General features: G+C 37.0%; 2 protein-coding genes and 2 pseudogenes across 2 annotated transcripts; 1 reads left to right on the top strand and 3 right to left on the bottom strand.

Moving 5' to 3' along the window:
• Positions 1-5,715: 5,715 nt before the first annotated feature.
• LOC120780044 (piggyBac transposable element-derived protein 3-like) lies at positions 5,716-52,685 on the bottom strand (the record flags this gene model as incomplete). The annotated part of the gene is made up of 3 exons (XM_040112317.1): positions 51,900-52,685; positions 6,441-6,841; positions 5,716-6,314 (listed from the first exon to the last, which is right to left on the bottom strand). Coding segments are annotated over exons 2-3 (918 nt in total), but the record flags the coding sequence as incomplete, so codon positions are not given.
• LOC120780047 lies at positions 20,160-20,301 on the bottom strand (annotated as a pseudogene).
• Positions 49,564-51,377, top strand: LOC120780045 (annotated as a pseudogene).
• Positions 52,686-52,773: 88 nt separating the features above from the next.
• On the bottom strand, positions 52,774-89,911 carry LOC120780046. The gene is made up of 3 exons (XM_040112319.1): positions 89,656-89,911; positions 78,622-78,768; positions 52,774-57,594 (listed from the first exon to the last, which is right to left on the bottom strand). Exons 1-3 carry the CDS (start codon positions 89,909-89,911, stop codon positions 55,235-55,237), a joined length of 2,763 nt encoding a protein of 920 aa, XP_039968253.1. The 3' UTR covers positions 52,774-55,234.
• Positions 89,912-113,413: the final 23,502 nt, after the last annotated feature.

Below are 113,413 nucleotides of genomic sequence, written 5' to 3'. Positions count from 1 at the left end.
TAGTGTTGGGGACTATCGAATAAAAACAATCAAGTTATTCGATAGTTCAGCAATTTTCATTCATTCGATAGTTTTCAAGAAATCACTCATTACTATTTTTTCGTTCATTCGAATACTTTCAGAGCTGGAGTGTTTTCATCCATCCGGACAACATGACCTAGCCAGCGTAGCCGCTGTCTTTTAATTCGCTGAACTATGTCAATGTCGTCATATATCTCGTACAGCTCATCGTTCCATCGGATGCGATATTCGCCGTGGCCAATGCGCAAAGGACCATAAATCTTTCGCAGAATTTTTCTCTCGAAAACTCGTAACGTCGACTCATCGGTTGCTGTCATCGCCCAAGCCTCTGCACCATATAGCAGGACGGGAATTATGAGCGACTTATAGAGTTTTGCTTTTGTTCGTCGAGAGAGAGGACTTTACTTTTCAATTGCCTACTCAGTCCGAAGTAGCACCTGTTGGCAAGAGCAATCCTGCGTTGGATTTCCAGGCTGACATTATTAGTGGTGTTAATGCTGGTTCCTAAATAGACGAAATTATCTACAACTTCCAAGTTATGACTGTCAACAGTGACGTGAGAGCCAAGTCGCGAGTGCGACGACTGTTTGTTTGATGACAGGAGATATTTCGTTTTGCCCTCGTTCACTACCAGACCCCTTTTCTGTGCTTCCTTGTCCAGCCTAGAGAAAGCAAAACTAACGGCGCGGGTGTTGAGGCCGATGATATCAATATCGTCGGCATACGCCAACAGCTGTACACTCTTATAGAAGATGGTACCTTCTCTGTTTAGTTCTGCAGCTCGAACTATTTTCTCCAGGAGCAGGTTGAATAAGTCGCACGATAGGGAGTCGCCTTGTCTGAAACCTCGTTTGGTATCGAACGGCTCGGAGAGGTCCTTCCCGATCCTGACGGAGCTTTTCGTGTTGTTCAACGTCAGTTTACACAGCCGTATTAGTTTTGCGGGGATACCAAATTCAGACATCGCGGCATAAAGGCAGCTCCTTTTCTCAAGTGCTGTCGAAAGCAGCTTTGAAATCGACGAAGAGGTGGTGTGTGTCGATTCTCCTTTCACGGGTCTTTTCCAAGATTTGGCGCATGGTGAATATCTGGTCGGTTGTTGATTTTCCAGGTCTGAAGCCACACTGATAAGGTCCAATCAGTTTGTTGACGGTGGGCTTTAATCTTTCACACAATACGCTCGATAGAACCTTATATGCGATGTTGAGGAGGCTAATCCCACGGTAGTTGGCGCAGATTGTGGGGGTCTCCTTTTTTATGGATTGGGCATAGCACACTTAAATTCCAATCGTTGGGCATGCTCTCGTCCGACCATATTTTACAAAGAAGCTGATGCATGCTCCCTATTAGTTCTTCGCCGCCGTGTTTGAATAGCTCGGCCGGTAGTCCGTCGGCCCCTGCCGCTTTGTTGTTCTTGAGGCGGGCAATTGCTATTCGAACTTCTTCATGGTCGGGTAATGGAACGTCTGCCCCATCGTCATCGATTGGGGAATCGGGTTCTCCTTCTCCTGGTGTTGTGCGTTCACTGCCATTCAGCAGGCTGGAGAAGTGCTCCTCCATAATTTAACTATGCTCTGGGCATCAGTGACTAGATCACCTTTGGGGGTCCTACAAGAGTATGCTCCGGTCTTGAAACCTTCTGTAAGCCGCCGCATTTTTCGTAGAATTTTCGAGCATTACCCCTGTCGGCCAGCTTATCAAGCTCTTCGTACTCACGCATTTCGGCCTCTTTCTTCTTCTGTCTGCAAATGCGTCTCGCTTCCTCTTCAACTCTCGGTATCTATCCCATCCCGCACGTGTAGTGGTCGATCGTAACGTTGCGAGGTAGGCAGCCTGTTTTCTCTCGCTGCGACACGGCACTCTTCGTCGTACCAGCTGTTCTTTTGCACTTTCCGAAAACCAATGGTTTCGGTTGCAGCTGTACGTAAGGAGTTTGAAATGCCGTCCCACAGTTCCCTTATACCGAGTTGTTGACGAGTGCTCTCAGAGAGCAGGAGTGCAAGCAGAGTAGAGAATCGTTCGGCTGTCTGTTGTGATTGCAGCTTTTCGACGTCGAACCTTCCTTGTGTTTGTTGGCGTGCGTTTTTCGCTGCACAGAGGCGAGTGCGAATCTTAGCTGCAACAAGATAGTGGTCCGAGTCGATGTTAGGACCTCGGAGCGCACGCACATCTAAAACACTGGAGACGTGTCTTCCATCTATCACAACATGATCGATCTGGTTGGTAGTTTTTCGACCCGGAGACAGCCAGGTAGCTTGATGAATCTTCTTGTGCTGGAATCTAGTACTACAGATAACCATATTTCGGGCCCCGGCGAAGTCAATCAGCCTCAACCCATTTGGGGATGTTTCGTCGTGGAGGCTGAATTTACCGACCGTAGTGCCAAATATACCTTCTTTGCCCACCCTGGCGTTAAAGTCGCCAAGCACGATTTTGACATCGTGGCGGGGAAGCTCTCATAAGCGCGCTCCAAGCGCTCGCAGAAGGCATCTTTGGTCACATCGTCCTTCTCTTCCGTCGGGGCGTGGGCGCAAATCAGCGATATGTTGAAGAACCTCGCTTTGATGCGGATTGTGGCTAGACGTTCATTCACCGGAGTGAATGATAGTACTCGGCGACGAGTCTCTCTCCCACCACGAATCCAACACCAAACTTGCGCTCCTTTATATGGCCACTGTAGTAAATGTCACAAGGACCTACTCGTCTCTGTCCTTGTCCCGTCCATCGCATTTCTTGGACGGCGGTGATGTCAGCCTTTATTTTTGCGAGGACATCAACCAGCTGGGCAGCGGCACCTTCCCAATTAAGGGTCCGGACATTCCAGGTGCATGCCCTTAAATCGTAGTCCTTATTCCGTTTGCCATGGTCGTCATCAAAAGGGGGGTCTCTCATCCGAGGCTGTTTTAACGTTTTCATTGGTATTGTTTTTTTTACGTGGCGGGTCCCAAGCCCAGCGCACAACCCTTGTAGGGAATCTTTCGCCTTCTCACTTTAGCTCGCCTTCGAACGGATGTTCTTAGGCTACCCAGAGGATACTTGGTCAAAGACCGGAAGTAGTGAGCTGCTTGAGCCATGTGTAAAAGAATCGTTTCTGGCCACTCCCAAGTGAATGGCGATCAGAGAACTTTCCTCACTTGCGTGAACTTCTACACATGACTCCATCCTTTGCGGTTTATACAGTTAAAATAGATTCGAATATATTGTGCTGGTTTATACAAACAAATGTACAAGTACATATATTTACATATATATAATTTACACATAAGAAGTAAAGAAGGGCTAAGTTCGGATGTAGCTGAATATTTTATACTCTTGAATTTGTAGGTATCAAAGCCGGCAAAATATTTGAACATTGGCCAAACTTATACTAAACGAGGTAGTTCGGATATAACTGAGTATTTCATATTCCTGCAACTTGCAAGAATTTAAGCCAGGGAAGTTTATACAGGTACATACGGCTTTTTAGTTATATGTGGTCTAGGGCGAGTTTTCACCCGATTTTATTCATTCTAAGCACGAATATGCACCGTTATAAGCAAAACACACTCTCTCAATTTTATTATTATAACTCACATATTGCCCGATATATGCGGTATAAAGTCAGCCGGAAGTTCCAAAATGTTTATATTGGGTATATGGTGCTAGTATTCACCCGGTTTAGCCCGTTTTTGACACATAGATATACCACTATCAGGAAAGGATTACGGCTGAATATTATTTATATATCTCACACATTGACCAATATTTTCAGTAATTGGGGTCCAATTATATGGTACCTAGTGGAGTGAAAATGTTATTTTGGCCAATTTTTGGCCATAAGGTGGCATACTCTAAAGGCACTATTCATGCAATGTTTTATCCCGTTGTATTAATTCTTTTTTGATTTGTAGGTGTGGTTATAGTCCGCTATTGCCATGTGTTGTACTGTAGTATAATAATGTCAAGAACCAAATTTGGTTGATATCGGTAGGGCGTGTCTCAAGATATGTATGTGTTTACCCCTGAAAGTGGGCGGAGCCGCGCCTATCGCCCAATTTTGACCCCGGCCTTTTTATACCTCCTCGGGGGTCAAATTTAATGTCTAGCTTATTTAGTTATTGATTTATCCCGCTTATAGTAGTTTTTAACAGTACCTTTATATTGGTAGTGATCGGAGTCACCATCTGATTTCAACCGTTTCCACACTGTTGGTAGTAGTTCTTTTAATATTTGCGCTGGCGCATTTGGTTGTTGTAGCTTAGGTGGTTTAAGAACTTAAATTTATCAGAAGATGGGGCCACGCCCACTTTTAAAAATTTTTGTCCATATGGGTGCTTTACTTCTGAAATCGGCGTTTTGTGGGCGTGGCAGTGGACCAATTACGCTCTTTTACCAACTTCAGTGGTACCTCAATTCTTGCACATCTCGATATTTGCAACATCTCGATTCTGGCAACAAAAAATTATTTTATTTTTGTACTCAGTACTTGCGACATCCAAAAAATTTGACCTCGATACTTGCGACAGGAGCTTGTTGATTTTGGTAACGGTTCCTTAGTTCGAATACATTTCTGAGAAGTCCCGTTTTTTTGATGATGAATTCTTGCGAATGTGCGTTTTGGGAGATTTTCACGTTTTGTGTAGTGCGGTTTCATAATGGCAAGGAAACAATTTACGTTGCTAACAATAAAAGAGAAAGTTGACATTTTAAAGAAACTAAGTGCAGGATATTCTGTCAATTCCTTAGCTAAAAGTTTTCAAGTGCATAGATCAACATTAGCTCCTATTTTGAAAAATGAAGCCACCATAAAGAAGTTCGTGTCGCACGCTGAATCTGGGTTTGGAAAGAGGAAAACGTTTAACCCTCATCGATACCCTCGGTTCTGGCCAGGCATATTTTGTTTTCAAATGTTATTTAAATATATTTAGAGTGTAGCAAACGAATTGCGCTTCCAGGTAGCTTCCTAGAATTTTGTTGTCTATAGAATTCAGAAAAAAAATTCAAGGATATCGTATCGAAAAGGACGAAAAAATATATGAACTTTGGTATGTTTCTATCACTTCGCACGATTGATTTATCTGTTTTCATGTTTCATGGTTCGATGGATGTCCAGAGTCCTCATCTTCATCTCCATTCTCGTAATCTTCATTATTGTCGTAAGTCAAAAAATGGTTTGTGACTTCAGATCGAAAATCAATTTGTGAAAGTGGTTTCGTCTTTTGAAATTTTGCTACAATGCAACTTCCATGCATTGACCATTGCGTTACTAAGAGCATTAATCCACATTGACCACCATCATTTTTTTCCTCGTATACGTATCCGATAGTTGGCCACAGCATTGTCATGAAGATCCACTCCAAACATACCGTGATTATATTCTTGTATTACTTTGGGCTGTGGAATGGTGATAGTTTTCTTTTGCTTCCGACAATATCATTTAGCATATACGATTGGTTTGGCTGTGGAGTTATTAGTAATAACATTGACGACAGCGTTATCGTTCCACCGTACAGTCAATATTTCTTGTTGACCATCGAGTAGCTGGTCAAATGCCCCGCGTTTCTCTTTTTTTAAATTCCTCAAGGGCGATTTTGCCATCCTATTTTCACGTATAGTACCGGTTGCAAGAAATCGACGCTCATTCAATAGACACATAAGATGATAGGATGAAAAAAAATTGTCAAAGAAAATAATATGGCAGTCGGGTTCAGTTACGTTAGCAAGCAAATCTAAAACGGTTTGTGCTCCTAGACCGACATTCTTATCGTGAGGGGTTGCTGCACCCCCATATAGTATACTAGAAAATAAATATCCACTTTCTGAACATAAGCACCACGACTTAAATCCAAAACGAATCGGTTTTCCTTTGATAAACATTTTGCATGAGTGTCGACCAAAGTATGGAATCATCTGTTCGTCTACGGAAAGAATATGGCTAAAAACTCCGAACTGCATAAATTTTTTATTGAGAGCATCAATAAGCGGGCGAACCTTGGCAAAACGATCTACTGTATTTAAATCGGTGTTATCAGCGAGATGTAAGAACCGTTTTATTATTTTTAACCGATTACGACTCAACGCTTGTTTTACAATTGGAATTCCCATGTCGGGCCGAACAGACCAATAATGGTCAATATGAGGCAAGGTGTGATACCCCGAAATGTACAAAATACTAATGAACCTACGTATTTCCACTGGCGTGACGTTAATGGCAGTATTGTGTTGATTCGCATATTCGTTTGTGAAATGCGTTATCTCTGCAATTATTAATTTATCAAAATACAACGAGAAAATATCGTACGGAGATTTAGAGCCTGCAATAAAGTTAAGTATGAATAAATACTCGTATACGTATAAAAGTATATACATATATGAATTTATGCATATAAAGAAATGGCAATTTAAACTAAATAGTTGGAAATAGTCAATCAATTGCTTACCAATTTCAGAAAAAATTTCTTCCATTTTGAAAGCTTCGATGTTAATGGGCGTTCGGCTGTATTCAAAATTTCTGGGTTTTCGCCATACGAGGACATCAAAATCAGATTTCCTCTTAAATCCGCCAGTTATCATAACATCTCCATGTGCATTAGATGTTGATGGATTTTCAGTTTCACTGAGTTCATTACCTACATCCTGAATGTTTTCTCCTTCCAATGAGTATTGTAGTTCAACATGACCAGCGATTTCATTTAAAAAATTATCATTGTTGTCATTCAGATTAATCCGGTCATCGTCCAGATCTTCTTTATCTGTCATACACTCCACATGAGGTGGTTGAATGTATACGACGCACAGTGAGACAACGCCGGCATTAAATACAAGGAGTCATTGTAGAGCTCTGAAATTTTGCACAGGTTATTTTTGAGACAATTCCAGTTTAAAAAAAAAAAATTAAGAAAATGCGCCCACTTTTACGCCCACCTGTCATACAGTCGAAATTTGTAAAATGCCGTATTGTCCGTAATACTTTAGGTATACTTGAATGTTTGGTATACTTGAATGTTATATAGTTACAAACATTATTTGAAATAAAAATTGAACTTTGGCCCACTTTTAACCCCATCACCCATACTACCTCAACATAAAAAGTGCCATATTTTCTAAAATATATTAAATACAACCTTCAAATTCTATATTACTGTAATTTATATCATTTAAAATGTTTCATGCAAAAATTACAATAACACGCTCACTAATACGCCCACCTCCCATTGAAATGCAATAAAATAAAACAATATTTTTTTTTCATTCAATCAATTTTTTAAATTTCATGGTATTCTAATTTTTTCAATTTGTTTCTCATTCTAAATGAATTAATATAAGGATCTGATAATATTTGCAAATAGTGCATTACATCTTCATTCGTAGAAAAACGTGAATTTTTACGAGGATGGAATAGCCTACAGTTTCTATACTCCTTATTCATTGCTTCTTGCGCTTCTTCGGATAACATTGCTGTAGCAAAAAAACAAGTACACGAGTACACAAAATGTACATATGTTTGAGCAAAACAAAAACTGGTTTGGCTCAGCGGATGGAAAAAATGCCCAAAAACCAACAACAACCAAAAATTATGCTCACAATATTAGGCTGCTTATGAGCTTTGGACAACAAAAATAATTATAATGCAAGAGACTATTTTCTATTTTCCTTCCAGGCGACAAGCGGCACTACAATATAACAATTAAACTAACCACATTAGAAAGTGATCATAACACAACTTAGATAAGAACAATGTCTTGCACTATCAATTTAAATTAAAAATTATGCAACTATCTAACCCAAAGTCAATGACCTTCAACAAAATTATCTATCAAATTAATAACGTAAATTTATGTAAACAAGAATATTTTTATTAAAACATAAATGATCTTTAAAGCATAATTCTGAATAACTAACAAAAAACAAATGTAATTTATTACTATTCTCTTGCACAATAAGAGAATAGTAAACAATTAAAAAAATAAAAGTAACAAGTAAGGAAGGGCTAAGTTCGGGTGTCACCGAACATTTTATACTCTCGCATGGTAAAGTGATAATCGAGATTTCATAATACGTCATTTACATATTTTTCAAATACCGTATTTTTGTAAAGTTTTATTCCGCTATCATCATTGGTTCCTAATGTTTATACTCGTATTATACAAAGAAGGCATCAGATGGAATTCAAAATAGCTTTGGATTGGAAGAAGGCGTGGTTGTGAACCGATTTCACCCATATTTCGTACATGTCATCAGGGTGTTAAGAAAACATTATATACCGAATTCATTGAAATCGGTCTAGTAGCTCCTGAGATATGGTTCTTGGTCCATAAGTGGGCGGCGCCACGCCCATTTTCAATTTTTAAAAAAAGCCTGGGTGCAGCTTCCTTCTGCCACTTCTTCCGTAAAATTTAGTGTTTCTGACGCTTTTTGTTAGTCGGTTAACGCTCTTTTAGTGATTTTGAACATAACCTTTGTATGGGAGGTGGGCGTGGTTATTATCCGATTTCTTCCATTTTTGAACTGTATATGGAAATGCTTGAAGAAAACGACTCTGTAGAGTTTGGTTGACATAGCTATAATAGTTTCCGAGATATGTACAAAAAACTTAGTAGGGGGCGGGGCCACGCCCACTTTTCCAAAAAAATTACTTCCAAATATGTCCCTCCCTAATGCGATCCTTTGTGCCAAATTTCACTTTAATATCTTTATTTATGGCTTAGTTATGACACTTTATAGGTTTCCGCCATTTTGTGGGCGTGGCAGTGGGCCGATTTTGCCCATCTTCGAACTTAACCTTCTTATGGAGCCAAGGAATACGTGTACCAAGTTTCATCATGATATCTCAATTTTTACTCAAGTTACAGCTTGCACGGACGGACGGACAGACGGACGGACAGACGGACGGACGGACAGACAGACATCCGGATTTCGACTCTACTCGTCGCCCTGATCACTTGGTATATATAACCCTATATCTGACTCTTTTAGTTTTAGGACTTACAAACAACCGTTATGTGAACAAAACTATAATACTCTCGTTAGCAACATTGTTGTGAGAGTATAAAAAGTTGTAAACATGCTATTGCATGCTAACATACGTATAGCGACAGAATGTGCGCGTTACGTACTTTTTGTAGTTTTTTGTATGTTTAATGTGCTTTTGCAAACTTTTGCTATATGTCCTCTACTTTAAATTAAAGCTGAGATTTCAAACTTTCATTTGGTATAAGTCTGCACCTAGGGCGAGGGGCTGCTCTATATTTCCTAGGCCATTGAAAATGCAAAATATTCAATTTTTGCACCACAGTTCTGTTGATAAGAAAAAAAAAATTGTGTTTTTTTTTTTAAATTTATTTTTTCATTTACTCATTCTACAATAACTAAATTAATTAAAAAAATACTTGAAAGTTGCATTTATTATGTATTTTTATTTTAATAAGCTTTTGATTATTACATATTGAACTAACATATTTCAAGCGCGTTGGCATACCTCAACTTTGACTTGCTCTAGACCAAAAAGTAATGAAGTTATGAGGCTGAAATTTCAGGGAATTGTTACTCATAAATCTGTTAATATATTGTGAAAATTTCATTCAAATTGGACGACACGTCAAAAACCATTTTTTGCCGCGGTTACTATTGGGCTGTCTCACTGTGCGACGTCGACATCTGTTGCATTCAATACAGCTTGATCCTCCTCGTTATCTGAAGATGGCTCATTTAAAATGGCCATGATTTCACTAATTTTTATTGCTTTACGAATCGGCATTATCTTCACCAATTGATTTTATTGTACTACGCAAGTTCGAAATCTTTCTTTTTGCGATAACAAAAGCAAACAGAATCAATTCGGGGAACTCCCTCTTTAAATTTTACGTTACGATAGTCAGAGGGAGACAAGTATATGAGACGAAGAGGTTACATGCGGACAGGTGATGCCAGACTTAAAATGATAAAAGTATAAAATCCGAAAAAACTAAAGAAAGGGCCATTAAATATTTGATATTTTGAAGATATTTACATACTTGCCTTTTACTTTATAATAACAAAAATCATGCTTGAAAAAATTTTGTCCTACTTGACGATTTCTGGCCAGTGGTCGATTTTTCGACCACCAAAGAGTATGTAGTTTTAAAAGTTAAAAAACTTGTAATATTGAGGTGAGTTTCTTTTGATTGTTAAAAGTTGATCTCTTGTCTTCGTATACAATTAAAAATAAAAGCAATTTTTTTTGTTTTCCCAATTTTTTTAAATTAAACAAAAACACTTTAAAAAATTATTTTTTTTATGATTCTAACTGAAAAAAACTATCCTTTATGTTTTAATAAAATTCAGAATTTAATTTTTCTGAAAACAAATCATGAAAATAGCACTTAGCTTCAGAAATATGGACCTCCAAAGTTGACGGTCGAAAAATCGACCAGCGGCCGAATATGGGTTAAAGCTTAAAAAAAATGTAATTTTTCTCAAAATGTTACATTTCTTGTGAACGCTATTGCCACGACCCTGGTAGGGATAGAGGAGAGGTTGAGGGCTTTCCTGAAAGCCACAGGAGTGAACTAACTCGCAAAATGATTTTTATCCCTCTCGGCCTCATACGCCTCCAACTGTAGTGAAACAAAAGGGGGGACATGGTGAAAACCCATTTTCGCCTATTGCCACGCCCCCGGGCGAGCTATATATTTTCTAAAAGCTTTTTTGTGAACGCTATTGCCACGCCAAGCGTGAACAAGGCAGTCAATTTGATTTCAACCAAATCGAGAGGTAAGAAATTTCAAAAATGTATCTATATTGTACATATGTACATATATGAGCGTAAATAGAGGAAAGAACTTACCTATCACGACTGATATGTTCAAGGTAAAGGCAAAATTTTCCATGCAAAAATACAGTAAAATCCAGGCGACTTTCGTGTTAGCAATAGGTGGATCACAAATTTCAAAAACAGATATGGAATACGAACACTGGAAATATGTGTCGAAAAACTTGTGAATAATACTCAATCAGTTAACCTATTCTTACAAAACTTAACAATAAAATTACTGATTTAGGTTTGAACAAGGAGCAGATATGTATACAATGCGGATGAGTTTGGCCTCTTTTGGAAACTTTTGCCTGATATAACTCTTGTGCGCTCAAAAGAATTCTCGGCTCCGGGACATAAAATCAGTAAAAAGAAGAATAACTTTTCTTGCTTGTACGAATGCGTCTGGTGATCATTGAAATCATTGAACTAACGCGCACTTAAAAATTTTACGGATTTGCCTTTTGTCTACAAAGTTATGACCTTGGCTTTATTTGAAGAATATATTTATTTAAATGCCCATTTTAACATTTATGTATACTTTTTGATAAATCACTTACACTAGCATGTTGTATTGTATTGTATCCAATATATTATGAGCACACACTACTGCTTTAATTAAAATAAAAACACTTTATATACTGTGATTTTTTAACAATTTTATTTATAAATTAAATTTATATTTTATAAAGATTTTATAACAGTGGCGCTCAACGCAATAAAAATCCAAACACGCGTGTTTGACTGATAATTATGCTACTGCGAAAAATATCACACGCACACGAAAGCGGCTGAACACGCGCTATTAAAACGGATTTTAAGTTGCAGATTTTATATTAGTATATAAAATCGTCTTTTTGTATACATATATGCATACATTATTATTAAGTATAAAAAGTGGATTAAATACGCTCACTTGGTTACTTTAAGGGCTTTGTAGTTGTATATACATTAGGGTGTGTCATTCTGATGCAACCTTTTTTTCAACTGAAAAACAAGCTAAAAACTTTCGAAAATGTGAAAAAAGTCACTCAAAAGATCAGCTCCTAATATTAATATTAAGAGGTGCCTGTTTCAAATTTTCTATTTTTCATATAAATTACATGAAAAAAAATCTTTTTTTTTGTGGTGGTAATTGTGCGGAGGTTATTATATGTGCACGCAATGGCTGCCAGTAGGGATGGTAAACTCGATTCCGATTCTACTCGAGAATCGAGTTTTCGCGTAAAATAATCAATGAGGTGACAGAAACAAAAACAAAGTGTCATTATAAAATAAAGCAAAACAAAGTGCAGTGACGAACGGAAAAAAATACATACATATATACATATATAACAAACGAAACAAGGCAATAAAGACAGGGGAGCGCAGTGTGCTAAACTTAAAAAACAAAAAGTGCAGTGGACCAGGCACAGGAAAGGAAAGGAAGGTACCTATATACCTACAGTGGTGGTCTTATAATTATAAACGACTCTACTGTATATATTTTTCTAAATTTATTTAAAAAAATCAACAAAGTAACACATTTTATTTGAGTTTTACTTACAAAAAAAACAACAACATATCATCAGAAGTGACATTGTGTGACAAGGGGCAGGGGGGGTCAAAAGCTTTGTGACATCAAATTTCAAAATTTGTGATGTGCAAACGTGAAATTTATAGGTAAACAAAAAAATATTAAACACTTATAAACACAATCTTTGTTTTTTTAATACTTAAGTTGTAACGAAGGTTTTTACTGCCCCTGCTTCTTACAAGTATACATAACTTGTTGAGGTATACTCGCCGTGTCCAGGGTTCGTTACAATAAATTTGAAAACATTAGGGCTCTTCTGCGAAGCGTACTTTATTTTATTTTATATTATAATTTTAATTAAAGTTACAAAATTGTCTCGCGCATTGTAATGGCGTCGCACGAGGAAAGTGCTGTCAGGGTAACGATTCAGTGTGAATAGAGTTCTAATTAAACAGACATCAGAAGGTTATGGAGTCACAGGGAGTGATGACAACGACGCTAAGTTTGCTCCATTATTACTACAGATTAAAAATCTCCAAGCATCATCCCATCTGAAACAAGTTCCATATGACAGTTATAGCCCTAGCGTCGAGTCATACTTATTTAAAAGATCATGTCCAATCTCCAAGCATCATCCCATCTGAAACAAGTTCCATATGACAGTTATAGCCCTAGCGTCGAGTCATACTTATTTAAAAGATCATGTCCAATCTCCAAGCATCATCCCATCTGAAACAAGTTCCATATGACAGTTATAGCCCTAGCGTCGAGTCATACTTATTTAAAAGATCGTGTAGCATATGTGGCCTATATTTTTCTTCATATAAAGCCACCAATCAACACAATCAATCACATAAAAAATAAGATCAGTTACCTATCGCGAAAATTCGTCCTCAAAGAATTGCGGCTAGACGTGCCCGAGAGATTCTCTGTTTATGGATGGAAGAAGACGATGTTGATTCGAAAGATGTTCCTGACATCCAAATTCAGAACGAAAATGAAGTGCCTGATTTACCAGTAACAAATGATATAAAGGAGTGGGTCAAAAGTCCATGGACACAAGATGATAAAGTTTTGTATTTTTAATTAGCATAATTAAGTATATATTATTTCTTGACTAGTCATTCGTTGTCTCTGTACTATGTTGATTTTATTAAAGATTATTAAATAAATATAAGAATAAATAGAGTAACCTGTTTTTTTTTTTTAATTTTTGATAAATCCATAAAATTGGTAAACGTGTGACGTCACGACATGGGGGGGAGTTCAAAATGTGACAACTTGTGACAAGGACGGGGGGAGGGGTTAAAAAGTCCTTAAATTTGTGTGACGTAATTTATGGATGGCCCCTAATATACACATATGTATATCTACCTATATCTATGTATATAATGGGTTGTCAAAAAAGTCTTGCGGTATTTTTATTGATTTTTTTTTATTGAAATTGAAATGAATTTTTGATGACTCATGCCCAGCTCTTGACCGATGCTACGGCTGCTACTATGCCGGTCCCTTTCGACCAATTCAGCGATTTTATCGCAATTTTTGACGATAGGCCTTCCGGAGCGTGGCGCATCTTCGACCACTTCTACACCAGAACCAAAACGTTGAAACCATCGTTGTGCGGTGGAAATGGAAATTTTATTGGCGGCTTGAGATGCATTTTTGCCTTTATCGTAGTAGTACTGTAAAATATGCCCTATTTTATCTTTATTTTGCTCCATGTTTGCGACGCTATAACTCACGAACGACGTAAAAGAAACGACAATCATATAAGCTTTCCAAAAAGGTTTAGCATGACCCGATGCGACGAATAAAACAATACTAAGATATTTAACTTAAGGATTTTTGAATTGAAATACATATAAAAACAAGTAAAGAAGGCCTAAGTTCGGGTGTCACCGAACATTTTATACTCTCGCATGATAAAGTGATAATCGAGATTTTATTATCCGTCATTTACATATTTTTCAAATACCGTATTTGTGTAAAGTTTTATTCCGCTATCATCATTGGTTCCTAATGTATATATTATACAGAGAAGGCATCAGATGGAACTCAAAATAGCGTTATATTGGAAGAAGGCGTTATTGTAAACCGATTTTACCCATATTTCGTACATGTCATCAGGGTGTTAACAAAATATTATATGCCGAATTTCATTGAAATCCGTGGAGTAGTTCCTGAGATATGGTTTTTGGTCCATAAGTGGGCGACGCCACTCCCATTTTCAATAAAAAAAAAAAATCTGGGTGCAGCTTCCTTCTGCCATTTCTTCCGTAAAATTTAGTGCTTCTGACGTTTTTTATTAGTCGGTTAACACATTTTTAGTGATTTTCAACATAACCTTTGTAAGGGAGGTGGGCGTGATTTCTTCCATTTTTGAACTGTATATGGAAATGCCTGAAGTAAACGACTCTATAGAGTTTGGTTGACACAGCTACAGTAGTTTCCGAGATATGTACAAAAAACTTAGTAGGGGCGGGGGCACGCCTACTTTTCCAAAAAAAATTACGTCCAAATATGCCCGTCGCTAATGCGATCCTTTGTGCAAAATTTCACTTTAATATCTTTATTTATGGCTTAGTTATGACACTTTAGGGGTTTTCGGTTTTCGCCATTTTGTGGACGTGGCAGTAGGCCGATTTTGCCCATCTTCGAACCTAACCTTCTTATGGAACCAAGAAATACGTGTACCAAGTTTCATCATGATATCTCAATTTTTACTCAAGTTACAGCTTGCACGGAGGGACGGACGGACAGACAGACATCCGGATTTCAGCTCTACTCGTCACCCTGATCACTTCGGTTTATATAACCCTATATCTAACTCTTTTAGTCTTAGGACTTACAAACAACCGTTATGTGAACAAAACTATAATACTCTCCTTAGAAACTTTGTTGCGAGAGTATAAAAATTACAACAAGCGTAATTGAATGAAAGACGAGGTAAATGCAATTTTCTAAAAAAAGAAACCAACTTTCTAGGTCATTTATTAACCCCTGAAGGGATAAAGCCAAACCCAAATAAGGTGGAAAGGTGGCCATACGAAAATTAAAGTAAAGTAAATAAAATCTTTTCTAGGTGTCACAGGCTTCTATTGGAAATTCATCAAAGACTATTCTAAAATAGCTTACCCTATGGTTGCATATCTAAAAAAGAATGCAAAAATTAACGTATATAACCCAAGTTATATAACCGCCTTTGAAAAATTAAAAGGCATGATTACAAATCCTACCATTTTAAGATTACCAGTTTTTAACGAAAGATCTAAACTAATAACTGATGCAAGTAACTTTGCTATTGGAACAGTTCTCACTCAAGATGAGCATCCAGTTTCATACGCTTCGGGAACATTAAACAGTCACGAAAAAACTACTCAACTATAGAAAACGAGTTCTTAGCGATAGTGTGGATAGTAAAATATGTATTACAGACCTTATTTATACGGAAGGGAGTTCGATCTTAAAACAGATCATCAACCGCTTAAGTGGTTGCAGAAAAAAATTGTGGTAAGGATATAAATCCCGGGCTATAGCGTTGGTTAGTATAATTGGGGGAATATAATGCAAAAATCGATTATATAACTGGAAAAGAAAAAGCCGATTTCCTAAGCCGAATTGATCGTAACGAGATATATATGATTAATACCAAAAATTTGGGAATGACCGTTAAATAAATGTTAAAAATTAAGGAGAAGAAGCTGGAGAAGAGAAAAATCAAACAATTTCTATGGAAGTTCAAACCAACCATTCTCAGGAAGAATGCTCTTATAATCATTCTACAACTCTCAATACGGTTGTAAATCGTTTCAAACAACAGCTAATTTTGGTTGAATCAAAAGAATGCGAAGTAGTAAATATATTCAAAAACAAGAAAAAACGTTTACTTCGGCTGCACCGAAGCTAATATACCCTTCACAGGTGCATTTCTTTTAGTAACTATGTGTTCAGTTTGTATGGAAGCTATATGCTATAGTAATCATTCAGTTTGTATGGAAGCTATATGCTATAGTAATCTGATCTGAAGTAATCTGATTTTCGGAGATTACATTGTTGCCTTAGAAAATAATCTATACCAAATTTCGTGAATATATCTTGTCAAATGCAAAAGTTTTCCATACCAGCATTTGATTCCGATAATTCAGTTTGTAATACAACTATATGTTATAGTCAGCCGATCTGAAGAATTTCTTCCGATATTAAATTATTTCTATGAGCAATAACTTTCAGGAAGATATGTTGTCAAATCTGAAAGTTTTCCATACAAGAACTTGATTCCGATCGTTCAGTTTGTATGGCAGCTATATGTTATAGTGGTCCGATATCGGCAGTTCCGACAAATGAGCAGCTTCTTGAAGAGAAAATGATGTTTGCAAAATTTCAAAACGATATCTTAAAAACTGAAGGACTACTTCGTATATATACAGACAGACAGACAGACGGACATGGCTAAATCGACTCAGCTCAACATACTGATCATTTATATATATACTCTATAGGGTCTCCGACGCTTCCTTCTGGGTGTTACAAACTTAATATACCCTGTTCAGGGTATAATAAACGCGTTTTTATTGACAAAGGAGATATCAATAACTTTAACATAATCAATATGGTAAAAAGACATTTTAATAAGGAAAAGGTCGCTACATACTCCGAACTTGGAGAAAATGAATATAATGAGATTCAACAAATGTTTTTAAATACCTTTAAAAAAATCAAGATATTTCTTTTCTAAATTGTAGCCATTTTCCCAAAAAACATACACATATATATAGCATATTTCAAACAAAAGCATGTATGTAATATTCGTTTTTATACTCTCGCAACAAAGTTGCTAAGGAGAGTATAATAGTTTTTTTCACATAACGGTTGTTTGTAAGTCCTAAAACTAAAAGAGTCAGATAGGGGGTTATATATACCAAAGTGATCAGGGTGACGAGTAGAGTTGAAATCCGGATGTCTGTCTGTCCGTCCGTCCGTCCGTCCGTGCAAGCTGTAACTTGGATAAAAATTGAGATATCATGATGAAAATTGGTACACGTATTTCTTGGCTCCATAAAAAGGTTAGGTTCGAAGATGGGCAAAATCGGCCCACTGCTACGCCCACAAAATGGCGAAAACCGTAATTTTTTGGAAAAGTCGGCGTGGCCCCACCCCCTACTAAGTTTTCTGTACATATCTCGAAAACTACTATAGCTATGTCAACCAAACTCTATAGAGCCGTTTCCTTCAAGCATTTTCATAAACAGTTCAAAAAAGGTGCGTGGAGTCCCTACGCGCGGATGAAGTTATACTTCTTAGTGATGTTCCAAGAAATGCATATCATTTTGTATGAAAGAAAACTAGAAAACTTAAATTCACATTTCATAAATTTATTATAATTTATTATCTCCCCGTGCCTTTGCCAAAAGCTGGTCTTTTCGCGACGATGGCAAAAGCTAAAAATCATAAATTGCACAACTTTCTGGTGCTCCTCGCAAAAATCTGCGTCGATATGTATTCACGATCATACGTATACATACATACATATTTACGCATGCGCGTTCTACCTAAGAACGCATCATTTATGAAAAATGTTGTCGAAGCGTTATTCCCCACACATGCATCCATTTCCTACATTAAAAGAAACGAAGCTACGGAGCCACCTCTATTAGTCACAGAAGACGAACTATTGGCAATTGCGAAAAAAATCAAAAACTCTAAAGCGCCTGGAATAGATGGTATACCAAATAGAGCCCTTAAAGAAGCCATAACTCTTAGACCCAGTTGGATTATTAACATGTACAATGCGTGTATATTAGAAGAGGTGTTCCCCGATCCGTGGAAGATTCAACGCCTGGTTCTACTCCCAAAGCCAAAAAAGCCACCAGAAGAACCTTCATCATATCGACCCCTTTGCATGCTCGACACGATTGGGAATGTGTACGAAAGCATCGTAAGAAACCGCTTGGAACTAGCTATCCAAAAAGCCGGCGGATTATCAGAGAGACAATACGGCTTCATAAAAAAGAGATCCACTATTGACGCACTACGAGAAGTCGTCGATATTGCGAAATGTGCAGTAAGTGGCAAAAGATGGAAAGGTGGCACAAGTATTGTGCGCTGATTACCCTGGATGTCAAAAATGCGTTCAACTCAGCAAAATGGGCAGACATAATTAAAGCCCTGGATGAAATACGTGCCCCTGAGTACCTCATAAATATAATAACGAGCTATTTTAAAAACAGAAAGCTGATTTTTGAGACGGACGAAGGCACCAAGAGCTACTCTATCACAAGTGGAGTACCACAAGGCTCAGTGTTAGGCCCACTATTATGGAACCTTATGTATGACGGGGTGCTAAGAAGACAGCAACCAACAGACGTGAAACTAGTAGCTTATGCGGATGACCTCATGGTGGTAGCAGTCGCCAAACAATTAGCCGACCTGAGAAATAAATGTAATGAGTGCTTAAATAGTCTACGCCAATGGTTCTCATCTATGAGTCTGAAACTGGCGGAGGAAAAAACAGAAGTTTTACTGATAAGCACTAGGAAGATAGAAGAACGAATAGAGCTCACCATAGGGAATGCAAGATTACCTCGCAGCCTGGTGAAGTATCTAGGGGTAATACTAGATTCCAAATTAAAATTTAAAGAACACTTGGGTATACTTCCGCCAAGGCAAACAGAATTTATAATGCGCTATCGAGAATGATGACCAATAGAGGCTGTGTGCGTTCAGCCGGCGATTCTTAATAGCGATAGCAATGAGTTCCGTAATACTGTATGCGGCACCAGTATGGATACAGGCAATGGATATAAAAGCGTATGCAAAACAAATAATTGCAGTGCATAGGCTTTCTGCAATTCGGGTAATTAGTGCTTTCCGGACTATATCAACCGACGCTGCTGAAGTATTAGCCAGCATGCCGCCCATTGACATCCAGGGAGATGAACTCGAGCGTTTATATCAATTATCAACGCCTAAAACAGTATCGGTAAGGACAGAGGAGAGAAACAAGAGTACTAAAATGTGGCAGGAGCGGTGGAATTCCTCATCCAAAGGGCGCTGGACCCATCGACTTATACCGGACATCCACACGTGGATAGACAGACGACATGGGGACTTAGATTTCTATCTGACCCAAATACTTAGTGGACATGGATGCTTTAGAACCTACCTTTTCAGATTCCACAATGACATTAGTCCGAACTGTCCGACGTGTACAGAGCATATAGAAGACTCTGAACATGTATTATTTCATTGCCCTCGATTTTCGAATACAAGGGAACAGCTAAAAACCATACTCGGTGGTAGTTTTACGGTCGATAACTTGACCACACTCATGTGTCAGTCGACTGATAAATGGAAAGCTGTCAGCGAAGCGTCAGCGTTCATAATGACCAAACTGAGATCTTTTCAACAGACTAGGCGTCCGTCAGTCCGCGAAATAGAGGAGACTTGTCCCTCCCTCTTATCCCTCCCACGAAGTAATACCTAGCCGGTGGTTCCGTGGGAGAGTCCTGAGTTGGGAGTAGGTTAGGTTTAGCGGATTAAAGTTCCGCACATCGGCTTTCGATGCTTCCCCCTACTATAAAAAAAAAAAAAAAAAAAAAATATTTACGCATGATTGTAGGCGAAGCTGCTACATCGGCAAGGGGTGACAATCGGCGGCCATTACTTTACTTATGCCATAGAAATTCTATTGCTACGAATATGGATATGACAACGAAATAATGCAAATATGCATATTTCTAAAGGTCATTAATATCTTTAAAGAATTGAATGATCCTGAGAAGTATAGTCTTAACTTTTCAACAGCCAACGCAGAGCATTTCAACCAAAAAGAATTCATTCATTAAAATCACCACTCAGAAGTCGTTTTATCCGTTGTAAGCGAACGGTTTTCGAAGAAACATCATTTCTAATATGCCACAAGACAACATTAGAAATGAACTTCTTAAACCTCACGCTGTCAGATAAAACGATATACCTAGTCATCGCGGGTCGATTTCCAAAAAATGGACCAACGCAGGGTATTTCAACAAAAGGGCACATAAAATAGTTGAGAATTCGCAGAAATTAAAGACAAAGGAAAGAAAAAGGAGTATAACTTCAATAATGAACAAGCATACAAACATACATACGCGCAGCAGCAGCAAGGAAAGAGGTAACAATCGGCGATCCATTGTGTATTTCTTTCATGCATAACCAAACCATAATTAGGACAACGCTATACAAGTGTCAATGGTGGTCTAGGTGGTAAGCGCTTTAAAACTTACGACGAGCACCTAGGTACGTAGGTTCGAATCCCAACAGAATTGATTTTTTAATTGAATATGTCACCAACCAAAAATTGAAACATTGTTCTACAAAAACAACAACAGCATAAGCATGGCAGCATTGTGTTGTTGGTAGAAAAGCCGAGCTGTGCCGAAAGAAACGAACAAACGATCGCCGATTGTCACCGCTTCGCTTGCTGCTCGAACATCTTCGCAGACAAGGTTGCGTAGATTCATATTGAGCAAGGGGTTGCGTAGATTCATATTCAGCAAGGTTGCGTAGATTCATATTGAGCAAGGTTGCGCAACCTGAGTCTATCGCAACCTTTTCCGAACTCTAATAAGAAGTATAATTTCAAAAATGGAAGAAATCGGATAATAACCACGCCCACCTCCCATACAAAAGTTATGTTGAAAATCACTAAAAGTGCGTTAACCGACTAACAAAAAACGTCAGAAACACTAAATTTTACGGAAGAAATGGCAGGAGGAAGCTGCACCCAGGCTTTTTTTTTTTAAATTGAAACTGGGCGTGGCGTCGCCCACTCATGGACCAAAAACCATATCTCAGGAACTACTAATCTAATTAATTTTACAGCAAAATAAAAAAATATGTAAATGACGGATAATGAAATCTCGATTATCACTTTATCATGCAAGAGTATAAAATGTTCGGTGGCACCCGAACTTAGCCCTTCCTTACTTGTTTTATATGAAAAAGGATACTCGGTACTTGCAACATCTTTCTTGCCAAGGGACGTGCATACCAAATTTCATTACGATATATCAAATTTTACTCAAGTTACAGCTTGCACGGACAGACAGACAGTCATCCGAACTTCAGTTCGTTGTTTTCATTCTGAATATTTATATATTCTATGTACATAAATATAACACTATATTTATCTCTATTGATTTTTGGTGATACGTACAACCGTTGGGTGAACAAAATAATGTTCTCTGTAGCAACATGTTGCAAGAGTATAAAAATGTTGCGAAATAATTGAACATTCAATGTACGACGAAATCGGGAATGAATTACAATCAAATTTGGTATTTTTTTAAGTTAAATTAAATTTTACTTAGACCAACTCTATTCATTTTCAGCGCAAAACCATCACTATCAGAAGTTATAGGTAACGGAAATTGTTTGAAGTTCTCTAATAAAATTTTACATATTTTCAGTATTTAACTAAGGTAAATTCAATAATATAATATATGTTCAAATAATTTTTCTAAGATATATTACATATTGTGAGATGTATACAATATAAGGCCAACTGGAAGTGTGAAAATCTTTAAATACGTATGTGAGAGATAGCTGTCGGTTTTATCGGTTTTTGGCATTCTACATATTATTAGAAAAAGGGGATCTCTGAGTTTCATTAAGGTCCCTCACATACCATCAACAATACCTTATATAAGAAGTTGAATCAACTGAATGTATAAAAATGTTGATATTAGTTATTTGAGGGTTGAGCAAGTTTTCACCTGTTTTTATCCATTTTAGCCACCGATCATCTCGTCAGGAAAAAAAACACATGCGGTATAATTAAACTGGAAGTTCGAAAATATTCCAGATTCAATCCAGCTTTGCTGTGCAGGCATACTATTATCAGAAAGAGAATCCACCTAATTGAAATAATATATCTCACAGATTCACCGTTAAATACAGTAAAAAGTTAGCACCAGGCACTGAAGACTCCATATTTGGTAATTGGAGGGTTGAACAGGTATGGCCCAATTTTTACAATTCTTGAGATTGGGATTGTATACCTCCAAGGCACTATTTGTGCAAAGTTTTATTTAGGCTTGACTTGTATACGATTTCGTAAATTTTCAAAGTGTAATATAAAAATTTTACAGTTACGTTATATGCCGTATTCGATTGGAATTGGTCATTAGATGTGATTTCACCTAAATGAGAGCAATGCCACTCCCTTTACCAAATTTTGACAATGGGAACTATAAAACTGGCTTGTACTATCCCGAATGTAAAATTTAATGACACATATAGTTATAGATTTTTCGCACTTTTAGTTGCTTATAGTTAACAAGGAGGCTACTCCGATTTTCGAACCGCAGCACATAGGAGCATTTGGTCTCAAAAACCGAACAAAATTATTTAAAGTGATTTTATGAATGAAAAGGAATAAAAATGCATGATTGAATATAATAATGCAATATATTAAAATAAAACGAGTAAGGAAGGGCTAATTTCGGGAGTAACCGAATACTTTATGTTGAATATATTGGTTGTCAAAAATGTCTTGCGGTATTGTCGCTAGTTGGCGCTGAAAGCACGTAGCAGAAAACGTATAATATAGAGAAGGTTCAACTACGGACAAGCGTGTGAACTGTCAAGAGCCATGAATTTTCTATTAGTGGATTTCACCACTTTTGGCTCGGCAGGAGAAATTTTAACAGAAATGAGTGAACAGAGCTGAGAATTCAATGAAAATCATGCTCAGAAATATACATTTCTTTTACAGACGCCTGTTGGCCTTTTGGCTTATATTTTTATACTTTTACATGCTATCATATCAATTGATATGAATATAATTTTGCGAATTTTTGCGAATTCATGCAAAATTGATAACATTATTATTAAATCATGCTATTTTCATGGTAATATTTGTAGTTAATGGGCAAATGAGCTACTTTTTAAACATTCCTTATCTTTGATAATATTATATAATTTCGTATGCATGTCTATATGCTATACACATGAAATATTATCGTAATATCCTAAAAACATAATATATTACCATAATAATATATGAAATCATACCTCTTATCATTTAAAACTTTCATACACATCTATCCTGCAGATATGTATGTATGCAAGTACAAATCAATTTCAAATCAAGATATTATTTTTCAGTAATATAAAAAGCGCGCGCTTCTCTATATTTACGTACACACATACCCTGCCAACATTTGGAAGTGTCTTTTATCGGCAACGCCAAATACGTCACGCTTTAGTCACTTCCGTACGTTAAAATAAAGATAGTTGTCGCGTTCACGTGTCAAACGCCAAATGCGTCACTTTTAAGTCACTTCCAGACGTTATATTAAAGATTGTTGTCCCGTTATGCAAAAGATAAACAATGAACGCAATCACCGACGTTGAAGTCGCAGCGATGCAAAATGAAATTAGATGAAAACAACAGAATATAAAAAGAAGTTGTTGACATCTGGTTCATTGGTTTTGTGTCTTCTGCAGTTTGTGGTCAGTGCTAAAGTGTGATATTGTTTTTGGAACTAGAAAATTATTTGTTTCGTGGTGTTTTAATTTGAAATATTATTGAAAATATAATTAAAATGAGTGAATTGTCAGCAAAGGCTATTAAATTGATAAATAAAAGAGAAGCATCTAAATTAATATGCATTATTACATAACTAATACAAAAATAATAAAAACTTTGACGGAAGAAGTCGTTGCGTTAAAAACTGAAGTCAAGCAGCAAAGAAATATGCGTGAGAAGGATGATACGTCTCTAATACCTTCCTTACCTTTCATGGATGTCAAGGACTTTATTGATTTTGACACGAAGCTGCTGTTGAACGACAAAATAACATCTCAGCTGGTAGGTCGATTTTCTTATACTAAATGCCCATAATTATGAATAAATTTGTATATTTGGAACATATTTAATTTTAGAAAAATATCATATACAGAGTTGGAGGAAAGGATTTCCCTTCATTCCTAAGAATGGCATTGAAATCCATTATATCGGATGCTATGGCCGTTAATTTAACTTGGCGTGGAACTAATAAAAAGTAATATTTCACATAAAACTATAACTATAAAGAAATCAATTAATTCTATTTTCCTATAAATGCCTGTCATTCCAAATATTCGAACTCGACCGATATGGATATAAATAAAGTGTGTCAACAGCACATACTTCACGCCCGAGACAGAGTACAAAAAAAAACAAACAATTAATGAACTGAAAAATTTAAAAAATCGTATTTCTAATATTCACATGAATTAATTATTTTTTTTTTTTGTAATACATTTTTGAATTGAAATAAATATAAAAAATTTAAAAACGAAAATTTTAACTTCCACAAGTCACTAATACGTAACTTCCACAAGGCCCTAATACGTAACTTCTGAAAGTAACGTCCGCGGGGAACAACTTCTCAATAAGGAAGTGACTTCTATGATGAAAAAAATGTATCGCAGACGTTGAATTGTAACTTCTTGAAGTCACTTATAAGTGACTTTTGCGATAGAAAATGTTGGCAGGGTATGCCTGTATGTATGTTTGTGCGCAGACATTCTCACACAAATAATATATGTATGCGTACGCATGTAAATCAAAAAATACAAACATTCTTCTGGAAAAACAGTAATAGTGACAAAAATCATCATACATACTTACAATATGAGTACACATGTAAATATGTGCGTATGACATTCCCACACAAACAATGCATACACAACATATGTACATACTTACATGCGTTCACATGTGGATATGTCACCCGCAAAAATTACAAATATTGTTCTACAAAAACAACAATCGTTTGAAAAAGCATCAGAAACCAATATGGCAGCCAAATTGCCGACGTCAAAATTTTTAGTAATTACCCAACAACAAAATTTTCATTCATGAATGCAAACGTACTTTCAAAAAGCATATTCGATTCATTCATAAAAGTAGACGCCATTACATCTCCCCGAGCATGCCTTGCCGACAAGCGTCTTTGCGCGACGATTTCAAAAGCTAAAAATCATAAATTGAATATATTTCTGAAGTTGGAAATGGAAAAAGTCACAACCCCGCAAATATAAGTATTAAAAAATATTAGAATAAAATAGACAACATAGTTTATTTGTCGAATTTCAAGTCTAGAAATTTTTCAAAGAAAATATTCAATATTCTTCTGATTTTTGTGTACAGTCAATCCCGGTTAAGTAGTACTCCGCTTAAATGAAAATCATCCCTCTTAACTGCCTATGTCTTGTTGCATACTTTTTTCACCGAAGTGATGAACAACGACAAATTAAACAACTGAGTTGAAGGTTTAATCGATAATCCGCCTTCCGTTTTATTTTGTGCTTTCTTAAATACTAATATTTTGCTTTCTTGCAATAACTTAAAAATAAATGCTTGCGTAAAAATTCTTAGGAAATGTGTCTTATGCATTTTGCAAAGTAATACAGTTAATAAAGTTATTATAGATTTTGTTAACTGTTGCATTTTCGTTAGCGGAAATGCACTTGAATGAACAATAAATACAAATTATTAAAATTCTTCGGAGTTGTTGACTGTTGCATTTTCGTTAGTGGAATTAGTGGTACATTTTATTAACTGTTGCATTTTCGTTAGCGAAAATTCACTTGGACAAACAATTCTTTGGAAAACTCAATTAATAAATATTCGTATTCTTTGAATATAGTATTCTTTATAACACCCCCACCGTTAGTTTGAGGCTCCGACGAAATTATATTATCTTTGCCGGATTGTTTACAATTATAGTAGTTTCATTTTTTAATTGTACAGTTGGAATATATGTTTTTGTATTCTTAAAGAGGTATATAAAAATAATTAAGATACATATTGATATAATAATTGAGATATCTATACCAAAACTAAGTATTTTTGAGTTCTTATCTGTATATAGTATATTTTTCAGTGTTTCTTCGTATTCTATTTGCTTCAGATATAAAGATTCAATTTTTATGTCTGCTAGTGTTGTTTTACTATTGTCTTTAATTTTTGTAATTATATTAGGTAGAATAAACTTGTCTTGTATTTTTATTTTGACATTTGTAAAAGTCTTGTTTAACGCGTTTATTTCACAATTTTCGAATTTGATTAAGTAATTTCCTGAAATGTTTAATTTAGCTTTGTTGCAGTTATGGGATTGTGCTGTTAAAATGTTTAAGAATTAGTACTCCAGGAATTATTTCGCTTATCTCTTGTGTATTTAATATTTGCATTTTGCAATTAGCTTCTTCAAAGTTTAGTATTTTGTTTAAACAATCATCGTTAATTTTATAAGATTTCTTTTTATATTATCTTTAATATATGTGCTATAAATATTGCTTTCTGAATCTATGAGAACATTAGAGTGGCTAACCTTTATGGATGTATTATTTTTGTCAGAAATGGGTACGAATGTCACCATGGATAGTGAATCTTGCGAATATTGTGGTATAGAGAGAATTATTATAATATTACCTTCGTGAAGTGCTATGGCTACTTTAATATTAGTATAACTGTCGATGTCTGTGATTAATTCGAGTTCGGTTTGGCTGAGAATATCTGTGGGGATGATTCCCAGTTTCCCGGAGAAAATAATCTGTCCTATGTCGTCTACGTGATGCCGTAGGAGTGAGATGTCGTTGTTAATCTGGTATATGTGCTCTATAAATGTTATCTCGTCCTATATGGTTGAAATTTTATTCCCTATAACATTCTTGACTTTGTTTAAGTAGTCCCCGATAATGTTTTGCTGATAGTTTATGTGGTTAGTTATATTCTGGATTTGGGAGTTCATGACATTGTTTATATAGGTTAGTTTGTTCATTTCGTAAGTTAAGTTTTCATCGTTCGTATGTAGTAATTTAAGAGTTTTAGTTATTTGTTCTTCATCGTCACTGTCCATTGTACCTGCAATAATTTTTAGACCTTTTCCTATAATGTTTAAGAGAGCCCGTTTCCTTCGGAAATGTGGGTTAAGGTTTTCTATTTTTGCTCTTAATAGCATAAAGTTCTTATTTATTGTATTTATTAATTTTTTTGATTCGCTGCTGGATATCTTTAGGATGTCAATGTTGGTTTTGATTATTTCCATAGTTCGTTCGTATTCTGTGGTGTTAATTATGTGTAGCACTCTTATGTAGTGTTCAACAGTTTTAGTCTCTCCTGTTTTTATCGGTATGTATCCATTATTGTTCGATACGTCCTGTAGGTCGATGGTTTGAGTCTTGAATGTTGGGGTAAGTGTTGCCATCATTATGATCCATTTAATCATAAAAAAAATTACATTTATTTAAATGTAGCTTTGATTTTGGGGTTACTCTTGTCTTGGTATTTCTTCTTAGGTCTAACGTGAGCTTTATAATATTTATGTCCAGTTTCTGTTATCTGTAAGTGGTCATCATCTATTTTTTCAGCATTAATTTTCCTGTATTTTCTGTGGTGTTTACCCCCTCTTATCTCTCTAATGTAATTTGGTGCGCCTTCTAATTCTATATCCTTCCGGTTTTCATTTAACTTCTGAATGTACTTTTCTTTCTTTGAATTTATAAGATCAAAAAAAAAACCTATTATTCTTATCATTTTATCTTCTATACTTTCGTCTTTGTTTTCTTTATCGTGCCTTAACAAGCGTATGTGCTCATTGATTGTGTTGTGTAGTCTCTCAATGTCGGCGTAAGACGTATGGTTACTATTGAAGTATAGTGAATATCTATGTTCTCCTTTTTCAAAAATTCTTGCATCGGTATAGCTTTAAAGCCTAGTTCATTACCCACAACAATTTTATTTATTTTCCCATAAGTATTGATTATCAGCAAAAGTTTTGTTTTAAATTCTGTCCAACTCCTACCGTTTATTTGAAATGCTAACGCGAACTTCGAAAATTTATCAATTGCTGTCATAAAAAGTTTCTTACCTAAAGTATAAAATACGTCTATATGTAATGTTTCCAGAGGTTTGGATGGAGTTTCTGTAATTTTGTAAAGGATCTTCGGGGTTTCCTATCGTATTTTTTCAAGTTACAAATTTCACAGTTATTTATGAACTGAGTTATCCTTTGTTTTAATTTAGGATTGTAAATTCGCGTAATTAATTCTTTATATTATTCGTTTTTAATAATTTCAGTTAATCGATTTTCGTCTTCTATGTCTTCTCGTCATGAGTGTAGATCTAAGTACTTTAAAATTTGGGTTATTTGAAAATAGTTCTTCGTAAACAGTTTTAAACATAGTATAAAATTCGTCTCGATAAAAATAGCATTCAGTTGTGTTGAATTAAAATGATTCTTTAGTATTGTAATTACTGTTTCCATTTCCTTCATAGAAATTATTCTTCTTTTATTTTTAAAAACAGATTTATTTTTTATTCTTAATGATCCAGAGGTAGTTTTCATTATAACTATTACTTGATTTTTAAACATATTAATTGGTGAAGTAGTACTTTTTATCGTTCCCCCTGTCGCACTCTAGTGTATTAATGCTGGGTTCAATTTCAATCTCTTGACAAAGCGTCGGCATTATTATTCTTTATTCCTTTCTTTGTAATTAATATCATAATCGTATTCAGATAATCTTAATTCCACCTAACAAGTTTTGAATTTGGTTCCTTTATAGAAAAGAGCCATGTCAGTGGCTTGTGATCTGTCTCTATTATAAACTTACGACCAAAAAGGTAAATTAAAATATTTTGTAGCCCATACGATTGCCAATACATTCCTTTCTCTATTGTGCTATAATTTGTTTCATGCGTATTAAGGGTGCGACTGGCGTAGCATATTGGATGATTATCTTGCGAAAGTACCGCTCCCAAAGCGTAATTACGCGCGTCCGTTGTCAATGTAAATGTTTTAGAAAAGTCTGGGTATGTTAATATTGGATCATGTGTTAGTAGGGTCTTGAGGGTGTTAAAACTTTTTTCGTAGTCCGAGACATTTATATTTATCTGTGAATCTTTCTTAAGCACCTTAGTCATTGGTTTAGCTTAGTAGCCATAGTAGTCCTTTATGAACTTCCCAGTAGCTCTTGTGAGCCCTAAGAATTGCTTGATCTGTTTTGCTGTTTTGGGTAATGGGAAGTTACAACGCATTCATCTTTTTAGGATTGGGCTTGACTCCTTCCGTTGTAATATGTGCCCAAGGAACTTGTTTCTTTTTTAGAAATTCTGATTTATCTAGCTGGACTTTTAAATTTACTTCCTATAATTCTGCGAATATAAGTCTGTCCAGTGAGTTCATATGTTCCTGTAAGGATGTTTAAAATATGATTATATCGTCCAGGATACTAGGCAGATTTTGTTGATATAATCTTGGAGTAGATTATTCATCAATCTCTGGAACGTTGCAGGGCTGTTTTTAGTCCGAAAGGCATTCGCAGAAATTCATAGTGCCCTCCTTCGACACTAAATGCAGTTTTGTAGATGTCTTCTTCCTCTATCTCGATTTGGTGGAAACCCTTCGCCAGATCGAGTGTAGTGAAGTACTGGCTTCTTCCCAGTTTTTCAAGAATCTCGTCTATGTTCGGAATGGGAAACTTGTCATCGATCGTTACTTCGCTCAGTTTACGATAGTCGATTACAAGTCTCCACTTTGGTTTCCCGCTGGCATAGGCCTTCTTTGGCACGATCCAAATTGGGGCTGAGTAGGGAGAATTGCTATTCCTAATTATCCCGTGTTTTAACATTTCTTGGATTTGATCTGTGACTTCTTCCTTATGTACGTATGGGTACCTATATGACTTAGAAAATATAGGTATGTTGTTTGCAGTTCTAATTCTATGTTTTATTGCTGAAGTAAATGAAAGTCCTTCATTTTCCTGGTAAAAAATTATTTTCGATTATGTTAAAACTTTCGTGATCTACATTTTGCGTAGTCACCCGATTGGTTTCAGATAGTAAGTTTATCTTTGCTTCTTGATTTCTTACATTTAAAATTCCCTCTCTTACAATGTTTCCGCTGTTTTCTTCCTTATAATATACTAGGTCAGAGTCATCTGGTACTACTATCTTTCTTTCATTTAAGTTTTCGTTTTCGAAGTGCATAGGGAGTGTCTTGTTACCGATCTTTATTTCGTTCTTTTTATAATCGATACAGGCATTTAGTGGTCTCAATATATCGTTACCTATTAGACCGTCAAAAAAGTTATGAAATTTTATTATATAAAACTCTCTATTGGTTTATTAGTTCCAATGTCGCTAAATTCTTCGAACATGGGTACTATTGCCTTTTTGTCAACGTAAATTCGATGTTGGAGAGTTTTAATTAAAAGTGGACTAGTTGGATGAATTCTTTTGGGGTCGCAGATACCCGGATTTAAAATGGAGTTTGTTGCGCCTGTGTCTATTATAAGTCTTATAAAATCTATCTTTGGTTTTATTATTATAAATGGTAATTTATTCTTGAGGCTGATTCCTGAAAATTTTCAGCCACTTCTATTTTTCCTATGTCCATAGGTTCAGGTTGGTTTCTGAAATTTGGTCTCTGGAAGGATGGGTTTTGAGGACTAGGGTTTGCTTGTTGGTATGGCTGGGATTGTTGGTAATTTCTTCCGTTATTTTGGGGCGTTGGTTGGGAATTCCTTCTGTTGAATAGTTGTTGTGAATTCCCGTATTGGGTTCTATTCCTACTGTCCTTTTTATTGTATTGTGTATTGTTTCTATAGTCAGTATTTCTATTACTTGAATGAGTTTTAAATTCTGTGCTGTTGTTCACGTTATTGTTCCCTGTATGTGCGTACCCGGCTTGGAACAGTATGTCCATAGCATGTTCCAAATCTTCTGGGTTCCTACAGAAAAGGATTGATTTCATTGGTTCAGGAAGTTTGTTTTTAAAGATATTGAGGGCAGTGCGCTTGTTGTTCATCGCACTCTCTCTAGTTGCTTCGGTTTTTCCTAAAATGGTTACTAATTTGTTATTTAACCTGTGTAACCTGGTTTTCATGTCGTTGTAAAAATCTAAAGTGTTTGTTCTAAAGGTGACGCTTCGTAGTTCGTCAAAGAGTTCTTCGCAAGAACGTCTATCCCCGAAATTATTCTGTAGTATGTTTTTAATCTCTGTCCATGAGGTCGCGTGGCAGTTTATTTCTATTGCCTGTCTTGCTCTTCTTTTAGCTTTGATTTTATTAAGTCCGAAAAAACTAGTTGGGACAGTTCGTCATATGTTTGTAGGTGTGGGTGTATTCGGTTAATAAGTGTGGTGAATGTCTGCAGGTCTCTTGAGTCGCCACAGAATTCAGATAAGTTATTAAGATATTTTAAAGGGTTTATAGTAAGAATGTTTTGAGCTGGTACTGCCATTTTATTTCCCTTTTTTTTATAGGTTCGGGAGGAAGAAAAAAGAAATTATCTCTAATAATATGTTTTAAATAATGTTTATTTGCTTGGGTTTTTATCAAGGTTACTTTATGTAGGAACTCTTGCAACTTTTTGATTTCTTGTTTTCCAGACGAATATTTTAATTTTATTTCAATTTCTTACTCTATGCTAATTTTATCAGTTACATACAGTTAATAATAATAATATATAATATAGTTAATCGGATTCTCACTTTCTGATGTTGTTGTTGAATATTATATTGCTGTCTGCCTGGCTCTGTGTTGGGTTTGAAGTTGATCTGGATGTGTTTCCAAGGATGGAAAAAATATTGTCACTATGTTGAGTTTAAAGTTGATTAGGATGTGCAGTTGGTTTCTGACGAGTTGTTAATATGGCTATATCTTTATATTTCGGTTGTTGTCTGAAATTATCATCGATAAGAGTAAATCTTTTTTACCCCTTTCTTCACCCCTTTTTGTATTATTTTCGAAAAATTTGTATGTTTTAAAGGATTCGTTCTTCAATCTTATGAGGTTCAAATGTCACTCTCACTAAACTTTTTCGCAAAATTATATTGTGTGCTTAGAAGATTCGTTCTTCAATCTTATGAAGTTCAAATGTCACTTTCACTAAACGTTTTCGCAGAAATATTTTGTATGTTTTAAAGGATTCGTTCTTCAATCTTATCGAAGTTCAAATGTCACTTTCACTAAACGTTTTCGCAAAAATATTTTGTATGTTTTAAAGGATTCGTTGTTCTTTTTTTTTTTCTACCCGTTACGAATATAGAAATATTCAATATCCTTTCTTATGTAACTTGATTTTAAATTTTTCCTACCGACTGCGCCACTTTTTTCACCGAAGTGATGAACAACGACAAATTAAACAACTGAGTTGAAGGTTTAATCGATAATCCGCCTTCCGTTTTATTTTGTGCTTTCTTAAATACACTTGAATGAACAATAAATACAAATTATTAAAATTCTTCGGAGTTGTTGACTGTTGCATTTTCGTTAGTGGAATTAGTGGTACATTTTATTAACTGTTGCATTTTCGTTAGCGAAAATGCACTTGGACAAACAATTCTTTGGAAACCTCAATTAATAAATATTCGTATTCTTTGAAAATAGTATTCTTTATAACACTGCATCTCACGGTTTGTTTTTTGAAAAACATAGAAATTATTGTTTTAAGTACCACTCGCTTAAGTATACCTATCCGCACTCGCTTATGTATCATATTATATTTTTATTTTTGACAAACCACAAAAATCTGTATTTTTGATTGTGGCACATAACCGGGATTGACTGAATTTGTCAAGGAATGTGAAAAATATTTTGTAATTCTGAAATATTTTTACGCAGCTGCATCGATATGTATGCATGCTCACGCACAAACATACATATTTACGCTGGTTGCGGTGACAATCGGCGGCCATTCGTTTATTTTTTTCGGCACAGCTCATTGGTTGTCCGTGACAACGGAGTTTTTGTGTGAAACAATGGTTGTATATATTTACATACAAAGTTGTTTGTAGACAAAAGTACAAACATTATGCGAATGATTGTTTCAAATTTGTTTACATGAACACAAAATTACTTACATAAGTATGTGAATATGTGAACTTTATGCGTACGGTTTTTTAAAATCTGTTTACATGCACACATAATTATATGCAGATGACTTTTAAGATTTTATCAAAACGGGATTTTATCAAAAAAAAAATTTATCATTACGGGTATGGTTTTTTAAAAATCTGTTTATATGTATGTACATATACATAATTACATCCATATGCGAATATGTGCGACGGCTTGGTCTTTAAAATGTTATCAAAACCTCTAATGCCCAATATATGTATGTATGTACATGTATCTATGTACATACATATATTTATTTGAGGTAATAATGGAAATATGACTTTATTATAAATTCCAACAGATTTAATGGAATTTATCATTAAATAATAATATCATTATATAATAATAGAAAACTCAACCCCTCCAAAAAGAGGAACGTGATGACAATCGGCACGCCATGAACCTCCTCTATATTATACGTTCTCTGCACGTAGTTCGAGTTTTATTCGTCGCATCGGGTCATGCTATACCTTTTTGGAAAGCTTATTTCACGCGCTAACACGTGTTCGATTGATTGTCGTATCCTTTAAGTCGTTCGTGAGTTATAGCGTCGCATACATGGAGCAAAATAAAGAGAAAATACGGCATATTTTACAGTACTACTACAAATGCATCTCAAGCCGCCAATAACATTTGTGCAGTTTATGCACCCGATACAGTTTCCATTCCCACCGCACAACGATGGTTTCAACGTTTTCGTTCTGGTGTAGAGGTGGTCGAAGATGCGCCACGCTCCGGAAGGCCTGTCGTCGTAAATTGCGATAAAATCGCTGAATTGGTCGAAAGAGACCGGCATAGTAGCAGCCGTAGCATCGGTCAAGAGCTGGGCATGAGTCATCAAAAATTCATTTAAATTTCCATAAAAAAATAAAAAAATTCAATAGAAATACCGCAAGACGTATTTGACAACCCATTATTAAATACTTACCATGTTGTCCAGAATCCATGAAAAATATTTTCCAGAATTCACTTCACGCAACACAAAATATCACTTGCAATTTCGAGAACAATAAAGAGTTTCGCGAATAAGCACATGCGTTCTGAAAGAAATCTACATTATGTTGCTCAAACTTTCTTCCGTTCAAATAAAACACTTTAAACACCTTGTTTCTTCGAAGGTTACCCCAATAATGATTTTTATTTCGCAAACCAATTCCACACGAAGTCAAGCAAGTAAAATAAATTTGATGAGTCAGTAAAATTAAAACAATAATAATTGCACAAAAGTTGATAACAGGAAGTAAGTATTAATTACAATTTTTGCAAGTAAGATTTACAACTTTTGCAATGTTTTAAATAATAAAACAAATTTAATGACATGTTCTTACTATTCCATTGGTGTCTTATGAAGTCAAACAAGTAAAATAAATTTGATGAGTAAGTAAAAATTAAAACAACAACAATTGCACAAAAGTTGATAACAGGAAGTAAGTATTAATTACAGTTGTTGCAATGCCTCAAATAATAAAATAAATTTAATGATATGTTCTTATTATTCTATTGGTGCCTTCTGGGTTTTGGTGGGGGTTGACGTGACGATATAACTCCTCCCCCAGCGATGGCCACAACGAAGTTGGTGGAGACAGAGCGGCTTCAGTGGGCTTAGGATAATACCGAATTCTGCGGTTTTTCCATAACAGAGTTACACAAGTGATAGTTAAGGTGATGAGTATCAATGTTGTTATCGTTATTATGTTTCTCCTTTGAATTGCATCCTTTCTTAATCTCGTAATATCATTTTTGTTGATGAAACTGTAATCTTTGATCTTCTCTAGGCTTAAAGTCTCTGTTATTGTTGTTATTTGCACTTTCTCTAGATTTGGTGGTGCTACGAAGATTGTGTCCCAATGGACTGAAGGGTTGTCTTTATATGTTGTTCCCGCTATCGTGACGGAACAATTCGTGTAGTGGAGAAGGGAGGTTCCTTCAATTGTGAAGTTTTGCCCACAATCAAAGGTTATCGGTAGTCCTTTTACGTTGATAACCATTATATAATTATCTTCCGGTTGGAATATATTCGATGTGGGCCCCACATCGTTCACAGGACATATTGGCGTTTTATTATTCAAGATTCTAGCGATGCAAGTTGAATTATTGGTGCTTTCGAAGTCATTTGACCTCTTGCAGTAATACACGTTCTCAATTTTTGGGCATATCTCTGTTAAGTATTGGAGCTCGTGGTTATTGTAACTTACGTATGGTTTTGTTTTAATTACTTTCGTATTATTCATAGGAAGAGGAATGAGATGGAAAAGCGAATTCGTACTTTCAGCCAAATTTGGAAGTTTTTTATTAAAAATTAGGTTGCTATTATTATAATATGCTTGGAGTTCCAGAAGTTCGTAAAAGTGTCCGTCCGAAACTAAGTCAATATTCTGGGACTTAAAATGGTGTCTTATTTCATCCAATTCATCTGGATGAAGAATAAGCTTTGATACTATACCAAGTTTTGCGAGCATTACAGCTTCTATTATGTCAGAGATATGGTTCAATAATAAATCTATATTATAATCAAGTTGATTCATGTATTGGATTTCTAATAGCGCATTGTCTTCTTTTAGAATATGATTAGTTGTTTTTGTTGAGAGTTTTTCCAAAAATTGTGTAATGCTTTCCTGATTGTTATTCATATGCTCTGTCAAATTTTTAAATCTCTGTATCATTTGTATATTTTTGAATTTAATGTTGTATCCTGGAGTTCTTGTATTTGTTTATTTATAGTCATAGCGTCATTTGCGTCCATGTTCCCAGTTACATATTTTATTACAGAGCCTAAGCCGTTGAATAGTCCTCGTTTTGTACGTTTATATGGATTTAATGTCTGTAGTTTGTTTTCGAGTCCCTTAAGTTTCATCTTACAAATTTTAGCAGCATCTTTTAGAAGGCTATTTTTTTCAAATTTGTCTACGATAATAATTAATTTTGAAGTTTGCGAATTATAATTGTCCAAGTCTATTATATGAATGAAATTGAAATAACTTTCAATCGTTCTCGCGTGTCCAATCTTCAGGGCTATCATATTCTGGTCTTCGTCAAAATTTTGTATTTCCAAGACTTGTCCATAAGCAAAGGCTACTCTAAAGGTAAATAATTGTTTATTATTTTCGTGGTCTCAGTTTAATTTTTGATTTGTGTAATGTTTTGTCTTTAGTAGTTTGTAAAGTAACGTCATTATCTTTTAACACTTTATGTTTTGAGAATCGTGCAGTTATTTTGTTTCTCCTACATTCTTTTCTATATATATCCTCTTCTTTGTTCCTACGCTCTGGAGGTTTCCTAGATTTATTAAGACTACTAATATTTTTTAATTTAGCTTTCATAACATTTTCTTTAATTATGGGGTATAGTTTTTTTTTAAATTCATTTAACTTAACTAAAAATTCGTGTTTGTTGTCGTATTTTATGACTCTTGAGAAGTTATACGGTCTTCCAAAGAATAACTCATATAGTGTAAATTTTGTAGATGAATGGATTGTATTATTGTAAGTTATGAACGTCTCATCTAATATCTCTTCGTGATCTAATTCCAATTTCTTGAATTTTCTGGTTGTCATTATAATTCTGTATATTTCAGTTAGAGTTGAATGAAGTCGTTCTACTGGAGAGTTGCTACTGGATTGTTGGAATGATGTGAAGTGAAGTATAATTTCATATTGTATACAAAAATCTTTAAAAATGTTAGATGTAAATTCGGTATCCTGATCACGAACAATTTTCTTAGGTATTCCCGCAAGGATCATAAATGTTTTTAAAGCTTTAAGCACACAAACGCTTGTTCTTGATGGTAATGTATAGCCTGTCGCATATTTAGAAAATTTATCGATGATGGTCAGAATACATTTACTAGTTATAGTATATATGTATGTCAATGTGCAAAATTTGAAGAGGTTCGTTTGGTGTTTCTGTAACTTGGAATTCTAATTTTGGTGGATGTCTGTCATATTTGAGTGTATTGCAAATTTCACAATTATTTAAAGTTTTATTTATTATAGATTGCATAAGGGGAAAATAATATTGTCTCTTTAAGTATTCATAAATTTCGGTAATTCCTCTATGGTTCCTATTTTCATGACAGGTACGAATTAGTTCAACTTGCTTATCATTGTCAGTTACATCTGATAGGATTTTAGTGCATCGGACAATACGAAATTGTTTTCCATTTGAAAAGTATTTTGAGTATATCAGTTGAATAGTTCTGAAGGTTACCTGAGGGTATAAATTTTTTGAAAATCTGAACTATTGTGTCTTGAGAAAATTCTTTTTCTCTTATAGTTCTACGTTGTTTGTTTCTAAAGATGGTTTCAACAGTCATACTGGGTTTTTTGTCAGATCTTTCTAATAAAAGTTGCAAGTTGAGTTCATTTAAAGGTTTTTCTGAGATTGGTATGCCATCATTCACATTTTCTTTACATGAATGTATTGTAGACAGTTCTTCCGAATCACACAAATTTATATCAGCGGTTTTATCATGGTCTAATTTTATCCTGCTCAATGCATCTGCGTTACTGTTCAATTTTCCTTTTTTGTATACGATCTCGTAGTCATACTCTTCCAACTTCAGGCGCCATCTCACCAATTTCGAATTGGGCTCCTTGAGACTCATTAGTCATGTAAGTGGTCTGTGGTCAGTAATTATTTTAAATTTACGACCGAAGAGATATGGGCGGAAATATTGGGTTGCCCACACTATGGCTCAAAGCTCTTTCTCAATAGTGGAATAGTTAATCTCACTCTCAGAAAGAGTCCTACTTGCATAGCAAATAGGTTTGTCACTACCTGTGTGACCTTGAGAAAGGACTGCTCCAAGCGCAATGTTACTTGCGTCTGTTGTGAGTAAAAATGGCTTTGTGAAATCATGGTATTGCAGTATTGGATCGTTCATTAAAATGTTCTTGCATGTTTCGAAAGCTTCTAGGTATCTGGCGTTTAGTGTTATGCTTCTGCCCTTTTTAAGCATTCTGTCATTGGTTTTGCAAGTCTTGCCAGGTTCGGGATAAACTTCCTATAATAACTAAGTAGGCCTATGAACGATTTTATTTCACGATTAGTTCGTGGTATTGGAAATTTCTGGATGGCTTCTATTTTTGTCGGATCCGGTTCTATGCCTTCCGTCGTGACTACATGTCCTAAAAAAGCAATTTATTTTCGCATAAACTCTGATTTGTCCATCTGGACCTTAAAATTTGAACATCTTAACTTTAGAAAGACTTTTTCTATATTCTCAATATGTTCTTGGAGGGACGTCGAAAATATAATAATGTCATCTAAATACACTAGACAGCTGTTTCCAACTAAATCATTTAGGACATTATCTATGACCCTCTAGAAAGTTGAGGGTGCGTCTTTCAAGCCAAAAGGCATTCTTACGTATTCGTAGTGACCCCCTTCCACAGTAAAGGCTGTTTTTGATATGTCCCGTGGATCCATTTCAATTTGATGGAAGCCGCTTGCTAAGTCCAAAGTCGAAAAGTAAAGGCATTTGCCCAGTTTATCCAAGATCTCAGATATGTTCGGGAGTGGGTACCTGTCCGAGATGGTTTTCTCGTTCCACTTCCTATAGTCAATGACCAGTCTCCATTTCGTTTTCCCCGATGCGTCCTTCTTTTTTGGAACAATCCATACTGAAGAGCTCCATGGGGAAAAGCTCGGCTTAATAATCCCTTGCTCCAACATCTCTGATATCTGTCTTCGAACTTCCTCTTTGTGAACGAAAGGATACCTGTAAGACCTAGTATGAATAGGAATATCGTCCGTCGTCCTAATTCTGTGTTTTATTTCATTTGCAAACGTCAACCTCCTCATCCTCTCTATAAAAGATATCACTATATTTAGTACATAGTTTCAAAAGTTTATGCTTTTCTTCGCTATTCAGATGTTCCATTCGGAGTAAGTCAGATAAATTTGCAATTCTTTCACTGTTTGATTTGCAATGAATATTAAAGTTATTAAGTTCGACGAAGTTTTCTGAATCATATGGACTTGTTTTTAGGGGTTGCTCTAAGAAAATTGTTTGGTCATTTCCCGTGCGATTAACTACTTCTATTGTACTAAACCAGTCTTTCGCAAAATATATGCCTGGAGAAATAATTAAGCCGTTGTCCAAAGTTATTGTATTTACCATAATATCTCCTTCCTTAGAATCAACTGGCAGTTTTACGATTTGTTTCGAAGTTGCCTCTATTGTGAATTTATCAGAGGAAAAATTTGGTTTCATTTTAAGAGGTATTGTAATATTATTTGTAATTAGTATTTTATTTTCAAGACCGATTTTAGCTTTAATTTTTGTCAGAAAATCAAAGCCTAACAGTCCGTCAAAATAATCATGTAATTTAAAAACTAAGAATGTAAGAGTTCCTGTTTTCCTAATTTCTTTGAAAATAGGTAACTTGCTTGTCAATTATATATTTATGTAAGATGGTAGATATAGTTATTGGAATACATTTCTTGATATCTAAGGGATTTATAAATTCCGGGTTTATAAATGAAGAAGAAGCTCCGGTATCTATTAGGAATCTTAATTGTCTGCCAAATGGAGAGCTTATACTGATATAGGGTAAAATACTACCATGTTTATGGCAGTCTATATATCCTGTTTGTTTCTTGAGGCTAACTGTAAAAAATCCTGATTATCGTCAATATTGTAATTTTCATATTGGTCCAGGTTTATCTTGTTAGCGTGGTCAAGACATGGGACAGAGCTTTCATTTCGAAGACTTCTAAATTCGTTAATATTATTCATTTCATTCCTATTTGTTATCCTACTAAATTGAGTGCTTGGGCTAGTTTTAAATTTGTTTGTGCCCTTTTCAAATTTTGAAAATCCACTACCGGTATCGATAGATTCTGGTGGAGGCTGTGATTGTCTCCAACTTGTTTGTCTCGAAAAATTATCGAAGCGTTGGCTGGGTTTAAAATTTGAAAAATTCTCGCGATGTACTTGGGAATTTTGGAGTAACAAATTACGATTGTGATTGTTTGAATTTGGCTCAAAATTATTGTTATTAACATAGTAAGGTCTGGTTGAAAAATTAGAATATCTTTTAGGTTGGTAATAATTTTCTTGTCTTGGTGCATTATTTACAAAATTTTGTGGATATTTAGGATATGGATTATATTGGTAATTTGGTCTCCATTGAGGATATTTGGGTTTATTCAAATTGGACCTAATATAATGAATATTCTGTTCTCTGATGCAGTAGTCAAGGGCAATCGGCAATGATTCTGGTCTCATTGCTCTAATCGTAAATCCCATAGGTTCCCGTAAACCCGACAAAAATGAGTTTAGGCACATTTCAGAAAATAGATTTCTGTTTGCATTAATTACATTAGTGTCGGACTCATGGATAGATAAATTATTAGACAAGGCAGATTGGATTTCCATTATTTCGCTGTAATATTTTTCGATCGGTTTGCCGTATTATTTAAACAATGAAGATCTCTAATTAGGGATGTTTCTGTCCTTTTATCTGAATAGTGCGATATCAAGTTTCCTCTGATCTCATCCCAATTGAGGGATGTGCCATACATGTTTAAGACTTCGTTGGCTTGACCATCTATTTTATTTCTTATGGCCCTCAAGAGGATTAGTCCATGAGGAGTGTTATCTGCTCCACTAATGTAAAGGAGTATTTCTTCCACATTACTAATGAATTCGTGGAGCAATCTTGGATTACCACCAAATTTGGGTAGGTCCTTGATTGCATCTGGAATTCTAAGTGAATTAAAAATGTCGATATTATTCATGTTGTTACTATTAGTTGTCGTTTGAGTCCCTGATATACTTGGAACTTCTGTATTTGAAAGCATATTAAAATTTAATGTACTGTCCTCGGATATAACGGGTAGGCTTCTTGACTTAAAAATCTTAAAACTTTTAGGATATGGAAAATATCTAGATTTACTACTCATCAAAAATAATTTGTTTTATTTACGTAAGATAATTTGGTTCCGATTGATAGGAATTTGGAATCAAATAATGCCTACACAAAAATAATATGTAATTAATTTTTATTTAACTTTTTCTACTTTTCCACTTCTTCCTTTTCCTTTTTTAATTTTATTGATTTTGGCAATGTATGTTACATTTTCTTTTAAATTGTAAAGATTATATATATATATATACAACAATTTTTTTTTTAATGATCTTTCCTATCTTTCTTTTGAATTAATATATTTTATTTAAAATTTTTCTAATTTCATCTACTTTCACAATGTACATATGTTAACTTTTCTTCGAATTTTTTTTTTTTATTATTTACTTTTTTTTTTTGATCTCTCCAATCTTTCTTTTGAATTAATATATTCTTATTCCAAATTTTCTAATTTCATCTACTTTCGCAATATACATATGTATGTACATATGTTAACTTTTCTTCAAAAATTTTTTTTTTTTTTATTATTATTATTTTTTTATTTTATATATATAGTAACGTATTCTGCCATACATACAGTATTTTGCTTAATGCTCAAATACTCTAAGTGCGGCTACGACAAACAACACTCATAACAACATTTCCACAGAAAGAATTTAGATAGATGTGCTATGCAAAACTGCTTTGTTGGCAGTTTTGGTTCATATTTCAACAGAAGATTTAGTTTGGCAAAACTACACTTACAATAATATCTCAACAGAAAGAATTTTGATAGCTATAGCAAAACTGCTTTATTGGCAGTTTTTGGTTCATATTTGAATAGAAAATTTAGTTTCTTTCCTGCGGAGAATAAAATGGAAAACCAGTCTTAAGTCACCTCCCAATTAATAAAGAAGCTCTTAAGCTTTTTTTTAAAAAACAATTTTTGAGTTTTTATTTTTTTTTATGTGTATGGCATAGGGCCATAATACGTAAGTGGCGCAGTCGGTAGGATAACTTCAATGTTATCAGAAAAACCACGCTTATAGACGCCCACGCGACGGTTAATATCGTGCTAAGTTCTAACAGGATCTTCGACAATAATGCGACACCGTATAACGCAAAGTCTATTACGGCATAAATAAAACCTGAATAAAAATCAGGAAGACGCTACAGAATTCGGGAGAGGACGTAAATCCAAAAGGTTACCTCAATAAAACCACGAAAGTGCTGCAGTGCCACTAAATTAAGAATAAAACGAATAAAATTAAGAAATCAACAATTAAGAATTTTAAAACAAATAAAAGTTATTTCAACAAAGTAAAACAAATTAAAAATAAAACAAATAAAATTAAGAAATCAACAATTAAGAATTTCAACCAAGTGAAATAAATTAAGAAACAACATATAACAACAACAAATAAAACAAAATGCCAGACCATGAAGCAGCACCGTCGGCTCTCTCAGACAGCAACATGAGCCAGGTCGCATACCAGATTGCTAATGTCGAGAAGTTCGAAGGAGATCCAAACAGTTTGTACACCTTTATTAGCCGAATCGACTACATATTGGGACTTTATGTTACCGCAGACGCACGCCAACAGCAGATCCTCTTCGGACATATCAAGCGCGGTATCAGTGGAGATGTTATGCGCTGCATTGGAGTTAATGACATGAGAACTTGGGCAGATCTCAGACGACAGTTAATTCTAAACTACAAGCCCCAGACCCCGAACCACATCCTTCTAGAGGAATTTCGCAGGACCCCATATAAAGGCAATGTACGAGCATTTTTGGAGGAAGCAGAGAACCGCAGGCAAATACTAACCAGTAAGCTTGAATTAGAACAAAATTTTGAAGAAAAAACATTATACCTTAGATTAATTAAATCAAGCATTGAATCTCTAATAGATAAGTTGCCCCCGCACATTTATTTAAAAATCAGCAATCATAACATACCAGATTTGCGAACACTTATAAATCTCTTACAGGAAAAAGGCATTTATGAACAGCCTAATTATTCAAATACAAATTTTCAGAAACAAAACTCTTCTGATAAACCGAAAAAATTTCAAAACCATAACACCAATCAAATCAACTTTAATACCCAAAAATATCCAACACCTTTCCAACCAATTTATCATTCACCAATATCATACCCTACTTGGCGAATGCCACCATTTTATCAACAATCATATCAACACCCAATACCGAACTACCCTAAACCAAATTTCCAACCTTATCCAAATTATAATCCTCAAACAAACCAACAACCACCAAACACACCTCGAACTAACCCAATCAATAATCGACAAGCTACATTTGACCAGAACCGTTTTGGACAACAGTTCCAATACCAAAACCAACATCCATCAATTTCACATTCTGTTGTACCCAATCAACCTACTAAGCGAGTGAGACCATCCAATAGCGATCAGAGTAGGATGAGTATTGAAGAGTTAAGACATCAGGAGGAAGCTGCTTATCAGCAACAAATATCACTTTACTATCCGACTTATGACTATTCGAGTTATTATTCGGAACAACATGACCAAACAGACAACAGCAACCAGAATTTACCACAATTCCAACAGACCGATACTAACGATACAGATGAGGACACACAAGAACCAGATACCGAGCAAGCAGAAAATTTTCGGATACCAGCCCCGGAAGCCCCCAATATATAATAATAAAATACAAGTACACAATCTTAAAGTGCCTTATTGACACCGGTTCCACGATCAACATGATATCCCAGAACATATTCATTCTACCAGTTCAGAATACAACATGTCTGATTCACACCAGCAACGGACCGCTTATCTTAAATAAAAGCATAACCATACCATCAAAATTTTTGTTCCCAACCTCAGAGGAATTTTTACTGCACCCTTTTTCTGAGGATTACGATCTTTTGCTGGGAAGAAAGTTGTTAGCACGGGCAGAGGCCGTGATAAATTATCATAAGCAAGAGGTGACTCTTTACAATAAGAAATATCCATTGATAAACCACAACACAATACCGGAACAAAATCACTTCCAACACACACCTTACAATAAACTAAATCAGCAAGACAATTATACATCAACTCCAAATTTCTTAGGGCATGATGCACAATTCAGAAAATCAAGCCCATTCAGACTGGAACATCTTAATTTCGAGGAAAAACAAAAACTGTGCTCTCTTTTGCAGAGGTACCATCATATACAATATCATGAAGGCGACAAGTTGACTTTTACCAATCAAACCAAACATACTATCAATACCAAACACAATTTACCCATTTATTCTAAATCATACAGTTATCCTCAAGCCTACGAGCAAGAGGTGGAGAGTCAGGTAAAGGACATGTTGAATCAGGGAATAATACGAACAAGTAACTCGCCTTATAGTAGCCCCATCTGGGTAGTTCCAAAGAAACAAGACGCATCAGGCAAACAAAAATATAGAATTGTAATCGATTATCGAAAATTAAACGAAATAACAGTTAGTGACAGACATCCAATCCCAAATATGGACGAAATCTTGGGAAAGTTGGGAAGATGCAATTATTTCACCACTATTGATTTGGCCAAGGGTTTCCACCAAATTCAGATGGACCCGGAATCTATTTCAAAAACGGCCTTTTCCACTAAACACGGCCATTACGAGTATTTGCGTATGCCATTCGGACTTAAAAATGCGCCATCCACCTTTCAACGTTGCATGAATGACATTTTACGCCCACTTTTAAATAAACACTGTCTCGTATACTTAGGCGACATAATAGTGTTTTCAGCATCCCTCGACGAACATTTGAGGTCACTTGAGTTGGTTTTTAAAAAACTAGCCGAAGCTAACTTGAAGCTACAACTCGACAAATGTGAGTTTTTAAAACAAGAAACAAAATTTTTGGGACACATTCTGACAACAGAAGGCATAAAACCTAACCCCGAGAAAATTAAAGCCATACAAAAATACCCAATCCCCACAAAACCAAAGGAAATAAAAGCTTTCCTGGGACTTACAGGGTATTACCGCAAATTCATTCCGAATTTCGCAGATCCTATCCTTAAGGTACCCGATTTTTCGAAAAAATTTATTCTAACCACAGACGCTAGTAATCTTGCTTTGGGAGCGGTACTCTCACAAGACGGACATCCAATCAGCTACATTAGTCGAACTCTTAATGAACACGAAATCAATTACAGCACAATTGAAAAGGAACTTTTGGCAATTGTATGGGCCACAAAAACTTTTCGTCACTACCTACTGGGAAGACACTTTGAAATATCTAGTGATCACCAGCCTCTAAGCTGGTTATACCGCATGAAAGAGCCAAATTCAAAGCTAACCCGATGGAGGGTCAAACTGTCCGAGTACGATTTTGACATCAAATACATAAAAGGAAAAGAAAACCATGTGGCGGACGCTTTGTCTCGAGTAAAACTGGAGGAGACATATTTTAGTGAACAGACCCAGCACAGTGCAGAAGAAGACAACGGTGACTTGATTTTTATAACACAAAAACCAATTAACGTATTCAACAGACAAGTAATATTTTCTAAAGGCTCACCAAACATCAAAACTACAAAGTATTTCAAAAAACACATAACTGAAATCTTTTATGACACTATGACCGAAGAAAAAGCTAAAGAGTATTTGGTAAACTATTTTTGTGGTAAGAGTAGCGCGTAGTATATCGAAAGGGACGCAGATTTCGAAATCATTCAAACCGCACACAGGGAGATCATAAACAAGAATTATACAAAAATTCTTCGCAGCCTGATTTTGTTGAAAACTTACGCAGAATTCAAGGAACTGGTCCTGACTACTCATGAAAAGCTTCTACACCCTGGAATTCAGAAAACCACTAAACTTTTCGGTGAAACTTACTATTTCCCTAACAATCAATTACTTATCCAAAACATTATAAATAAATGCCACACTTGCAATTTAGCAAAGACAGAACACCGTAACACAAACATGCCAATGAAAACTACACCTAAACCAGAACATTGCCGCGATAAATTCATGATAGATATTTATTCATCCGAAGGCAAACATTATTTGAGCTGCATGGACATTTATTCGAAGTTCGCTACATTGAAACAGATAAGGACGAAGAACTGGATGGAATGTAAAAATGCACTTATGCGCATATTTAACCAACTGGGCAAGCCCAGACTATTGAAGGCAGACAGAGACGGCGCATTTTGCAGCCTGGCACTTAAACGATGGCTTGAGAGTGAGAAGGTTGATTTACAGCTCAACACGACAAAGACAGGGATAGCAGACATAGAAAGACTACATAAAACAATTAATGAAAAGATCCGCATAATTAATACATCTGACAATGACGAAGCCAAGTTGAGCAAGATGGAAACAATTCTTTACATATACAATCACAAAACCAAACATGACACCACTGGTCGAACCCCGGCACACATATTTCTTTACGATGGCCACCCAATACTTGACACTCAGGAAAACAAAGAAAATAAGATAAACAAAATTAACATCGACAGACAAGAATATGAAGTTGACACCAGATACAGAAAGGGCCTTACAGAAAGGCAAATTAGAAAATCCATTTAAACCAAACAAAATTGTAGAACAAACAGACGCTGATCATTACAAGATCACTAACAGAAACAGAGTTACCCATTATTACAAAACACAATTTAAAAAACGTAAGAAAATTAATCAGATCCCAACTCCACAGGTACTTGGTGCACAGTAGCATTGTTGCTCATTTTGACTGGCACAGGCCACACACAACAAATCCAAATAAATGACATTACCACCAGCTACGGATATCTCCTTTTTTCGGACCAAGCAATCCAGATACCATCATTCTTTAAACACCATTGCTTAACCATCAACTTGACAAAAATAAACCAGGTAACAGATTACTTTGAAGAGAAGCTGCGTGGCGGTTACCATGCACCACAAATCAAATTTTTATACAATAAACTAAGAAGAGAATTGAATGGGATAAACTTACACCACAAGAGCAGGGAGAAGCGTGGACTTTTTAACATTGTTGGCTCATCTTTGAGATACCTTTTTGGAACACTTGACGAGAACGATCGCTCAGAGATACAAAAAAAATTAGAGGCAAGGACGCACGACTCGGTGGGGGTACATGAATTAAACGACGCTATACAACTAATAAACACTGGAATGCAAAACATGGAAAACACTATAAACACTCAGAACAAAATTAACGCCCTTTTATACGAATTAATGCAATTTTTGGAATACATAGAAGACATAGAAATGGGAATGCAACTCTCTAAACTAGGACTGTTTAACCCCAAACTATTGAATTATGACAAACTCGAAAACGTTGACAGCCAAAATATTTTAAGCATTAAAACATCCACTTGGATAAATTACAATGATAATCAATTATTAATTATATCGCACATACCTACTAACTATTTACTAACAAACACACTTAAAATAATCCCCTACCCAGACCCCAACGGCTATCAGCTAGAATATACAGACACGCAATCCTACTTTGAAAGAATGAATAAAGTCTATAATAATGAAAACAAAGAAATAAACAACGAATGCGTCACCAATATTATCAAACGTTTAAATCCAATTTGTAACTTCAAGCCCATAATCCATGTGATCCTAAGTGAAAACCTTTTAAGTCCAGAAATAGACTTAACCCCATTATATACACCGATAAACATAAAAAAAATCAAAACTGTACAACACAATGATATTGTCGAACTCATTTCACAAAACAACACTACACTTTATATACTGATAACACTGTCCAACAAATGAAGACTTTTTGAATGGAACAGAATAGCGACTCCATAATTCTGAAAGGGTATGTTGAGTAGATCATTTTTGTAGAAAAAACTTATGGTCCAGCACGTCTGAGTTTTTTTTTACAGTGGGTCAAAGTCTTCATTTTTTGGTCGAAGGGAGCATTATACTATATGAAACAAGTAAGGAAGGGCTAAGTTCGGGTGTCACCGAACATTTTATACCCTCGCATGGTAAAGTGATAATCGAGATTTCATAATACGTCATTTACATATTTTTCAAATACCGTATTTTTGTAAAGTTTTATTCCGCTATCATCATTGGTTCCTAATGTTTATACTCGTCTTATACAGAGAAGGCATCAGATGGAATTCAAAATAGCGTTATATTGGAAGAAGGCGTGGTTGTTAACCGATTTCACCTATATTTCGTACATGTCATCAGGGTGTTAAGAAAATATTATATACCGAATTTCATTGAAATCGGTCTAGTAGTTCCCGAGATATGGTTTTTGGTCCATAAGTGGGCGAGGCCACGCCCATTTTCAATTTTTAAAAAAGCCTGGGAGCAGCTTCCTTCTGCCACTTCTTCCGTAAAATTTAGTGTTTCTGACGTTTTTTGTTAGTCCGTTAACGCACTTTTAGTGATTTTGAACATAACCTTTGTATGGGAGGTGGGCGTGGATATTATTCGATTTCTTCCATTTTTGAAGTGTATATGGAAATGCCTGAAGGAAAGCGACTCTGTAGACTTTGGTTGACATAGCTATAGTAGTTTCCGAGATATGTACAAAAAACTTAGTAGGGGCGGGGCCACGCCCACTTTTCCAAAACAATTGCGTCCAAATATGCCCCTCCCTAATGCGATCCTTTGTGCAAAATTTCACTTCAATATCTTAATTTATGGCTTAGTTATGACACTTTATAGGTTTTCGGTTTCCGCCATTTTGTGGGCGTGGCAGTGGGCTGATTTTGCCCATCTTCGAACTTAACCTTCTTATGGAGCCAAGGAATACGTGTACCAAGTTTCATCATGATATCTCAATTTTTACTCAAGTTACAGCTTGCACGGACGGACGGACAGACGGACGGACGGACAGACAGACATCCGGATTTCGACTCTACTCGTCGCCCTGATCACTTTGGTATATATAACCCTATATCTGACTCTTTTAGTTTTAGGACTTACAAACAACCGTTATGTGAACAAAACTATAATACTCTCGTTAGCAACATTGTTGCGAGAGTATAAAAATGTTGTAAGTTAATGTCTGAGAGAATTCTTATGGTCAGAGTTGTATTGTGGAATTGTATGAGGATTATTTTTGTGGAAGATCTTAACCCTCTAACTGGTTTCTTTATGGGTCAATTTGACCCTTTTTTCGAGAAAATCTAAAAATATCCTTTAAAAAAGGACATTTAAGGATTAAAATATTCTACGAAAATGTTTGGCGGAAAATTTCAGTGGGGGTCACCAAAGACACCATTGTTGTAAATAAAGCTCTTTACGATTGATAAAAAATTACACGCCAACATATACAAAGTAGGTGAAAACGTCGTCAAGTTCGGCCGGGCCAAACACTGACTTCTCGCGTCTAGTCGGCTGTGACTTACAAATCAGGTGTGATAAAATTAAGCATAATTGACTTACTAAGCAGTACATATCGGGTGTGATTTTTACAAAAATTAATATAAAAAGAACAATTAAAGCTTAAATAAGCATGGCGGATTCTGTTTGCAAATTAAGAGATTGGTTTTGTTTTATTTGTGGACATTTTACGCACCTTCAAAGCAGAAGAAAGATATTCCCTACAATTGAAGAACCATATTTTCTTTTCTTTGGAATACGATTTTTATGTGAAGCTTGGATACCAAAAACTGTATGTACTACTTGCGAAAGTGGTCTTTTGACCTTGTACAAAGGCGGTACTAAGGTGCTGCCATTTTCTGCGCCTATTGTATGGATTGAACCTGAAAATCACAAATCAGATACATGCTATTTCTGCGTAAATTACAAATTTGGTAGAAGCCAAAGGCACTACGCGATAATGACATACGAAGCAACAAATAATGTCATTTTACCAGAAGTGCGCTGTGAAGGTGTTCCGGTGCCTCAACCGCCTAAACATACATTTTCGGCCAATATGACTTACGCCAATACAGAAATAACAGCGGCGGTTGAAAACATATCAGATATAAGCTACTTGCCTCCTGGTGGTTTAAACATATGTCCTAATTTGATAGACCAAGCTTATTTTGAAGATCTTGTAAAAGATTTAGGACTAACAAAAGAGAAAGCTGAAATATTATGTTCCAGATTGAAAAACAGGAATTTGATAAAAGCCAATGTAAAAGTTACATCGCCAAGAAAAAGACACGCCGATTTGGAAAGTTATTTTAAAAAATCAGAAGAACTTGTATACTGTTGCAGTATTGAAGAGGTTCTAAGATATCTAAAGCTTCCACTGGACTCTTCCGCTTGGCGACTATTTATAGATAGTTCGAAACACAGCTTAAAAGCAGTTTTACTGCACAATGGAAATCAGCATCCATCAATACCGGTTGCGTATTCCACAAAAAAGGATGAAACATACGCAAATATTTCAAATCTCTTAAATAAAATTGAATACTATAAATATAAATGGGAAGTATGCGCAGACTTCAAAATGATTGCAATATTGACTGGAATACAAACAGGATACACAAAATATATGTGCTTTCTTTGTAAATGGGATTCACGTGCTACCAGCAGCCATTATCATATTAAATATTTCGAAGAACGTAAAGAAAATATTATTGGTGACTTAAATGTAATCCATGAATCTCTTGTCCCAAAAGATAAGGTCATACTTCCACCGCTGCATATTAAGTTGGGTGTGGTGAAAAATTTTATTAAAAGCTTAAATACACAAGGATATGCTTTCAAACGCATTCAAACAATTTTCCCCAGATTATCTGCAGCAAAATTAAAAGAAGGTAAAATACGGTTTTAAGAAATAATTTATTTCATTTAATGTAAACTACCTTTTCTAGGAATGCTCGTTGGACCCGATATAAGAAAATTATTACAAGATGAAGAATTTTATGGTCATCTGTCGGATATGCAAAAGACAGCACTTTATGCAGCTGGTTATATCAGAATTCCTTGGAAACTCAAAAGCACAAAACTATGCAGAAAATATTGAAAGCATGCTAATCGGTTTTAACAATATTGGCGTTAAGATGTCACTAAAGCTGCATTTTCTGCACTCTCATCTCAATTTTTTTAAAGAAAACCTTGGAGCGGTTTCAGATGAACACGGTGAAAGGTTTCATCAGGATTTAAAGGTATTGGAAGAAAGATTCAAAGGGAAATCCCAAAGTGTAATGCTTGCTGAATACGTATCGTATCACGTCAAGCTAAATACAGGAAAGCATATTAAGTTTAATCTTTAATCCATTGTCCTACTACTGCTGAAGCAAAAAAATAAATATGTACATACTATAATAAACCACTATTAAAACAAAATTATAATTTTTTTATCAATCGTAAAGAGCTTTATTTACAACAATGGTGTCTTTGGTGACCCCCACTGAAATTTTCCGCCAAACATTTTCGTAGAATATTTTAATCCTTAAATGTCCTTTTTTAAAGGATATTTTTTGATTTTCTCGAAAAAAGGGTCAAATTGACCCCTAATGAAACGAGTTAGAGGGTTAAGATCTTCCACAAAAATAATCCTCATACAATTCCACAATACAACTCTTACCATAAGAATTCTCTCAGACATTAACATTAAAAAATGAAAAGTTTGACCCACTGTAAAAAAAAACTCAGACGTGCTGGACCATAAGTTTGTTCTACAAAAATGATCTACTCAACATACCCTTTCAGAATTATAGGGTCGCTATTCTGTTCCAAAAATGCTGTTGGACAGTGTAATTATTAAAACCACCGCATTTATTTTATTATTTTTATACTCAAAATATGTTACTCAAAATCCATTTGTAAAGCTATATGCAAAATTAAGAAAACAAAATCAGAACATACCGCAGGAAATTGAATTAGGTGAGGCACCATTGCCCACATTGTACCCATCTATCCCAGCCCAAGTATAGGCTTCTCTTTAAGGGAAGGGCAGTGACGTATTCTGCCATACATACAGTATTTTGCTTAATGCTCAAATACTCTAAGTGCGGCTACGACAAAAACAACACTCACAACAACATTTCCACAGAAAGAATTTAGATAGCTATGCTATGCAAAACTGCTTTGTTGGCAGTTTTGGTTCATATTTCAACAGAAGATTTAGTTTGGCAAAACTACACTTACAATAATATCTCAACAGAAAGAATTTTGATAGCTATAGCAAAACAGCTTTATTGGCAGTTTTCGGTTCATATTTGAATAGAAAATTTAGTTTCTTTCCTGCGGAGAATAAAATTGAAAATCAGTCTTAAGTCACCTCCCAATTAATAAAGAAGCTCTTAAGCTTTTTTTTAAAAAAACAATTTTTGAGTTTTTATTTTTTTATTTTTTTTATGTGTATGGCATAGGGCCATAATACGTAAGTATATATGTAATTCAATAACCGCTCATTTACTTACAGAGCCCCTATGAGAATGGTATGCATGAGGGGTGTAGGTCCTTTTTTCCAACGGTTCACTTATCTCCTTGTGGCCTTATACCAATGTGCTCTTGGTATTTGTTTTCCGTCCGATATTCTCTCGAATTTAGAACAGGCGGCCCCTTATGTGGTCCAAGGATTCACAAAGTTTTATTTCGTTAGCACTCTTAGTTTCGACTCGAACCGTTGGCTTTTCGACTGCGCCAGTTATGTTGCTCAAACTTTCTTCCGTTCAAATAAAACACTTTAAACACCTTGTTTCTTCGAAGGTTACCCCAATAATGATTTTTATTTCGCAAACCAATTCCACACGAAGTCAAGCAAGTAAAATAAATTTGATGAGTCAGTAAAATTAAAACAATAATAATTGCACAAAAGTTGATAACAGGAAGTAAGTATTAATTACAATTTTTGCAAGTAAGTATTTACAACTTTTGCAATGTTTTAAATAATAAAACAAATTTAATGACATGTTCTTACTATTCCATTGGTGTCTTATGAAGTCAAGCAAGTAAAATAAATTTGATGAGTCAGTAAAAATTAAAACAACAACAATTGCACAAAAGTTGATAACAGGAAGTAAGTATTAATTACAATTTTTGCAAGTAAGTATTTACAACTTTTGCAATGTTTTAAATAATAAAACAAATTTAATGACATGTTCTTACTATTCCATTGGTGTCTTATGAAGTCAAGCAAGTAAAATAAATTTGATGAGTCAGTAAAAATTAAAACAACAACAATAGCACAAAAGTTGATAACAGGAAGTAAGTGTTATTTATAGTTGTTGCAATGCCTCAAATAATAAAATAAATTTAATGATATGTTCTTATTATTCTATTGGTGCCTTTTGGGTTTTGGTGGGTGTTGATGTGACGATATAACTCGGGTGTAGGTTCCGACTACTTGTGTGCCAATATAGCGGGCTGAAGGTCATTCATTTTATCGGTTCATTGTAGAACGTTACCTAAGTACTAAAAAATCAATTTTGAGTAGCATCGCTGATGTTTGTAATTTTCATTTTGTCCGGTTTTTGATATTGCGGTTGTGCCAAACTACAGTTTTGTATCTAAATTTGCGGCTTAGTTGAGTGAGCGTTGCAGTGGTTCGACTATGTCCATCTACGAATTCGACCAAGGAACAGGTGTACGAAGTTTCATGACTATATACAGTGACTCACATGAACATGATGATGATAAAAAACTCGTAAATGGTTTGATATTTTCGAAATATTTTATGTTTTTTTTACAGATATAATATGAAAGAATAAAACACAAGTAATATTTCATTTTTATGAATTCACTTTTTTGCGCACGTCCGAACACTTCGAGCGAAAGTCTCAAAATTGATCACGCTTGCCTTCTGCGCATTGTTCAAATTTTACTTTACCGCTTATTTTGGTGGCGACGTAAAACATATAGATAACGGTACATCAAACGCCAAGCAACATAAGTATTCAGTCGGATTTGTGTTTGATTGCATATGCAAGACGGAATGAAAAAAGAAATGAATAGTCAACTGAAGCGTGATCAATTTTGTGAGTCACTGCATATACAATAACCTTTATCTATCTCGATTAGTTTTGGGATAACAAAACCGTTACACTGTATTTAAATGTAGCCAAATATTTAGATTCCTGGGGTCTGACAGAAGTAGAATACTGCAGAAAAAGCCTAGAGCAGTGCACCAGGGAAACAATGGAATATCTCTTGTGCACTTGTCCCGAATTGGCAAGATTATGCTGTAAAGATCTGTGGCCCCCACAGTATGATACACTGGAGGAGGAATCGATTATGAGGTCGCAGAAACTGTAAAAATTCGCGTCAAGGGCAGACAACCCAAAGAATAACTACTCCACTTGGACTTAGCAACTGAACTCCATCTAGCATCACAAAGAACCAAACTGGTCTATATATGGCTTATGTGGGCCCACCAGATTAATCAAACTTATAGCTGAGATTTTCTCGAAGGACTTTTTTTTTCTTAAGCCGAGAAGTGTTTGGTTCTTGTGTACATTATTTGTAACTTTTTTAAGAACACATTTAGGCGTCGAAAATTAATAAAACACGACAAGTCTTTGGTTTCGCCCAGTTACAGATACTTCAAGATATTGTATATTGGTTTCATAAAGTTTGGTTAATTTTTCGAGGCATGCTTTAGTTTAATGTTAAAAGTAGATGAAATCCGTCCGTTTTTCTTATAGCATTAGTTCCTTAGTATGGTGATATGAGATTCCCACTGCATTTATATAGATATACATATATTTTTTTATTAAAAGGTAATAAAGTGATGGTTTTACATTTCATTTAAATTGCAACTAGTGATAAATGTAAACTAACAAGCTTTTTTCTTTTTTAAACTAAACTTAATAACTTAGTGTTATGATATTTGTTATTTTCTTAGAGTCTTCTCATGAAACGTTATTCTGTTCAGTTTGCGGCTGCTATTGCTAGTCTCTCCTAGTTGTCGGTCGTCAGTGCTTACATGATTCTGTAAACTTTTTGTATGTTTCGAAGCCGTTTCCCGAATGACTTCCTGAACCATTTTTAAATGAATATCACAATGCAGAGCCGAATTGCGTATGTACCACGTGGCATTTAAAATTTTTCGCAGAACTTTGTTTTGGAATCTTTCCACCGTTTCGATATATAATTTAATGTATATTTTGGTTTATAGTTTTAAACCTTCTAAGTTTGTGATCATACTTGTAGAATTTCTGTTGGAGGAGAAGATTCTCCTTGAGGTAGAATGATGAGTGCTAGCACTTTGGTATGAAGTATTTTCTTGAAGGGAGCAGGCAAAGAATGCTTAGAGCCATTACCGTATGCCAAATTGAATGGACAATGTAGTAGTTTTGTTTCGTTTGCAAGAAAGCAAAGCAGATCAGACCAACCATTACAAGGACCACGCCTAAGGGCATATAAATTATGAGATACTTTGGCGATGGATACCAATTTCGCATTTTGTAACAACGTATACCCCAACTTGTAGAAAAGAGACATATACCAGTAAGCGCAGGTGCTAAGAATACCCAAAGACTCTGTTTATTGAGTTTAGTGCCAAAAGCTAAGAGAACTGCACCAAGCATATGTAGAATTGAGACGAATTGTTGACGAATGTGTGACATTGCGATTAAAGTAACCCAAATGGCTAGAAGACCACAGTAAAAATCACAAAACTGCAATACTCCTACTTTTACTAAGCAAAAACTGTACTCATCCTCTCCAGAATCACAAGCATGATATAATATAGAAAAAGCCATAGCGAAAAAATAAATAGTTGCTTCGGTGTAGAAGTAACGTTGAATTGCAATGCAAATGCTGGGTAAAAAAATTAGGTTGCTAAGAGTAAGTAAGAGAGATGATGCAAGGATAGATAAATTTGATGGCACTTGACTATCTTCAGAACAATCCCAACCTCTATAGCCTTTCATGCACACACAAGTAGAGAAAACTAAACCTCCTGACATGTAATGGTAGCAACGGCCATATCGTCCACAACGGCCAGCAACACAAGGATTTGATGAGATCGTAAATACCACCGAAGTGTTGCAATTTTCCAGTGCAAAATATTGATTATTGGTAAGTTTTTGATGCACTTCAAAATTGAGTATCATATCGAAATAATTAGGAGTACATTTCGGATCCACAAAGCAATCTTTTACTTTCAATGTCTCTACATCAGTCATTGAATTCAAGCATTCAATATTTGCAATACATCGCCTCAATTCCGGAAAGCAAGGGCACGATTGCCTTATTTTATCTAAAGTATGTATATTTTTTTTTATAAAGTCTTTTACTCTATCTGTTACGGTTAAGTGAGATGTCGACTTGTTTTGGTGACAATATAGAGCCATGCTAATGTACCATCGTCCACTTTCTGGAAATGGAACGTGAACAAGACCCGTGGTTGTGCTGAAATCCGTATTATTAACTATACTTGCGGCTGGAAAAACTTGTTGGCCGTACTGACATTTATCTGGCCAAATTGGAATTCCTGGTTCTGATAAGTGCATACAAACCAATATTGTCTTATTGCTTCTGGACCTTCCTTTTACAGTAAAATCACTGCCAGTACTGGTAGGAAATATTTCCTGCAATACAATTGATTCGCTTTCTAAAGCTTTTTTCATCGATACAGCGAAAGTTAAAGTTCCGCCTATGTCATGTACCTCACCAACGTCAAAAGCAAAACCAGCAGGTATACCTGCGGTTAAATTGAGAATAAATGGAACTGTGCCATTTTTGTCTGGCATAAGGTCATAATCAAACATAAAAAACTCACGATAAGATTGGCGAAGGAGTGGATAAAAGTCTATACCTCGAAATCGTTTTGGTAACCATTCCCTTGCATCATGATTCAATAAATCTATGGTAATATTTTCGTTTAAAATATCAACGGTTACATTCTTCGTGGCAAAAGTTGAATTGATTATTGCCGTTTCCTGTTCTTTATGTGAAGCGTCCAGAGATGTTTGGAAATTGATTACCAAACCGTATTTTATTTGGTGAAAACAAATACTATCTTCTTCATAATATTCTTTTTGAAAATTTGCACCACTCGAATTAATAGTTTTTGTATATTGTTCTTCATTTTGAGAAACGAATGGCTCAGTCAATTTTGTTTTCCATCCTTCTGACATTACTTTCTTTTCTTTGAAAAATGTCACATGTATATAATGCCAAGCTTTCTCTTGGACGTGGAACTCAAGTGAAATGTTTGCAGTTTTGTTCGGTTTTATTATATGAACGCTGTGAATGAAATTATGTTGATCAACGTTGTCCCGGCTTTCATTAATAGATTTTGGAAAAGCGTTTGATTGAATTTGAAACACAATATCAGGACATTCTTTACAAGCTTCCTCGATTGAAAAATGAGCGGTAGCAACACTGATATCTGATGGTATATATAACTTATAAATTAATTCATTTCTGCTTTTTATATTGCTATGAGTGCTGTCATTGTTTCTTTCAAAGTCTTTATTAAAATAACTTCGAGAACAACTCCCGCAGAGACATAAGACACCAGATTGTGAAAGACCGCTACATAAAATAAATGGCTGAAATCTCAGGACGGACATTTCTGCATTTAGCACAGTATCACACGATCGCGTCAACCCTGGAATTAAAATTAAAAGTTTAGTTACTTTCATTTATTGACACACAAAACGATATTAATCAAACAGAACAATTTTATATATACATACATACATAAATATAAGTATAATTTTATACTCTTGCAATATGTTGCTACAGAGTATAATAGTTTTGTTCACTCAACGAATGTTTGTACGACGTAAAAATAATGCAGTTAAATATAGTTGTACACTCATTTCCTGCCAAAGAAGAAATAAAAAGTTCGCGGATAGGCTTAATGGGAGTATTGCCACACCCACAAAACGCTTTTAATCAAAAATAAAATACCATAAATAAGGACTAAATTAAGATGTAAATTTTTAATTCGGTTCAGAAAACAGAAGTAGCAAGGTGCACGTGTGGGCGAAAATCCGCCCTCTAATACGTATAATGTATATGTATATCTCCTAAACCAATTAAATGGCCCTCATTCCCGGACCTCAATATGCAAACCACAGAAGCACGAAACATCGACTCAAATTCACGACTGATACGCAACCTTCACCACACTCACCAAATCACCACTTATAGTGCAACAAGTGAATTCTGTTCCGCCCTCCCGTAGTTACAATGTAATTGTTGTTGTTCCGATTTGAGCATTTTTGTTCTTTTAATGTAAATTAAAACTCACCACCACTTCTACGGTTCCTTAAGGCATGTTTGCCAATCTTGGATTTTTTCCGTAGAAATGAGTTTGTTCTCTTAACGTGATAGCTCCTTTTAAAGCAGCGCTGTCAGTATCTTCATATATTTTGTAGTAATTAAAAAATATGATTGAATATATCTATATATATAAAAGAAAGTTGTTGTTAGTTACGCCATTTATAGCTCAAGAATGGCTGAGCCGATTTGGCTGAAGATTGGTGGAGGGGTTACTTAGAACCAGGGTAAGGACATAGGATACCTTTTATCTCTTTATGTCAAAGTTTAATAAAACTCATAAATACAAAAATTATATTTCAAATAATAAGCATTTGTTCAAAATTCATGTTTGTAACAATCATTTGAATATATGTATGCGTACAATTTTAAACAGAGTCTTCTCAAAAATAATACAATTGCTAAATATTTTAAATAGAAGAAAAGAACTGCGACCAAATACGCAGTGAAATAGATTATAACTGGCTCAGTAATAAGTCGTTGAGTATGTATTATATCACGTGCATCCCAAAAGACTGATGTGATAACCTTTCCAGCCGCCTTTTTCGTTTTTCCACGTCTAAGAAGCTGTTCATCATGTGAAGTCCGCTAGAATGATGGAGCTATGTTTCTATCACCGACGATAAATTTCGGCTTTATTCCGATTAGAGAGCACTTAAACACTTCTCAGAACCAGTTATTCGTTGTTTTTGTTGGATTATGAACTTGCGAGGAACCTACTTTCCAGCTTAGCAAATATCTTTTCAACGGTGGATTTCTCTGAGCCAAAATTCAACAGCATTTTCCCAAAAAAAGCAATGCTTTATTAACACACGAAATGCTTTATGATCCATTTTTTTGCAAACTAACACAAGTTGCTTGATAAAAATGCTATATCTCATTAGCTTATAGTTATAATCCAACTAATAGAAATCATATAGATGGTAGTAGTAGTTTTATCTATGTATCAGCCACAGTGAAGCGTGGACGGGTCCTCTAGTTAGAAATATTTTTTAACTAACTCAAAATTACAGTCTAATATCATTATTTATAATTAGGTATACTATTTTGAATAATAGGTTTCACGACCGGAGCATACTCTTGTAGAACCCCAAAGGTGATCTAGTGACCGATGCCCAGATCATACTTAAACTATGGTGGGAACACTTCTCCAGCCTGCTGAATGGCAGTGAACGTACAACGCCAGGAGAAGGCGAACCCGATTCAACAATAGATTTCGATGGATTAGACGTTCCATTGCCCCACCATGAAGAAGTTCGAATAGCAATTACCCGCATGAAGAACAACAAAGCAGCGGGGGCCGATGGATTGCCGGCCGAGCTATTCAAACACGGAGGCGAAGAACTGATAAGGAGCATGCATCAGGTTGTTGTAAAATATGGTCGGACGAAAGCATGGCCAAGGATTGGAATTTAAGTGTGCTCTGCCCAATCCCCAAAAAGGGAGAACCCACAATCTGCGCTAACTACCGTGGGATAAGCCTCCTCAACATCGCTTATATGGTTATATCTAGCGTATTGTGTGAAAGATTAAGACCCACCGTCAACAAACTGATGAGTCGACGTTGCGAGTTTTCGAGAGAAAAGTTTTGCGAAAGATTTATGGTCCTTTGCACGTTGGCCATGGCGAATATCGCATTCGATGAAACGATGAGCTGCATGAGATATATGACGACATTGACACACATAGTTCAGCGAATTAAAAGACAGCGGCTACGCTAGCTAGGTCATGTTATCCGAATGGACGAAAACACCCCAGCTCTGTGAGCATGCGACGGAGTACCCGCCGGGGGAAGCAGAGGAAGAGGAAGACCTCCACTCCGTTGGAAAGACCAGGTGGAGAAGGACTTGTCTTCGTTGGGAATATTCAGTTGGCGCCACGTAGCGAAAAGAAGAAACGACTGGCGCGCTGTTATTAACTCGGATATAATCGCGTAAGCGGTGTCTACGCCAATAAAATAGAAGAAACCATTTTTAATTGTTAAATTTTAGTTTTGATGTTTTACATTATGAAAAATTATAACTGAAAGCCTAGATGTGTGCATAGCCATGTATACAAATTGAGCACTGGCAACATTGATCAAATGTGATCAAGAGAGAAGATCGTGAGAGTACCACACATCGACACCCACACTTTCACACCATCTGATTCCTCACACAAAAGGGAATACAACTTCTATTTCGATAACAAGCGCGACTGCTCACAATATTTCTCGCTCGTATCACGTCCCGAGTTTATGAAACATTTATACATCTGCCTCAATTAACCAAATTTTAAACTTAAACCCCTTTAAATAAAGTCCTTAAATAAAATTTTCAACTTTCTATTCATTTGGATAAGTGCTCATAAGTTTTGCTATTGATTTTAATACGTGCTAAGGTGAACACGAAAAAAGGTGAGTGCGCTTCATGGTGCTTCGAGCCATAAAGGAAGGCATACTGGTTTCAACAAAAAAAGCAAAAGTGAATTGTGGATACAAAAAATAAGTAATAGTAAATAATTACATATATGAGTGAAAAAAAATTTTACAAACAGAAATATATCCATATAAATAAACAAAAAGAAGAAACAAAGTAAAAATTAAAAATTGCAGTCAACCAAAGAAAACGAGTGAAATGTATAAGGGCTAAGTTCAGGTGCAACCGAACATTTTATACTCTTGTAACTTGCTGGAATCAAAGCCAGGGAAATACCTCACCATGTGAAACTTCAACCAGAGGATCGGAATCTAAGCAATTTTATATATACATACACCATATTTAACTTATACTCTGACCTACGTATACATATATTCGGCATAAGATTTGTTAGAAAACCAAAATCATAATTCGTATTCATTATGCAAAATCAGCCGGATGTTCAAAAATCAAATGGTACTAGGTCAAGTTTTCGCCCAATTGTATCCATTTCAGGCACTTTGGTAAACTGTTATGAGCAAAATACGTTCTGATTTTGATTGATATAACTTAAATATTGGTCGATATATCCACCATAAAGTCAAGAGGAAGTTCAAACATCTCTATATTAAGTACAAGGGGGTTCAGGGAAGTAATGACCCGATGCCACCCATTTCGCATACACAAACTAAAAGCTGCAGGAAAAGGATTCCATCTGATTTTCAATTGCATACCTCACATATTGGCCAATATTTTCGAACAAAAGTCAACTATAGGTACTGGGGTCCACATGCTCAGTACCTAGGGTATTGAACAGTTTTGGTTGAATTTGAACATTTTTTCGATATACATAAAGTGGCATACTCTAAAGGCATTATTCGTGCAAAGTTTAATCCCGTTATACTTGTATTAATTGCTTCTTGATTTGTGTATTGCAAAGTAAAAGAATCAAGTGGAATTTAAAATTGTCCTATAAAGAAAGTAGGCGTAGTTATTGTCCGATTTCGCTCATTTTCAATGCCACGTTCCAAATTTTATCGAAATCAGTCAGTCAGGTCCCGAGATATGAGATTTCGTAGTAGTTCTTGAAATATTCTGTTATACCATCTCGCGGGTAAAAGTTAATGTCTCTAGCGTTTAGTAGTTTAGGAGATATGACCGTTAAGCTTTTTAGAGGGTGGGCCTTTTGGCAAATACCAACATTATATCTTAATTTGGTGCTTAGTTATGGCACTTTATATGTTTTCGGTTATACTATATACATACATATTTATTAATTATATTGTTTAAAGAGATACAAAATTTATATAGAACACACGCTCTTAAATAAAAATAAATTTTGTTTTTATTATTTGACAATATAAATAAACGAACTTATAAATTTTAATATCAAAAATGTTATAACTTTTAATTTTAATAAAAATAAAGGTCAACAAGCGGGACGGGTTGATGTGTCGATGGGCGAACTGCAGGTGACGAATTGTGTAAATGAATGTGTCTCCTATCCTGTTTTCCATCCTTTTTGTTTAATGGGTAGGGGTACAGGTGTGGTAAGTTGAGTTGTAATGTCATCAGCTGTGGTGAATTGCGCTGTTGTATTAGGATGCGTCAGTTTTACCGGTTAGAGGGGATGGATGCTTAACTCATTTAAATATCCTGGGCCCCCTTGGCGAATGTTTTGCCTAGTTTTATATATATAATCTGAGATATGTAATTCGGCTTACTATTGGTGGAGTAGCCGAGGCCGCAGCTGTGAGAAGCGATTTTGGTTTGAATAGAAAATTGTATTTTGTCTAAATATTGGTGCTAGAAGTACTAATTCATTTTGCGTGTTTTGACGACTTATTGTATTATTATATCAAAAAAGTTTAGCATATAGTATTAGCGGTTATTTACAATTTATTGTTTATCGATTTGGTATACCGGTTGTTGCCCATTCTGTATGATCGGCAATTGTTTGTATTTAATTTATTTTCGGCTTATGAAGGATAGTAACTCCACGTCTGGCTCAGGTATGGCCAGAATGGGTACTCCTTAGCCCTGGAGTTAGGACTGTGACAATAGAGGGATCTTGCGAGAGAATGGAGATCTTGGCCGGGAATGGAGAACTTCTCGCCTCGTGAAATAGAGAATTCTTCATAATTAATTTGAAGCTTTGTTCAGGTGATTCCCATAACCCTCCCATATGAAGAGCGCTTGGATAGATGTGATAAAAGCGATCTTAGCTTTGTAAGCGTAGGTGCGTCAATGTATCGCATTGGGAGTATTGTGATCCCTTAACTTCCTTTTTGATTTTATTTGTATTTGAAAACATGTGTCGATTTTTCGACTTTTGGCGACAATTTTGTTGTATTTTATGTTTAAGTGCATATGCACTTATTTGGCGATTAGTAGCGCGCCACATAACTTCAGATCTTTTTGAATCAGGGTTTTGTACCATTTTTAGCGAAAGCCATCCTGCGGGGCCGAAAGGTTACGAACATATGTAGAGGGGATCTGACCGTGCTTTTTCTACCTTTATGTGGGGTATTGGAAAATTGTGGCTCTAGTGGTTGTCGCACAGCGTACCGGCCATAATTTGATCGAGTAATTATGGGGGGAAGTTTCTTTAAGTTTTGGAATTTCCTTAATTTTGAATTAAGGTATTGGTTTTTATTATACTTAACTTGAGTTGGTATGGTGGTGACTAGTTCTGTAACTAGTCCATTTTGTGTTTCGCTGTGCACCGTTTGAGATTTTTGAGCCTTTGACCAGCATGGTGTCTCTTGGCAATTTTTCGAATTTTGGGTTTCGTGATTTGCTTTCGCAATTAAACCCGTGGTTCTTTTTGTAAACGATCAGATAAATTTGCTTTTGAAACTTTTAAGATTGTGTGTATAAGACAAGTAGTCAGACAACAAGCGTCTTTTTGATCTTACAAAGTTGTTCTTTTCGGAAAGAACACTTCTTCAGCCTGCTGAATGGCAGTGAACGCACAACGCCAGGAGAAGGCGAACCCGATTCCCCAATCGATGACGATGGAGCAGACGTTCCATTGCCCGCCCATGACAAAGAATAGCAATTACCCGTATGAAGAACAACAAAGCAACGGGGGCCGATGGATTGTCGGCCGAGCTATTCAAACACGGTGGCGAAGAGCTAGTACGGAGCATGCATCAGCTTCTTTGCAAAATATGGGCGGACAAAAGTGTGCCCAAGGATTGGAATTTAAGTGTGCTCTGCCCAATCCACAAAAAGGGAGACCCCACAATCTGCGCCAACTACCGTGGGATAAGCCTCCTTAACATCGCGTATAAGGTTATATCGAGCGTATTTTGTGAAAGATTAAAGCCCACAGTCAACAAACTGATTGGACCTTATCAGTGCTGGTTTAGGCCTGGAAAATCAACAACCGACCAGATATTCACCATGGGCCAAATCCTGGAAAAACCGGTGAGAGGAGAATCGACACACACCATCTCTTCGTCAATTTCAAAGCTGCTTTCGACAGCACGAAAAGGAGCTGTCTTTATGCCGCGATGACTAAAAAACTAGTACGGCTGTGTAAACTAACATTGAGCAACACCAAAAGCTCCGTCAGGATCGCGAAGGACCTCTCCGAGCCGTTTGATACCTACCGAGGTTTCAGACGAGAGGACTCCCTATCGTGCGACTTCCTCAATCTGTTGCTGGAGAAAATAATTCGCGCTGCAGAACTTAATCGAGCGTGAAAAATCTTTTATAAGAGTGTACAGCTGCTGGCGTATGCCGATGATATTGATATCATCGGCCTCGAAACCCGCACTAACGGCGCGGCGCTGCTTTCTCCAGGCTGGACAAGGAAGCACAGAAAATGGGTCTGGCAGTGAACGAGGGCAAAACGAAATATATTCTGTCATCAAACAAACAGTCGTCGCACTCCCGACTTGGCTCCCACGTCACTGTTGACAACGTCCGGTGTGTTTTACGTGGGCACCTGCTGACGACAGCTTTACTCCACGGCGCTCAAAAGCACAGCGGATCAAATCAATGCGTTGATCAGCGCCCTGAGAATGCAAAGCATTTTCAGTACCAATTGGCAGTGTGGAATGGACACACTAACCACCTTGGTAGGGTTCGAGGCCCATCTAAAACCTCTGCCGTGCTTTGGGTCCGGCACCCGGTTGCAATGCAACTCCACATTCAACTGACAAAGTCAGTTCTTCCCGCGATTTGGGTTTTAACCACAACCACCACGATACTCCCCGAGGGGCCAGTCCGCACGAGCAGGTTGGAGCGAACTCCTGAAGGGGCTCACTGCTCCCGTGGTACCAAGAATTAGAGTCTCCGGTCAGAACCTCGTAGCCGAAACTACTACCAGTTGAGCTTCCATACGGCTCTGGACTGGTGGCCAGGGGTTGGACCCCATACACACATCACTTACATACACCAATCATACAGAAACTAACCCTAACGTCCAGCTAACCGCCTTCGCCGCTTAAACAGTTCACGCGCAAACGACCCTAACTGTTCGGTATTCCGACTAGAGGAGATCACACCACTAACATCTAATTGTCCATCAGTCCAGCTAATCCCCATACCACCCAAATCCCTAATGTCCGAGTACATCGGGCACTCCGCAATCAAATGCGACCAATTTTCTAACCCGCCCCACAAAAACACCCCGACGTATCCGAAAGGTGCCTCTGATGCAAAAATGCATTCAGAGGCCCATGCACCATGCAGCAGAGAAACCCAGACTCAGACAAAATCTGAAGTCTGGGTTATCTAACGAACCCCCACGTCCCGAATGTACTCGTACGTCACTCGGCCGTTAGGACTATTGTCCCAACGTTCTTGCCACCTACACCTAACCTATCATCTAGGAGCCTCTTGCTCCCTAGATATCCCTCCCTCTCACATCATCGTCAGAAATCCAGTCATTCCGCAGCAATGACACACTCAAACCCGCTTCTTAACCTGAATGCAACAGCACGCTGTATGACAATCAGGTCAAGAGAATTACACCTAACAAGACCTGCATCGCATCCGTAGAGACGGTGCGACATACAGGCAAACAAGCAAGCATCATGCAACGCTGGATTGAGAGGAGTTTTGAGACCTCCAGACAGTCGTGGCTGTCTCCCACCATACAGGGGCTCCATAAGTGGCACAGGCCACAAACAAGCCACGATATATGGTGCGGACAGCTGACGACGTCGAGACTAATCGCTCCTCAAAATCCGTCGTATTTTGCCTACAGTTGCCTGCAGTCGCTCCTTTACACTCGCCAGAGTGTGGGTAAAACACATCCTTTCACTCATGGTCAGTCCCAGATATTTGACTTGCGTCACATATCTGATGCTGACCCCGTTCACACGGACAATCGGTGGACGACCGATGACAATCTACCTTTCAGCAGCATTGCCACCGTTTTGTCCATCGATATGTCGACCCCCACACCTAAACCCCAAGAATTAACGATCTCTAAGAGATCTCCTCCCGCCCGCTCTAGCTCAGACCTCGAGCGTCCTTCGACCATAAGAAGAAGGTCGTCCGCATACGCACAACATTTACAGAGTGGCTCGAGCTGCCCAAGCAGAGTGTCCATCATAAAGTTCCAAATATATGGACCACAGATGGAACCCTGCGGGCAGCCTCGAACAACTCCGATCTCCACACTCCCATTCATGCCGACACGAGAGGCCTTTCTGTCGAAAAAATAACTCCGCCAAAGAGTAATTTCCGGACAGCCAAGCTCCTCCAGCCGTTGCACCACTCGATCCCAGCTTAGGTAATCAAGCGCCCCCTTGAAGTCAACAAATATGCCGAGGACATATTTGTTGACATTCTCCCTAACAACATTCTGTACTAAGAACCACGCATCCTCTATACTGCGTCCTTTCCTGAACCCAAACTGCCTATCCGACCACATACCCCGCGTTAGCTCCTGAAGCCGTTCCACCATGACCCTTTCCAGCACTTTTCCAAGTACTGGAAGGAGACTGATGCCCCAATAAGATCGAGGATCGCTCCTGACCTTATCAGGGGACTTCAGGAGAGGAACAACTCTAGCACTTTTCCACTCGCGTGGAAAGTATTCCTCCCAGACGCACTTATTATAAATGGCCTCCAGGTAATCCGGAATGAACTTCCATAAGCTTTCAAACCATCAAAACCTGGGGACCGTTTAGACCTAACCAGGCCAAAGGCGTATCCCAACTCCCCATCATCTAATGGAGGGACTGGCACCCCTTGTGCTTGAGGTACCTGCACCACCGACCTAGGAAAGAACGCACTTAACAGAACCCCCGCACACTCTCTCCACGACGACAACAGAGTGTCACCGACGCGAAGAGAGGTGATATCCTCCCTCCTACGACCCCGGCAGATCCTATAGACCTGACCCCAGGGGTCGTTCCTATTCTCTCTCACAAAACTCCTCCACTCTTCCTCTTTGCTTTTCAACAGCAGCTCCTTATATTCCCTACCCGCACAACTAAATTCATACCTAAGCTGGGACAGCCTATCAGAATTGGACCGTCGGGCGCGTTGAAACTTTCTCCTCAAGTAAAACCAAATAAGGAAGGGCTAAGTTTGGGTGAAACCGAACATTTTATGCTACTGCTACTTGCAAAAATAAAGCCGGGGAAATACTTTAAGGTCTAAAACTAATTATATAGAGTAAAGTTTTCTGTATGTTCGAAAACCGTGATATTAGTTATGTAGGGGCTAGGTCAAGTTTTCGCTCAAATTTATTTATTTGAAACACAAAGATACTCTGTTATGATTAAAATACGCTCTATTATTTTCATTGAGATAACTCATATATTTTACTGCATATACAAAGTCACCCGAGGTTCGAAAATTTTTGTATTAGGTATATGGGGTCCAAGGGAAGTATTGTTCCGATTGGACCCATTCTAGATATACAGACATACTATTATAAGAAAAGGATAATCCTTTAATTTCAGTTATATATATCACGCATTGACCGACATTTTCGATCAAAAGTAAACTGTAGGTACCGGGGTCAAAATATTCGGTACCTAGTGGCTTGAATGGTTTTTATTGGATTTAAACAGTTTTTGATTCTAATGTGGCATACACTAAAGACATTATACGTGCAAAGTTTTATCCCGTTATATTAATTACTTCTTGATTTAAAATTGTGTTATATGGGAAGTAGGCGTGATTGTGGTCTGATTTCATCTATTTTCACATCGTGCTGAAGGAATATGAAAAGAATGCCACTCCCTTAATTTTGTTGAAACCGTTTGGTCGGGTACCGACATATGGGATTTTACCAAAAAGTGGGCGGTGCCACGCTCATCCTACAATTTTTACCACGGTCCGTATAAAGCCTTTTGATACCATCCCAGCGGCAACTTTTTGCGTTTCTGGCGCATTTAGTTATACTTATCGCGTTTTTAGTAGTGAACGGGGTTTTCATTTGATTTAGCCCATTTTATGAATATTGGTAGGACTTCTAGTACAAAAAAAAATCGAGTTCGCAGATGGGCATAGTCGGACCACTGTCACGCCCACAAATCGTCATTAACCGAAAACATATAAAGTGCCATAACTAACGCGATTTGAAGGTACCGTTGGAAAGAGGAAGTCCGCCTGATTAAAAAATATACAGGGTTATAGGTACCGCAAACGCTTAGCTTACGAGATATTCGAAAAAAAAAATTCAAAAATTCCCAAAAATCAAACATTTTACTCTTTACACACTTTACTCACATTTTTCATTTCAAATTAATTAAATTGAATTATAAACTTTTAAATAAATCCACATTTTACACTTTTAACAGTCTTTTTACCGAAGAAATCTTTATTTTAAAAATTACATTTTACACTCGTAGTGAACATCATGTGTGTGCTAAAAATTACGACGAAATGGAGCGCTGCCATGTGATAATAAGGAAATTCGCTGAAATGCCTTTTTTCCCAAAAATCCCTCTATCCATTCATGTGGATATGTTCTTTATTTAATTTAATAAACTAATAAGTAATATTATACAGTAATATTATACAATAATATTATATACATATATTGTCACCTAATATACAAAAAAACGTATTATCAAAAATAAATGGAAAGCGCTGACAGATATAATGACCAAAATTTAACCATTTTATAACGAAAACTCAAATTTTGTTTCAATATCAGTGCAAGATAACCAAAAAATATAACCACTTTATAACGAAACTCAATATATTTTTTTTATTTTAACGCGGAAAGGAGTGCTATGCGAAAGTACTTCAGTCACCCCGGGTATTTTTTTAAAGCGCGGCCGAAGGCCGCCAACGCAGAAAGGAGTACTACGCGAAAGTGCTTCAGTCACATAAATCACATATTACACATATACATATGTAGGAAGAATTTTTTTATAGTTAATATAGAAAAAAGAATCACGCGAAAAAGCAAACAAAGAAAAATTGTTAAAAATCCTACATATTTGCTGCTTAAGATGTGGCAAGGCTTGTTTTCCTCATAATTGTAAACAATCTAACCTTTTCGACAATGAGTGTGCTAAGCGATTTTTAAATTAATAAATTTAGGTAAAATATACCAAAATAAAAGTGAAATGTGAACTTTTTTCAATGTTTAGAGTGTATATTTAAATATACAGAGTGAAAAACGTGAAAAAATTTAGTGAAACATAGAGAAATACCATGTGTTATTAGTGCAAATTTTTAAACTTTTAATCGTGAATATTTTAAAAAATAAAAGTTATTTTTATATTATTTTTGAATATTTCTTCTCTGGAGAAGTTCACTGTAAAGCTGTAATTTGGTACTGAAGATCACACTAGCAAGGGGCACCTGTGGAAATTTTTTTTGAGAAAGTGGGCGTGACCCCACTCCCTAACAAGTTTAATAAACATATCTCCTTAATCACTTAAGCTACAGTAAACAAATTTGCTGAACCCAAATCTTATAAGAGCTTCTAATGACGGTGAAAAAATGGCTCGCTCACTCTCTGCATATATAACGGTACTGTTGAAAGAGCTTTATGAGAGCCGGTGTGAAAATTGGACAATGGGTGTGGCACCGCCCACTTTTTAGTAAAAACCTATATCATGGGACCCGTCAAACCGATTTCCACAAAATTTATTCTTTTGACATTCTTATGTCATATTGTGAAAATGGACGAAATCGGACAACAACTACACCTACTTCTCATATAGCACAATTTTAAATTCCACTTGATGCGTTCTGCTTCTAGTATACAAATCGAGACGTAATTAATATAACGGAATAAAACTTTGCACTAACCATGTCCTTAGTGTGTGCCACATTATGACCAAAAACTGTTTAAATCCAATAGAAACCATTCGAGCTCTTAGGTACCGAATATTTAGACTCCTTCTGTTATAACGGTTTGACTGTATGTCTAAAATCGGTTGAATCGGACCAATACTTTCCTTGGACCCCATATACCTAACATAAATTTTGTACCGCATATATCGGCCAATATGTGAGTTATACCAATAAAAATAAGAAAGCGTGTTTTGTTTAAAACAGTGTGTCTTTGTGCCTAAAATATATAAATTTGAGCGAAAACTTGGCCTAGCCCCTATTCAAGCATTCACTTGCAAATTATTTTGGCAATACCTCTTCAGCTTATTAAGCTGTGAGCAGGATTGCTTCAGAAAAGTAAGCAAAAGACAGAGGCAAGAACAAAGAAAAGAATACAAACATACATATACACTTATCCTGAAACGGATCATACATAATTAAAAAACAAATTTACTAAATATATATGTATGTATATACATAAGTACATAATACCCATAAAAAGCTGCATGTTTTCAATTTCGCTTTCTCGTATTATTCTAAACCTAAAAGCTTAAAATCTCATTTCAAAAGGCCAGCTGACAACCACAAATTAAATTATAAAGAATTTACCATATTGTTAACAAGAATTGAACCCGTTCTCAACTCACGGTCTTTCGGCTTACTCTCGCAAAATCACTCAGACTTTACTGTCCACACGCAGGGAATTTTCTTAAAGCATTTTCCATTCGTCGCCGATGAAAAGAAGATTATTTAAAGCACCTCCACAAAAGGTACCGATGGAAAACACAAGAAAATCCGCCTATGCTTGGAAATTGTGTCTTAATCAATGGCGATTGTTCCCTCTACCCGTTGGCGGCTTGACCGCATAGAGAAGGTTTACTATGGCTCAAAATAACCCACTAGCAATAAAAACCAAGAAAAAACAAAAAAGAGTTGATCCACATGACGGCTCACTTGTACCACATTAAGTGGCACTACGCCCATGTGAATATATATTACATGGACATTTCTAAACAGATAAAAATGGATATGCCAACTGCCCAAACGCCCAGTGTTCATTCGACCGTTAGTGTTGAACGCTCTAAGGCTACACTAGTAGCAGGGCCTAGAAAAACTATCTCCCCTGCAGCTCACCGAGCTGTACCAACACGCAACCACTGACTTCAGAACCACAATAAATGCAATGTGCTCTATGTCGTAGCCGACATCGGTTGCCACACTGTGGCACTTCACGGGAATGACACCTCAGCATGGCCATTGCCTAAATTGTCTGGCGCCTACCCATCTCACGCGGAAATGTACAACAGGCTATCAGTGCCAGATACGCATACGTCACCATTAAACGTTGCTACACCACATCGCCGGACCCTTCCTTGGGAGTCTTTTTGCCCTTCGCAACCGTAATGCTATGAGCCGATCCCCGCGACCGCAAGAGCAAAGGCCAATATTCCGTAAGGAGGACTCCGGTTTTTGGCTCTCATCGCGATACAACATTGAACCCGAGGCCCCTGACTAGGCGGCAATCCCGCCTTCCAGCAAGCCTCAGCAACGAAGTAGCCACGCTACAGCAGCTTCAGAGGTTACTAGACTAAATACTCGCCTAGGCGGGCTGGGATGTGAAAACGACCATCATCCCTCGACCTGAACAAACAATACATACCACACTAGCACAAAATATCGACTCAGACTCACAACACTGATACGCAACCTTCCCCACACTCTCCATAATCCACATTCTACACTACTCTTGAGAGTACTACGCATCGCTCCTTTAACGTTGGTCGACTTGACGTGGCGAAGGGGCTTAAGTAATAGTACTGTGTGAGTTAGCGACGTTGACGATAGCCTAAGTAAATTTCACACTTAACCTAAACAAACAATAAAATTCTTGCATTATAAACACAACAGACATAATTCCATAACGAAAAACTGATAAGCATAACAAAACTATCTTTGCTCTTGCAAGATAACAGATATCGAATTACAACAAAGAAGTTGCATGCAGATAACAGCAGCCGCATTCCACAAGTATAAATAGCACTAAGACTATAAAATGTAGTCAGTAAGAAATTATGAATAAAAAAGGCAACACGAAAATAAGTGTACTGCCCAAATAAATATAATTTCTTTTACTCGCGACAAACAACAGTTTGTTAACTGGGTGCTCAACCGTTCTTTTCGTTTGAACTGATCCTGCCATATCCTGACATAAAGGGATGAAACCAAAATCCACGTTACTGAAGAAGGAAAAAAATAAGTTCCTGAAAAATTGGAAGCAGCACCGATAAACATCGGAATCACGCTGGAATCTCATAAAAAGAGACAAAAACTGTTCAATTTGAGTCGTCCCTTATTAAACATCAACTTCGAGATGTCTGCACAGGAGATTGCAAATCAAATTACTGCTTTAACTACATCTCTAACTGAGAACCAACAAAGAGTGGCTACCCTGGAGAACAGTCTGCCATCAAATGTGACAATTACGGATCAGCACGAGGACTGCAAACCAAATATAATCAACGAAATGCAGATTAGCCTGTATATTTTTAAAGCATTGCCAGACTTCACGGGCAATATATATCAATACAGATCCTGGAGAAAACGTGCGTGGACGTGCATGGAAAACATAAAAGAATATTCCACAACCACGACATATTATACCGCACTTTCGATATTGCATTCGAAAATTCAAGGAGAAGCAGCCGATATTTTAATCAACCACAACACGAAGTTCAACTGCTACTTAATCATAAATCGACTCGACTACACGTATGCGGACCAGAGACCCTTTTACATCTTACTAGACGAAATGAAAAGGATTACGCAAAACAAACTTACGCTGGCGGAATTTCATTGCGAAGTCAGCAGGGCATTGAATCTTGCTCTAACAAAAATTGAAATAGGAAGCTCAGGTGACCCAACAGAAATGCAAAAGTATGCGAATCAAGAAGCCGTCAGAACGTTTATTCATGGCTCGAACAGCAAGTATACAAGCGGCACCCTCTACAGCCACAATCCAATGGATTTAGAAACCGCCTACGCCATCGCAAGTAAGATATACTACGACAACGAGAAATTGCAATTCGATTTTCCTCAGTACGATGACTACAGGAAATACAATATACCACATCAACACCTTCAAAACAGAAGATATCATGAAGAATCACGTGCACCCAAGCAGCAACATTATCCCACATTATTCAAAACAGAAGATACCGCGATGATCAGCGAAGATATAGACCAAACGTGCAAGTGCCATATACACAGAGTGCACCCACCCCGCAGTGCGAAACAATGGACGTAGATTCCTCACGGCAATACAGAAGACCCACCAACTTCAACGCTGCACCTTTACAAAACAACTATAACCGTCAAATGCAAGGATTACCTCCAAATAACCCAATTCGAGGAGATCCACAGAAGAGGCACCAAAATCCTTCATCTCGTAACTACAACGCACCAGAGAAGATATAACGAGTAAACCAAATACACGAAGAAGAACTAGGCTCTCTCACACCACAACATGGCGGCGATGAATTACGATCACCTGCTACAAAACAAAGTGACGATTATGAATATTAGACAGGCTTTGTTTTTCTCAAGCGAGTGAATCAACTGCCGTGTCTTCAACGCCACTGCAGGGATACAGGCAAAGCAGTTAATATCCTAATCGACACGGGAGTAACAAACAATTACATAAGTATCAAATGTAATATCGGTGAGTCTATTCCAATCAAACCTACAAAAGTAAAGACTCTTAATGGTTTCTCAATATCAAAATCAAAAAAAAAATAATATCAGTGTTAGATAATTTCCTTACATTTTTTGAAACTGATGCATTAGAAGAATTTGATATGCTTCTGGGCGAACAGGGACTTAGAACAGTTAAAGCAGAGATTAACCTTTTCGGGTATAAGCTCAGTTATAAATATAGGCCAAGATATAGAGCAGAAAGCGAAGAAATTATGCAAAGAAATGAAGACACAAATGAAGTGCTACCATATACTACCACGGTACAAGCTACCATTAGAACGAAATCCGAAGATCCTATTTGGACCAAGCAATATTCGTACCCTATGTCGGATAGCGATTTCATTACCAAAGAAATTAACAAACTTTTAGAAAATGAAATAATTCAACACAGCAAAGGTCCGTATAACTCTCCCATTCGGACAGTCGCAAAAAAAGGTACCGATGAACAAGAGAGGAGAGAACGGTGGCGTATCAAAGTGCAAAAATAAAAATCACTTTAGACGAACCTGCACTATAAGCACTGAACATAATAAATGAAGAACTTCAAGCCCAGGTTGAATTCTTCCAACCAAATTTTAACAAACCTTTCGAATTAACCACAGATGCTAGCAATTACGCTATAGGAGTCGTATTATCTCAAAACCAAAAACCCATATCATTTATTTCACGAACGCTCAGTGAAACAGAACAGAATTACTCCACAAATGAGAAAGAGCTACTCGCAATTGTGTGGTCACTACAAAAACTACGTAACTACTTGTATGGTATAGCAGATTTAACAATATGCACCGACCAACAATCTCTAATATTCTCCATATCAGAAAAAAACCCCAATACAAAATTAAAAGGATGGAAAAAAATCATTGAAGAATGTGGTGCAAAAATCGTTTACAAATCCGGACATCAGAATGTGGTCGCTGATGCACTTTCTCGGCAACAAGTTAATAACACATCTAATTCTGATAATTCCCAACATTCAGCACAAAGCTCCCCTATACAAAAAATCAAACGTGTAAAACAACCATTAAATAGCTTTAAAAATCAAATTATCAAAAACAATCAGATGGGAAACAACCTAAATATCATCGCAAAATATTTTTTATTACAGTAGACATACACTGTTCTTTAACACTAAAACTGAGCTATTGGACATATTAAAAAATGTAATCAAACCAAAAGTAGTAAACGCTATAAAAATAGACGAACAATTATTATTTTACGTCGAAACAGACATTATCAATACATTTTTCAATGCCTCTATCGTTCTAACTCATAACATGTTTGACGACATAACCGACATCGAACAACAAAAACAAATCATAAATGACACACATAGACGTGCACACAGAAACTACAAAAATAATGCACAGGAAATTTCCCAAAAATATTACTAGCCAAACATAAGTAACGTTTGTAAAAAAGAAGTACAAGACTGTGAAATCTGTCTCACAAACAAATAATGTACGAACGCCGACCAAACAAACAACCAATTGGTTCCGCACCAACGCCAAACAACCCTGCGAACCACGGCTACCCGCTTGTAACAAATATTCCAATACAACTACACATTTTGTCTCTATACACTAACACCAACGCACATTTGCGGGTTATTTTTTATTTACCTAAATGCGATGAAAAAAGTTTCTTTCATCTCTTGATTTATTTGAATAGCGGCCTTTACACGGTCACACATGCGGGACAGCATGTGTGACATCACACCAAGTTGTATCGTGTAAAGGGAAAAAAACATGCTTGTCACGCATGTTCAAAGTTTTTAAACTTGTTTAATTTTTCTGCTGGTGTGTCACACATGTGTGACCGTGTAAAGGGCTGCATGATGCACGCAGTGTATTTTTTCAGTCGAAAAAAAGACATGCAGGAATGGTGTCGCGCATGAACGAGCAATTTTGGAAAGAAAAAGAATGCAAAGAAAGTTTTTGTAATGCTGTGGGCAAGATATTTCTAGTTCTTTTAACAAATTTGTATGCGAGCGTGTTGGTCTTTTCTTACGCCAATCTTGCACCCAAATTCGTTTTTTCTTGCCACTTTTTGCAATTTCTTGCTCTTCCTCCATTTCTAAAATATCTTCAATCAGAAGAGCTGCCACTAATGCGCGTGCCATGTTTACTCGTTGAAAGCTGAACAAAAATGAAGTTCACGAACATACATGACCGTGTAAACGAAAACGTCAAACCTTTGCATCATGCCATGTTCGGGAGCATGTGTGACCGTGTAAAGGCCGCTAATAGTGACAATAGAAAATCCCAAAAAGGGTAATAAAAAAAAAACGATTGAAAGACGCATGTCGTTCGTGATCGTACTATCGTAAAGGAGGCTCGTACAACAAGAAGGTAAGTAAATGCATTTTATGTGAGTTTTTAACAATATTTTGAAAATATGTTTACTTTATTTATGTTTATAGCATTGGAAATTGGAAGTAGCTGCAGCAGCTATATCATCAGAAGCGGCAAATATCAATTGTTAAGTATATGAAAAAAGTGTGTGTACTTTGAAATTGGACTGCGCAGTCCAATATAATAGGTACGCAAAAATAAATACATACATACATACGTATATGTACATATATAGTTTATGCGTTTAAGGCGGCCTGCACAATCCACAATAATATGTGAAAACAAATGTTTGCTTTATATTTTAAATAATCAGATAATATTATTCTTTTATTTCAGGTATTATTATGATTTTTATTTAATTATTCTTTCTTTTCAGATTTTATCACTATTTTTATTTAATTAATCTTTGCTTTCAGAGTAAATCCTATTTGTATTTAATATATTTTATTCTTTCAGATAATTTTAATCTTTTTTACAGATATTATTATCATTTTATACAATTAATCTTTCTTTTTCTTTTAGATATTAAAATTTAATGTAATTATTATTTATTTTCAGGTATTTGTCTTTTATAACATTTTTACACTCTTTTATTTTCAGGTATTTGTCTTTTATAATATTTTTCCACTCTTTTATTTTCAGGTTGTAATAATTCCTTTCTTTAATTAATCTTTTTTCAGATATTAATTATTTTTTTAAATTAAACATATTTTTATTTACATATAAATTATAATAAATTTTATGTAAAAGTGTAAAAAATAAAATAAAATAAAAATTTTAAAAATTAAAAAGTTTTCTTTTAAATTTTAAAAGTAGGAATTAAAAAATGCAACCCTGCATCAGCTATTTAAAAAGAGAAAATGCAACCCTGCATCAGCCGTCGATTGGGGATATTAGAGCAGGACAGATATACTTTTTTATATGACACTGCTGAATGAGCGCCACAAAGATGTATGATCACATGTATACGTACGTGACTGGGTAAAATTGTCGCTCGGCCTATCTTAAAGTACACATGATTACCCTATGGATTACCCACTTTCTTACCCACTGATTATCTGGTTTTTTACCCGCTCATGGTTGGCAGGGTTCAAGGAAAGAAACATACAAATACGTCGACGAGATTCTTTTACAAATGTACCCAAACGCAAAATTTTTAATGACTGATAACGATCTATCGTTTACAAGCATATGTAAATACAAATATAGTATGTAAATAACGCACACAAAAACGTCAGCGCTCCATTCTACTACAAACGGACAAGTTGAGCGTACGCACAGTACAATTATTGAAATCGCGAAAGTTTTAGCTGACCAGAATAATTCAGCACCGGAAGACCAATTTTTTGAAGCTGTTCGGCAGTACATCAAAACCATACATTCCGTTACCAACGAGAAACCCGAGGCCGTGTTTTATCATCAAAGGGGGTATCCCGACATCCAAGAACGAATACAACAAAACCAGGAAAGAGTCTTGCGTCATCATAATCGCAATCGAAAGCAGCTGAACCATAATCCAGGTGACGTAATATTTTCCAAGACGCACAGGCGTAATAAGAACGTAAGAAAATACGCGGAGCACGTTGTAAAAAAAGATAACGGAAAGACTGTGACGACTAATAAAAGATAGGTAATCCATAAGGATATCATAAGAGTAAAGGCATGTACGGAATAATTTTCTTTTTACTTTTCCCTATCGCATTATGGGACAATATAATAGATTTAAGTAACAAAATATACTATATATTCTCGTAGAAACTGACCCCGCATACATATATAAAAATAGTTCCTTTCTATATCATATTTCAAATTTATCAAAAATACTTGCGCCCTATGAAGACATAATGAGATCTTCTTATAATTTAGAAAAACAGCCCGAAACAAAAATATTAAGTAATTTTTTATTTTTTTTTTGTTATATACATTTTATTTGCAATCTATTTTAGTAAATAATAAGCAAATTTGATAACAAAACCATAATTTGACTTATATTTTTGGTCTCCCATGAGATCAAAAACAATATGCAATATAACAATATGTTCTAAATACAAATGTTTATATAAAAATTTTAATTATACATTTAATATCGCAGTAACATATATAATTAAACATTTACTTAATTCCTAAATGGGAGATCTAGAACATTTTGTCTTTTAAGTCTAATAGTTTCATTACTATCATCTAATAACATGACTGCCAAAGGATTGTCATGATAACTTATCCTGTGCAAATATGCTGAACTAAATCTTTTAATTTCATCTTTAACAAAAGGTATATTCAGATCTGAATGAATGGCTTTATTTGTTATGAACCAATGCGCGTTTGTAATTAATCTTAGAGTTTTCGATTGGTATCTTTGTAGAATTTCAATATTTAGCCAATAAAGTTGTTTGGTTTTTAATTTTAATTGTTTATTTTGGGCTTGTATGTGCTGTTTCCAAGTTAATCGTTTGTCCAAGTGCATGCCGAGGTATTTAACGCTATCACTTTTAGGAATAGTATTGCCATTTAAATAAATGTAAATAAAACGTTATGTAAAAAATGCCTTAATGTAAATAAAACGTGTACAGATTTACTCACGTTTACTTTCATTTTCCAGCAATCTAACCAAGTCTCTATCTTGTTCAATTCTCTTTGCACTAAATTTTGCTACAATTGGCGTCTGGCTTGACGACAATAGAGCAGTGTCATCAGCATAAGTATAAATATATAATACATTTTCAGTTTCTGGAATATAAGATGTAAAGATGGTGTATAGTACAGGGCCAAGAACGCTTACTTGTGGTACTCCTGCATTTATGTACATTATTTTATGTCAGACGTATCGTCATTTATCTTTACATAAAACGACCTGCTTGTTAAATAGGACTTGAGAATTAGATATACTTGAGAGGAGAATACTTTTTTTAATTTGTATAGTAGACCATGATGCCAAACTTGATCAAATGCTTGTTGTATGTCTAAAAACGCAGCTGAACAATATTCTTTACGTTCTAAAGCATCAATAATGTGATTAATTACACGGTGGCATTGTAACGAAACCCAAATTAGTGTTCAGGTATCACCTTATTCTCTTTTAGTATTGACAATACTCTGCGCAAAAATATTTTTCCAAATATTTTGGAGAATAGAGACAACAAACTGATTGGTCTATATGAGGTGATTTCGTTCTCAGATTTAGCTGGTTTAGACACCATCACAATTTCAGCACATTTCCACTGGGTAAAGGAATAGTTAAGCCTTAAAAAAAATTAGATATAAGTGTTAGCAACATAATTCCGTTTTATACTCTCGCAACAAAGTTGCTAAGGAGAGTATTATAGTTTTGTTCACATAACGGTTGTTTGTAAGTCCTAGAACTAAAAGAGTCAGATATAGGGTTTTATATACCAAAGTGATCAGTGTGACGAGTAGAGTTGAAATCCGGATGTCTGTCTGTCCGTCCGTCCGTCCGTCCGTGCAAGCTGTAACTTGAGTAAAAATTGAGATATCATGATGAAACTTGGTACACGTACACTGCCACGCCCACAAAATAGCGAAAACCGAAAACCTATAAAGTGTCATAACTAAGCCATAAATAAAGATATTAAAGTGAAATTTTGCACAAAGGATCGCATTAAGAAGAGACATATTTGGACGTAATTTTTTTCGAAAAGTGGGCGTAGCCCTCGCCCCCTACTAAGTTTTTTGTATATATCTCGGAAACTACTATAGCTGTGTCAACCAAACTCTATAGAGTCGTTTCCTTTAGGCATTTCCATATACAGTTCCAAAATGGAAGAAATCGCATAATAACCACGCCCACCTCCCATACAAAGGTTACGTTGAAAATCACTAAAAGTGCGTTAACCTACTAACAAAAAACGTCAGAAACACTAAATTTTACGGAAGAAATGGCAGAAGGAAGCTGCACCCAGGCTTTTTTTTTAAATTGAAAATGGGTGTGGCGTCGCCCACTTATGGACCAAAAACCATATCTCAGGAACTACTTCACCGATTTCAATGAAATTCGGTAAATAATATTTTCTTAACACCCTGATAACATGTACGAAATATGGGTGAAATCGGTTTACAACCACGCCTTCTTCCGATATAACGCTATTTTGAATTCCATCTGATGCCTTCTCTGTATAATATATACATTAGGAACCAATGATGATAGCGGAATAAAACTTTACACAAATACGGTATTTGAAAAATATGTAAATGACGGATAATGAAATCTCGATTATCACTTTATCATGCGAGAGTATAAAAAGTTCGTTCACACCCAAACTTAGCCCTTCCTTACTTGTTTAGGTAAGCATTTAGCTACTTTGGCATCAATTTTGTCGGATCCTTGACCTTTCTTGTTAGACAATTTCTCGATTTCAGTACGGGTGTAATATGCTTCAGTGGTAAAGACATTTGACATGCTATGTCTTTGATAGGTACATTTCTTTTTTTAGGCCGTTTTATGTATTTTGTAGCATTCCATATCTTATGGTCTTCATTATTTCTATAATTTAAACTCGCAATATATTCGGATATCGATTTATTTTTGAAATCAGCTAATTTTTCTTTCAGCTCCTTTGTGGCCTTGTTTAGAATAGTTTTGTCAGTTGGATTTCTGCTGGTTTGCCATTTTTTTCGTAAACGTCTTTTATTCTGTATTAATGCTCTAATTTCTGTAGACACATGAAATGAGTTGTAAGGCAGGATTTCATTCCTCTTTTGGGAGTAGCAGCAAAAAAGCAGCTTCATGAATTAAGTTTGTAAAACCTTCAACTGTATCATTCAGTTCAGCTGAAGTTTTTAATAGAGGTGTTAAGTACTATATTTTGAGTTAAAGCAGTCTTGTAATATGCAAATTTACTTTTGTTGCTTAAAGCAGAATATTTTCGTGGTTTAATATTGATTAATGTGTTGTAGCTGACAATAATTGGCGAGTGGTCAGAGCTTAATTCTTCTGAGCTAACCGCATCTAAAAGCTGAGTTGGGATACCTTTATATACAGCAAAATCTAAGAGGTCAGGAATTTTCAATGGATCACTTGGCCAATAGGTTGGCTCACCACTTTACAGAGTTTTTAAATTATTCTTTATAATGCATTTGTAAAGCTCTCTACCCTTTGGGTTTAGAATACGTGAGCCCCACCAGGGATGCTTAGCATTGTAATCTCCTCCTACAAAAAAATCTCGGACCGAGACCGCTAAAGAAGCTTTCGAATTCAGAAGCTGATATGTTGTGTCTTAGTGGTGAGTACAAAGCATAAATATATACATCATTATTGTTGGTTTTAACTTTTATTCCAGCAGCTTGTATTGAAGGTGTTTGAATTGGTTCAGGAGCAACATAATTGATAGAAGTTTTAATTAAAACAGCACAACCAGCATGAGCCCTGTTACTGGGATGATTAGAAGTGACTATATCATAATTTTTAATTCGTAAAAACGTTTTATTTGTGAAATGTGTTTCTGACACTAGCATAATGTCAATATAATTCTCATTTAAAAATATTTCAATTTCTTGAGCGTGACAGGATAAGCCATTTTCATTCCATATTGCTAATCTTAAGTTCATTTGCATAACTTATTAATAAGTAGAGACATCATGTTAAGTAGAGTGTTTGTTAATTTTATTTGTTTTGCTAGTAGCTCTTCAATTTTTTCATCGTAGTTTGTTAATTTTTCTCATTTTGTTTATCTATAACCTTACTTTTTAATACATTAGCATAAGTCTGCTCAGTGTTGTTATTTGTCACATTGTTAGTGTAATTTGATTCAGGTAACCCATTACCTAAGCTAGGGAAGTTTTGTTGTTATATGTTTGTTCTCTTTTGTAATGCTTGCAGAAAGCGGTTTATTTCGAACGAGTTGTTGGTAAACAGCGCAGCTTTTGTAATTCGCTGTATGGTTTTGTAAGCAATGTACACATATAGAATGTGTCTTTGGATTTATTACATTGACTAGTAGGATGCATTAAATTACACTTAACGCATTTATACGGTTTTTATACTCTCGCAACAATGTTGCTAACGAGAGTATTATAGTTTTGTTCACATAACGGTTGTTTGTAAGTCCTAAAACTAAAAGAGTCAGATATAGGGTTATATATACCAAAGTGATCAGGGTGACGAGTAGAGTCGAAATCCGGATGTCTGTCTGTCCGTCCGTCCGTCTGTCCGTCCGCCCGTGCAAGCTGTAACTTGAGTAAAACGCGAGATATCATGATGAAACTTGGTACACGTATTCCTTGGCTCCATAAGAAGGTTAAGTTCGAAGATGGGCAAAATCGGGCCACTGCCACGCCCACAAAATGGCGGAAACCGAAAACCTATAAAGTGTCATAACTAAGCCATAAATAAAGATATTAAAGTGAAATTTGGCACAAAGGATCGCATTAGGGAGGGGCATATTTAAACGCAATTGTTTTGGAAAAGTGGGCGTGGCCCCGCCCCTACTAATTTTTTTGTACATATCTCGGAAACTACTATAGCTATGTCAACCAAAGTCTACAGAGTCCTTTTCTTCAGGTATTTTCATATCAACTTCAAAAATGGAAGAAATCGGATAATAACCACGCCCACCTCCCATACAAAGGTTATGTTGAAAATCACTAAAAGTGCGTTAACCGACTAACAGAAAACGTCAGAAACACTAAATTTTACGAAAAAAATTGCAGAAGGAAGCTGCACCCAGGCTTTTTTTTAAAATTGAAAATGGGCGTGGCCTCGCCCACTTATGGACCAAAAACCATATCTCGGGAACTACTAGACCGATTTCAATGAAATTCGGTATGTAACATTTTCTTAACACCCTGATAACATGTACGAAATATGGGTGAAATCGGTTTACAACCACGCCTTCTTCCGATATAACGCTATTTTGAATTCCATCTGATGCCTTCTCTGTATAATATATACATTAGGAACCAATGATGATAGCGGAATAAAACTTTACACAAATACGGTGATTTGGAAAAATACGTAAATGACGGATAATGAAATCTTCGATTATCACTTTTTTATCATGCGAGAGTATAAAATGTTCGTTCACACCCAAACTTAGCCCTTCCTTACTTGTTTAGGTAAGATTTGCAGCTACTTTGCATCAATTTTGTCGGATCCTTGACCTTTCTTGTTAGACAATTTCTCGATTTCAGTACGGGTGTAATATGCTTCAGTGGTAAAGACATTTGACATGCTATGTCTTTGATAGGTACATTTCTTTTTTTAGGCCGTTTTATGTATTTTGTAGCATTCCATATCTTATGGTCTTCATTATTTCTATAATTTAAACTCGCAATATATTCGGATATCGATTTATTTTTGAAATCAGCTAATTTTTCTTTCAGCTCCTTTGTGGCCTTGTTTAGAATAGTTTTGTCAGTTGGATTTCTGCTGGTTTGCCATTTTTTTCGTAAACGTCTTTTATTCTGTATTAATGCTCTAATTTCTGTAGACACATGAAATGAGTTGTGAGGCGGGATTTCATTCCTCTTTTGGGGAGTAGCAGCAAAAGCAGCTTCATGAATTAAGTTTGTAAAACCTTCAACTGTATCATTCAGTTCAGCTGAAGTTTTAATAGAGGTGTTAAGTACTATATTTTGAGTTAAGCAGTCTTGTAATATGCAAATTTACTTTTGTTGCTTAAAGCAGAATATTTTCGTGGTTTAATATTGATTAATGTGTTGTAGCTGACAATAATTGGCGAGTGGTCAGAGCTTAATTCTTCTGAGCTAACCGCATCTAAAAGCTGAGTTGGGATACCTTTATATACAGCAAAATCTAAGAGGTCAGAATTTTCAATGGATCACTTGGCTGCCAGGTTGGCTCACCACTTTACAGAGTTTTTAAATTCATTCTTTATAATGCATTTGTAGAAACTCTCTACCCTTTGGGTTTAGAATACGTGAGCCCCACCAGGGATGCTTAGCATTGTAATCTCCTCCTACAAAAAAATCTCGGACCGAGACCGCTAAAGAAGCTTTCGAATTCAGAAGCTGATATGTTGTGTCTTAGTGGTGAGTACAAAGCATAAATATATACATCATTATTGTTGGTTTTAACTTTTATTCCAGCAGCTTGTATTGAAGGTGTTTGAATTGGTTCAGGAGACAACATAATTGATAGAAGTTTTACTTAAAACAACACAACCAGCATGAGCCCTGTTACTGGGATGATTAGAAGTGACTATATCATAATTTTTAATTCGTAAAAACGTTTTATTTGTGAAATGTGTTTCTGACACTAGCATAATGTCAATATAATTCTCATTTAAAAATATTTCAATTTCTTGAGCGTGACGGGATAAGCCATTTTCATTCCATATTGCTAATCTTAAGTTCATTTGCATAACTTATTAATAAGTAGAGACATCATGTTAAGTAGAGTGTTTGTTAATTTTATTTGTTTTGCTAGTAGCTCTTCAATTTTTTTCATCGTAGTTTGTTAATTTTTCTCATTTTGTTTATCTATAACCTTACTTTTTAATACATTAGCATAAGTCTGCTCAGTGTTGTTATTTGTCACATTGTTAGTGTAATTTGATTCAGGTAACCCATTACCTAAGCTAGGAAGTTTTGTTGTTATATGTTTGTTCTCTTTTGTAATGCTTGCAGAAAGCGGTTTATTTCGAACGAGTTGTTGGTAAACAGCGCAGCTTTTTGTAATTCGCTGTATGGTTTTGTAAGCAATGTACACATATAGAATGTGTCTTTGGATTTATTACATTGACTAGTAGGATGCATTAAATTACACTTAACGCATTTATACGGTTTTTATACTCTCGCAACAATGTTGCTAACGAGAGTATTATAGTTTTGTTCACATAACGGTTGTTTGTAAGTCCTAAAACTAAAAGAGTCAGATATAGGGTTATATATACCAAAGTGATCAGGGCGACGAGTAGAGTCCAAATCCGGATGTCTGTCTGTCCGTCCGTCCGTCTGTCCGTCCGCCCGTGCAAGCTGTAACTTGAGTAAAACGCGAGATATCATGATGAAACTTGGTACACGTATTCCTTGGCTCCATAAGAAGGTTAAGTTCGAAGATGGGCAAAATCGGCCACTGCCACGCCCACAAAATGGCGGAAACCGAAAACCTATAAAGTGTCATAACTAAGCCATAAATAAAGATATTAAAGTGAAATTTGGCACAAAGGATCGCATTAGGGAGGGGCATATTTAAACGCAATTGTTTTGGAAAAGTGGGCGTGGCCCCGCCCCTACTAATTTTTTTGTACATATCTCGGAAACTACTATAGCTATGTCAACCAAAGTCTACAGAGTCCTTTTCTTCAGGTATTTTCATATCAACTTCAAAAATGGAAGAAATCGGATAATAACCACGCCCACCTCCCATACAAAGGTTATGTTGAAAATCACTAAAAGTGCGTTAACCGACTAACAAAAAACGTCAGAAACACTAAATTTTACGAAAAAATTGCAGAAGGAAGCTGCAACCCAGGCTTTTTTTAAAAATTGAAAATGGGCGTGGCCTCGCCCACTTATGGACCAAAAACCATATCTCGGGAACTACTAGACCGATTTCAATGAAATTCGGTATGTAACATTTTCTTAACACCCTGATGACATGTACAAAATATGGGTGAAATCGGTTAAGAACCACGCCTTTTTTCAATATAACGCTATTTTGAATTCCATCTGATGCCTTCTCTGTATAATACGAGTATATACATTAGGAACGAATGATGATAGCGGAATAAAACTTTACACAAATACGGTATTTGAAAAATATGTAAATGACGGATAATGAAATCTTGATTATCATTTTATCGTGCGAGAGTATAAAATGTTCGGTGACACCCGAACTTAGCCCTTCCTTACTTGTTTACAATAAGTTTTGGTATGCCCAAATTCCTGGCATCGATAGCATTGAATAATGTCATTAGATTGACGTGGAGCGTCTACCTTAATAATAGCATTATTTAAATGTTTAAGCTCGTAAATTTCCTTATTGTTAGCGTTGGGCTCCAAATCAACAAAGAACATTGCTAACGGTTGCTTAGTTATCCTGCTTTTAATATTACTTACATTTCTTACTTTATGACCCAATGAAGTAATAATGTATTACTTTTTATTTCATCCAAAACAGTGGAAAAGTGAATACCTTTTATGACTACTCTGTATGATCGATCCTGTTTAGGTTGATACGTGTGAAAACACACTTTGACACTGTCTAAATATTTTTCAAATTTTTCTGTAAGAATCTATATCATTTATGATAACTCTAATTTGGCCATCATTTAACGACTTATATCTAAAATCTTTTTTGGCAATTAGACTAGCAATAGAGTTTATCATTTCTTCTTCTTCTTCTTAATTGGCGTAGACACCGCTTACGCGATTATAGCCGAGTTAACAACAGCGCGCCAGTCGTTTCTCCTTTTCGCTACGTGGCGCCAATTGGATATTCCAAGCGTAGCCAGGTCCTTCTCCACTTGGTCCTTCCAACGGAGAGGAGGTCTTCCTCTTCCTCTGCTTCCCCCGGCGGGTACAGCGTCGAATACTTTCAGAGCTGGAGTGTTTTCGTCCATTCGGACAACATGACCTAGCCAGCGTAGCCGCTGTCTTTTAATTCGCTGAACTATGTCAATGTTGTCGTATATCTCGTACAGCTCATCGTTCCATCGAATGCGATATTCGCCGTGGCCAACGCGCAAAGGACCATAAATCTTTCGCAGAACTTTTCTCACGAAAACTCGCAACGTCGACTCATCAGTTGTTGACATCGTCCAAGGCTCTGCACCATATAGCAGGACGGGAATTATGAGCGACTTATAGAGTTGGGCTTTTGTTCGTCGAGAGAGGACTTTACTTTTTAATTGCCTACTCAGTCCGAAGTAGCACCTGTTGGCAAGAGCAATCCTGCGTTGGATTTCCAGGCTGACATTATTGGTGGTGTTAATACTGGTTCCTAAATAGACGAAATTATCTACAACTTCAAAGTTATGACTGTCAACAGTGACGTGAGAGCCAAGTCGCGAGTGCGACGACTGTTTGTTTGATGACAGGAGATATTTCGTTTTGCCCTCGTTCACTACCAGACCCCTTTTCTGTGCTTCCTTGTCCAGCCTAGAGAAAGCAAAACTAACGGCGCGGGTGTTGAGGCCGATGATATCAATATCGTCGGCATACGCCAACAGCTGTACACTCTTATAGAAGATGGTACCTTCTCTGTTTAGTTCTGCAGCTCGAACTATTTTCTCCAGGAGCAGGTTGAAGAAGTCGCACGATAGAGAGTCGCCTTGTCTGAAACCTCGTTTGGTATCGAACGGCTCGGAGAGGTCCTTCCCGATCCTGACGGAGCTTTTCGTGTTGTTCAACGTCACTTTACACAGCCGTATTAGTTTTGCGGGGATACCAAATTCAGACATCGCGGCATAAAGGCAGCTCCTTTTCGTGCTGTCGAAAGCAGCTTTGAAATCGACGAAGAGATGGTGTGTGTCGACTCTCCTTTCACGGGTCTTTTCCAAGATTTGGCGCATGGTGAATATCTGGTCGGTTGTTGATTTTCCAGGTCTAAAGCCACACTGAAAAGGTCCAATCAGTTTGTTGACGGTGGGCTTTAATCTTTCACACAATACGCTCGATAGAACCTTATATGCGATGTTGAGGAGGCTAATCCCACGGTAGTTGGCGCAGATTGTGGGGTCTCCTTTTTTATGGATTGGGCATAGCACACTTAAATTCCAATCGTTGGGCATGCTTTCGTCCGACCATATTTTACAAAGAAGCTGATGCATGCACCTTATCAGTTCTTCGCCGCCGTGTTTGAATAGCTCGGCCGGTAATCCATCGGCCCCCGCCGCTTTGTTGTTCTTAAGGCGGGTAATTGCTATTCGAACTTCTTCATGGTCGGGCAATGCTCCATCGTCATCGATTGGGGAATCTGGTTCGCCTTCTCCTGGCGTTGTGCATTCTCTGCCATTCGGCAGGCTGGAGAAGTGTTCCCTCCATAATTTAAGTATGCTCTGGGCATCGGTCACTAGATCACCTTTGGGGGTTCTACAAGAGTATGCTCCGGTCTTGAAACCTTCTGTAAGCCGCCGCATTTTTTCGTAGAATTTTCGAGCATTACCCCTGTCGGCCAGCTTATCAAGCTCATTATACTCCCGCATTTCGGCCTCTTTCTTTTTCTGTCTGCAGATGCGTCTCGCTTCCCTCTTCAATTCTCGGTATCTATCCCATCCCGCACGTGTTGTGGTCGATCGTAACGTTGCGAGGTAGGCAGCCTGTTTTCTCTCCGCTGCGGGCGCGGCACTCCTCGTCGTACCAGTTGTTCTTTTGCACTTTCCGAAAACCAAGGGTTTCGGATGCAGCTGTACGTAAGGAGTTTGAAATGCCGTCCCACAGTTCCCTTATACCGAGTTGTTGATGAGTGCTCTCAGAGAGCAGGAGTGCAAGCCGAGTAGAAAATCGTTCGGCAGTCTGTTGTGATTGCAGCCTTTCGACGTCGAACCTTCCTTGTGTTTGTTGGCGTGCGTTTTTTGCTGCACAGAGGCGGGTGCGAATCTTGGCTGCAACAAGATAGTGGTCCGAGTTGATGTTAGGACCTCGGAGCGCACGCACATCTAAAACACTGGAGACGTGTCTTCCGTCTATCACAACATGATCGATCTGGTTGGTAGTTTTTCGATCCGGAGACAGCCAGGTAGCTTGATGAATCTTCTTATGCTGGAATCTAGTACTACAGATAACCATATTTCTGGCCCCGGCGAAGTCGATCAGCCTCAACCCATTTGGGAATGTTTCCTCGTGGAGGCTGAATTTACCGACCGTAGTGCCAAATATACCTTCTTTGCCCACCCTGGCGTTAAAGTCGCCAAGCACGATTTTGACATCGTGGCGGGGGCATCTCTAATAAGTGCGTTCCAAGCACTCATAAAAGGCATCTTTGGTCACATCGTCCTTCTCATCCGTCGGAGCGTGGGCGCAGATCAGCGATATGTTGAAGAACCTCGCTTTGATGCGGATTGTGGCTAGACGTCCATTCACCGGAGTGAATGACAGTACTCGGCGACGGAGTCTCTCTCCCACCACGAATCCCACACCAAACTTGCGCTCCTTTATATGGCCACTGTAGTAAATGTTACAAGGACCTACTCGTCTCTGTCCTTGTCCCGTCCATCGCATTTCTTGGACGGCGGTGATTTCAGCCTTTATTTTCACGAGGACATCAACCAGCTGGGCAGCGGCACCTTCCCAATTAAGGGACAGGACATTCCAGGTGCATGCCCTGATATCGTTGTCCTTATTTCGTTTGCCATGGTCGTCATCAAAAGAGGGGATTCTCATCCGAGGCTGTTTGTCGTTTTTAATTTGGGTAGGCTTTTTACGTGGCGGGTCCCAAACCCAGCGCACAACCCTATGCAGGGGATGTTTCGCCTTCTCACTTTAGCTCACCTTCGAACGGATGTTCTTAGGCTACCCAGAGGATACTTGGTCAAAGACGGGAAGTCGTGAGCTGCTTGAGTCACATGTAAAAGAATCGTTTTTGGCCACTCCCAAGTGAATGGCGATCAGAGAACTTTCCTCACTTGCGTGAACTTTTACACATGACCCCATCCTTCTTTTATTTTTAGTTTATCATTTCACTCATTTTAAAAACACCTGGTATAATCAACGGCGGTGGTTTTGGAGCATTCAGCACTTCTGTTTCATTCACTGTCACATCCTCTTCAGCGATCGGAAAAGTGTCTTCATCATCACTTAGGAGGTCAAATCTATTTGGATGTATGAGAATTTCTTTCTTCTTTTGATGGAATTTAGGAGACTTATTGTTTGAACGTTTTCCATTTTTGAATGAAAAGCTTTGCCATTTATGTTTTGCATATTCGTTGTCTTCATCTTCTCCTGATGCATTCATTTTATAATGCTATTCAGGTAGATTCAGATAATTATAATCACTCTCACTAACATATATTACGCGGGATAATACACTTGGAAAAAAGCGAGTAGCGCGACTGATCAACACAATATAATATTTTATTATTTAATTAATAAAATAGAAACATTAAAAAATCAACTTATGCTAAATTTCTATAGGCCCACGAGATCTCTTAACTTTCTTGGTTCTGTACTTAAATTTATAACTAGTACACCAGATCATGTCGACCTTATCGAAATAAAAACTTCAAATAGTATGCTAATAAGAAATAATAAACGAAAGAGCATTAATTCACAGTTTGAAAGAATTCATGAAACACTCGATCCTAAAGCAATAAACGAGAATTTAATAATAGGAGAAATTTATAACGAATTACAAACAAAAACTTATACTATTAATTTCGCGAAAAATAAAAATGTTTACTCTGGCACACCTAATTTGAATGATGTGCATGATTTAATAAACCATGAGGAGTTGGATCTTCACTAATCAATATATTGGAATATTCTGACACCCGTATTTGTTATTTCGAACAGGCTATAATTACAATTTACAAATACCCAGTACTCGAAACTAAATGTAGATTATTTAGTGTATCCCCTTTAGCTCATAAGCATGGTAAAATTATTCTAGATCCTAAGATAGCAAAATATAATAATTATCAAAGGCTTTCAAAATGCAAGAACTTTTTCAGCAATTTTATTTGTAAATCAGAATCCTCTGATAATTGCACTATCAAAATACTAAATGATAATCCAGCACAATGTGAAACAATTCACGAAATTAACGGTCTACTCCAAATCCTAGAGAATGGATACATTTTGACAGATTACCAGCATACTTGGAACAACATTCATAAATCAGGCCCTAAATTGATACACTTCAATGAATCCACGAATATCGATAACATGACATACAAATTACAATCATCAACAGCAACAATTTGTAGCAGCATAGCGAGGACGCTCTAAGAAGGAGGGGAGTTAGCGACGCTGAAGATAGCCTAAGTAAATTTCACACTTAACCTAAACAATCAATAAAATTCCTGCATTATAAACACAACAGACAGAATTCCATAAAGAAAAACTGATAAGCATAACAAAACTCTCTTTGTTCTAGCAAGATAACAGATATCGAATTACAACAAAGAAGTTGCATGCAGATAACAGCAGCCGCATTCCACAAGTATAAATAGCACTAAGATTATAAAATGTAGTCAGTAAGAAATTATGAATAAAAAAGGCAACACGAAAATAAGTGTACTGCCCAAATAAATATAATTTCTTACTCTTACGAACTAAGAGGGACAACTCATAATTTCCACAATGATGAAATGGATGAATAAACCCTCGATTTTACGCCCATCTCTTATTGTGGAAGTTTGAGGACACCCCCACCAACACCACCTTAAGCCAAGGTGTTGAGGTACCCGTGCCGATGGCCGAATGGTCAGCGGGGGTAACAAATAACTGATTGCCAGCGATCCCATCCGATGCTCCGGAAAGTTCGGAGGTATTAAAATACCTTTTCTATGCTTACCGTCTCTGCGTACGAGTGACCAACCCTTTCCGGCCTACTCGTAGGACCAGAACATCAATAAAAAACAACAAAAACAATAACTACAACAACAACAAAAAACTTGACTACAAAAGCTACCATTACTGGAACAGCTATGACATATCGAAATATATATACTCGCCTCCAGCCAGTAGACGATTAAGAGTACTACCGGACGTACCAGTTGCAGTACGTCGGTTGTGACAACAGCAGAAACTACCAAATCAAACGTTGAAGCCTCCACCTCCAAAGCTGCCACTAGCACCAAACAAAGTGTACTGATAGCTGAAAGAGACAACCAGCGCAAGAAATGCAAAAAACTCCAAAAGCAATTGAGGAAAAACCGGTACCAGAGGGCAGTCTTTGTACAAGTAAAGATTGCTAAAGATCAGGCAGTCGGCAGTTGATGAGAAAGAACTCAAGCCCCTCAAACAAACAATGGAAGATTACGAAAGTTTCCTGAAAAGGAAGCAATCCGAACCTCAAGTCGAGTGTACAAAACCGAGCAGTTCTCAAAAAAGGAATCGCTCACTCATCGAACCGCAAGGCACTCTGTCCAAAAAAAGGCAGAGTGAAGGTGAACAAAACAACTCAACAACAGCAAGAAATTTCTGCGAAGTAGTCAGAGACAGCCCACAAGTAGCCATTATTGACGGTTCCTAATCACCAAGCACAATGCAGGAAAGGTGGGTGGAGATCAGATTGTCGAGTTTGGTGCTAAGCTAAGCACTCGACAGTCCTGCTCGCCCCTCCCGGAGTTTGACTCCTCTGAAACCCTTAGGGGTTACAGAGTCATTAGGTGCATAGATCAGCGACAACTTTGTATGCTTGCTAATGCCAAGGACATCCTGAGGAGATCTCGAGCTCGCATTTGGTTGCCCCCTCTAAAGGAGCCATACAACAGCCGAACAAACCCAGCAGAGCAATACTAGTGGCCTAATGCGATCAGCCGATAGAGGCTCTCACGAAGACTGACAACAAAATCAGCTTCAGTATTCGCAAGGAAAGGATGAAAATCTTCCAAAGCGACAAAGCTGCTGATGAAGACGACTCGGATTAGGTGGACGACACCAGCCAATTGCCAAGGAACGTGGACATCAAAGAGAAACCAAATGAACAATTATCTTATATGTGTGTAGATAAACCTACAGCACTCGAAGAGACAAATCTTATAAACGAGAGGGGCATCGACATCAGCCTTATACAGAAGCCCTGGGTTAACTAAGACTCCATTAGGCTAAACATAAGCAATTACAATATCTTTTACACACGTAACGATGGTAAACCAAGGGTACGCATTCTTATCAATTAAAGTATAAATGTATTCCTTTGTCCAAATTACAGCACAGCAGATATCACGGTGGTAAAGGTGGAGCAAAAGAAAAACAATTTCTTTTTGGTCTCAGCCTACATGGCTCCTGAGGTGGACGTACCATCGGCACCACTCAAAAGACTAATCGAGGACTACAAAAAGGAAGATGCGCTAATAACTTGTGATGCCAGCGCAAGCACACCTTATGGGGAAGGTTCAGTATAAACATCTGAGGTGAGTCGCTCTTACAATATATTTTAAATAGCAATTTAAGTATATTCAACAAGGGCGATAGACCGACTTTTATTTTCCCCAGCTCTGAAAGGTTTCCGGGTTAAGAGGAAGTACTGAACCTCACGATCTCAACAGAGACAGAAAGTCTCGTTCTCTTCAGCATTCGTGAGAAATTCAGTACTCTTCTCAAATATCGAAACTCTAGAAAATGTTGAAAATTTACAAGAATAGCAATAAGCCTTATAAAAGGAGTCAAAAATAGTTTCAGCAATCATCGTGAACTTGTCACAGAGGTAGAGAAGATAGAAAATATCTTAACAACAACATTTATTAAATCCATTGCCCTAACAATCCTGAAAAAGAGAAAGTCTCCTCTTTGGTGGAATAGTGATCTTAAGAACCTGAGAACACAACTAAGGAAAGCTTTCAATGAGAGTTTCAGAACCAAAATCTGGTAACCCGACAAAGATATCAGAAAAAATACAAAAAAGGAGTCAGGAAAGCCAAAATTGACTCATGGCAATCTTTCTGCACATCGATAGAAAGTTGCAGAGAATCCACCAGGCTGAGTAAAATGCTAAAAAGCACACAAATATTGCCTACATAAAGGCAAAGAAAATGCTTGGACCTCCTCTGCAGAATAATCTTTGGAGGTACTCATTAAAACGCATATCTCTTGGAGTCAGCAAAAGACGACAACGGCGGTTCAACCACAACTCCTGGCAAACTCAGCTGTCTACCCAAGCCTGATAGTAGACAAAAGTAAAACTAAATTCGCTATAAATAGTTTCTCACCATTTAAAGCGGCAGATCCAGACATGGCTATGTCCATAATGCTGCAAAAGCTGGAAGAACCAATGGTTTGAAGGCTTGAAAATATTTCCAAAACAAACATTCAACTGTCTGTGTTCCTACCAAAACCGGGCAGAAAAACACACAATAAAGCCAAGGATTTCATATATCTGTAAGCCTGACATCCTTCATGCTGCAGGTACTAGAAAGGCTAATGGACTTACATATAAGAATAACCTTGGCGGATAGGTTATCGAAATCCCAACATGCATACATAAAGGACCGATCAACAGAAACTGTCCTTCACGATGTGATAAGTGTAATTGAAAAATAGGTAGAGGTGAAAGCAGTAGCATATGCGGACGATATAGTGTTGTTGTAGCAGGCATGTTTCCTCCAACAGTCAGTGAGATTAAGGAAAGAGCAGTACGCAAGTAAAACCTGCGAACAATGGACTTGGTGTTAACCCTAATAAAACAGAACTGATGCTTTTTAGATGCACAACTAAAATTTCCCAGTTTCATCTTCCCATACTAAATGGTACAACACTCTCTATGTCCACCACAGCTAAATACTTGGGTTGGATGTTGACACAAAACTGAACAGCAAAATGAATACTGAAAAAAAAACCTTTATGGCCTTGAAAGAGAATCGTCAGCAGGAATTGGGGCATGTCATTGGAGCAATACTTACATATGGAGCACTGGTATGGAGGCCAGCGCTCAAGAAACAATACAACATCTGAAAATTAAATGGAATGCAAAGAGCAGCATGTGCAGGTGTTACTGGTGCAATGAAGTCATGTCCGACTGATGGGCTTAATGTGATCCTGGATCAACTATCTACTATCCTGCATCAACTAACTACTATATCCATCTATCGGCTCTCCTTGCTTTGCTGTCGCCCATTACTAATAGTCCTTAATTGTAAGAATGCTCTGAGCTTACTAGAAAACAAGCTACATCTAGATTTTCTATTGGTCTCCCGCCATAGGAACATTTTCGGCAACGAAAACGCAGACGATTTGGCAAAGGCTGAAGCTTTTCTAAACGAATCCGATGCAGAGTTAATACCGGTAGGATCAAAGTGTAAACACAATGGCTACGACACACTGCAAACTACATCTGTCAAATATTAAAATACACACGTTTTTATGGGCAGTGTTATTTTGACAGCTGCACGACTACACGACTGCAGGCCGACAGTTGTCGTTCTCGCTAACTTCAATATCCTCCTATTTTTGCCAACGACAGTACGACGACAGTAGAGTTGACAGTAGAATGGAAGATAGAAAGAGGAGGTAGAGAGGTGATGCCACTAATATGTAAAATGTAAAATTATTCACAGCTCTAACAAACTTGATGTTATTTTACAAATAAAAGCATAAAATAGCTATATTATAGCTCTATTATATCATTTGTAATAACAAGTGATAATTTAAAGCAAAAATATTTACCATTTACTTATTTTTTGCATAGAAAATTTCACTTTGAACAAAATATTAAAATTTCATTGAAGTGAAAGGTATTAGTATGGCCACAAAGAAATTGTGTACATACAAAATGGACAACTGCGTTGTTTTGTGTACATGCCGGCCATTGTGTTGTTGTTGCTTCTCAAAATGAACATGTAGTAAGATGAACAACGACGTTTTCAGTTCACTGTCGTGCCGCTGCAGTCTGTCGTAGCCATTGTGTTTACACAGTCAATCAGAAGAGAGCTCAATATACAATTTCAACAATTAGCAAATAACAGATGGAAAAGTACAACAAAAATCAATATAACTAAACAGATATGGCCAATATATGACAAGAAAAGGTACAATGGCTTATTAAATAGGACCAGAAAAAGTAGTTTTACAGTAAATGGTACCATAACAGGGCATCGGCCAATTGGAGAACATGCGCTCAAAATGTGTATGCCCCTACTGTAATGCCCAGTCCTACAGAATACTTTTAACCTATCAAAGCATTCTTGAATGGATGTCTATAAAAATCATATCGGATATTAGTAGCTTCATGGAAACCACAAAATGGTTTGAACGAGAGGATGAAACGAGATATCATTAATAAAAAGGTCTACGACTAGTGCTTCAAAATGGCACAGCTAGTGCTAAATGCATGAAAAATATAACCGGGCTCCACAACTACCTATCTACCTACCCCACATCACACCATCTGATTCCTCACACAAAAGGGAATAAAAGGACCCACGCGGGGATCGCGCACACTTCTGTTTCGACAACAGCGATCGGTAAAAAGTTTTCGCGCTCATATCACGTTCAGAGTGTCTGGAGCATTTACACATCTGCCTCAGTTTACCAAAGTGTAAACTTAAACTTTTTTAAATAAAATCCTAGAATAAAGTTCTCATTTTTTTATTCATTTAAATAAGTGTGTGTAATTTAATACACCACTAATTTTAGAATAGCCAAAATCGCTCAGGACAAAACGGACAGTGTGAAAATGGACGAAATGGAATCATAATTTCGTCCTCTCCTCATATACTGTTTTATTAGAAACTATTACCGGCAGGATACAGGCCGCAATTTCTATCGGCAACAAAAAACTCAAATAGATTAAAATTTTTTAATAATTTATTTTCTAGTTAAACTAAAAAAATTCCAAAAAAAAGTGTAAAATTTTAAAAATTTCTCAAAAATTTAAAAAAGTGGTTTTTGATCAAAAAAATTTTACTTTATGTTGTTTAAAAGTATGTTTTCACTTGACTTTTCTTATTTTAACTTTTTAGATAATTTATTGTCAAAGATAATAAACTTTGCCCCAATTCCATAGGATGTTTAGTTTTTTTTTCTATCAGCCAATCAAGAAAAATCGTAAAAATGTGAAACCGAGAAATCGCACGCGAATGTTTTCGCTTTCTGCCCAAGCACTAATATATCTGCTACACGCTCGGTCACTATTTCTCTTCTTCTTCTTCTGTACTGGCGTAGACGCCACTTACGCGATTATATCCGAGTTAACAACAGCACGCCAGTCGTTTCTTCTTTTCGCTGCGTGGCGCCAATTGGATATTTCAAGCGAAGCCAGCTCCTTCTCCACCTGGTCCTTGCAACGAGTGGAGGTCTTCCTCTGCTTCCTCCGGCGGATACTGCGTCGAATAATTTCAGAGCTGGAGTGTTTTCGTCCATTCAGACAACAAGACCTAGCCAGCGTAGCGAAATCTTTGATATTCTGCTTTGGGAAGCAATTGCCCCATGCATCACGCATGTGCATTTTACTTTATGTTGTTTAAAAATGTTCAAACTTGACTTTTCTTGGTTTTTTTTTAGTTTAATTAGAAGATAATTTAATGCCAAAGATAATAAACTTTGCCCCAATTCCATACGACGTTTACTATTTTTCTTTCCTGCCCGCAAATTAAGAAAAATCGTAAAAGTGGAAAGCCGAGAAATCGCGAGTCAAAGTTTTCGCTTCCCGCCCAAGCGCTCATATATCTGCTAGACGCTCGGTCACTATTTCCCTTCTAGTTTTGAAAATATTTCGAATTCCTATCTTCCCCCTTAAAAGAGGGAGAAATGTATAATTAATGCGCCAGGGACTTTAAATTTTACTCCCAGGAGTATACAAAAAAACCAACCAAGGTTTTAGTTTGACGATGAACTTGGCACCGCCTACATTTAGGTGAAATCACATATCTATGTGCCAATTTCAAACAAATACTAAATGCAAGACATTACCGTGATGGTCCTATGTTACGTTGTGAAAGTGTAACCAATCGAGCTATAACCACGACTACTTCCCACATAACAATATTTTAAATTCCACATGATTCTTCCAAAGAACATATTCGAATAAAACTATGGCTTTGACAATCAGCCTATCCATTTCTCTGCCTCCAATTTGTTATATATAAAGTTTTACTACATTCTACCTACTTTAAATTGTTTATTTTGGTTAAAATGTGTGAAATTTTAAAGACATTTAGTGGAAACATTATTTTAAAAATATAAATTTATATTAATGGTTTGGCGCTCAATATAAATGAAATTGATCTAAGCCGCATATCCATAGCTTAATGCCTTAAATACCGATCCTTTAATTAATATAATTTTCGTTGCCGGAATGTAAAATATAGTAAGAACACTAAGTGAGTCTATGACCTTCGAAATAAGTTATTACGATACCGAATTTGATGATTTGAAGTTAAAGCTTTTTCTTTTTTGTTCTAATCACTTTGTTAGATTAATAAGAGATCTAATTTGTAAATGCATACGGCATCTGATACTTTTCCACTGTCAAGCTGTAAATTATGCAATGTAATTTAAGACAGCGAGGCTCTCGACGTATCACGTTGCCTCACCTTGCATCCGAGCAACATCACCAAGCTTTTTAAGAACAATACGCAAAATACTGGTGGATATTATGGCAGCGATCAGTTCGTGGTAGGAAGACAAAGCTGTATGTAAAAGTTCTCTCAAGTGTTGAAAGTCCTCTGAGCGCCGTTCACTTGAGAGTGGCCACAAACGGTTTTCTACAAATAGCTTCCGCAGCATATGACTTCCGGTCTTAGAACAAGTATCATCCACGCTAGGAAAACACCCCCAATTAAAAGATCAAAACAGCCTAAAATGACAGACCCCTATTTTGATGACAACCACTACAAATGTATTCATGCCAACGGTTCCAGAGTACGCACCTAAAATGCCCGGGAAGGTGCCGCTACCCAGCTAGTTGATGTCTTCGTAAGAGTAAAGGCTGACATCACTGTTGTCCAAGAAGTACGATGGACGGAAGAAGTACTAGGACGAGTAGGAGCTTGGAGTATTTACTATAGTGGCCATATAAAGGAGCGCAAGCTCGGTGTGGAATTTGTGATAGGTTCATAGTGGAAAAGAGACTCCATCGCCGAGTTCTGGCATTAACCCCGATGGATGAACGTCTGGCCACAATCCGCATCAAAGAAAAGTTCTTCTAAATATCGCTGATTTGGGCCACGCATCGACGGAAAAGAAGGACGATATGACCAAAGATGTGTTCTACTTATGAGCGCTTTGAGCTCAAATATAAGAGCTGGCCCCATCACGATGCTAAAATCGAGCTTGGCGACTTTAACGCCAGGGTGGGCAAAGAAGGTAACTTAGGCACAACAGTCGGTAAATTCAGCCATTATGATGAGTATCCGCAAATGGGTTGAGGCTGGTCGACTTCGCCAGGGCCCGAAGTATGGTAATCTGTAGTACTAGATTCAAGCATACGAAAACTCAATAAGCTACCTGGCTTCGCATCGAAAAGTCAACTAGATCGATCGTGCCGTGATAGGCGGTAGGCACGTCTCCAGTGTTTAGACGGAACGCTATCTGTTTCAACGAAGATATACAACCGCCTCTGTGCAGCAAAAAACGCACATCAACAAACACAAGTCAGGTTCGACCCAGCACTACTATGGGGATCAGCAGATGGCGGATAACTGAACGGCCTCCAGATATACAGGTAACTGGGAATATGCAATAAGCAGTCCCCGACGAAAGCAGCAGAAATAGAGGGTGGAGCCTAAAAAGCTATATTTGCTCAATGAAGTTTCTGTGATGGGGTAAATCGAATCCGTCTCCAGGTTAGAAGCGCCTGAACTAAACACCTTCCAGTAGGTATAAATGGTACCGGCAGGATTCCGGAAAAATAAATCAAGGCGAATATGCTTGACAAGTTCTAAGTTACGGTGTTAAAAGTCCAGTACCGGCCGTTTTGTGGAGTGGGCAAGCAGGCTCTCGGCCGTCGAAATCCAGCGACTGCAATGATATGATGGTGGATCACTTGGCCATTGCATTAGATAAAATTACAAGTAAAAATGTGAAATTTATCTATTTGGGCGAGCACCAAAGTTAGCTCATCTCCACCCACGCTACAAAAAGGAATCCGGACACTACAGGGAAAAAATGAAAGTGTGCAAAATCATATGCTTGCACTGGGAGAAAACGTAAATAACCCCATGAGGGAAACTCTTTAGCAGTATCGTGAAGTTGCATGCGAGAGCACAGAAGGACTGCACTCAGCTCAAAAATTCCTGTTCACAAAATAAGGTCTTACTGAGTGCCGTAGAAGCGACACAGAAAGGGTTACGTGCTGACAGGCAAGCGAGTCGGAAAACTCCACAAAAAAAAGATCAATAGATCGCAAGGAGAAGGAATGCAAAAAGAATCAAATAAAATATAGGGGCCTGGCGAAAGTCCGGTTAATATAAGGAGGAAGGAAACGCTAAGGAAGATATAGTCAAAGCCATCGGCGCGCAAGTCATATTTAGAGCTAATCCTCTTCTGCGGTAATTAAGAGCGTATGCAGGTACACAGAAGGTGGAACTAAGTTTCCCAATACAATAGGCAAGGCAACTTTTAGGTTTCAAAAAATTAATATTGGCATATCTGTCGTAAAGAACCAGTCTTCGTCCTGTGCAAAAGCAAAAAAGGAACGAATACGAATCATCAAATGAGCTGCCGGAGATCTGCAATTTTCATAGAAACCTCTAAAAAGAAATGTAATAAAAATATTACAATCAATTTAAACCACTGCGAAGCCGCCCAAGAACTATCAAAGAGTGTATGAAAAGAAAATAGATGTCGTGCTAATATAAAAACCCTAACTCAAATACATGGATTAAATGATAACACCAAAAATGTGGTGGTGATAATATTGGGGTAATAAAACTATGCAGTAAAAATCTGTGAAATACTCTTCTACAGTTGTTACCTACCATCGAGCCTTTCTGAAACAGATTTCGAAAAAGTTCTTGATGATTTGGTTATGAATACCTGTGCAACCAAACCAAACAAAAAGTCTTCAACGCATGGGCCTTAGCATTATTCAAAGCCTTTGGACTACTATAGTGTTGCTGAATACAGGTTTTAAGAACATATTGAACACAGCGTCCATTTCGAAATTATTAGAGACATAATCCTACTCGTAAGGCAAAGGATATGTCTGAGTGTAAAAAGAAATGCAAGCTAATGGGTGAAAATAAGACTCAATGGATGAGCGTAATTCAAACTCGTGTTGAATGAAGACATTCACGAATCAGAAGTTGTCTGCAGGGCCTGTCACGGGGCTGCCAGGGGCGAACGCAGGGGGGGGGGGGTTTGGGGTGTTAAACCCCCCCCCCAAAGTAATTGAATTTTTAAATAATAGAATTTAGTTCTACATAGTCATTTGAAAAATTGTAATTTGTTGTTTCAAAGCAATCTTTCTGCCGACGATATATGAATATGTAAAATAAATGAATACATTAGTCACTAACAGCTTTGCCGATTTGATACAATTGTATCTTTTTTGATACTTTTTTTTCTAAATTTTGTGATTTGATACTTTTTTGTTCACAAACGGCCTATTTTGATACTTTTCTGCTGATAGAATTTAATTTTTTGAAACTATGAAAATGTTAAACTAAAAACAAACCTATTGTATCTGGATAGTATTAAAAAAGTTGTGGGAATGTAGGCCAATTAAAAAACCCAGAAAAATATAAACTGGACAGAGACATTTTTTTTAATTTGCTTCAAAGTAATGAGCTTGCCTTATAACTCTGTGGCTGCTGAACTGGATTTTTTAGATTTAAGGGGAATTTTGAGTCGAAAATGGACTTCTTTTGAAAATTAGTTCTGAACTGAAAAGTCACCAATAAGGTTTCTATTATTTTTTTTTACAGTTTATTGTTAATCATAATACAGGAAAAAATAAAAACTCATTTATTATGACTTTCAGTTTTCGTTCCATGAGCAAACTGTTGTGAAATAAATTTAAATTTAAAAAAATTATGCTATTTGCAAAAAAATACTTGAGTGTCTTAACTAAAATGTCTATATTTTTAATAAAAACAACCAGAAAAAACTGGTCTGAATTAGATACACTTAAAAATCTTTTCTTCAGATTATATTTTCTAACTAAAATTTTGAATATATTTTCAGGAACTGGTTAAATCAAACAAAGAGATCCAAAACTTTTTTAGTGCATCGTTTTTTAAAGATTGGAGCAACAATCCCTATATCTGTCGCTTCAAGTGAACGATCGTTTTCCTCACTTCGCAGGCTTAAAACACATGTAAGAAATAAAACTGGAGAAGCACGCCTGAACGGAATGGCTCTCTTGAATATCCATAGAGATATAGACGTGACGGAGGAAGAGATTTTAAATGTTATGGCCCAAAATAAAAGAAGATTAGACTTCAATTTGTGAATAAAATAATGAAACATTGTCCTTTTACATAAAACAACCCCCCCCCGCCCCCAATTTTTTTCCTGCGTTCGCCACTGCCCTAAACGAAAGCCTGGATACTGGTGGAATAATGAGATTCAACAATTTCGAAAAATGTGTAATAAAGCGAGGCGCCAGTACCAGAGAGGTTCATTTACGGTAGGACATGAGGGTCGACGTGCAATCTTCAAGACCAATCGCAAGGAAATGAAAAATGCTATAAAAAAATATTATAGCTAAGTGCTTCAGAAAGCTTTATAATGAACTCGACAAAAATCCTTAGAGCGGGGCGTATAAGCTGGTCACTTTTTCAAACCAAGGACGTTCAGGAAAAAGATCGATTTTTCCCGAAGAATCAGGCATATGGCTGTGCCGATAGTAATCGACACAGAGTTTATGCTGTAAGCTTCGGAAATGCTGGAGCACCGATCTAAATGAAGATTGCGTCAAAACAAAAACCAAAATACTTTACAAAATTATATACAAAGTGGTTAACCGTTGGTATTTTCTCACAAATATGGAAACGGCAACGTTTGGTCTTGTTACAGAAGCCAAACAAAACAGTTGGAGATCCCAGTGCGTATCAACCGTTGTTCATGTTAGACACAATTGAAAAAAATCTGGAACGACTGATTTGTGAACGACTTAAAGCACATATAGAAGAAGTTCAAAATGGATTATCAAACAACCAATATGGTTTCCGCAGAAAGCTTAAATAATTTATTATAGAAATGGTAGAACGTGCTTGCAATCGTAATTATGCGCGCAGAAGGAAGAAGTATGGTAGTACATCAAAGTGACAGCTGGTTGATTTGCGCGTTGTCATATCTACCATGATTTGCTTTGGCAGAGTTGCATTTGTGGTTGCCACATCACTCCCACCTATGCGGGAAAACGTACTCGACGTCCAGATTTTGTTTGGTACTCTATATATTGAATTGTTTGATTCGACGGGATTTGGTAATCCTCGGCGACGAATGCTAATTTTAACCCGTCGATGGAAATGTTTCCGTCCTTTCCTCTGATTTTGAATTTGAGTAATTTGTCGCTGCGTTTAACTACGGGATATGGTCCCTCGTATGGTGGTTGAAGCAGTTGATGCATATTGTCATTCCGCACGAAAACTGATAGTGTCGAGTACAAGTTATTTTCCAGAAATGCTACGTGTGCTGAGTAATTTGCTTTTAGTGAGGCCTTAGTGACTGCATGCGTATCCGTAAATTTTCGAGAAAATCACATTCATTGGCACTGTGCATATTTCTTTGGAAAAGTTTGTTTGTCATGTAGCAATTTATGACTGCTTTCAGTGATATATGCCACCACTCGATAGTCCCATTTGAAAAAATGGAATGCAATAGTCTTTTTCATCCTGTCTTTGAGCAAGAATGCCTCCAACCATCGGGAAAAACGATAATGTCAGTATCCATAACATTTCCAAGAAGGCAATGGTCTGACGATATCCTTATTGATGTGGTCAAATCGTTGCTCCGATTACGGAAATGTTGATAACCGTGCTCTGTTCTTTATGGAGTCGAAAGCTATTTTACGAAATGAAGGAGGTAAGTATGGTCGGACTTGGCTGGTGCTTACATCACAAAATATGTCTATATCGGTGCCTGGAATCGTGAAAGGTTTAATTAATAGGCTGGAATTCGAATCAAGTAAATCTTTAAGCTCTGAGTCCGACTTTTGCCGGTCCACAAGTTTGGCGAAGTCAATAGTGCTTTTAGTATGTATGGCGTCAATACGTGACATTGTATCTGCTACATCCGGGGATGTATCGAGTGTTTGGTGTAAATTGTGCGATAAACTCAGAATGACGCTGAATGAATGAAGCTTTTGCTGGAACATATAATGCAATGGTTTGTAGTCAGTGAGGATGTAAACTTTTTTTCTTCTAGTATATGTTCAAAATATGTTCTATGCCGCTAATAGTTCAAAATCGTAAGTGCAGTATCTTGTTTGTACTTTGGTAAGGCGTTCGGAATAAAACCCCAGTGGTTGCCACTACCATCATGGGATAAGCATGGGTTGTTTATTTTCCAGGTCTAAAGCCACACCGATAAGGTCCAATCAGTTGACGGTGGGCTTTAATCTTTCACACAATACGATCGATAAAACTTTATATGCGATGTTGAGGAGGCTTATCCGACGGTATTTGGCGCAGATTGTGGGGTCTCCTTTTTGCGGATTGGGCAGAGCACACTTAAATTCCTTCAAATTGATGTTCTTTGGCTACCCAGAAGACTGGTCTAGGACCGGAAGTCGTGAACTGCTTAAGTCATACGTGAAAGAATCGTTTCTTTCCACTCCCAAGTGAATGGAAGTTAGAAAACTTTCCTCACTTCCGTGAACTTCTTCACATGACAACGTTTAGTCGCCTGAAATCCCTACATGGTCTTTACTCGCAGTTTTTCTTTTTCGTCATTTGTAATGGGCTTGCGCATGGGCTGCGCCATGGAAGAAAGATGGTAGGAGGTCAAGGTGACAGCTGATCGCTCTTGCGATCAGGCTTAGCATAATGTAAATACGAGCTTACGGAGTTTAAAGGTTTCGAAACATTGCGAAATACGAATCGTGCGTTGTCCCGAAAAAGGTGCACAAACTGCAGCATTTTCTAGGAGATTCCTTCTTCGATTAAAAATAAAAATAAAAAATTTATGGTTCGACGTCAAGAAGCTGCACTCACAACAGTCTACTCGACTTGCACTCCTGCTTTCTGAGACCACTCTTCAGCACTTCGCCATAAGGGAACTAATGGCGGCCTTTCAAGCTCCTTACATACGTTTGTTTTCGGAAAATGCAAAAGAACAGCTGAAGTCTGAACAGCAACAAAGCGGCGGGTGTCGATCGATTGCCGGCGAAGCTATTTAAATATGGTGGCGAAAAACTGATAAGGAGCATGCAACAGCTTCTTTGTAGAAATCGGTCGGACAAAAGCATGCTTTGTTTTTATTTCCAGTTTGGCGTCTGATGAAGCTTCGATTTTGGTCGCCTTTAATGTTTTTAGTTCTGACTATTTTTTCCTCTACTTTTTCGAGAGCGATTGCTGCCTTCTGGTAATGCTACCAGAATAAGGTCCAAGATGGCTGTGAATTGTAGTAGAATATCTTCACTTGTTTCTTTCTGAATTTTAGGCAAAATTATAAGATTCGTTAATTAATTATCGGTCAGAATTCTTTCATTTTCGACTCTTGCTATTAGAGCTTTGCAAGAAATTTTCGTCATGATGAGCGAACTGTTTTATTATTAGACCCGTTTGACCTTTTGTTTTATATCGGAAGTGATACAATTTTTGTGTTTTGGTAATTTTGATTGGTTGATGTAGACAGCTGTGAATATGGATCGGAAGTACTGCCATTCACTATAACCTCCATAAGATGCTTCTGTGCCACATGCAGGCACCTCGAGGTGGATGCCTGAACTTGTCTTTTGACTGTCTATTTGTGGCAGCTGGGCGTGGAGCATGTGCAATTGCTTTTGTCAGCTTTAATTGATCGGAGATCACAGTTTTTGTTTCTTCGTACTGGTTGAAGTAGCTTTCATATATTCCGTAAGCCGACGATTTAAAATCCTGGAAGGTCTGAATTGTCAGAATCTAATGGGTTGTCAAAAAAGTCTTGCGGTATTTTTAATGAATTTTATTTTTTTTTTTATTGAAATTGAAATGAATTTTTGATGACTCATGCCCAGTTCTTGACCAATGCTACTATGCCGGTCTCTTTCGACCAATTCAGCGACTTTATCGCAATTTTTGACGACAGGCCTTCCGGAGCGTGGCGCATCTTCAACCACATCTACACCAGAACGAAAACGTTGAAACCATCGTTATGCGGTGGAAATGGAAACTGTATCGGGTCCATAAACTGCACAAATTTTATTGGCGGCTTGAGGTGCATTTTGGCATTTATCGTAGTAGTACTGTAAAATATGCCGTATTTTCTCTTTATTTTGCTCCATGTTTGCGACGCTATAACTCACGAACGACTTAAAAGAAACGACAATCAATCGAACACGTGCGCGTGAAATGAGCTTTCCAAAAAGGTATAGCATGACCCGATGCGGCGAATAAAACTAGAACTACGCGCTTTCAGCGCCAACTAGCGAAAATACCGCAAGACTTTTTTGACAACATAATATTATGGCGTAATGAGCTCGCCACCAAGAGTCCAAAAAATTTTAAGATTTTGTTTTTTATTTATTAAAACGATTCAGAGTTTTCGTAAATCGGTGAGGAGGCAAATCTAGCGCAATAACTTAACAAACTGTCACTTTTTTAAATAAATTTAACAACATGTTTTGAGCGGGTAGTTCCTGCAGGTGTATTAAGATTAGCGTCGTTATTAACCATTTTTGTTATATTATTTAGTAAAATATTTGCCAAACGAATTCAAATTTTCTCAGTGCAAACTGATTTATAATTGGTCAAATGAGACAAGCCTTCCCCGAAAAGCCACCACATTCAAACTGGGTACCACCCAACAAAAAGAGTCATCACCTCTACACAGCAGTTCTTTTTCGTCTGCATTTTAAACATGCACGTCGCTTCCTTTCGACCGTCACCTTCTCGATCGCCACCCGCTGTCGTCGTTACGATGCTATACTCACAGTTTGCTTCATTCGTTATTATCATTATCAAACACATTTACTATATATACGTGAATTTGAACATTTAGAAATAGGAAACTAACTTTTTAAATTAAAATAGAGTTGTTAAAAACCGAAACCTGGCGTTTTTATTTCAAAAAAGCGACAGAAGTGTTAAAAAGGTGAACTGAAGTGCGCAACGGCTCAAACAATATGTATCTACAAGAACATATATGAAGCGATAAATTGTAATAAACTATATACTCTTTTAAGTAAATACGTTTTTGTTAATTAATACCGTTTTTATTAATAAAATATTAAATATTATTATTTTTATATTTTTGAGTTTTAAAATATATTTAATTTTATTATGTTTTTCCTAAAACCGCATTTTTAATTTATTATATGTTTTATGTAATTATGTAGGTATAATGTTACACCCTAATTGAGTGCTCGTTGAAGAGATCGATGTGCTTTGTACATACGTTTGCAGTATCTTTTTATTTATTGAATCTGCTTTTTGTTTTAAAAGCCTAACAATAAGTTTTAAAATATTAAATCTATTTAAAAACAAGTAAGGAAGGGCTAAGTTCGGGTGTCACCGAACATTTTATACTCTCGCATGATAAAGTGATAATCGAGATTTCATTATACGTCATTCACATATTTTTCAAATACCGTATTTGTGTAAAGTTTTATTCCGCTATCATCATTGGTTCCTAATGCATATATTATACAGAGAAGGCATCAGATGGAATTCAAAATAGCGTTATATTGGAAGAAGGCGTGGTTGTGAACCGATTTCACCTATATTTCGTACATGTCATCAGGGTGTTAAGAAAATATTATATACCGAATTTCATTGAAATCGGTAGAGTAGTTCCTGAGATATGGTTTTTGGTCCATAAGTGGGCGAGGCCACGCCCATTTTAATTTTTTAAAAAAAGCCTGTGTGCAGCTTCCTTCTGCCATTTCTTCCGTAAAATTTAGTGTTTCTGACGTTTTTTGTTAGTAGGTTAACGCACTTTTAGTGATTTTCAACATAACCTTTGTATGGGAGGTGGGCGTGGTTATTATCCGATTTCTTCCATTTTTGAACTGTATATGGAAATGCCTGAAGAAAACGACTCTGTAGAGTTTGGTTGACATAGCTATAGTATTTTTCGAGATATGTACAAAAAACTTAGTAGGGGACGGGGCCACGCCCACTTTTTCAAAAAATTGCGTCTAAATATGCCACTCCCTAATGCGATCCTTCGTGCCAAATTTCACTTTAATATCTTTATTTGTGGCTTAGTTATGACACTTTATAGGTTTGCGGTTTCCGCCATTTTGTGGGCGTGGCAGTAGGCCGATTTTGCCTATCTTCAACTTAACCTTTTTACTCAAGTTACAGCTTGCACGGACGGACGGACGGACGGACAGACGGACGGACAGACAGACATCCGGATTTCGACTCTACTCGTCACCCTGATCACTTTGGTATATATAACCCTATATCTGACTCTTTTAGTTTTAGGACTTACAAACAACCGTTATGTGAACAAAACTATAATACTTTCCTTAGCAACTTTGTTGCGAGAGTATAACTAGATAAGCTCAATCAAGTGATCCTTAGTTCGCAGGCATATCTCTTCTTTTAAGGCGTGTTTGATGGCAGGAATTTACGAAAGCATTAGCCAAAGGGTTCGGGTTATCTCGGAGCTTAGATATATATTTAATTCTTTCTTTACCATAGAAACCATGTTCACCATGGTACAATGAAAATAGCCGTAAAAACACACGTGACCCTAGAGACATCTATTGGAAAACGGCGGAAGCAAAGCTGTAGACCTAATAATATTTTTTAAGCTATTCTGTGGCATTTGTTACGGCTCATTAAAGCTGTGTCATCCGCAAAAGTTGATGTCAATAATTATTACCTGCTGGCAGAGCTGCTGTATATACGATTTATAGAGTTGGAGCTAAAACACTGCCCTGTGGTACACCAGCCCTTATCTGTCGTTCATCAGAAATGAAATCTCCCTCTTTTACCATAAATTGTCTATTTTTTAAATAAGACCCCAATGTTTTATACAATTCTAAAGGTAGAATGTTTTTAATCTTATATAAAAGGGCTTCATGCCACACCTTATCAAACGCCTGAGCCACGTCTAGAAATAAAGCTGAACAGTACTCTCTGTGCTCAAATGCTTTTCTTATTTCGTTAGTAATTATATTTACTTGCTCATTCGTGCTATGTTTTTCACACAACCCGAATTGGTGCGTTGGTATTATATTATTTTCGTGGAGGAAAGGAGTCATCTTTGATAGTAACACGTTTTCAAATATTTTAGAAAGACAGTGTAGAAAAATGATTGGTCTGTATGAAGACAGCTATGTTAAGTCTTTCCCAGGTTTATCTGTCAAGATAATATGCAAAGTGAGAAATTCGACAGCAATATTTGGTAACTCAACTAGCATTTTTAGGACAATATTTACATGTCCTGGTGAATTTTTTGGGTTAAGTTCTTTTGTTATTTTAATAATTTCAGAAGGTGAAGTCTTAAAAGAGTGGAGGATGGAGTCATGTGCAGAAGTTGACGCAAGTGAGGAAAGTTTCTGATCGCCATTTACTTGGGAGTGGCCAGAAACGATTCTTTTACACATGGCTCAAGCAGCTTACTACTTCCGGTCTTTGACCTAGTATCCTCTGGGTTGCCTAAGAACATCCGTTTGAAGGCGAGCTAAAGTGAGAAGGCGAAACATCCCCTACATAGGGTTGTGCTAAAAATCAGTACCAATGGAAAAGACAAAACAGCCTCGGATAAGAGACCCCCCTTTTGATGACGACCTTGGCAAACGAAATAAGGACTACGATATAAGGGCATGCACCTGGAATGTCCGGACCCTTAATTGGGAAGGCGCCGCTGCCCAGCTGGTTGATGTCCTCGCGAAAATAAAGGCTGACATCACCGCCGTCCAAGAAATGCGATGGACGGGACAAGGACAGAGACGAGTAGGTCCTTGTGACATTTACTGCAGTGGCCATATAAAGGAGCGCAAGTTTGGTGTTGGATTCGTGGTGGCAGAGAGACTCCGTCGCCGAGTACTATCATTCAATCCGGTGAATGAACGTCTATCCACAATCCGCATCAAAGCGAAGTTCTTCAACATATCGCTGATTTGCGCCCACGCCCCGACGGAAGAGAAGGACGATGTGACCAAAGATGCCTTCTATGAGCGCTTGGAGCGCGCTTATGAGAGCCAAAATCGTGCTTGGCGACTTTAACGTTAAGGTGGGCAAAGAAGGTATCTTTGGCACTACGGTCAGCCTCCACGACGAAACATCCCCAAATGGGTTTAGGCTGATTGACTTCGCCGGGGCCCGAAATATGGTTATCTGTAGTACTAGATTCCAGCATAAGCAGATTCATCAAGCTACCTGGCTGTCTCCGGATCGAATAACTACCAACCAGATCGATCTTGCTGTAATAGACGGAAGACACGTCTCCAGTGTTTAAGATGTGCGTGCGCTCCGAGGTCCTAACATCGACTCGCACCACTATCATGTTGCAGCCAAGATCCGCACTCGCCTCTGTGCAGCAAAAAACGCACGACAACAACCCAAGGAAGGTTCGACGTCGAGAAGCTGCAATCACAACAGACAGCCAAACAATTTTCTACTCGGATTGCACTCCTGCTCTCTGAGACCACTCGTCAACAACTCGGTATAAGGGAACTGTGGGACGGAATTTCAAATTCCTTACGTACAGCTGCAACCGAAGCCATATGTTTTCGGAAAGTGCAAAAGAACAAGTGAAAACAGGCTGCCTACCTCGCAACGTTACGATCGACCACATCACGTGCGGGATGGGATAGATACCAAGAGTTGAAAAAGGAAGCGAGACGCATTTGCAGACAGAAAAAGAAAGAGGCTGAAATGCGTGAGTACGAAGAGCTTGATAAGCTGGCCGACACGGGTAATGCTCGAAAATTCTACCAAAAATGCGGCGGCTAACTGAAGGTTACCGGAGCATACTCTTGTAGAACCCTCAAAGGTGATCTAGTGACCGATGCCCAGAGCATAATTAAATTATGGAGGGAACACTTCTCCAGCTGAATGGCAGTAAACGCACAACGCCAGGAGAAGGCGAACCCGACTACCCAATCGATGACGATGGAGCAGACGTTCTAGTGCCCGACCATGAAAAAGTTCGAATAACATTTAACCACCTGAAGAACAACAAAGCGGTGGGGGCCGATGGATTGCCGGCAGACTATTCAACCACGGCGGCGAAGAACTGATAAGGAGCATGCATAAGCTTCTTTGCAAAATATGGTCGGACAAAAGCATGCTCAACGATTGGAATTAAAGTGTGCTATGCCCAATCCACAAAAAGGGAGACCCCACAATCTGCGCTAACTACCGTGGGATAAGCCTCCTTAACATCGCTTATAAGGTTCTATCGAGCGTATTGTGTGAAAGATTAAAGCCCACCGTCAACAAACTGATTGGACCTTATCGGTGTGGCTTTAGGCCTGGAAAATCGACAACCGACCAGATATTCACCATGTGCAAAATTTTGGAAAAGACCCGTAAAAGAAGAATTGACACACACCACCTCTTCGTCGATTTCAAAGCTGCTTTCGACAGAACGAAAATGAGCTGCCTTTATGTCGCGATGTCTGAATTTGGCATCCCCTCAAAACTAATACGGCTGTGTAAACTGACGTTGAGTAACACCAAAAGCTCCGTCAGGATCCGTTGGATACCAAACGAGGTTTCAGACAGAGCGACTCCTTATCGTGCGACTTCTTCAACCTGCTTCTGAAGAAAATAGTTCGATCTGCAGAACTAAATAGAGAAGGTACCATCTTCTATAAGAGTGTACAGCTGCTGGCGTATGCCGATGATATTGATATCATGGGTCTGGCAGTGAACGGGGGCAAAACGAAATATCTCCTGTCATCAAACAAACAGTTGTCGCACTCCCGACTTGGCTCTCACGTCGTTGTTGACAGTCACAAATTTGAAGCTGTAGATAATTTCGTCTATTTAGGAACCAGTATTAACACCACCAACAATGTCAGCCTGGAAATCCAACGCAGGATTGCTCTTGCCAACAGGTGCTACTTCGGACTGAGTAGGCAATTGAAAAGTAAAGTCCTCTCTCGACGAACAAAAGCTAAACTCTATAAGTCGCTCATAATTCCCGTCCTGCTTTATGGTGCAGAGGCTTGGACGATGACAGCAACCGATGAGTCGACGTTACGAGTTATCGAGAGAAAAGTTCTGCGAAAGATTTATGGTCCTTTGCGCGTTAGCCACGGCGAATACCGCATTCGATGGAACGAAGAGCTGTACGAGATATACGACGACATCGACATAGTCCAGCAATTAAAGACAGCGGCTACGCTGGCTGGGTCATGTTGTCCGGATGGATGAAAACACTCCAGCTCTGAAAATATTCGACGCTGTACCCGCCGGGGAAGCAGAGGAAGAGGAAGACCTCCACTCCGTTGGAAGGACCAAGTGGAGAAGGACCTGGCTTCGCTTGGAATATCCAATTGGCGCCACGTAGCGAGAAGAAGAAACGACTGGCGCGCTGTTGTTAACTCGGCTATAATCGCTTAAGCGGTTTCTACGCCAATTAAGAAGAAGAACTGTTTTGATAATTCTAATTTAAAGAAAAAAATTTATTCATACAAATGTATAGAAGAAACACAACAATTTATTTTATTTCATTATCCCGCACTTTAGAAAACTTTTAAAATTTATTTATTAGCCAAAAAGAGTAAATATTTTCTGTCACCAATTTTTACAGAAAATGTAGCAAAATTTTAACTTTAAATTCCGACAATGTGTTAAGCTATGAACACGTGTTTTTTCGGAATATTTTCAAACTTTTTCACAGTTTAATTATCAATTATAATTTCATATTTTACTTAAGTCCACTTTAAACGTATTTTAAAAAATCACCGCTATCCTATATTAGATATCTGCATTGAGTTGGACAGCTTATGAAGATTATATAATACTCCGGGTGCTACAGTTAATCAGGATTTTATGGTCCTTTTCGGTAATACAGCTTCAGGATTCTATGGTCCTTTGGTTTTTTTTATTTGCTGCGAGTTGGGCGCCAATTATATTTTCGTGTTTTCAATCGGAATTATTATTTTACTTAATATTTATAAAGATAGATGAATACAACTGAAGATAGATAAATACAACTTTTAAGTTTATATGAGGATTCAACTCCTCTTGCTTATTGGCACTTTCATAATGATCGGTACAATGATTTTGCATTTGCTCGTAAGCTTCTGACGCTGTCATGATTCAACAACTAGCGTCAGTATTTTTCCACATTATTAGTACCGTTATGCATTTAATGTGCTGGAATTCCAGGAATGTGAACGTCATCATCAAGGCATCAAAATTCTTACGTTATTCCAGGAATAAGAAAATGGAGAACAAAATAGATCAGTAGATTTCCAGTCAAAATGCGGTATTTCCAACCTGCTTCTACCCCCGTTGTTAAAATCAGACATCCTCGGGATCAAAGTAAGAATCCTCTGAACTAGGCTGTTTTCGGTGTTGGTATGTGCCTGCAATGATGGCGAATACGCAGTCATTAACATTCAATTTGCAGGAAGCAATTAGCATCGCAAATTGATACAATATATGTACGCAAGCTATACAGTGGGTATTTAAATTTAAATATTCACTTTTCTTCTAGAACGGTAGAGTCACATTAAATTAACAATTTTTAAAGGCGAAAGAGATTCAAAAACATGAAAAGAAAGAGGTTGGTTTTG

This window comes from Bactrocera tryoni, unplaced genomic scaffold (assembly GCF_016617805.1).
Source record: "Bactrocera tryoni isolate S06 unplaced genomic scaffold, CSIRO_BtryS06_freeze2 scaffold_122, whole genome shotgun sequence".
Classification (NCBI taxonomy): Eukaryota; Metazoa; Arthropoda; class Insecta; order Diptera; family Tephritidae; genus Bactrocera; species Bactrocera tryoni.
This window is presented reverse-complemented; position numbering and strand designations above follow the sequence as displayed.

Excerpts from the sequence above, each read along its gene's own strand:
- LOC120780046 (XM_040112319.1), bottom strand. The coding sequence starts at position 89,911 with ATGAATGCATCAGGAGAAGATGAAGACAACGAATATGCAAAACATAAA. Across the intron at positions 78,769-89,655 it reads ACCGCCGTTGATTATACCAG|AAACTGAAAATGTATTATAT; the intron begins GTGTTTTTAAAA and ends CTTATATTCCAG. Across the intron at positions 57,595-78,621 it reads GCTGGAAAATGAAAGTAAAC|GGTTGACGCGATCGTGTGAT; the intron begins GTGAGTAAATCT and ends TTTTAATTCCAG.